The sequence below is a fragment of the Juglans microcarpa x Juglans regia genome, chromosome 4S, assembly GCF_004785595.1.
Source record: "Juglans microcarpa x Juglans regia isolate MS1-56 chromosome 4S, Jm3101_v1.0, whole genome shotgun sequence".
Classification (NCBI taxonomy): domain Eukaryota; kingdom Viridiplantae; phylum Streptophyta; class Magnoliopsida; order Fagales; family Juglandaceae; genus Juglans; species Juglans microcarpa x Juglans regia.
The window spans coordinates 20,666,720-20,772,438 of record NC_054601.1 but is presented as its reverse complement, the minus strand read 5'-3'; the positions used below and the strand labels follow the sequence as shown (position 1 = coordinate 20,772,438).

The 105,719-nt window shown below is 36.3% G+C and overlaps 6 protein-coding genes and 1 long non-coding RNA gene across 14 annotated transcripts; 2 read left to right on the top strand and 5 right to left on the bottom strand.

Annotated features, from left to right (window-relative positions):
• Positions 1-6,361: 6,361 nt before the first annotated feature.
• Positions 6,362-10,545, top strand: LOC121262786 (UPF0183 protein At3g51130-like). 7 transcript variants are annotated; one of them, XR_005940172.1, is made up of 7 exons: positions 6,362-6,447; positions 6,909-6,991; positions 8,391-8,473; positions 8,575-8,674; positions 8,759-8,832; positions 9,570-9,595; positions 10,102-10,545. XR_005940172.1 is itself a non-coding variant. In XM_041165384.1 (7 exons), exons 1-5 carry the CDS (start codon positions 6,384-6,386, stop codon positions 9,228-9,230), a joined length of 390 nt encoding a protein of 129 aa, XP_041021318.1. In that variant the 5' UTR covers positions 6,362-6,383; the 3' UTR covers position 9,231; positions 9,570-9,596; positions 10,103-10,545. The 7 variants fall into 7 exon arrangements, 4 of the variants coding, with proteins under 4 accessions (XP_041021318.1, XP_041021319.1, XP_041021321.1 ...); XM_041165384.1 differs by lacking the exon at positions 6,909-6,991 and adding an exon at positions 9,162-9,231 and having other exon boundaries at positions 9,570-9,596; positions 10,103-10,545; XR_005940174.1 differs by lacking the exon at positions 9,570-9,595 and having other exon boundaries at positions 10,314-10,545.
• On the bottom strand, positions 10,171-12,681 carry LOC121262785 (probable pectinesterase 53). Its single transcript, XM_041165383.1, has 4 exons — positions 12,241-12,681; positions 11,951-12,140; positions 10,555-10,997; positions 10,171-10,458 (listed from the first exon to the last, which is right to left on the bottom strand). The coding sequence occupies exons 1-4, from the start codon at positions 12,540-12,542 to the stop codon at positions 10,308-10,310; spliced, it is 1,086 nt and encodes a 361-aa protein (XP_041021317.1). The 5' UTR covers positions 12,543-12,681; the 3' UTR covers positions 10,171-10,307.
• A 13,780-nt stretch (positions 12,682-26,461) lies between these two features.
• On the bottom strand, positions 26,462-31,913 carry LOC121262635 (probable serine protease EDA2). Its single transcript, XM_041165193.1, has 12 exons — positions 31,594-31,913; positions 31,356-31,481; positions 31,007-31,162; positions 30,359-30,541; positions 30,142-30,258; positions 29,953-30,006; positions 29,811-29,882; positions 29,251-29,456; positions 29,036-29,130; positions 27,658-27,732; positions 27,267-27,350; positions 26,462-26,754 (listed from the first exon to the last, which is right to left on the bottom strand). The coding sequence occupies exons 1-12, from the start codon at positions 31,774-31,776 to the stop codon at positions 26,639-26,641; spliced, it is 1,467 nt and encodes a 488-aa protein (XP_041021127.1). The 5' UTR covers positions 31,777-31,913; the 3' UTR covers positions 26,462-26,638.
• Positions 31,914-40,235: 8,322 nt separating this feature from the next.
• On the bottom strand, positions 40,236-41,916 carry LOC121262636 (B-box zinc finger protein 19-like). 2 transcript variants are annotated; one of them, XM_041165196.1, is made up of 4 exons: positions 41,576-41,916; positions 40,864-40,960; positions 40,602-40,717; positions 40,236-40,474 (listed from the first exon to the last, which is right to left on the bottom strand). In XM_041165196.1, exons 1-4 carry the CDS (start codon positions 41,666-41,668, stop codon positions 40,415-40,417), a joined length of 366 nt encoding a protein of 121 aa, XP_041021130.1. In that variant the 5' UTR covers positions 41,669-41,916; the 3' UTR covers positions 40,236-40,414. The 2 variants fall into 2 exon arrangements, with proteins under 2 accessions (XP_041021130.1, XP_041021129.1); XM_041165195.1 differs by having other exon boundaries at positions 40,236-40,481; positions 41,576-41,913.
• A 2,821-nt stretch (positions 41,917-44,737) lies between these two features.
• On the bottom strand, positions 44,738-45,884 carry LOC121263879 (metallothiol transferase FosB-like). Its single transcript, XM_041166960.1, has 3 exons — positions 45,627-45,884; positions 45,362-45,479; positions 44,738-45,231 (listed from the first exon to the last, which is right to left on the bottom strand). The coding sequence occupies exons 1-3, from the start codon at positions 45,788-45,790 to the stop codon at positions 44,941-44,943; spliced, it is 573 nt and encodes a 190-aa protein (XP_041022894.1). The 5' UTR covers positions 45,791-45,884; the 3' UTR covers positions 44,738-44,940.
• An 8,744-nt stretch (positions 45,885-54,628) lies between these two features.
• On the top strand, positions 54,629-75,401 carry LOC121262506. The gene is made up of 3 exons (XR_005940111.1): positions 54,629-54,639; positions 55,314-55,319; positions 75,162-75,401. It is a non-coding gene; the product is annotated as an uncharacterized LOC121262506 (long non-coding RNA).
• LOC121262504 (rRNA biogenesis protein RRP5-like) lies at positions 62,955-100,320 on the bottom strand. The gene is given in 43 exon segments (XM_041164997.1): positions 62,955-63,096; positions 63,231-63,314; positions 63,392-63,622; positions 63,701-63,856; positions 63,960-64,056; positions 65,461-65,637; positions 65,757-66,133; positions 66,379-66,477; positions 66,805-66,988; positions 67,076-67,221; positions 67,728-67,788; positions 68,733-69,369; positions 70,433-70,577; positions 70,704-70,778; positions 70,996-71,140; positions 71,503-71,603; positions 71,698-71,781; positions 71,936-72,084; positions 72,175-72,343; positions 73,379-73,480; positions 73,584-73,658; positions 73,748-73,761; positions 73,764-73,827; positions 73,951-74,057; positions 80,849-80,914; positions 81,018-81,163; positions 81,723-81,857; positions 83,163-83,299; positions 89,725-89,799; positions 89,948-90,133; positions 90,830-90,952; positions 91,051-91,161; positions 91,601-91,693; positions 92,229-92,300; positions 92,397-92,519; positions 92,615-92,733; positions 93,042-93,141; positions 95,512-95,685; positions 95,993-96,133; positions 98,060-98,268; positions 98,429-98,646; positions 99,809-99,880; positions 100,006-100,320. Coding segments are annotated over 41 exon segments (5,775 nt in total). The 5' UTR covers positions 98,607-98,646; positions 99,809-99,880; positions 100,006-100,320; the 3' UTR covers positions 62,955-62,988.
• Between the last annotated feature and the right edge of the window lie 5,399 nt (positions 100,321-105,719).

Genomic DNA, 105,719 nt, shown 5'->3' with positions numbered 1-105,719 from the left:
ATTTTTATGGATGACCACACCAAAACAGTCCACTACTCAGTTTACTATAACGAAGAGGAATGCGAGTTAAAATGCACGTGTGCATTGTTTGAGATGAGGGGGATTCTATATAGGCATGCACTTAGAGTATGTCACTTGAAGAAGATTAATATGCTGCCAGATATATGTCTTGGATCGTTGGAGAAAGGACAAGATGAGGATGTACATATTAATCAAAAGTAGTTAATGATGACTTGCGGGCCAGTGCAGACGCACGAAGGTATGAGCTTGTGGTGAAAAGATGTTTGAAATTAACAACGCGCATCTCCCCTTGTGATAAGCATGTCAATGCATTCCTGGGATATGTCGATGAGTTCGAGTCAAAATGTGGAGGTTTGTGTATTGGGTCGAAATCCGAATCAACGAATGTGGGACAAAAGGTGGTCGCGGATAAGGGTAAAAAAATATTAAGTCCCAACGTTGTCTGAGGGAAAGGGAGACCCCCAACTAAGAGAAAGGTTCCGCCCGTGGAGAAGATGGCAACGAAGAGAAAGAAGAAGTAGATAATAATTTGACCATATTTTCTTTTGAAAATCTTTGATGATGCAACACAATTTGACCATAATTATGTTTTGAAATTTTAGACTTGCAGGAAAATCTTTGATGATGAAACACAATTGGGTGACATCCCGGGATCTCAACTTGACCAATCCGCTATGGGGGTTGGTGTTCCTACACAAAACATCCTTGTCACACAATCGATGCTATCAAGAAATGAGGTCTTCAGCTCTTTTTTTTGGTTAATTGTCTTTTGACGGATATTCTTTTTGAGTTTACATAATGCATGCATAATTGAAACGGTATAATCATAGTTGTTTTTTTACAGATGAGTGACCATATTGATGATGTGTAGAGGGTATGGTTCAGTTTGTGGAGATGGTGTGTATAATTTTTGTACCTCTTGAAGATGGTGTTTTGGTAGTTTGTGAATAAGTGGTCTATAATTTTTGTACCTCTTGGAGAGGAAGTTTTGGTAGTTTGTCAATATGCAAAGGTAAGATGTTTTTGTACCTCTTGGAGAGGAACTTTTGGTAGTTTCTCAACTAGCAAATGTATAATTTTTGTACCTCTTGGAGAGGAAGTTTTGGTAGTTTATCAATATTCAAAGGTATAATTTTTGTACCTTTTGGAGAGGAAGTTTTGGTAGTTTGGTAGTTTGTGTAAATATGCAAAGGTACTGTTTTTTACCTCTTGGAGAGGGTGTTTTGGTAGCTTGAGCTGATTGGTCTACATGCAAAGAGTTTTGATTGTGTTCGTTGGTTAGCTGTGTATTTGATCACGGGCTACAAGCGAAGGTTTGGTTTCTTTCCTTTTTCTAGCTAAAATTTACTGTATTTTAGTATTTTTAACGTTGTAACATTGCAGTATTCCATCATGGGTTTTGTTGTTCTCTATTTTGCATTTATGTCAATATGTTATGTGCAGATTGGTGTACTGATGGAGTTATGACACTAATAAAGTTTCATCATTACTTTTATCTTGAAGAGTATTGGATTCTATATAACTGTTGCATTGATAATTTTTTTCAACATAACTAACACCACATTTTCAATGTATTTTGCAGACTTGTTATGTGCAGATTGTGTTCCTTTTCTGATCACGTTATGATGATTATTGCAAGTCAAATCTCTTTGCATCTTGAGGATTTGAAATTGGCAGCTGTCAATATGTGGGTGATGCTGCTGCTGCTGCAGTTGCAGAATAACTTCCATTCAGGGCTTAATGGTAGAAATCTCTAGTTTATGTATTATAGGCTTTAACTTTTTTTTTTTTTGTAATGATTGTTCTCTTTTAAGACTGGGAAGTGCAGTCAGATCTTTATGTACTCCTTGAGATATTGATATGATCTATTAATTCCCAATGGTATTTGGACAGTGCTCATTGTATAATTGTGCTGTGGCAATGCTTTTAATTTTTCTGCATGCATGTATTAGACACAGCTTGAGCCTGAGGCTAAGGGACCAAGTGCACAAAGTACCCATGCACATACAATTCAGATATATATTTCATGGCGTTTACGGTGACCAAAACATATCTTGAAGAGTGAATGCATGTGATACAGCAATGCTACTATTGTCGTGGCTAGTAAATGCTAAAACTGCATGCACATCAAATAATTGTCATGCTAAGATTGTCATGGTAAAACTGCATGCACAACATCTAATTATTAAGTTTTGGTCAATAAGATTTAATTGATGTTATCAATCTTGCATCTATAAATAGTACTAAAACCTTAAATCTTAAATTATAAATTTGCTTATAAAGTACTACTTAATCTAGATTTATTGGTTGGGGATATTGTGCATGCATGGCTGATTCAGGTCTTGTTTATGTTTTTAGTACCCAACTTATCATTACAAATGAAAATTTAATGAACATATAGATACCCCTTTTGTACATCATAACCAAAACATAGGGGGAGTACCATTACAGTTGATCCATTCAAAAATAGAGTACAATACCATATGCTATTTGCATACAATTTATCTGAACCAAGCCAAAATTATTACAAATATGACAACCCAATGAAAACATAATAATTTGCAGTTTTCCTTTTTCAGAGTTGTCTCTCTCTCTCTCATACTTTATCTTCCCTTTTACGAACTTCATGCTCGTGCAACAATACGTCATCCCACATCTTTCAAACTTTATTATCTCTTGTACGAATGTTCTCCTCTAGCAAGTGAAATATATCCACCCAAACGAAAAATTCACAGCTCCTCACTTCTCCCTGCACACAATACAAACATTATTAATTAAAATGATAAAGCACATCGTGCATCATCATGTCAATATGCTAATTAACATGATAAGTTGCTTTACCGTGTTATAGTTTGGGCACGCCAAAAATTTCCTTTGGTGATTTTTGGTAGTGTGCGACGTCAGTAGCTTGGCTTTCAAACACAAAATCATCAAGTACAAACGATGATGATTGGGTTGATGGCATGCGTAAAACCAACTACAAGTTCAGATTTTTAAAGAGGTTGAGACACTTTTGGGGCACGAAATGAAACACTGAAAGAGTCCCCACAAGATTAACGATGACATCAATGTGGCAGATCAACCAGAAGATCATGGTTTAAACCTTAAAAATAGGATGCACTTCCTAAACAGCCAACAACATGCAATTAATGAAACGTATATCAATCCCATTTCTGTGTAAAAGTCCACATTGGGATAATGTCTAACATATACTACTCCTAAAAAATTCAATGAACCAGCTCAAGCACACCAAAAATCATATCAAACCATAAAACTCAATATAAAGCCGACCATGCTACCCTTGTCTGCAATATATTCCTTTGAAATTTAAACTTCACAAAGTTTTCACACGTCTGAGCCACTTTTACTAATTAGCAACTTTCCACATCAATGGCTCTTATTTCCAAACAAAATCCACAAACTCCATGCCACCCTAGTATTAAATATTGCATGGATTTGCAGCTTTCTCTCATGGTTAAAATAGATTGGGACCATACTAATATCTACCTAGCCTTGAAAGTAGGACATCAACAGTGATCAAGTCGCCTAAAAAAAGAGATATGTCTCAAAGGAAGCTGAGATCCATAATGAAACACGAGCAAATGTAATATTTTAGAAACCCCACTCATTGTACTTCACCCTGCCATGACAAATTGTTTTCAATGCAAGATTCTCTTAGGAATCTATTTGTTAATGATGTGCATGATTAAGAAGAAAATAAGATTTCCTTTCGGTTCAATTTTTATTTCATACCTTCAAACTACCAGCAAAAAATCCCCAAGAGTTCTTTTTCAGTCATGGAAACCATTGTTGGAAGTTTTTTCGCAGATCATCACAGTGCAATCTACATGAATGATATTATTAGCATGCAAATTTTTTTTTCACCAACTAAACGAACCTCACCCTTTTTGGGGCTACCAAACAAAAATTAACAAAAACAAAAACAAAATTAACAGAGATGCCTAATCTCATTCCCTATCTGCCCATCACATGTTCAGGGTCCACTAATCACAACCCCACCTTCCTCCTCGAGATGGCTGATAAACGTTTTGCAAAATGGCCCACCACCACCACTCCACTCCACCTTACAACCACCGGGTGCAATGCAATTTAAAAAATTTTAACCAAACAGACACTTAAAGCTTAATACACAGCAACTATGATTTGCATTTTTCAGAAACATAAATCTTAATACACTGCAAATGACAGCATCCGAGCATATCAATACACAATATATCAACACAAATTATCCAAGCATATCAATAATGTACGGTGTAAACCCTAGAATCACAGAGAACAAATGAGGTATCCGAAAATTTTGAAGAAGATTCATGGGTCAGCAGAATAATTTCGCACCTTTGGTCCCGAGTTTCTGCACGCACCTTTGGTCCTCAGTTTCTGCACGCACCTTTGGTTCCGAGTTTCTGGGTCTAAAGGGGGCTTCGGGAGGGAATTGAGCTCGTGGGGGGGGGGGGGGGGGGGGGGGGGGGGGGGGGGGGGGGGATTGGGGGGCTTCGTTGAGTGGGAAGGAACGACCGAGGCAATTGAGGGGTCTTCGGGAGATGGGGTCTGAGACGAAATCGACTCGGGATGCATCTGAGGGGGCTTCGTCGAGTGGGTGGGAATCGCTAGGGGTCGGAGGGGTCTACGTCGAGTGGGAGAGAAGGAGAGATCCGAGGGTGATTCGGGAGGCAAGTGTGTCTGTCGGAGGGGTCTTCGTCGAGTGGGAGAGAAGGAGAGATCTGAGGGGGCTTCGGGAGGGAATCGTGTCGCATGGGGTCGGGGACTTCGTCGCTAAGGCATTTTGGGGGGGGGGGATTCTGCTTCTTTTTTTTTTTTTGGTCTTCGTCGAGTGGAAGAGAACGAGAGGGAGGGAATGAGAGTTGCCGCCGCGAGTTTCATTGGGGGTTTCCCGTTTCTGGTTCTTCGTCGCTAGGGCAGGAGGGGCCTTCGTCGAGTGGAAGAGAACGAAAGGGAGGGAACGAGAGGGCCCGAGTGGAAATTAAATTTTCCCTCCGATTTACTGAACCCGGCTTGCCACGTAATGTGTGGGAAGTGTGTGCTGGTAGACCGGCGGATGCAAAGAATTTCTCTTTTGTTTATTTAGGCACGACATTTTTGTTTATTTAGGTGCGATTGGAGGTGGGATGGGATATTTTAGGCCAGGTGAAAAAAAAAAATTGATAAAATTAAATTATTTATTATATTTTATGTAAATATTTAAAAAAATTATAATAATAAGATGAGATTAAATATTTTTATTATATAGTCTTAATTTGTATTTGGACATGAACATGATTATCTGATTTGGATAAATAATAATATTTTATAGATTTTATTGAAATGTGTTTAATATTTTATAAAATATTAAAAAAATAATGAATTTGATCATTAATTGATTTGAATAGATTAAGATGGATTTTTTTTTTGCAGGCAAATAGATTAAGATGGATGGACACTCAAAGATCCTACTCATCATTTCATATAATATATTTTAAAATTATTTTTTTATTTAACATTTTATAAAATATTAAAAAGATAATAAATTTTATCGTTAATTGATTTGAATAGATTAAGATGGATGGACACTCAAAGATCCTACTCATCATTTTATATAGAGTAATGATACGCATCAACCATACTTTCTGTACACTTAACGTGATGTTTTCTTTTTTCTTCCTCATTACGGTGTGTTGCAGCTACAGTGGCTGATGTAAGTAATTTCTCTTTTATATAACATATTTTATATATTTTAAAATTATTTTTTTATTATTTTATTTTATTTTTATTAAATTAATTGAATTGTTTTACATATTATATATTTATTATAATACAAAAAATTAAAATAGATGTGACATATTAATAATAAGTTATTTAATATAATAACTGTGAGTTCCTTTTGCGGAAGTTATGTTCATAGCAGTATTTTAAATTTCGTATTGTACCAGTCGGTACGGTCGAAAATTTTTCATTTCGACCGTCCGGCCGGTACCAGTCGTACCGGCCTGAATTTTGGCTTGTACTTACCTATATTTCAACCGATACTGACTAATATTTCGACTTGTATTTTTTTTTTTCATTTTTTCAAATTACAAACTTATTTTTTAATCCTAAATTCAGATCTATTTATAATTTATATATATGTATTTATATATAATTTATTTATATATAAACTATTATTTTAGAATATAATTTTTATATATATAATTTATTCATATATTGACTATCCCGAAATATTATCCCAAAATGTTATCTTAAAACGGTATTGATATTGAAATATTTGATTCTAATATCTTGACCGATACGGCGTCGGTACGATATTCAAAATATTGGATCAGAGACCAAGAGGACGGTGCGAGGGCATGGCCATGGGTGCCATTGTTCTCGATCTCCGACCTGGTTTCCGTATCGGACTCTTCTCTCTCGGTAATTCTCGATTGGTTTCTGGCTTTTCATCTTTTGAAATTTGAACGATTGAATTGAGTGGCGATTGGTTAATAAAGTGAGAATCATGTCGAAGTTTGGATTGGATGTCATTTCATCCTAATTACGTTGGTTTTGAAACATTTACCGTTATGGTTCCCGACAAATGCGATACGATGAATCATCCTGCATCTTTATCGAACTTCTTCATACATTCAATGGAGCTCAAAACGGATGAGTTCCAATGCAATCTCCGGTTTTGCAGCTGCCAAACTTAGGTTTAGGTTATGATTACGATGCTTCACTTATTGGTTGCCAGAACGATTTGTTATTGGTCTTGTGAGCTCAGCATTCGTGCGCAGTATGTGGCCTTGTTTCTTGGATTGAGTTTTGGTTGTCGAAAGCTCTGGTTAGCTACTGCCCTTGTTCGGCACTAAAATCTAGTTTTTTTTTTTTTTTTTCAGGGATGCCAATATGCGAATCATTTGCTCAGATAGAGCAGCAGCCTAACATGTACGATGTCTTCCACGTGAAGTACTTTGATGAGATTCTGATTGTAGATGGTTTATATCATGTGTGCATCTACGCACATAAACACTTGTGAACTGCTTTGAATTGTTGGGAATTCAATGGATGCCATCTTTGGCTTGTAGTGGATTTACTGTATATGAAATTCACAGTCATATACTCACGTTACTTATGCCTTTAATTTGTCACATACAGGTGTCTTATGTACTGAGTTCATATGAGTCTAATTTAGGTCTTAATCTTGTAAGAACCTCTTATTGAGCCCGTTTAATGCAGGAGCCACTGAAACTATATATTGTTATTAGCTTTCCACATCACGGCTTTCATCTTTGTTTTGATCCTTGGTCCCAGGTGTTACATTACTTTGTATATATTCATTTGTTTAGGTTTTCTGTCTGTGCTTCATAGTGAGCATGTGATCTGGAAGATCCTTTTCTTCTAATTATCAATGAGATGAGGGAACTATTAAAGATTAATTTTTCTACCTAATGAAGCAATTAGTTTAGTAGCTTTAATCACTAATACATTGTTTTGAAAGATCACAGAATTAAGCTTTTGTTTTCTGGCTCGTTGGGCAAACTAGAGGTTCCTTCTTGTATTCGTCTGGATACCCACTTTTTTTAGTGTACTAGTCTTGATACCTATCACTTTTTAACTCCACATTTGATCTGATAGTGACAATGGCTGTCTCTAAAGCGTATTCTCTGAGTCCTTGCATTCTGATATTATCTCTGTTATCATTATTATTATTTTGGATCTATGATTGTTGTTAAAAATGGTCTTTTACCATTTATATTGCACGCCAGGATAACACCACATAAGTAACTCATGCTAAGGACTACAGAGGATATAAAAAACAATAGAATCTATTGCTTGAAAATGGATGATTTTAATGTTTCTTGCAAGCATGATAATACATACATGATCACCCCAATCTGTTAAAATTGTCAACTTGTGACCTTAATGGAAATAAATCCAATCTATTTTGGATCTATAATTGTTGTTATAAATGGTCTTTTTTGTGGGTTTTCCAATTCACATAATGAATAAATCAATCATTGGATTTGAGTAATTGTCTCTTTTGGCAATTGCATAGAACTATGGATTGGGTATCTGCCTCATTGGATCAGCTATTGCAATTACTTTATGCTATGAGGTCCATTCTCATTTGAGTTTTGAGGGATTTCATGTTGGTACTGTGTTCTCTGTAATTTGTTGGTGGGCGTCCATTTTATTTTTTCAGGGTGTGATTATGCATTTTGGTGCTGTATCTTGTGTCTAGTGTGGCCTAATAGGTGTTCAGCCTTGTGCCTTGCTGCCATAAGTTAATTATCTATCCAAAACATAAAAGTATGATTACATCATGATGCATTTTGATTAATGTAACTTTGATTAATGCCTTTTGATTAATGCATCAGACCCTTGTCCGTGGACAACACTCTGTGGTGATTATTTCTACAACTATTTTACATGTGGTTTGGACATCTTATTTGATGGACAGGTATTGGCTTTCTTTAATTCTAGTGATTTGTAAATAATCATGATACTATGCATGAAAACCTTTGCACTTAAAGTTCTAATATCACTGTGTTGTACACGCAGGCTCATAAGATCAAGAAGTTTGTTTTGCATACAAACTATCCCGGTCATGCAGATTTCAATTCATATAGAAAGTGCAATTTTATTATCTTTGGTTCAGATGGTAAGTTATTTTCTTTTTCTGAAATTTCCTATTAAGATTTTTATTAGAGAAACAGATAAACCATTTTTGTTTTGTTTTCTGCAGTTGAGGGGTCTTTTGAGGATGTAAATGGCAGCAGACAGACGATTGCACCAAGCACCAACTGGGAGCAAGTGAAGGTAATTTTTTTTCTCCCACTTTCTAGTCTAGCCAAAGGACATTATAACAGAAAAAGAAAAGAGTCTCCCATTTTATCCTTCTTTAGTATCTGTCTACTTTGCTGCTATTAAGGTCCTAACAAAAGCACCGTTTGGATAGTGAAAATGTTTACTCTCATCTTATCTCATTATTACAACTTTCCCAAATTTTCACACAAAATATAATAAACAATTCAACTTTTTCAAATCCCAAAATAATAATAATATTAAAAAATAATATTCTAACAATATTTTATTCAACTTTTAACTTTCATCTCAACTCATCTTATTTCAACTCACTATCCAAATGGCACCTAAGGTTCTACAAACAATCCTTTTGGATCTACATTTGTATATGGTTATCAGAATGTTGTGTTTGAGGTGAGTTAACAATCCTTCTTGCTTGCTTCCAATATTGGAACACCCTCTCCGGTCTTAAGAAAATGGAAGAATATATTTTCTACTCTCTAACTAACAGCTATTTTCCACTTTACACTTGACTATCAAAACTGACCTGTAGTTGACAAAAAATGGTAGTGAGCATGCAATGTGTCAGTTTTGGTAGTTTGGGATGCATAGTATAAAACAGTTGGTAGTTGGAAGGTGGAAAGTTTATTGAAAACAAAAACCTCTTGTTTGTTGACAATTACATTGCTTAATTTTAGCTACTGTATGGTAGTAATAGGGATTGCTGATTAGTATTTCCTTGATATTAGCAGGTGATGAAGAATGGTTATACTGCAACTGTAACTCTTTCCCAGTCATGATTATAATATCTGGTTGGTTGCTCTCTCCTGTTCTTCCTCAGTGATGTTGCTCATGTTTGTGTATATTAAGCTTCTACAATCTTTCTATATTTCTTGGATATAATCATTGATCAGTTTTCAGCAGTAGAAGTCCTTGTGAGCTACTAAGTTTAGGAAGTTTGGTTCCACATTTAATCACAGCTAGATCTTTTGTGTGGAAACCTTTTTAGAGAACCATTGTCCTAATATATTCGAACATGCTGTAGAGTAGAGACATCACTGCATTGTGACATTTAGACGAAGCCTTGGTTGGTTATTGCGGTTTCTGATCCCTGTAGTTGGGTTGGTTATATATTAATTTTAGGTTGTCCGAATTGGATGCTGGCACGGTCAGTCCGTCACAAGGAGTAGGTGGGATTTGTACAGTCAATTGGTCCTGAAGTAGCAAACTCTCTTTGTAAATATCCATGGAATGAGGCAATCAATTTTCTGAACTCCTACTTTATGTCCGGACGTATACATTATGGGAATGCCACAGATGCTAGTTCTTTTTTTTTTTTTTTTTTTTTTTTTCTATGCTTTCAACTTAAATTAGCTGTTAGAAACGGGGTTATTCAAGCCACAATAAATTCTAGGGTTTATATAATATCATTTTAGCTTTCTGAACATTCCACTAATTGCCTAACAACTGCAGTTTAGAAATTGAAATTATCACAGGTTTGGGAGCCATTCATTGGCATGAATAAAACTCGGTGAAATAAATGGTTCAACCTCCTTAGCAGTAAGCTCCCTGGACCATGAAACTCGTCCTCCGAAATCAGCCCCTGCTCCCCAACATTTGTATTGTCCATAAAACACAGTCCTGCATTGATGTTGTTTCAAATTGGTTAAAAACACTATGCAGGCATATAAATCATGGCACGTCTTGGAAGTAAATAGGAGAGAGAAACAAACATACATTTCCCTATTTTTATCTCCCCAATCATACCATCCTCTGGGAGTGATGATCTTGTCCATGTACGTGTACGCAAAGACTACCCTAGAAAAAGTGCCCCATGCCCTGCCCAAGTATAGGGCCCCTGATCCAGTGACCTTACAGTTGACAAAGGAGAAGCCAGTTTCCTCAAGCAAGCTCTGTCTCTTTTGGGCAGTCAGGGCTCCATAGCTACTGGTGATGGCATGCAAATGGCAATCCTTGTAGAGGGAGAGACCGTTTCCGAAAATGAAGTCGACGGAGCCTTCAATGAAACAGTCCTTGAAGTAGTGTCTGCCTTTGTGATCGTAAAGAGTGTCTTGTGCTCCGATAATTTTGCATCCGAAGAAGGCTGCTGTGTCAGCTGAAACCCGTAGTGCCACTGCTTGCTTTCCCAGTGCTCCTGATGGTGGCGATGGTGCTTTATTCTGTTCAGGAAATGTTGAGAAAAAAAAAATGAACACCCCCCCCTTACCGTTGTCATAAGCGTCATTCATTCTCCCAAGAGTCATCTACTTGCATTTAATTGTCGTTGACTTACTTCCATGTGTGAATTGGGTCTTGAGTTTGAATCCAAATACAAATTCGCCTAGACTAAGGATTAATAAAGACTCGGTATTAGCTTCAGCCGCACAAGTATTCATAAAGTTTCTAGCACCCTAAGGTCAAGGCTATGGCTCAAACTCGACTTGAGGGAGTGCCCGTGGCTTTCTGCCATCTAGGCACTCTGGATTTTAGTAAATAGGATGCTTTTATGGTCATGTCTAAGTAGGCAAACCACATTGTTAAGAATAGAATATAAATAATAAAAATCGACTTCTTCTTATTAGTTTAAACTTTTGGGACAAGTGGTGATTTCATATGATATCAGAGCAAAAGTTCTGAATTCGAATCCTGACTCTACACTTTACCCATTTAATTAAATATTCTACGTGTTGAGCCTATTCATTGAAGAAGAGACTAGCCCACACGTGAGGGAAAGTATTAAGAATATAATACAAATAATAAAAATCTACCTCTTCCTATTAGCTTAAACTTTTAGGACAAGTGGTGATTTCACACACATCTAGTAGCCCCGTCTTACCCTTTTTACCTATAAAGAAACGAGTCATTCAACTTACATACCAGTATAAATGACACATTTCACATTGTTGATTCGACGTTATTTAATTTATAAGAGAATTTAGAGGGTTATGTATACTACGAGAGGTAGTTCAATGGTCCCGAGCCACGCACTCACACATGGTTCGGTGGTTAATAGGTTTTACTGAAATACATCCTATCCGAGCAGTAAGCCTCGTTCTCTCTCTAGCTTGAATGTCTAAAATTATAGTTGACCTATTGACAAATGTAACAGCCAAAATCACCAAAGTTGTTTGACCTTGAAGGTGATGTTCTTTGCAATGAAGTAAAGAGCATCAACTGCAAATGTTGCAGATGCAAAGGTACCCAATGGACGCCCACTTTGTCCCATTCTGTCGGCTGTGTCGTCCCACTCAATAATGGTATTGTCTGCACCAGCACCTTCCAGGGTAATGTATGCCATACTCGCAGGAATCTCAACCTTCTCCCTACATTTTTTTTTTTTAAATCCCATTATTTGAGTTGCTATATAAAGTATAAACACAAACGAAATGAAACTAAATAGGATCTTACTTCGTAGAATGTTACCTGTAAATCCCTGCACTAATGGAGATAACCACCCTGCAGTGAGTGAAGACTGGCAGTGAATCGATCGCCTTCTGCACTGAAACAAAATCACCTAACCTCGAGACTTTATTTACTTTTATGGTTAAGCAAGGCTTGAACTTGTTTACTGCTTTCTGGAAGAAAGAGTGCTTGAAGGAACCCATTTGTTTCACCCAATTCAGGTAAGCCTTTTCGGCCACCACGACGCCATTAGAGACGTTTGGATGAGATAGAGAGACTGTACTCTCAAACAGCAAAAATAGCAACAACAGCTTTGGTACCATTTCATTGAAGTTGTTAAGTGAAACAAGGAAAGTCTCTAGCTTTAGCTGAAAGACTGAAAATAAAATATGGGAAAGGTGGGAAGCTGATGAGCTGTTTCAATGGAAGTTTAAAAAAGAAAATGGAGGGAAGGTCAAGGGAATCCAGAAACTTGTGGCTGTATCTGTGTTGTCTCTTCCTATTACACCCATTAGACCCAGCAGTAATTTGCAGTCGAGTGGTGTTTCTTCTTGTCTTTTCTGGTCTTCCAAGTATTGAATTCTGCAAGTGTAATGGCAATATTGCAAGAAAATAAAAGAAACTATTGCAGCTGACCCAAAAACTGAATTAATCATCATGCCGATGAATGCTGATCATGCAATTGGTGTCGTATCTCTTGTGACGCATTTTCTTAGACCAGCCAAGTCTAAATCGTGCAGTGGGGAGAAAAAAGCATAATGGCATGAACTTTGCTATTGTGAAGTAGCTTCATTTCTCTGTGTAGTGTGAGGTAACTTCGCTAATGTGCTGAGAGAAAGAACAAAAGTAATGGGTATGTTTTGGGTAGAGGCGTGGGAGAATATCGTGACAAAATTATGTCATGACGCATCATGTTCAGGATGGAAACGCTACAAAAGCAGACAGAATTTGATAGCGCCATAACAATTCCCATTATCCCTAAGGTTACATCTTGTCCTCACCAGAAAGTACATGGCCTTGTTTGGTTATGTAGATGAAATGTGAGGAGATGAGAAATTTATAAATAGTAGCGAAATAATTTATGAATATTAATGAAATGGTTTGAATTAATATTTTTGTGAGATTGTGAAAAAGGAGAGAGAAAAAATTTAATAAAAATTATAAAGTAAAAAGAGGGTTGTAATATAATTTTTGTTTTAAATTTTGAAAAAGATAAATTATTTTTTGTGTTTTATTTGAAAGTTTAGAAAAGTTGTAATGATTAAATAAAAAATTGAAAAATTGAAATTTAAAAAATGTTTGTGTTTAAATAGTATTTAGATGTTGAGATGAGATTGAATGAGATGATTTAAAAAGTTTGTGAAACCAAACCAGGACTCTAAAGCTGATAATATGCCATGAGAAACAACAAAGGAAATGGTTATGAAAGCGGTCATCTCGAGTGGGACTCCCAACTTTCACAAAAACCTACAAAACTTCATCTCAAACCATTTTCTTTTTTTAATAAAAAATTCTAAAACTCTTTATCACTTCTCAACATCATCCAAGCATCCACTACTTTAGTAATTTAGGGTGCAAAATATAAAATACTTTATAATTTAAGGGTGAAAGGTCTATTTAACCCAAATAAAGATATATGATTTTGCACTTTAAATTACACAAATTATTCCTGTTGTCCGTCAATTAAATGAGACTCGAGCATCCAATTAAAAACAGCTCAGCTCACATCCATGCATCATTTTAAAGATTGAAAGAAAGATTATAATAAATAATTAAATTTATCTTGTTCATCCAACATTTAACTAAGTCCTATTTGGATTCAGAGATGAGTTAAAATGGCTTGTGAATAGTAGAATAAAATATTATTAGAATATTATTTTTTATTATATTTTATGTAGAAATTTGAAAAGATTTATTGTTTATTATATTTTGTGTAAAAATTTAAAAAAATTATAATAATGAGATGAGTTGAGATGAGTTGATGTGAATTTCCAATCCAAACGAGACCTAATCTCTTAAGTAGACAGGCCTAACTCCCAGGCCAATTGGATTTCAAAGGAATTGGCCAATTGTCTCCCTTGATTTTACAATGTAGTTTTTCATCATAGACTGGTCACAATCCTACAACCCAAACAGGGTTGAGATGTTCTCTAAGCCCTTTGCTGGGTATTGTTCAATTCTCCCTCGCACAACTCTTTGATGCCTCTAACAAACCTCCAAGGACTCCAATGTCAAGCTCTTGTTTATTAATGAAGTAATACTTTGGCTCTAGACAATCCGAGTGAATGGGCATTCTATGAAAAGATAAAGAGTACATATTCTTCTTCACCATTACACAAAGGACAGAGCATATAATATTCAAGTTGAAAATCAGGGAGAAAGTTGCTGAGCCTCACTCGAGTTGGGAGAACATTCCAAATGATTTTCCAGAGAATCAGTTTATGTCTATCATGTTAGACTTTTGGTTTGGGTTCCCTAGAAAACCATTTGTCTTCCCTAAGGTGGTTCACTTCATCTATTAATCATAGGTAATTGCTCTTAATAAATAAAGTGGTTAACCCTTGCTATTTTTTTTATAGATGAAATAATGAGGGTAGCCCAAAAGTTGTAGGAGTAATAATAAGTAAGGGTCCCTAGTCTTGCCTATATAAAGGGGCTTGTGTTTTCCATTAGACTCACCCAAAAAAAAGTTCTAAGGCAAAAGAGTAGAAATCCCTTCCTTGCAGAAAATTTCTACTCTCTTTTGTAGGTTTTTCAGTTCTGAAACCCAAATGGTTGGAAATAAAAAATCCTACAGATTTCTTTATTCTTTTAAGAAGTTTTACAATTGATATAAGAGCCATACCTTTCAGCTTTGTGTTTGAATTATTAGCATTTCAATTTTGTTCATATATTCGGCTTCTAAAATCTAGTTTTGTTCTTTGTTTTATTCTCTTGGCGTGATTAATTATTTTTTTTCATAATCTGTATCACAAGAGAGTAGCCAGGTCATGATTTAAAATGCATTTTTCGAAAAAATAAATTTTTGATAACATAAGTCTTTTCGCATGTATTGGAACAATGTTATCCATTTAGTCCATCATTTATGGTCCTTTGTTCAAACATTTGTGGGCTTGATGAATGAGTCTTTAATAATTTGGAAGATGGGCATGACTTTCGGCTTTTAAGTTTTTTTCTTTGAATTCATATTTGGATGGTTATGTGCTCATAACTATATTAATGGATTTCAAAGGCTTGTTTTGACTTTGGGCTTAATTTCAAGCTTTATACATATTGATGGGCCTTTGGGCTAGTTTATAGTTAATAGATTTTTACCTATTTTAGTAGATGCCTAGTTGTATTTCTTTTGAATAATAAAGGTAATGCTACAACACCCTTATTATTTAAAAGAATACATAAATAAATTTAGAATCTCATTGTAACTAAATCATAAGTTTTAAGGATTTATCCCTACAGGGAAATTTTTAACTTTTGTGATTTAATTAGTATAAGAAAATGATTTTCGGTATTGACAGTAAAATTAGTCTTCTGCCTGCAGGTGTGGATAGTTTTATTTGTTAATATTTGGAATAATTTGTCTTATAAATAAAGATAAGTAAATTTATGCTGTTATGCAACCTTTTCCCATAGGAAAGTTAAAAATTTACATGAATTAATAGTATTAAAGTTTTTCTTGGTTTTGTAGCCGTCGTTCCACAATCCTTAGCTGATGGTGTTTATTTTATTCTAATACTTGATGACACTAATTATTCTGACTGGAAAGATTTGATTCATTTTACCTTGGGGTATATGGACCTTGACTATGCACTTCGTGTGGAGCAACCACCTGCTGCTATGGATACAGATACATAGGAAGTCATCGAAAATCGCCAATGGTGGGGGCGATCTAATTGCCTAAGTCTAATGCTCATAGAGTCTCGTATGAGTAAGAGCATTAGAGGTTTTGTTGGTGACTGCACTACAATTAAGGAATTAATGCAGGCAATTGAGGAACAGTTTGTTCGCTCTGACAAGGCTTTAGCTAGCACTCTTATCAGACAATTCACTACTAAAGCCTTTGATAGTTTTGAGGGTATGCGTGCATACATTACGAAAATATGAGACATTGTTTCTCAACTTAAGGGCTTAAAGATAGAGATATCTAAGCCGTTCTTGGTCCATTTCATCCTTGACTCACTGTCATTTGAGTATGAGCATTTCAAGATCTCTTATAATACACAAAAGGAAAATTGGTCAGTTACGGATCTTCTGACCATGTGTATGCAAGAAGAGGAAATGATGAAACATGATCGACTTGAAAGTGCAAATATGATCATGAATGATAAAGTTAAGACCGAGAAATGCCAAGGTGGACCTCAAAAGAAAAGGAAGCATAATGTGCCATCAAAATTCAATGGATCTAATGGCAAAAAAGTGACATGCTTCTTTTGCAAGAAAGAGAGTCATGTAAAGAAGAGTTGCATCAAGTATAAAGAGTGGCTTGGAAAAAAAGATAGCTCTATCTCTTTTGTGTGTCATGAATCTTTTTTCATTGATGCTCCTAAAAATTCATGGTGGATTGACTCTAGTTCTTCAATTCATATTGTGAATACACTGTAGGGTTTTCTCACTAGAAGGAAACTAACAACAAGTGAACTTAGGGTTTTCACTGGAAATAAAGGGCGTTCACAAGTTGTTGCAGTTAGAGTTTTTAGAATGATTCTCAAATCGGGACATGTTTTGGATTTAAATAATGCTTTTTATATTCCAGAATGTTGTAGAAATTTAATTTATGTTTCCAGACTTATTATCAAAGGTTGCAGTTTCTTTTTTGAGAATACTGTGACTATTTTTAAGAATAAACTTCCTATTGGTTTTGGAACTTTATTTGATAACTTGTTTAAATTAGATATTCATCCCGATTTTGAGAAGAATTATCTCTTCCTACATTCAGTTGTCATTAAGACAAACCTTTTGAATGAAAAATCTTCTCTACTATGGCATAAGAGATTGAGACATCTCTATAGAGAGGATGAAACGGTTAGTAAAAGAATGGGTCCAATAGGATCTTGATTTTACTGACTTTAAGAATTGTGTGGATTGCGTAAAGGGCAAGCAGACCAACAAAAATTCTAAAGGTTTAAGAAGAAGCTCAAGTGTTCTTGAGATTATACACACAGATATCTGTGGACTATTTCTTACCCCTTGCCTAAATAGTCAGAGATATTTTATCTCATTTATTGAAGACTATTTTAGGTATATGTATCTAGATCTTCTGAATAAAATGGCTCAAATATTAGATGCTTTCAAAGCCTAAAAGCAGAAATAGAGAATCAAAATGAAGAGAAAATCAAGATTGTAAGATCTGATAGAGGAGAGGAATATTATGGTAGGTACACAGAACATGGATAAATAAAGGGTCCATTTTCAAATTTCCTTTAGGAGGAAGGCATTGTTGCCCAATATTCAATGCCTAGCACACCACAACGAAATGGTATTGCAGAAAGAATGAACCGTATGCTAATGGATATGGTAAGGAGCATGATTAGTAAATCTAACATGCAACTTTCCTTGTGGAGTGAAGCTCTTAAAATTGCAGTATATATATTGAATAGGGTTCCATTCAAGTATGTTTCTAAGACACCTTTCGAGTTGTGGAAATGGTAGAAACTTAGCTTAAATCATATACACATATGAGGTTGTCCTGCTGAAGTTAGGATTTATAATCCTAACATAAAGAAGTTAGACCCAAGGACGACTAGCGGTTTCTTTATTAGGTATCCAAGTAACTCCAAATGATATAGATTTTATTGTCCCAGTCATAGCCCTAGAATTATCGAATCTAAAAATGCAAGATTTTTTGAGGATGTTGAACCTAGTGGGAGTGTGAATCTGTGAGATCTCTAATTTTTACTTGTGTTTATATTTCCATATATTTTAATTAAAAGTGTTATTTTAATTATGTTGTTTGTGTTATTTTATTTATGGTATTTTATTTATGTTAATTTTATTTTATTTTGTGTGTGTTTCCGGGTTGGACTTCTTTAATTTCTGTGTTTTTATTTTAACTGGGTTGTGTGTGTGTGTGTTTCTCGTTGTGGGTGTGTGAGTTTGGTGAGCCCAAAAACAAACCCAGCCCGTGTGTTTGAACCCAACCCGTGTGAAGTGATAGCCTAACCCGTGTAATGATCCAGCTGTGTGTGTGTGCTGTGTTTGGCCCAGCCCGTGCCAATTAGAACCCAGCCCTCCCCTTAATTGCAACAGCACCGTTTTGAGGAACCCCTGGGTTCCATCGCTTTCCCTTCTTGCGCCACACAACTCCTTCTCCTTCCTTCTTCTTTTCTTCTACTTTCTTCTACCTTTTTCCCACCTCCTACTTGTTCTACTAGCTGCTGCTACCACCACCTCCTCTCCTCCACCTCATGGCAGCTCCGTGTCATTTGGTAGTGACTCCGAAATGCTTGATGTCATGCTGCCGCTCCTCGCGGCCACCACCACCTTCCACCTCGAACTCCCATTATTGCCTTCGTGTCTTTCGGCATGTTCACCGAAGGCTACTGTCAACCTGCCACTTCACCACGCCATCTTCACTGCCACACATCTCCTCTGCAGCTTGTACTCCTGTTCCTCTTCCACGTGATGTTCCCACGTGTGCCTCAAACTGCCATTCTTGGCCTATAAATAGGCCACGGGTTCTACAAATAAAATCTTCCGAGTTCCTCTTCCTTCCTCTCTTGTCTAAACCATCATCATTTCTTGTTGATTTGTGTTTTGTTCTGTATTTTTGTTGGTGAATCCGTGAGCTTGTGAAGCTTTGCCGAGCTCTATTTAGTTCTAAAATTGTGTATTTCACTTGGTTTCTTGGTGAAATTACTAGCTTGTTGCGAGTTGAATTTTTCCACCCGTTTGTAAGTTAGCCAACCCATGAGATAAAACCTATTTTTGGCACTGCTTCGCCCTGAGCTCCGCCATGTGCCGCCGTTGTGCCGCCACCTTGAGCAACGCTGATTTCGCTTGATCTTCCAAATTTATTCACTTTTCGTGTATGTAATTTTACATCGCAACTCAAGTAATTTAAATTGGCTTTATAACTGTTTTATTTGTAAACTATTAGTTTGTTGGAAATTGGGCCTTGGGCCGTTGAAGTGTTGGGATGTAATTGTAATTGGTGTTGATATTGTGCCTTGGGCCGGATTGGAGGAAGGGATTACGCGTGTAGTTGGTTGTAAATTGTATTTTTGTAATTAGAGTGAATTGTATATGAGATATTTAAATGTATTCCAATAAACTGTTGAAATGCATATTTATCGTTTTTAATAAATTGTGCTGTGAGGTCACATTGTCTGTTTGGAAATGAGACTGAATTATGTGGGTGCGTGTGTATTACGACCCCAAGCCGAGATGAGGCATTATCTTGGTGGAGTTCCTCTGGTCACTCGGGAGCATAACAGACTGACGTAACGTCCCCTGAGTTGTCGCAGGGTGACGACGGGAACGGACGAGACCGTAACGCTCTTGTACCGATTTCGTGACCTTTTGGCTGGCGAGATTAGAGGATGCTTGGCCATGTACTCGCTGGGCGCGGAACTGGGCATCGCTCGTTACAAAGTCTCATGTACGGACGTTACCCGTGATGTGACGATGAGAGCCAGGGTGTGCGGACGGTCTATAGGGGAGACCGTGGTGCATGTGTAATTTTGTAATAATAATTATGATTGGGCCAAAAATGAGATTTTTGGCGTGAGTATTAAAAATTTATTTTTAGGAAAAAGAATGTGGTTTGTTTTTCTGCATATTTGTTTGTATGGGGACGTGTGATTATATTAATGTGTTTTAAATCTTTTGGATGTTGTTTTGGTTAATTACTTGCTGATATGTCATAATCTCATTGTGGTGTTTTACCCCATGATTCCGTCTTATGGTGCCGTAGAGCCTGACACAGAGCTCGAGTATGAACCCGAGAGATTAGCTCCACCGGAGGTTTGAGTTGCTGATATGTTGTTCAGCGTTATGGGATTTGTTTTCCTTATATTATTTCTTGTCTTTAATTTATCTGTCGGATGACTGTATAAATCTTGTAATAATATTTTTCTGTTTTTGAATAATTCTGGTATTTAATAAAGAAATACCTTTTTATTTCTCCGCTGCGAATTTTATTTTGTACACGTATTGCATTTGTACACACTCTGAGCACTGGTCGTTGGGGGTGCGTGATCCGTGTGGTCATTATCCCGGTGTCACGAACTCCACAAAAATAATACGTGGGGGTCGAGGGTGCCACAGAATCCTCAAGAGATCACTTTTGAGGAAATATCTGAACATGCTACTTTGCCTTTTTTTGGAGGAAGAATGGTTGTATTAGGGCAAAATAAATCGCAAGATCATGCGGTGACACCAATTGATGGTTTCCAAACTATTACTCTCAAGTGCAGAAGTGGACTAGTTGTAATACGAGGCAGCACCCAACGTCATCTCCACAGGTACAAGTGGATTTCCAGCCAATTGATTGTATGAAATTGCGAGAATTTAGATTTGAAAAGAGTTTGGATGATTTATCACGTGGGAAAAGAGTTTTGTATGAAAATAAGAAAATAAACCAAGAAATGTTATATTCACAAAGAATGATCTATTGCCATTGATATGTATGGTTGATTTTTAGAGTGACTTGGTTCTGAAATTTTTGGAAAGGAAATGGACTAAATCAAAGTAATTCAAATCTCAAGAAAATAAACTAATCGACTTATGACAAACAACTGGAATTTTAACTTCACCCTATTGTAAACAGAGAATTAAATTGACACTAAAGTAATTATAGATTTTGTAGAAACAATTTGACAAACACCTGGATTGCTATTTTAGAACTTCTTTTCACTCCACATATTACCAAGATTTTTGGATACTACTCTTCTTTTATTAATCCAATCAAGATATTAACAAAATGCAATTTGAAGAACATAAACTCAGAGATCATGTACCAAGACTTTAAAAGAATTTATCATCAACCAATTTTTATTTTATCACTTGGCTGAGAGACACCTTGATTGATTCAAGGTTTTGTTGTGCCTATTGTCAACAACAGAACATGAATAAGAATGAGAGAATCTAACAGAAACCCATTCACAGAAACGTAATTTCAGATATGGTGAAGTATATAAATTGAGATCTATATAAATGCAGCCAACATAAGGAGAAAATGAAAGTTTTACCACAACCCAAGCTACAGATTTAGTCTAAGTTTACCATCATCAACATCAAGTCTCAACAAAATGAAAAACCCTAAAAACTTTCGAAAACTTTTGGAATATAAAATCAAGGAAAGAAATTCTATGCTAACTAACGTTCGCTCTCTGGCATTTCTCCTCCTCTTTATACCCATTTCCAGCTCCTATTTCTCTTTCTGTGCCACTGATTCTCACTTCTCCGTGCTCCCGTAACTGTTTTCTTTTTCCTCTCTCTTTCTCTCTTCTCTTCTGCTTTTCGTAACCTTCCATCTAGAATCTTCCCTTCTTCTCCTGTTAGCAGACATGGGCCTCAATCTTCCATTGCTATGTTATGAATCATGTAAGCCTTATTGCAGACGTTGGCCTCAACCTACAATACACACATGAGAATTAAGCCCGTGCCCAAGTTAAGTAAAATTGAGCCCAAGTCTATTTTTACTATGTAATGAGTCTTTACATGTCAACAACCCAATTATTATGCAATGTTTATTAAATACTCTTTTTACAAATAAAACTTATTTAATCAAGTATAATAAGAGTATTTAACACAACATTATTTCCCTTTTATCACCAATTCAAGAACAATATATCCCCGTAAATGAGGTTCAACCTAAAGTTATTCCGTATTTACAGTCTGAGCCAATTGAGTCATCCCCAAATGACGAAGTAGTGGCTCTAAGAAGATCCTCAAGAATACGTAGGCCTGCTATTTCAGATGATTACATTGTATACCTAACTGAGTCTAATTTTGACTATGGACTTTCAAAAGACCCAATTACGTTTTTCACAAGCCATGAGTGGGGATAAATCTACATTTTGGTTGAATGCCATGAGAAATGAGTTAGAATCCATTTATAAAAACCAAGTTTGGGATCTCGTCGAATTACCAGAAGGGGCGTCGACAGTTGGTTGTAAATGGGTTTATAAAACCAAACGAGATTTTTTTGCTAACGTTGAACTATATAAGGCTAGACTTGTCGCTAAAGGATTTGCTTAGAAGGAAAGCATAGATCATCATGAAACCTTCTCTCTAGTCTCTAAGAAGGATTTGTTCAGGATAATTATGGTCTTAGTAGCTCATTTTGATTTAGACCTACATCAAATGGATGTGAAAATGACTTTTCTTGATGAGGATCTTGATGAAGTGGTATACATAAAACAACCTGAGGGTTTCAATGATGACAATCAGAAAGTATGCAAGTTGAAGAAGTCTCTTTATGAACTAAAACAAACTTCCTGTCAATGGTATTTAAAGTTTCACGAGATTGTTATCTCATACAGTTTTATTAAGAATCTTGTTGATCAATATATATACCTTAAGGTCAATGAGAGCAAATACATTTAGTCCTATATGTAGACGATATTCTTCTTGCAAGCAATGATTTGGGCTTACTACATGAGACTAAATAATTTCTCTCCCAAAACTTTGAAATGAAGGATATGGGTGAAGCCTCTTATGTCATTGGCATAGAGATTCACAGAGACAGGAAACAAAGAGTCTTAGGACTGTCTCAAAAGGCCTACATTGAAAATGCTTTTACAGAGATTTGGTATAAAAGATTGTAAAACCGTAGCTCCCACAATCAAAGGGGATAAATTTCATTAATGTCAATCACCTGAAAATGCATTGGAACAAGAGTAGATGAAAAGTGTGCCTTATGCATCTACAATGGGTAGCTTGACGTATGCTCAAGTTTGCACTCGTCCAAACATATGTCTAGCAATTGGATTATTGGGTCACTATCAAAGTAACTCAGGTCTTCAACATTGGATAGCTGCAAAGAAGGTGATTGAGTATTTGTAAGGAACCAAGGACTACATGCTAACCTACAAGCATATAGAAAATTTGCAAGTGATTGGCTTTTTAGATTCAAATTTTGCTAGTTGTGTAGACACCAGAAAGTCTACTTCTGGATATATCTTTCTTCTTGTTGAAGAAGCTATATCTTGGAAGAGTACGAATCAATCTATAGTTGTTATGTCTACTATGCAGGTAGAATTCATTGCGTGCTATGAAACAATGACACAAGCCATGTGATTGAAAATTTTTATTTCTGATCTTAAAGTTGTTGATTCCATTTAAAGATCAATAAAGATTTTTTGTGATAACACCGCTACAATGTTCTTCTCAAAGAACAATAAGAGCAGAAGCATAAGCAAGCATATCGACATTAAATATTTAAGTGTAAGAGAGAGCATAAAAAACAATGTGGTATATATTGAGCACACTAGTATAGATTTGATGTTAGCTGATCCAATGACCAAATGTTTACCGGTAAAACAGTTTCAGGGTCATGTGGATCGTATGGGCCTATCTAAAGTGTAATTTCTCTCACGTTGCTATATATTCCACAAAGAATGAAGTTGAATTCAGTTTCAGTTTTGCGCATAAAGTAACGAATTCGTTATATCCATTGGGTGATTAAGTTAGACCCGAATGACTTTTATTAGTTGTTCATAAATTATTTTAAGGGATACTATGTATTGTGACGCATGGAAGGGAAATGCTCACTATAGAGAGCAATACCGCCATGGTTCGTGTATATGATACCTTGACAGAATTGAGGGCATTAGTTTTTGGCCATTTCAGTTTTACCTATTAAGTTAACCAAGTGGCAGAATGTTAGACTTTTGATTTGATTTACCTAGAAAGTCATTTGTCTTCCTTAAGGTGGTTCACTTCATCTACGATGATTCACTTCATCTATCAAGCATAGGTAATTGCCCTTAATAAATAAAGTAATTAACCCTTGCTATTTTTTTATGGATGAAATAATGAGGGTAGTCCAAAAGTTTTAGGAGTAATAAATAGTCTTGCTTATATAAAAGGGTTTGTGTTTTCCATTAGACTCACCAAAAAAAAAAAAAAGTTCTAAGGCAGAAGACTAGAAGTCCATTCCCTATAGAAAATCTCTACTCTCTTTTGTAGGTTTTTCAATTCTCAAACCTAAATGGATTGAGGTAAAAGATTTTATAGATCTCTTTATTCTTTTAAGAAGTTTTACATATCATGGATATATATTGGGTATTAATGATTATCAACCAAGGGAAAAATCTAATTGTAAGCGATTATGCACACTAATACGCGTACCCATTCAATATGATTGGTCAAAAAGTAGATTTTATTGAAAAGAGTGCTAATTTAAATTTAGAATATGAAGGCAACAACATTAGTACGCAGATTGGTACACAAACTTGCTTGTATATAGCAAAACTCATCAACCAAGAGCCAATTCTAGGATTAACTGGCCTAGAGGTACATATATTTGTTGTTTTAATGCTTGATCTTATATGTTAGCTCCAAAACAAAATAATTCATGACCATAATATTGAACCGACTTTGAGGACGGCTAAGTACCCAACTGGAAATCCTATCTTAGCCTATATGCATGCATGGGAAAAAGCTGCAAGTCTCTCTACCACTTAACTGGTCACCATCTCCACCCAACTATTGGAGTATTTCTTTTGATGTAACAGTTAGAGACTCATTCTCTACTTCATCAGCAGTTGTTGTAATGCGGAAGGTTTGATCTCAACTATATGGACCTCAAAAAACCTCTCCTCCATTTCTTGTCATTGCTGAAGCTTCCGCAGCTCTACTATTGGAGGGCGATGCACAACAGGTCATCACTACAATAGAAATTGCTGATCTTTCATCATTAGCATGGCAAATCATTTCAATTGTAGATGATATCCGTCAGAATCTACACCCATGTGGTGATTGGAGTGTTCAGAAAATTCATCAATCTTAAAATTGATATGGGCACTCAGTGGTGTAATGGGCAATGACTAATCTCTCTTTTGGTCGCATACACTCTACCTAGATGTATTTTGTATATTGACAATAGAAAAGATCAACCTTAAATCACTATGTACTCATTTTATTTCCTATTTATACTATATGTGCTTGATTAGGGAAAAAAAAACGCCATGTATCAATAAGCACTTTCTAAGTATCTTCTTGTAGAAGATTACTCAAAACAATCCACTCTATGTATTACTTCAGCAAGCACTAATTCGTTGGCATCATGACCAAGAAAATATAGGATTAGACCAATTTATTGGCTACATTTCACAATTTGATTTTATTTTGACAACTGCTACAAATATAAAGAAATTATACAAAAGTAAATCCACAAACTGATATGACTTCATGGGATCTGTTAGATTTACTTTATAATAAAAATAAATTTACAATCTGATATACTATATCAAGTCACATTAGTTTGTGTTTCACTTTTGTGTAATCCTTTTGTGGCTAAAGTATTTCCTTTTATTTTCTACAACATTCACGTGAACTATTATGGGGTGTTTGTCGTGATCCCTATCCTGCTACTTTTGTATTTTTAGCCTTGTTAATATTGATATCTTAATTGTAAAAAGAATCAAACTTACTATTGTGAGTTTCAAATTTTTTCATTTCCTTCACTTCTCTCAAGTAAAAAAAGAAAAAAAAGGCTAAAAGAAGGAAAAAAAAAAAAAAAAAAAAAGACTTAAAACTCAAGAGAAGTGATCAATTTATCATGTGTACGTACACACTGCACATACATGCACATTTTGAATGTGCATACACAAACATAAATATTATAAAGAGTACTCACTATCCCTTTTACCATTATCATCCCGCTATCCCGTGTTATGTTATTATATAATTGGATACCATTTGTTATGTTCAATTTGTTATTATTTGATACCATATGGAGAAATGTTGAAAAAATGATGGCAAAAAGGATGACAAATAAAATGTTTCTATCATAAAAGTATAAATTCTACTTATGTGCTGAATTTTCTTCACAAGTATGTTAATTTTCCCGACTACGCTTTCAAATGTCCCTATATATAATGCTTTATCACAGTTCTGCAATTCCTTTTTGGTCCATCTTTTTCTCCGAAAATTAATAAAATATGAATGAATTAAGGATTCATTTAGTTCACATGCATAATACATCTGATCATAGGTGTTGTTTTCATGTATACAATGGGTGAAAAATGCTATTTTTCAATAATTTAATGTCACATAAGAAGATGATAAAAGGATGATGAATGGTAATATTCTAGATATTAAATATCGGGAAGCAAAATCAACTGTGCCACATACAGTAGACGACTCATTTGGAAATATCCGTCACAGATTTACATATAAACATCTGCACGGAAGGAAATACACGAGATTAAGGTTCTTTAAACAATCATCTTACAGATTGCATGTTTCTCAAACATCACATAGAACTCCTAGCTGAGTCTTGGCACTGCGACAGCCACAAGTCTATGTGTTCTATAATCTGTTGCCTTACTTTGTGAACTGCATCAGGAGAGCTGCAGTTCTGGGCGTTGCCTGGGAAGAAAAGGCATGGCCTCAGAAACAACTATTTGGAGGAAAAGTCTAAGAGAACATAAATGTTCATACATACCATGTCAAAATGCATGTGGTGCATGATGGCAAGACTTTAGATACAATAAGTGATTGAGTTTTAATCTATTTTTTGTGTGAGCCTTTGAAATATGAAGGCTTCCAACCATATAGGGTTTCATCCACAACAATTCTACACGCAAGGGATGAAACATCATATAAACTTCTGCAGTAAGTGATAACACTGAACAAGGTTCCAAGTGAGATGCATAGTTGTATTCCGTTCAGTGAAGGGTGGAAAAGTAATGTAGCAACAACCCCACGCCAACCCCCCTCCCCCCTCCCCCGGGGGGCAGATTATATATATATATATATATATATATATATTGAGCATGCCATATATCAGCTCATTTGAAAACCATGAAGTAGCCAAATGAATTGAATTAGAAACACAAATGGGCATTGCAAATATAAAAGCTGATAAAAGTTATTCATACCTTCAATGCTTAAAGGAGCTTGAGGACATCCTCGCAAATCACTCCCATGGCCACAATTATGACAAGAAACGATGTAGGAAGGCACTAGTAAGTTCCAGGGAGAAAGAGGAGATTTTAGTAAAAGTGTATAACCATGATAAAATAAAAGCATAAATGACCACAAAATTGTTGCATTAAGCAGGCATAAAAAAATCTGCAGACGATCCTAATGATCATAAATAGAGGATGAAAATCTATGGCATATTATTGATTACCATTTCTATCTTTTAGACCCTTGTCCAATTTGGTCTGAACTGGAGGTAGGCAATTTTGACATCTAAGGACTCTACCCCACTGTAATTCAAGTATGATCATAGGAATATTGTAATTCAGATCAAGCAGAGAAACTCACTATCTGTTGATGAAATCTGTTTGGATGCATGACGCCAGGGATCCTGAGAGCCATTTGTAAAAACTATTTTTGAACCTGCATTTTAAGTTTTCTTAAGAAGACATGAACAATAACCAAATACATCGATGGTAACTTCATCACAGCACTACAGTATTCCTCTACCACAAGTGAGGGTTTTTGTTTTAATAAATTTGGGTTTCCGTCCCCTTAAAAAAACCATCACAGCAAGTCAACGGCTATATGTAGAAAATAATCTCCAGTACATGCATACTTTCAGCCATTAAAAGCACAAAAATCAATTTGTCCTCTAAAATGAACTAATTTCTCTAATGTGCATTCATATAAATACAAAACCCCCACTTTCTGAAGGATTTAACGTATTACTTCAATTCCTCATTCAGTGCATAGAGTCTTCAAATTTCCAGTGATGCAAGCTTATAAGTATCATATGCATGAAAGAAAAACTCCCTAACCCATGAAATGATATCATAAAACTTTCTAAAAGCAGCTATTAGTTACTAGGAGAAGAAGCTTAGAATAATATAGATTGATTCTGATATCTCCATGCAACACACAAGTGGGTATCATGGGGTGTGTGTGTGCAAGAGAGAAAAAGAAGCATTTGAATCTAAAATTTTGCTATAGCTGGAGATAATAACCAAAGAAAAATAAATTGTTTGTCAAATTATAAAACTGAGAACACTGCCTTGCCATCAAGAGCTAACATGGAAAAGTCTTATATAGGTGCATATAGCCAAATGCAGACGCACATATCTATGTAAATTCCCGTACATGGTATATATCGGTACTCTAATGCATAGCCCCCTTCTGAGATAGAATAAATATTTTGAAAAGGTCTTGTCAATAAAATTTCCATTAATGCGAGATCAACGCATAGGTAGCTATTCATTTATAATTTAATTTGCCTACCTCTTGCAAGAATTGATTTTACAACAAAAGGATCAACATTCGAAAAAAGATGCAACCTTCTATTTATCTATTTAAAAGAATCAATACAAGAGAAGAAATACTTGAATCTGATTAGACCAATCAAAGCTAAATCTAGGAGTATAAGAATGAAAGGTTATTCCGGTTTCATCAAAGTCAAAAATTCAAAGGATTTATTTTAGAATAATTAAAATAGACTTTTCAGTGCTTGAATATTACTTAAATGAATGAAAATGAGTAGAAGTTATATCCTGATCCATGCATAATAAGAAGCTTAACAACTCTCATTTTTGCTACTTTATCATATGAACAATAAACTTAAAATTATAAAATGAAAAGGTAGTCTTATTCAAAACCCTAATTATGGAAGTCCCCTCTCGCTTCATGCCTAAAATAAATATAGAAAGAAGACAAGGGTTGTTGTTCGTACCAGCGATTTTTGTGCCACCATAGTATGTATTTGTTGCAACTACATCAGGGTAGATGCCCTCTCCAAAGACATTTTTACAAAGGTCCAGATGGTAACTGTCGCATATCAGCAGCCATATTGTATACTCAGATGTGCATAATTGAGCACAACCCCAACCACAGGAAGTACTAAAAATCTCATTAAAAATTAAACATAACATCGTAATGAGAACATGCCTTGTGTCAACCTTTCTGGAGCGAATGCTATCATTTAATGGTGCCACCTGAAAATATGCAACTTCAGTACAAACTTGGAACCACCACAACCGATCGGTACTGCCTGCAGAAAGAGTAGTGTTTTTCAATTGTTTCTGATTATATGTCTGAACATTAGCTCCAAAATCTCCAAGTATATACTCTCTCACATATTTGGCATATGCATCCTGCATGAAGTAATGTATATTTTCAAATTAGATGGATAAGATAACTAATAATAAAGGATATAGGAATCTGGATGAAATCCAAGCCAAAGAAACTGTATCGGCATCTATGTTAATAAGCTGAACAGAGAAATAGGAACAAAAACAATAACAGAAAAGAAGAGAAATAATAACAATGATCAAAAGTAGCACGTGACAAAGCATAAGAAAGATTGCTCATTTGCTTATAAGCTAACAGTACGAAGTTATAACCAGTGAAGGTGGCTAATAGATTATCTGGAAAACATGTACATAATTAATGGTTTAAAGAAATCCCAAACGAAAGAACCGAAATGATGGTCAGAATGAGGAGCATACCACTAAATTGCCTCGAGCCTTCTTTGCTTGAACAAGAGGGGTGCATAGTTTATCAGGATTTCCATATTGGAACTGCGAAATATAAAACAGATAAAGATCACTAATTTACAAACAACAGGGCCGGAAAAGAAACTACACCTACCGCCATAACAGCAGCATCAGCCAGAAAATAGAAGAAGTCGCCATCAATCTCAAGCTGCAGAAACAGAATAAAGATCATCATGCATGATGAATTGCATCGGAGAAAATTCTCCGCAGTCTGGATTCTAAAATTTATATATGTTTTGAGGTAATTCATGGTTAAGTATTACAGGGAAAAGAATTGATGAACCTCAGATGCACCAAATAATGCCTTCACTGCTTTCCCATCTGTTGCAAGCCTTTGTTCAATAAGTTGATTAATTTCTTGTAATGCAACTTTACATTCTGCACCAGCTGATTCACCAACCTGCATTTAGAAGATAATACTGAAAGGTTTTTCCCAACACCAAATAAGAGCAATGTTGATGTGTACATGAAAAAAAATGTAGAACCAATATTATCTTTACCTGCTGGTCAAATTCAGTGAAGTTATAAACAGCAAGAACAACTGCAGAACTTGCAAGGCTTCCACATGTTAAATGAGGAAACTTAAGACGGAACCAGGCACTAAGAGCTCCTGGGTAAGAGACACCAAAAAAGAACCAGGGATTTTCAGCTTTTGATCTATTGAGCTTCATATTTAATGATTCCTGCAAGAGAAGTGGAAAGCAATAAGGCCACAAAATATTTGCGTCAAAGAATCCAACTGACAAAAAGGGTATACTAACAGCTTGGCAACAGTCAATGAGAATAAACTTCGAAGGTCCAATAGAAAATAAGTACTACAGATTCGAGCCAAGAAGTTTAACTCTCCTCCAAAGCAGTCTGCTTTCATAATCCTTCGAGTTGCCAATGACAAGAACACAAAATACATGATAGAAAGTTGACAATATAACCATCTGGGAAACTTGGACACCACTTGAGCCAAAAGCTTAACTCCTGAACCAAGCTATGCTATATCAACCTCTTTGGTCTCCTCGTGTATTCTGTATGAGACTTATTGATCATGACCAGTAACTATGATTCATTCCCCGGTAAAATGATCATCGACCGGAATTCTTACTAAGTAGCCCCGAAAAAAAAAGAACTACTTACTAAATGAGACGGAAACTTGCCTGATAATATTGCCCAAAAGCAGCCAAATCGAAGATCGCCTGCTTAGATGAAAGATACCTTAAGTTTTCCGTCCTCAGTGAACTGAAAGGAGAACTTTTCCCATAGTAGCGATGTTCAAGAGAAACCACAGCTGCCCCAAACTTCTTCGCTAAAACCTATCAGGCATCGCAAAATTTAAAGTTGAGAATGCAAGTAGCATATATACCTTAAACCCTATACCATATAATTCTATTTTACAACAAAGCAACTCTCTGTCTCTGTCAACAAAGCAACTCTCTGTCTCTGTCTCCGTCTCTCTCCCAGACCCCCCCCCCCCCTCTCTCTCTCTCTCACAAATGACAAACTTACACTGATATAGTCATTGTCTATCCCATTGCATGGATATTCACCACAGATTATCAAAAAAATGGGTCCGTCTGGAAGCCGGAAGTTATGAAGGAATTCATAGTACCGTTGCCGAAACCGGCGGTGATCCTGCAAATACAGAGACTTAATCAATTTTGTGCCTTAATTCGAACAATTTAAATCGAATAAGCCAATAGCGAAAGAGAACAGACAGAAAGAAAACAACAATCGAGAGAGTTACATAGGGAGAGAAGTGGTCGAGCGTCTGAGAGTACCAGAGCTCCTTATTGGTCAAGTAACTGCTGGTTCCAGACAAGCGGTTCGGCATAATCCGAGACGTGACAAAGGCATTGTTCTGATGAGAGAAGGTCGATAGCGTCAACAAGAAAAACAATGCCACCGTCATCGGCGACCACAGCCTCATCGTCGGTCGTCCCCAGTCCTTTCTTTCTCTCCCTGTTTTCTTCTCGCAACGGAAGAAACAACTTGGGCTGCGCGGCGTTTCTCCAACTAAAAACAGAAGCCACGTATTTATTTCGGATTCAATATAAACTGATAAGTTACTTAGGCCACGTTTGCTTTTAGAAAATATGCTCATCTCATCTCATCTAATCATTATCCAATACAAAATAAAATAAAAAATTCAATTTTTTCAAATCCTAAAACAAAAATAATATTAAAAAATATATTCTAATAATATTTTATTCAACTTTTTAATTTTAATCTCATCTTCGAAAGCAAACGAGCCCTTATTGGTCAATACTATAGGCTGTTTGGATTGAAAAACCATTATCTCATCTCATTATTACAACTTTATCAAATTTTTATATAAAATATAATAGACAATTCAAATTTTTCAAATTCTAAAATAATAATAATATTAAAAAAATAATATTCTAATAATATTTTATTCAACTAAACTATCTCATCTCATCTCATTTCAATTTATTATTCAAATTAGTACTAAAACTTATAAAAATTCATAATTTCCAATTCTCTATTATTTTCTTAATTTGATTGATAATTTGATATATTTATTCAAAGATTAATGGCTCCATTTAGTTTTGTTTTTTCATTCATATTGGTCGAAAATCAAACTAATTTAAAAACATTTTATTACTCGGTTCAATCGACTCGTTTAAACATGTTATAGCCTAATCAAATTGATTTAAATCGATTCATATTTTACATATTTTGTATAATCTTTTTCTAAATTGTGTTACATAGATTTGAGCTTTTATTATTCTTGTACAAAATTACGAGATATTTTAGATGTGTTTCGTAAAAAATGATTTATATAATAATAGTGTTTATCATATCATTTTCCTAATTATATATATATATAGAAAAATTTTATACACTATACTATTATCCTACTAAGTATGACGTGACATATTTATTACTATCAAATGATCATTTATTGCATACTTCTTTGTCATTTAATGGTAATGAATATGCCACATATTAGCTTGTATTATCAAAATAGAATAAGAGTGTAGTGTATAACATTATTTATATATATATATATATATGTATATATATCTTCGATGAACAATTTGGCGTAAAGAATAGTCATACAAAGGTGCAAAGAGAAATCCCATACCAACCGTTTTGCTTATTTGAAAAGGGAAGTTTCCGAATGGCCCAAGAAAGAGAAGGAAGAGCAAGAAATTTCCAAAGTTTCTCGTCGTTTTCTTTGCAGGAAATGAATTGGAAGCAAGAAAGAGACGACAAGCTTTGATTTTTGGAACATATGCTGCATGCGCGCAAAGGTCCCGCGTGATCACTGTGATCAGGGGCATTTATCTATTTTGTTTTTTTGTTTGTAGCTTTGCTTTGACAACATATAATGGCTACAACCTGCGACTCTTGGAGTCTTTGGCCGAAATAATTTTTACGAAAATTGACTTAAAATAAAGATAATTCGTTCATTTTTTCATATAAAAACAATGATGCAATTTAAAAATATTTTATGATAATCTGTAGAGATCGAAGCTGCACTTTCATGGGAAGTATCTTGGACTGGGAGGACCATTGTCTGTGTATCTGTTAAAACTTAAAAGAGAATAGAATAGAAAAGAAAAAGCTGCGGTTTCCTAGAAAGTAACTGTGCATGGGAGGACCATTCTGGCTGCAGCCGATTAAGAAATTGTTCTCAGGCATGAATAGTTGTTCTCCCATTACCTACGACAAAAAGTCAAAACATGGAAGGGAAAGTACTCAAAACTCAGACATGGAGAGCTACTGGCATATAGGCATATACCCTACCTTTTATCATGCAAATTAATGGTTTTTTCGCAGCCAAAGCCAATTAATGACAAAAGTTTGAATAATGGGTCCATCAAAAAGAAGCTAGCTCCGCCTTGTCAAATTTAAAAAAAAAAAAAAAAAAAAAAAAATCCCTCTATGTAGAACAATTAATTATATGAAATGAATTTTACAAGATTTATTGAAAATTAAATACTGCTCTTGAAAAATATGGACAGATAATATTAAGTAGTTAAAACCCTTTTAATGCCTTGTCCATTTCCTGTTTGTAAGGTTATGATCCTCTCAGTGAAATGAAGAACATGATGTCAAATTTAGGTGACTTTCTAACCATTTTTTTTTTTGAGAAATAGACTGCATTTATTCATGAAAATGAAGTTACATTTGTGACTGATATTATAGAAAAAATTTATATTACAAGCTAACTATTCACAGTTAGAGCTCCATCGGTACACAAATTCATTTGTAATTGGTATGGTCTTAACTTCTAGAATTTTCTACAGATAAACCATCTGAGAGACCACACTCTGCCTAAAACAGAGATTTCAAACCTCACCCTCCAGAGGAGGAAATGACTTTCACTTTATAGACAAAATGTCCAAGAGACTATTTCTTTTTTATTATTAACTTAAAACAAAAGAAATAACAGAAAACGTAAATGATACATGAGAAAATAGCGAAATACAACTTGGAAAGCTATAGATCCACATTTTCAACCTTAGAAGAAATAAAAAAAGCAAACACGGGGATTGTGGTGACACGTGAGGGACACATACCATCCTGAAAGTACAGCGGACAGTCAAGTCTGAAGAAATCGATGGCCCTGATCCCAGAAATGTTGTGCGTGGCGGCGAAAGAGCTCTCCTTGCAGTGGTGCATGGATGTCATGCTCACACTTTGGACCGCATGTATGGCTCACGTGCCATTCCGTTCAACGAGATTCTTCGCTCGTCTGAAAAATCGATGCCTTGGGAGTCTTGCGGTGGGGTGCGTGGTGGTCGCGGGGTTTCAAAGAACAACAAATAGACATTTTGCTCTACTTTGAAAGAAAAACACACAAAACTAGAAAAAAAATAAAAGAAAAAACTAGAGAGAAAATGGAGGAGGGATGAGGGAGGGAGGAACTGAAGCTCCAACTCCCCTCCTCTAGTCTGGATTTTTTTAGGGGGTCTGCTTTAGAGAGAAAATTGAGAGGGCGAGAGGTGTGCTAGGGCAATCCACTTTCTCACCTTTCTCAAGCTTGATCATGATGTGTTTGACATATCAAGAAATCTCATAACCATAATGAAAATTATAAGAAATGTTACTTCAACAAGAGTTGCACATGTACAGAAGTAATTACAGAACTGGGTTTGACAGAAATGAGTGCCTATTACAATTCCAAAGCACTTGCAAAAATAAATGTGGCATGGCAGCCATATTTCCCACGCACTAGAAAGAGGAGGAATGAGAAGTTGAAGTTCCACGGAAGCTGGCAAGTAGGTGATGACGTAATTAGTATATGTGGATGATATATAGCTCACTCTTCCGGCATGATCAATGAAAGATAAATGCAAGATAATCTAACTCGACAAGAATATGTTATGACTTTTTTTTTTTTTTTCGCGGATTTTCAAGGAGGCTTAGACTATGGAGTGCAGGCTTGGGCTGGGGTGAGAAAACTTTTTGGCACTGTTTGTGGTCAGAAAAAGCACTAGGCAAAAATTTCTCTCGACGTCTGCGCTATAGGTAGTTCAAGCTAAACATCAGACAGAGAATTTGCTCGAGTTTCACTTGACAGGTAGCTAGAGCGAGCATTGGACAGAGATCTCGCTTGAGGTGCACTTGACACTCCACTCGAATGAATAATGCAGAAAAGTGAAAATTAGGATTTCCGATATGTAACATTGTAAATATGTACTTAATGAACAATTAGTACGCTCTAAGTATTCTGAACAATTAGATTTCGCTCCAAAGTGTATTTTGTGATTCCTCAGTATATTAAAATCATTTGCAGCTTTGTGGACGTAGGCACATTGCCGACCTACGTTAGTTTTGTATCGTGTAATTGATTTGCTTGTATTTACTTTAACTTGTTTGTAGTCGTTTCACAACAGCAAGAGTCGTACATGCTTCTGGATGTTGATCTTATTATCAAACCTAAGAACAAGGAATTCTTGTTTTTAAATGTTATGGTATATGCATGCATACTTCCCAAATCAACTTTACATGCTTAGACAGTGAAAATGCCTTGAGGTATAAATCACTTGTATCCAGTTAAGATGGGTAGGGCTATAAATGAATCAGTCCGTACAATCGCCCGATACTCGCTCGGCTAAACTTGAACCGAACTCGACTCGTAATAAAAAAAGCTCAATTGTGAAAGTAGAAACCAGCTCGATTAGTAAGGCCTCGTTTATTTTCGCAGATGAGATAAGATTAGATGAGATGAGATTTTTAATAATACGTACTCGATTAAACTTGACTCGACTTGGCTAAGGCTTATTAAGGCTCGCTCGTTCATACTTGACTCAACTTGTTAGCTCGACTCGATTAGAGTTTGTCCATAAATCATTGAATATATATAATTTCTTTCTATATATTAGTATTCTTCTATATATTAGTATTCTTACACACACACACACACACACACACACACACATTCATATGCTTCTATACATATTAAATTTAATAACACAAGCATAGTTGCCTTTATAATTAAATATATAGTATGTAACCCAATTACTTATCCCTAATCATTTATATCTATATATTGAATATAGTTTATAATTATATGTTAGTTAATTAAGTACTTAAGTGATTAATTATAGTATATATTTTATAATGTGCAATAGTTAGTATATAGGACTTGGTAGTTTCATTATATACTATAATGTATAACCATATAAGAAATGTGTTCATAAAGATTTTATAATTTTATAGTTCAATATAGTTTATATATTAATTGTAAAAACTCCATTACATTTAATATTTTTTTTTGTAATTTGGTATTTTTAATTATTTAATTCATTAATATATATATATAAGAGTACAAACAAAACTCAAGTAATAACTCGACTCGGCTCGGTTCGACTCAGACTCGTTAAAGAATACAAACAAAGATCGATAAATAACTTAATTTGGCTCGAGTTCGTGTTTGATTAGCTTGAACTCAGCTTGGCTTGGTGAGCCCTTAACTTGAGCTTGAACTCGAGTTAGAGTTATTTGAGTCCAGCTCAACTCGATAACCCGAAAGCTCGACTCGGCTCGAATCGATTACAATGCTAAAAGATGGGTTTGGTTGTATTAGTAGCATTAATCATGAAACAGTTGACAAAATATACAACTAAATATCAAGAACCAAACCACCATTGTGATGAAGTTTGAATATTGACAGAAATTTAATTACTCACAATCAACAATCTTTTCAACACACTTCTTGATACATAGACTTGTATAGCATAAATACAAGATTTAGAAGTTCTATTCTAGGAGAGTAAACTAAGATTGTGGCTATAATTTTCTAGCTGTTACAGAGACTATTTTTCTGTGATTTTGTGACTATTATAGATATGATTCTTGCCTAATTAGCTATTTTGTGATCTTGGCCTTGATTTATGGAATCATCGTTTATATGCCCCAGCAAGATGGAGCTGCCATTGGCAAGGCCAATCTTGTTTCGAAGAAGCTCTGTACGTTGTCGTGACAGTAGTTTTGTTAGAAGATCCGCAAGTTGATCTTGAGTATTAACATGATGAACATTAAGTGTGCCTCGTTGAACTATGTCACGAACAAAGTGGAGGTCAATCTGAATATGCTTCATTTGAGAGTGCTGAACTGGATTGAAACTAAGTTGTGTTGCTCCTAGATTATCACAGTGCAGTTTTGGTGGGGATGCAAGTGGAAAACTGAGTTCAGTAAATAGTGTCAGTAGCCATATTGTTTTAGATGCAGCATTTGCAAAAGCTCTATATTTAGCTTCACTGGATGATCGAGCGACAACCCTATATTTTTTTGAACTCCAAGAAATGAGATGGGAGCCAAGAAAACTTATATATATATGCAGAAGTAGATGTACGATCATCAAAGTTGCCAGCCCAATTGGCATTGAAATATGTTGTGAGATTTGAAGTGGAGTTCTTGTGGATGTGGATGTCATGAAAAATGGTATGCTTCAAGTAGTGAAGGAGTCTCTTTGCAGCTGTCCAATGAGTGATGGTTGGTTTATGCATAAACTAAGAGAGTTTGTTCACCGAGAATGAGATATCCGGACGTGTGAGAGAAAGGTATTGAAGAGCACCTATGACACGTCAAAACTCTGAGCTATCAACAGAGGATGTACCATCAACCAATTTGAGGGCAGTACTTGTAGACAACAGTGTAGAAACATCCTTGGCACCAATCATATTAGTTTTGGATAGGAGTTTACGAATATATTTATGTTGGGACAAGAATAAACCAGATTTAGTAGAGATAACCTCCATGCCCAAGAAGAAATGAAGCTGACCCATGTCCTTTAGAGAGAAACGAGCTCTAAGTTTTTTAGTGATTGAACAAACAAAGTTAATATCACTCCCTGTGATGACCAGATCATCCACATAAATCAAGAAATAATAGATAACAGAGCTTCTCTTATATATAAACAACGATGAATCAACTTTGGAATTCTTAAACCCAAGCTCCATTATATTTTTCTTTAGAGCCGAATACCACATCCTAGGAGCCTGTTTGAGGCCATAAATGGCCTTGCATAGCCTGCAAACATGGCTTTGTGTAAACACCATTTTTACATGCACATTTGAGTAAGATCGCCCCTGTGATTTGATCCTTGATAAGGAAATAAGAAGAGTGAAATTCAACAAAAACATGATTTTGTTTAGTAAACTGATGAGTAGAGATTAAATTTTTACGTATGCTTGGAACACAAAGTGTATCATTTAAAAGAAAATGTGTGTGTAGGTGAATGAAATACAAAGGAACCAATATGTGAGACAGACAAAGCTGAACCATCACCAATGACAGCTTCATCTGTGCCATCATATTCAGAGTGGACTGATAAATTAGTCAAATCACTAGTAATATTGTGAGATGTTGCAGAGTCAATGAGCCATTTAGTATCCTTTGTTTGAGAGGTGGATACACAATTTACAGTGGCTTTAGAAAAATGCACCTGAGGACAATTTTTTGTAGTATGGCCCAATTGATCACAAAGTTGACACTTGGGCTAAAAGCATTGCTGACCCGTGGGCCTTCCCGTGTAGGTAGGCGACTTTCTATTGTCCCGTGGGCCACCATTGTTGCAAGATGGGACTGAAGAACGAGATGGCCCATGTTGCTTATAGAAACCCCGAGAGAAGTTGTTTCCCATTGAGGGATTTTGACCAGAGCGGTAATTCGAGTAGTTTGCAGTGGCAACCAGCTGCTGTGTGGTGGCTTCAAGGCAGCGCAAATATCCTTCATGGTCGATGAGAAGATCATGGAGCTCTTGAAATGTCAATGGTTTTTCCTGAGCTTGAATTGGTACAGGGATCTCGCATAAATTAGGACCCAAACCATTGAGAATATAGAGAGTAAGATCATCATCAGAAATTGGATGATCAATGAGGGCAATCTCATTTGCAAGCGCCTTCACAGTGTGTAGGTAATCTTGAATTGTCCAATTGCCCCGCTTTATCAAGGTGAGCTCCTCTTTGAATTGCATTGCTTTGGTGCGTGATTTGCTTGCATACATGGTATTTAGTTTTTACCATGCTTCTTGAGTTGTTTTAGCAATAAAGATAAATAGGGTGATGGTGGTGGTAGAGGCCAAAATGGCACTAAGAATGAGTTTCTCTTGCATTACCCAATGGGTTTTTTGAAGGGAGGAGATGGAGGAGCCAGTGTGGTTCTGACATGGATTTTCGCTGATGACATAATCTAGAAGATTATATCTAATGAGAATGGCTTCAAACTAGGCACGCCATTGGGAAAAAGTTGAAGGTGTGAGTTTTTCATTGATTTGAGCAGTAATATTTAGGGCAATCAAGGGAGTATCGGTTGGAGATGATGGATTTGTGGTATGAGTGTGTTGTAGAAGATGGAATTTCTGAGTTGGGGATCTGAGTTCTCGTGAGAGGATGGCTCTGCTGATACCATGATGAAATTTGAATATTGACAGAAATTTTATTACTCACAATCAACAATCTTTTCAACACACTTCTTGATACATAGATTCGTATAGCATAAATACAAGATTTACAAGTTCTATTCTAGGAAATTAAACTAAGATTGTGGCTGCGAGACTATTTTTCTGTGATTTCGTGATTGTTACAGACATGATTCTTGCCTAATTAGCTTCTGTGTGATCTTGGCCTTGATTTATGGAATCATCTTCTATACATTGGTCCCTACTTTTATTACTTTGGCCATGTATATAGCAAACTTAGTTGTGTTTGTGTAAGAGTCTTTCTACTTGTAAGTCGGTCTATATGCTCTCTACCCCTTGTGACGACTGAATGACTTTTTTACATCGACTTACAAGTAGAATGACTTTTTTTTGATGTAATATATAGCTTCCTCTTTTAAGCTGTATTGGCTTTTAAATCAGATAAATTAGTCTGTATCATATACCAATAATACTAATGAGAGGCATCCATGTTAAAACTAAGCAAACTAAATAAATTAAAGATCAGTAACAGTAGATGTACATGTAAATATTTGTCAAGGGTTCGCGTTCAAATCAATCATTTTATCCATCTTTAGATGCCCATCAGCACTAGCATTTGAAATTGGAACTGGAGAGGCCCTGTGATTTTGCTGGTTCTGATCTCCCACTGTCAATATAGCTGGATCCACCGGTTGCAAAGCTGGCTCTTCAAGAACACCAGGTTTATCTCCTGGAAACTAAACAAGTAAAACGTTTAAGAAGCTGTGGCAATGAGCAATGCAACGTTTATCTTAGATTTTGTACGGAAATTATACAAAACAGAAGAGCATGACTCTGCTTTCTCTTCGGTGACAAACCTCAACTCTCTGCCTTAACAGAAGATATCTTCCATGGCTTCTTTTCCCTCCAACATGAACAGTCATGTCACACGGCAAGCAAAGGGAACTCCCATCTACCTCACAGTAAAAGAAAGCTGCACACATGTTTAAAGAAAAAGAAAGGAGAACCATAAGCTTGAAAATCTTCTACCAAGACTCACGATCAGGAACAATTTCTGAAAAAAAAAAGAAAGAAATAAATGGAAAAAGTGAAGAGCAACATGAGAAATATATGCATTACCAGGTGCATTTTCGCAGATATCACAGCGGGGAACATCACTGGGATTTGCCAGACCAACCCGAACATGCCGGCTAGCTAGCTTATTACACATGTGAACCTGCCACTCCCATTCATGTACAGTTAAAGCAGATTGCAAAAATTATAACTCATTTCAAACACTCTGCTTTCTTATCAAACAAAATCGTTTTGTCTGGAAACTGTAAACTCGTATATATCCACGTACGTTCTAAAGTTTTTAGGATAATTAACTAGAAACGATACATGAATGTTGCTGCTTAACAACTTCATCTGAGCTTGTAATTGCTTTTGTCCTTCTTTCATAGGTAAGATCAAAAGTAAGTAATAATTGGGTCAAAAAAAAAAAATAAAAAGATAAAGTAATTAGGAGAGAAACCCAAAAACGAATAATCAGAAGAACGAAGCTCAATTGAGTTTTAAGGACTCGTATGGCTAGTAAAATGGGATGAAATAATTCTAGATAAATTGAATAAAATATTATTAAAATATTATATTTTTAATAATATTATTATTTTAAAATTTAAAAAAATTAAATTATTTATTATATTTTATTTAAGAATTTAAAAAAATTATATCGATAATTTTTCTATCCAAACAAATCTTTAAAATCAAAGAGTTGAAAAGGATAAGTAATTAAGAACAGGTACATGGGAGAAACCAGAAGCAACGCAACTGCTATGAAAAAGTACAAAACCTTTTCGTCGCAGGAACGACAGAGAGCGGCCTCATCGGCAGCGCAAAACACGATCGCGGCCGCGCTCTCGCAAGCGTCACAAAGTGTTCGCATACTTGATGCTTTCCACGTTCATTTCTCCGACACTAACCAAAACGAAACCCAACTAAAACCTCATGAAAAAGAGAAGAAAAAATCCCACTTAGAATAAGACCACCAAATCCATATGCTTATAATGATGAGGAAAGACAAGGACTTCGACGAGCAAAGAGGATATAAAAAGGGGAGGCGTTGGGTTGGGTTGGGACTTGAGGGTGCTGGGGGGAGATTCTAGATCAATATTCAATAGCGTGTGGATTTTAATAAGCAACTGAGTTTTTTTTTGTGGGGTAAGGGTTTTGTCAACCTTGTTCCCCACGAGTTCACTCCGTGGCCACAAGCTTCAAAAGCAGTGGGGCTGACAGCGACTCTCGCTTCATTCTCAGCCATCAGTGACCAGTTTGGTTATCTGAGAAAGGGCCCCCATGCATTGTGCTTGGCTATATATGTTGCTTGCGCCATCTTTGCCACTTGTGGATCAAGCGCTGCCGTGAAATATGAAAAATGCTATTCTCACCGACAGCTGGATCCATTAAAATGAAAAAAAAAAAAAAAAATTCTATACATTATATTATCATTTTATTTTCATCTCATTAAATATAATGTAACATATTTATTATCATTAAATGATTATTTATTTCATATTTTTTTATCATTTAATAGTGATAAATGTGTCACATACCACTTAGTATAATCAAAATAAGATAAGAATGTGATATATAATATTACTCTTAAATAAGAGTAATACTACTCATCATCTCAACTTTCATCATTCTATAATGTGACATTAGGTGATTAAAAATTATTTATTACATTTCACTTGTAAATCTATTATTTAATGTCACATTATAAAATAATTAAAAGATTATAAGAGTTAAGATGATAAATAAATTTTTTCATATATATATATATATATTATATTTTGCCCTTATCCGGACCCGTCTCTTTGATCTCCGGCTAGAGTGTACTGCTCGTGCAATATTCATCTCTACTCTTTGCTATAAAATATCAAAATCTGTACCGTAGTTTCTGACATTGGAAAACAAGAACAATTATCAGGTACCCCGAAATATGTAATAGTAATAATACATGGTATTTTATATTATCGTAGAATCCATATTATGTGGATCAAAATTAGATAGATGATCAATTATATAAGACCTATAAGATATTTTTTATATTTTCTAATTGAATTAATCATTTTTCTCTATTTTTCTTTAAAAAGATGCTACATGATGTGGTTTGTTTTGGCCCTACTCTAACCAGAGGTCTCGTTTGGTTTCATATATGATTTCAACCTATCTTATTTCATCTCATCTCATTTCAACATCCAAATAACATTTAAATACAATATTTTTCAATTTCAAATTTTTAAATTTTTTATATAATATTACCTAATCATTATAATTTTTTAAAACTTTTAAACAAAATACAAAATATAATTCAACTTTTTCAAATTTTAGAACAAAAATAATATTAAAAAATAATATTATAACAATATTTTAACTTTATAATATTTTTATTCAACTTTCTCTCTCTCATTTTTTAAAATCTCATAAAATATATTAAATCAGACTATTTTATTACTATTCACAAATTATCTCATTACTGTTAATAGATTTCTCATCTCATCTCATCTCATCTGATCTCATATGTATAACCAAACAAGGCCTAATGAAAGCGCAATCCCTTACTACAATGTTAAGAGAGGTTTCTTGAATGAGTAATGCTAGATACAATCATAGGTTATGTAAGCACCGCACATTAATTTTAAAAAAGAGTAAGGTCTATTATTAAAAAATTAATTTTTTTATGTGTATCCCATACTTACTCACATTTTTTTAACAAAATGCGTAACGCTAGCGCAACACATAATTACAAATATTATTTCTCTTATTGAATACGTTGCTTTGGTTTATTTAGAACTCGTTGTAAACATATAAGAATATACGAAGTCTGTTCATTATAAAACTAACTTTTTTAATATTTCCTTTAAGTAAATTTTTTTTTTAAAAAATATAAATGGCTGGTTTCAATTTTTTTTTACAGCAAAACAAGCTCTATTTTCGATTTCATTAAAACCACTTAAGGAACCTTTTTGTTTGGGGCTTGAGGAGTGGGGGCCTTAGGCAGACGCCTCAATCTCCTTAAGCGGCCCCAACCATGCAACCTTTGTCTATGTTTTTTAGACTTATATTCCTTCCCAACTGTATGGATGGCCACCCTGCATCTCTTTTGTCCTTCTTCACCTTGCTTGGTCATGAGTTGTTATTCTCTCATAATTAGGGGCATACATTCTTTTTTATACGCAACAGTTACTTTGCGATTCTTAAGGCCAATTGAGATAAATTCGCAGATGAGATGAGATAAATTGAGATAAAAATTAAAAGTTTGATAAAATATTGTTAGGACTTGATTTCATCATCTTTGAAGGAGATTCTTGTCAAGTTGTTCATGCAGTTCAGAGGTTTCATTCTTCTGTTGGACGTCTACAGTGCATTACCTCATATATCCTTAAGCTTCTGCATATTGCTCAAAGAAAAATTCAGCGTGTTAAGAGGAACTTTAATGGTGTTGCTCATTGACTTGCTCAATTTGCAGTGACTTTAGAACATGAGTTACTAGATATTGATTGTATTGTTGAATGTATTGAACCGCTTGTATTGGCTGAATGCCATATTTCATTTCAATAAAATTGACTACTATATTGATTTTCAAAAAAAAAAAAAAAAAAAAGAATGATTATGAAAGCAAACAAGAAAATTAAAAAAAAAAGAACTAAAAATAATTTAAACAATTATATATATCACCTAAACAAAAAATAACTTAAGGTATTATTGGGTGGTTTATCAATTTAAAAACAATAAACCGAATTCATTGGTTAACAAGTCGAATCAAATTACGAGGCGGAGTAAAATGCATATAAAAGGCAAATGATACAGAATAAATGCAACAAAAACATTAAAACCACAAACCACTGAAATATATATATATATATATATATATATGGCTGGCACAGCATTGGGAGCCAAAAACGTTGACACCAAAAAAAGCCACATGATGCAATTGGCTTTGAAGCATATGTTACAAAATGGAACTCGTTAATTCAATCTTACATTAATCTTTATTCCAGGAACAAGAAAATCAATACAAACTCTTCTCAAACCAGCAGCGGAGTACACAAACCATAATTATAAACAGTGTTATAAATTTGAAAAATATAACTTTTTCTTGTAGCAGACAAAATAAGCCGGTGAAAATTAAAATTTTCCCTCTTTTGGGAACTCTTAAAATGAGAAGTTCAGCATGTCCATGCTCAGGCTCTCCATCATCACATTCTCCATGAAACCACATGTAGCAGGTGCCTGCTTCTTGAAACTTTGCCTTCTGGGCTTGAATGAGCAGGAAGAGATGGGAATAACTGGGATATTCTCGCAGTTGCAGAGCTCGACCATATATCCATCTGGGTCATGGAAGAAAACTTGATCCACCTTAGCCCCTCCGTCCTCAACCACTGCTGTGACATATCTCATCCCCAAATCTTGCAGCCTCCTTATAACAAGTGCAACATCTGTACACTGTTGGAAAACATGCTTTTGTTAAGAATCTTGCACCCATACATATGGTTGCCACAACTTCTCTAGTTTGTTGAGAATAAGGTTACGTTTCTCTTTCAGATCTATTAATATATATGTTTTTCCTTTTTACCTGGAAGGAGATGTGGTTGTCCTTCGGATTAATTGGTCGCGGTTCATTGATAGTGATGTCAAACTCATCAATTGATGGGTTCTCAATCAAATGTATCCCAATCCCATAATTGTACAACCTGCATAGATATCAGAGGTGTGATTAAAATAGTAGGAAAATAAACAAAAAGCTTTCATATATTTGACACCAAGTAAAGGGTTTTTCCTTGCAAAATTTGGACTTTTAAGCACGTTTAACCATTCACAGAGGGGTTTAGAAAGCTAACCAAGCTCCATTGAAGTTGAAAGAAGAGGGGCGTTTGATGAGAAAAAAGCCCAAGACGTCTTCATAGAACCGCACTGAATCCCAAACTGATCTGCACATTATGGACACATGGTTTAAGGAGAGAAGAGGCAGTGCCTCGTAGCTGCTTACTTCCTCAATCTCCATTTTTCTCTCTATATTATATTATTCTGCCCTCACTTGCACTCACCTAGTTGATCTCTTCTTTTTCTACTTCTTTCGCTTGTATGAATGAGCCACATTGCTGGGATGCTCCTTTTATAAAGGAAGTCTTCAAAATATCACCCTGCGCTAGCTGGTTTGATTCAAACATGCATAGCGATTCTTGTCCAGTTGGGTAGAGTGAGTTATGGGGCGAGGAACTTTCCTGGCAGATTCTCTTGTACCAAATCAGACAAGTTGAATACAGTCACTATCCTGGGGGGTTTTCGACTCCTGGTACAGAAGTGTTCGTTTCTGATTCAATTCAAACTGCCAATAAATCAGCAAGCAACTGAGATCTGTATAGAAAAATATTGATATTTGTCTTTTTTTTATGATTATAATATATCCCATAATAAATATTAATGTGTTTAGTATAGCCATTAAGCATGCAACCCCTAAGCTTAGCATTCAGCTGCATATACATTTTCTGGATAAGTAATTACACGAGTAATTAAGATGCATGTTTTTTTTTCTTTTTTTTTTTTTTTTTTTTTTTTTTTTTTTTTTTTGTTGCAGATGCATGGCTTATGATCACCGGTAGTACTTAAAACTTTTCATTTTTTTGAAGTATTTATGTATAATGTGCGTATACGTAGCTTATAATTTGTACATGAAAAGGGGACCTGAAGGTGACCCAACCATGTTGCCTACGCGTTTTGCCCTCAAATCGAACGAAGCTTATTTGATAAAGACGAAAAGTACAAGGTTCCGAAATTGAGTAGTTTCTATGATGTTTCCTCTCTCACACACACGGCATTATCAGTTTTCATCTGGATTAATATGGACACAGAAGCAGTATTAATATAAATAAAAATAATTAGCATGGAAAACATGTAAAATTTCTCTTATTGAAATCGACCGTTAAAATTGGAGTTAGTTTATCTTCAATCTCCAAATATAGACCGTTCATGTAAGTTCATACAGTTATGTTTAAAAAAAAAATTAAAATTATAATAATATCATTTTTAAAATATTTTTTTTTTCCTTTTACTTCCATTCATCACTGAGACTGCAGTCTCCCTCTCAGAACTGTAAATAGAATTTCTCTTAAAATTGTGCCAAGTCCCTTTTTTTTTTTTTTTTTTTTTCATTTTTCTTAACATATGAGTCAGAATTGGTCGAGAATTATTGTAGCGTATGAACTTTTGATGATGTAGCATATATCGTATCAATCTCAATAGTTGAAAATATGAAGTAGGTACAAGACTAAGCATGTTTTCCATACTAATTTATTTTTAACTATATTACTGCTTCTGTGTCCATATTTCAAGAGAAATTCTACATGAAAGCCTTCCATACAGCCACCACACAACTTCACCTGATCAATATGTGATTTATTATTTTTACTTTTATGTCTCAATGCTTAAATATGCATGTGTTAAATCGAAATACAAAAATAATAAATCATATGTTGATTAAGTGGATCTATGTGGTGTAAAGCTTTTTTGTAAGATTTATCATTCAATAAAGAGTGTTGGCCTCATTCGTTTTCACAATATTTCTCAACTCATCTCATCTAATCATTACAATTTTCTTAAATTTCTACATAAACTAAAATAAACAATTCAACTTTTTTAAATCTCAAAATAAAAATAATATTAAAAAAATATATTCTAATAATATTTTATTCAACTTTTAAATTTAATCTCAACCCATTTCATCTCCTCTGCGAAAACAAACCAAGTTTTTTTTTTTAAAGTACTTTCATAACATAATGCGTCAATTTTAATAGTTTGAGATGCAAAGTGCATAACTCCTGTATCACATCAAAGGACTGATCCTAAGGGATTTATGAACATGATCAGCTGGCGAAGGAAGAAGCTGCAAAGAAGCCACTTTATTTTTTATTTTTTAATTTTTACCAAAATCAGGTTATAATTTGATTCTTTTGATAAACAATGTGATGTATGTCTTTTAGCTATCTATGTACCAATTTGGTCGAGGACAGTGGTAGAATTTGAATGTTTTTCAGATTCTTGTCCTGGTAGGGTCTAGAATCTTCTTGAACTCTTCTACCGAAATTAGTTTAGGTTTTTAAGGTCACGAAATGTTCATTTGGATTTTCTATTTAGAAAAGAGAACTGCTAGGTGCAGTTCGTAAAGGCAGTCCCCACGTATGCTACTGTTTGCCATTTGCTAAATGACCAAAATCAATTGCAACCTTCCACGAATAGAATTCGAAATTCAAAAGAGAAATTATTTTGCCGCTACCCAGCCCTGCGTGACCCAGGTTTTTCTGTCACATTCGAGTTCCAGCGTCGTGCTCATCTCCTCCACCACTAGGATCATGCTTAGCTCCTCCACCACCATCAGCCGGTAACGTCGACCCAAATCAAACGAGAAAAATCGAGACCTCTGCCTGCCTTCCATCCCCGATAAGAGACCTCTGCCTACCACTTGAAACCGTCTCCGCCACAACGCCACCACGAACCAGGTAGTTGCTCTGCTCTCACTCTCTTTTCCTCGTTCTGAAGATCCTGACAAACCATGCTCCGCCACCAACCACAACGCCGCCCCCGATAAGAGACCCATACTTGTTTATATGTTTGATAATTAGTTGTTGGTTAAATGTGCTTAGATTTAAATGTCAACCAAGAAAAATAGTAATGTTATTTCTTGAGTTTAATATGAACCGTAAATGAAGGAATGTGGAACATTCAAAGGCTGCCAGTAACTGTTATTTCTTTGATGCAAAACGCACACTGGAAAGGTTGCCAGTAAGGTGTTGAACTCCCCCAGAGGAACATTAGTTAGTGCTGAGTTTCTTGATGTTAGTGTACCAGGAATGTGGAACATTTAAAACTCCCATGAATATTGTCTAGCCCTTGAAGTTTTCCTACAGAAAGAATGCAAAGGAAATTATTCACCAAAAATAAAAAGATGTGTTATATGAAACCTAATCATATGATCAGACTATGATTCTCTTTATTACTAGTGGTTCATGATTAAAGAAGTGTCCGCCTTGTCAAATTAATTTCTAATCTCGAATTGGCTGAAAGTTTGCATAGAGGTAGGATAAGTTGGTGGACAAATTAAAACAAGTATTGGTTTGATTCATAAAATTTATTGCCTCAAAGATTGTCTATAATTCAAAAGAATCATTCAAGATCAATCAAGTCCAAAAGTTAATTCAAAACTCAATTCCACCGCATTATCCATCCCCACATTCATATTATCAAAATCATAAGTCTAGGAGTTTGAAAAGTCAACTTGTCTATTGTGTGGCCAACAAGAAAAGGCCGACGAGAGTCATCCACAAAGGCAATCGAAAAGGTATGAAATATATTTCCAAAAAAAAAAAAAAAAGAAGAAGAAGAAGAAAAATCCGATCTGCGGAATAGAGGGGTAAAGAGAGGTATGTTGAGAGATTTATAATGATTGAGAAGAGATGTTTGTTTTAGAAGTGAGATTGCTCTATTTATTTTGTTTATGTTCATACTTAAGTTCTCTTGTTTTATTTGAATCCTACCTTTTCTTTGTAGCCCTCACCCTAGCCTTATATTACAAGCTTGATAAAGACCTATTGATCCATGGTGATAGTTTTTGTTCTACATTAGTGGAGAGTGATTTGAAAAGCAGGCTTATGGAGTTTTTAGAGATCCATTATTTATTTACTTGTTTGCATAAAACTATCCGGGGAGCTAATGATGAAGTGAGAATGATGGCTATGCATTATTGTTGATGAGCAAATCTTATGACACAATTGCTTGAGCACATTCCAATTGTCAGCTAATAACCGCCATTCAGCTAATACCCTCACCCTCACATGCCTCAAGATGGAATCTCTTAGTACTTTGCATTTTCAAAAGAGCTGAGAAAGCAGAAAAAAAAATTAAATAATACAACTCTATTCCAATATGAAGCACACATTATATGATAAAAAAAGATAAGGGTAATTGAACAAGAACTACTTAATAACAAGAGTGGAATAAAGAAAGGAACTCATAAGTTAGGAAGGTTCTCAACATCTACAATACTCCTTTTATTCTTCATGAGTACATCTACAATACTCATGTTATGCAGGTAAATGATGTTTATAATTATGACAAACTTGACTTAGCTCGGACTTATACAAACTTCAATATTTTTTGCCAATATTCAACTTCACCTAAGTATGTAGCCTACACTTGTATGCGGCGAGTAAGGTCTAGCATGTGAAAAGTACTTGATCCATCACAAAATACAAGAGGTTTTACCAAAAGAGCAAAATAGCAAGAACCTACAGAAGAATATTAACCTCTATTAGTTTCTAAGCATTGCATGTATGTTGGTGATTGGGAACAGAAGAAGTATCATATGGCACCAAGGAAACACCTAGGTAAAAAGTGAATGCAAAACAAGCAATTGAAATTTGCAAGTGCGAAATCTTGAAATTTACTAACTGCTTACGAGCCTATAAAAAAAAATACATACTGCTAAGCAATAACATGCATGAGTACATGGCAAAACTATATGAAATCAGTCAAGGAAACTTCCCAGTTAATTAAACAGGTTTTGTATGCTCTCTTCACTAGCAGATCTTGGACATTCGGTCGAATTGCTTTTGGATCAAAACGTAAATGCTACAAATAAAGGGATTTAGAACTCAAAAGGGAGTTAGAAACACCTCTGGACTATTGTAAAGGAACAATAAAGACCAAAGCAGAAACATAAAAAATAAAAATAAAAAGAAAGCCCAACCTACCAAATAGATTTGCCGTGGGAGTAAGGAAGGAGAACAGGGGAGTGAGTCTTCTTGTATTGGAGGTTGTACCGTCCCTCTGCATTCTTGAAATACTTCTTTAGCCCCTGAGATTGCTCATTCATTACGGATGAAGACGATGTCATGCACCGTGGGCGTCGCTGCCGTCGATGCTGACGTCACCACCCTATTTATGTAGTCGTTGTTCCCGTTGTGCATCATCATCTTGATTCTTTCCGTCTCTCCATTGAGCTCTCCTTGTGTAAAATCTTTCACGCTCTCACATTTCCGTAGCTCTCTCTCTCTCTCCCTGATTCTATTTATTCTTCTCTTCTAAGTCACTATATTTTTCTCTCTACAGAGTATATTTATAAGTATATAAAACGGCAGCATAGACATGAAATCAAGAATCCAACGCATGTTCTCTATAGTTAGGCTTTGAATTTTCTAGCTGTTAGTTTTAAAATTTAAATTCTCTACACATGTATTCGTTTATGTTTATAATTTTATTGGCGTTAATATGCTAGTAATTCTAAGCCGAGCATGGAACCCTAAGCCATTATTGCCTCTCACAAGACTATGTGGCCTACAACCAATACCTCGTCTAATTTATCACCACTTTAGAGAGCTGAAAATTAATGTTAGTGGCTAGAGATCATCATACGAATAAATAAAAATAACGAGAGCAAGTGTAAAGCCCATCAAAGACTAATAGAATATGAAAGCTCGTTTTAATAGGAAGAAATGGGGAAAGAGAGAGTTTGCCAATGACAAGGCTTGTTAGGATAAAAAAATGAATATGAGACATAAAGTTGGAAGACAAGATATAAATTAACGAGAATAGACGCAAGAAAAATGCTAGTTGAACCGATAAAATTAACCGATAAAAATGATTGATTGAGTTTGTTATTTTATTTTTATTTTTGAATCTTACTTAATGATTAAGGAAGTTAATATTAGTGAATTGATATTTTTTATTATTTTTTAAAAATATTTAAAATATTTGTGCAAAAAATTATTAAAAGAAAATAAGAAAAAAATAAAAAAAATACATTTACATTGCATCGATTCACTTTATTTGTTAACCATCGGTACCACTAGCATTGTCCTAGACGTAAAGAAGGAGTAGAGGCAACAAAGAGAGGGATCTACTTCCATTGAGGTTTGGAGGGACTACTGGACAGAAAGGGAGGGAACCAGAGAGTTTCTATTTTACTTTCTAGGAGCTGAGTGATTGTAGAAAGTTTAGTGAGAATAAAGAGCTTGTATTCAACTATGTTTATAGTGAATTTTACACTCAAAATCCTTAGACATAGGTCTCAATATCGAATTATGTAAATATATATGTTCTTAATTTTCAGCCATATATCATTAAACAAATCATGAGGAAACATTCTAAGTATATCTGTGATACTCCATATGATATGAATAAGAGTAAGTGGTGTATGGGATCCCACATTGTTTGGGAATGAGAAGTTCTTGCTCTTTATAATGTTCCAATAGGGCTCCAATTGCATCATTGACTAGTCCTTTTGGAGTATAAGCCATGTGGTTTAGGTCTTCTATTGAGACGTTACAAGTGGTATCAGAGCCGATCACAACCAGAAATGTGAGACTTGAGCAGTGTCACCTACAATGAACAAGCCCGATGAGGACGTCGGGAATTTCAGGGGGTAGATTGTGATACCCCATATGATATGGATAAGGGTAGGTAGTGTATGGAATTCCACATTGTTTGGGAATGAGAAGTTCTTGCTCTTTATAAGGTTTCAATGAAGCTCCAATTGTATCATTGACTAGTCATTTTGAAGTATAGGCCATGTGGTTTGGGCCTTTCATTGGGGCATTACAAATAGTATCAGAACCACCCCACGTCTAAGGCCATGTTGCTACGATTGCAATCGTGCGGCATAGGGGTGATGCCGGCATAGCAGTGTTCGTTCGGAGCTAGAAAAAAGACCTAGCACACAGCCAGCTCATGTGAGCATTGGGACCGCCATGGATGTCGGCTATGGAGCGTGGTGGTTGTTACTATCCCACATCGAGTAAATATGGAATTAGTTAATGGTTTATAAGCCCCTAAGCACCCTTCCCTTGTAAGCTAGTTTTCAAGGGTGAGTTCTACCTAGTGTAACAAATGGTATCAGAATGTATCCCAACCAGAAATGTGGGACTTGAGCCGTGTCACCTACAATAGACAGGCCCGATGAGGACATCGAGAATTTAAGGAGAGTAGATTGTGATACCTCATATGATATGGATAAGGGTAAGCGGTGTATGGGATCCCACGTTGCTTGGGAAGGAGAAATTCTAGTTTTTTATAAGGTTCCAATGGGGCTCCAATTGCATCATTGACAAGTCCTTTTAGAGTATAAGCCATGTGATTTGAGTCTTCCATTGGGGCGTTACAATACCACCACCAAGAATCACCACATGAGAGGAAATGCCTCAGTTTTAATCTCACCACCTCAATTCGATATTGGGAAAATTGTACTGATACCTCCAAACTGTATCATCCTTTCGGCCATGAGACATCCAAACCATCGGGTTTTAGTACTCAACATTCAACACCTCTAATTTTATAGTAAAATGGATTAAAAAAAAGCCACATGTTATACCTTGAAATATCAATTGAAGCAAAATTATTTAAATAAAAAATGGCATGTAAAAGCCACCTTACCTACTCTTCATCTATCTTAGCATTAAAATTTGACAAACATGAAAGGATGGAATGGGAGTACTAATTAAACATTTGTGTTAATATTTTAAATATAATATTGTGCAATTGACGATTGATAGGTAGGGAAATTAAGCACAATTTTTTTCTATTCTTCCGCAAGATTTTCCAACTCGAAAGATGAAGTACAATCCTCTATAAGATGGTTTCCATTCTTATACATTTAATGCTAATTCCACTATAAGATTAAGTACAATCCACTATAAGTGTAAGGTCCCCTCAAAATTTAAGGTGTGCTGATCCTTGCACTCAGATTACGTCAATTCCCTCTGCCCCTAAAAGAATCCGACTCCGACAGATATTGGGCCTGATAAAACTAATATAAGTCCGGATCAAGACGTTGAACCTCCTATGTCTTTAACCAACAACCCTTATTGATAATTACTACCTAAGTTGTTTAGATAAAGACTGCCAAATGTCCTAGTCTTATTCAATACTACTTACTTCATGAGTCCTCCTTGCACTCAGACTATGTCAATTCCCTCTGCCTCGAAAGATTCTGACTCTAACGGATGTTGGGCCTAAAAAAACTCATATAAGTCCAAATCAAGACGTTCAACTTCCTCCATCTTTAACCAACAACAATCAGATAGTGGCCTATTCTTCCATTTGACAAGGAACTTATGGTACCCTCCTCTCAGGATGGACACTACATGATCATCTAAGATTGCCTCAATGGCTTCACGTGGCTTGCAAGTCCTGGGTAGCGAGGTAGTGGTAGTATCCTCAATTTTCATGGTATCATCTCCTAGGTACACAGTCAAGTCTTCCACATTAAAAATGGGACTAAACTGCACTTCTGCAGGTAGCTCTAGTAGACAAGCATTTGGACCGAAACAACACAGAATTTTGAAAGGTCCAGCTTTGTGAGAATGCAGCTTGGTTAGTGCTCCTTGTGGAAACCTCTCAGGCCGAACATGTGTGAGCAAAGTCTCCAGGTTGAAACTCAACGTGCCTGCAATGGGTATCAGCATGTTGTTTGTGTGCCGCATTGCTACGAGCTATGTGGTTATGTACCTCTTGATGGATTTCCTGCAGGTGCCTACAAAAATCAGTAGCCCCTTCACTAACTCTATGTGGTAAAGGCAGTAAAACATGATATAACAGTGCTATTGGCTTAAGTCCTATGACTACTTCAAATGGCAAGCGACTTGTGCTGCGATTAACGGAGTTATTGTAGGCAAACTCGGCGTGTGGAATGAGGAGGTCTCGAGTCACACCATGATCGGCAAAGAGACAACGTAACAAGTTGCCCAAACTTTCGTTGACCGACTCCGTTTGCCCATTGGTCTAGGGATGGAAGGCTCTAGGAAACTGAAGTTTCGTTCCCATTTTTGCCTATAATGTTTTCTAGAAGTAACTAACGAAATTAACGTCACGGTTTGAAGTGATAGTTTTTGGTAGACCATGCAAACGCACCACTTCGACGAAAAACATGGTAACTTAGGAGGCATTGTACATTCCGCTGTAGGGGAGGAAATGAGCCATTTTGGAGAAACAGTCGACAACCAAAAAAATAGAGTCATGTGCTCGTATGGTTCGAGGAAGGCCAATATGAAGTCCATACTGAAATCCTCCCATGGTTGAGCCGGTACTGATAGAGGGGTGTACAAACCTTTGTTTTGCCTCTGGCCCCTGGATAGTTGGCATGTTCGGCAGCATTCTACTGTCCGTTGGACATCTCATTTTAGGCTTGGCCACCAGAACTTGTCCTCAACAAGCTAGATGGTTTTATCATAGGCAAAGTGACCTGTGATATCTCCTGAATGTAATTCACAAGTAATGAAAGCTTGAACGCTTGTATCGGGTAGGCATATCCAATTATAGAAGAAGAGGAACCCATTGGCAAGGGTGAAGTCAGCATGCTGAGTTGAGGGCCTTGTTTGCAAAACCGCATATATGGGGCCAAGCTTGGGGTCAGCACTGTACTATGCTTTGATGGAGCCAAGCACAATTGTTGTCACTGTGAGGGTGGTAAGTAGAGCGGTCTTGCGGTTGAGGGCGTTGGCTACTCTGTTTTCAAATTCTGCTGTGTTTGAGAATAAAAGAAAATTGTTGAAGAAAATCTACCTGACGAGCAGGCTTAGCATTCAAGTGCTTCTAAGATTGGAGGTGCTGAAGTGAATCATGATCAGTGTAAAGGACAAATTCTCGGTGGATGAGGTAGTGTCTCTAGTGGCGTAGAGATTGCACAAGTGCATAAAATTCTAAGTCATAGGCCGAATAGCGACGTCGTATCTTATTAAGTTTCTCGCTAAAGAAGGCAATGGGATGGCCCTGCTGACTGAGTACTCCTCCAATGCCTGCTTTAGACGCATCGCAGGCGACTTCAAAGGGTTACTGGAAATTGGACAATCAAAGAACAAAGGCCTCGGTAAGGTGTTGTTTGATCATTCGGAATACCCGTTCTGCTGCTGGGGACCACACAAAGGATCCATTTTTGGTGCACTTGGTAATCGGTGCCATGATGCTGCTAAAGTTTCTGATGAAGCATCGGTAAAACAAGGCAAGACCATGGAAGCTACGGGCTTCATCTACATTGGTGGGAGTGGGCCAATCTCGGACAGCTTGCACTTTAGAAGTGTCAGTGGAAACCCCTTGATCAGAGATGAAAAACCTGAGGAACACCACTAAGTTCTTGGAAAAGGTGCACTTCTTCGAGTGTATACAAAAACTTTCGAAGCGGAGGACTTGTAGTACCTGGCAAAGATGGTCCAAGTGGGCGGGGTAGTCGTGGCTAAACACAAGAATGTCGTGTAAATATACTACAAGAAATTTGTTGATGAATGGGCATAGAATTTGCATCATCACTCACATGAATGTACTAGGGGCATTCTTAAGCCCAAATGGCATCACTAGCCACTCAAAAAGTCCCTCCTTTGTCTTGAAAGCAGTCTCCATTCATCTCCGGGACATAGTCGAATTTGATGGTAGCCACTCCATAAGTCAATCTTAGAAAAAACATGTGCACCATGCAATACGTCCAGCATATCATCTAAGCTAGGAATAGGTAAGTGATATTTTATCGTGATTTAATTGATAGCACGACTATTAATTCACATTCACCAGCTGTTGTCCTTCTTGGGTGTGAGCAGAGTAGGTATTACGCAAGGGCTGAGGCTCTCGTGAATAAATCTTTTGTCAAGTAAGCTTTGGACTTGTCGTTGAAGCTCCTTCATGTGTTTGGTTGGGCTCATCCTATATGCGGGCAAGTTTGGCAAGATTGCCCCGGGATTATATCCACAGCATGCTGGGTGTCTCTCATGGGTGGAAGGGACTAAGGTAGCTTGTCCGAGGAGATATTCGAAAAACTCCTCTAAGAGCCCGTTTATCTCTGGTAGCAATGAGTCCATTGTTGGCGGTGGGGTAGTTGTCTTGTCAATTAACACAAAAATGTGCCCACAGTCATGGCTTGCTTGAGAGAAGCTCCGTAGTGCCAATATTCAGTCTTCATGAGAGGGATAGTCAAAGTTGTGAATCTTCATGGGTTGTAGAACTACTTTCCTATTACCAAACAAAAAGGAGTATGTGTTCTTGAAGCTGTCATATTTGACTCACCTGTTGTAAAGACAGGGTCGTCCCAATAACAAATGGCAAGCTCTTATAGGAATCACATCACAGGGTAAGGTATCGACATAGTGCTGCCCGAGAGAGAAGGTGATCAGGCATTGATGCTTCACGAGAATAGAGGTGTTCTTGACCTAGTTTAGTTTGTATGGTTGAGAATGTTTTTCCATTAGAAGTTTAAGCTTCTAAACGATTTCTTGGGAGATCACGTTCATTCCACTACCGTTGTCAATAATAAGATTCAAGGAGTTTCCTTAATGCTCCACTCGAGTATGGAATATGTTGTTGCACAGCCAATCATTGCCAGTGGGATCTTCCTTCTTCTACCCCGTTGGTACTTGTCAGATCACACAAACAACCAATTTAGATCCTTCCAGTACTTCCTTAGGCTCGGTAGCCTTGATGTCCTCATCGATATCAGAAGTTAGTAGTTACTTTATCCTCTCCAATCACGAGTTGGTTTTCGTACGACAAGGCCAGCCTTTGTTCTTTCATGGGGCATACTACTGCGAGTGTCCGTGCCCTCCACACTTGTAACATTCCTTAGGCTTACTCCTTCCCACATCACATTCTAGGATTCCCTTTGTTGGTGTTGCTGGTGTCTTGTGCCAGGTCCTATCAATTGGTGATGCTTGGCTCCTCTGGTTTGGGCTTCCTTTTTGTGCAAGGATTGTTTAGCTGGTAGCGGTCTTTCAAGGGGTGAGAATTCTGTATTGTTGCTCCAGTCGGAGTGCTAGCTGATAAGCTTCTTTGATGCTTGTCAAACGGACGGTAAGCAGTTCTTTCCGAATGTCATCTCTTAGGCCCGCCTTATAGCATGCAATAGATCGTCGCCCTGTTTTAGATATGTGTTAAGAATTAATTAACCAGAGAGATTGAGTGAAAGAAAAGGAGAAAATGGATTCTCATTCATAAATTGTACATTCTACAATGGCCCTTTACATTGTTGCTATATATACATATACATAGCTACTTGGAGCCACTATGCCTAGAAAGAATAAAAACAATATAAGCTCCTAGAGAATTACAAAAAGCAGAATAACCAACTCTGCTACATGGTACATGTGAGTCACTGTTAGCAACCACTATTTCAGTCCTAAAGTGTCAACCTTCACTACATGTGGCTAGGTGCAGGAGCAATCGTGGGTGGTGGCCTCTGTAGCTGAGTAGCCAGTGCATTTCCTTAGTGCTCCAATGTCCTCTGTTGTAGGGGAATCAGTGCTTGATTCTTTGGTGTGCAATTCTTGAGACTCCCCCTCAAGATGTGCATGTATGTTAAGGATGCCTATCTTGGATAATAACAAGTAGAAAGGTGGTGTTGTTAGGGCCTTAGTAAGTATATCTGGTAGTTGAAATTTTGAATACACATGCACTGGTTTAATAACACTTGCCTACACCTTTTCTCGAACAAAATGACAGTTCCATTCTACATGTTTTGTTCTCTCATAGAATATGGGATTCATGGTGAGGTGTATTGCAGATTGGTTATCACAATACAACAAGGCAGGTTGTGGATGGTCAATGTTGAAATCCTCCAAGAGACCCTTCAGCCAAATGATTTCACAGCTTGTGTGTGCCAATGCCCTATATTTTGCCTCAGTAGATGACCTTGACACCATCACTTGTTTCTTTGATTTCCAACTAATCAAAGAGTCACCAATGAATATGCAAAAACCAGTTGTAGATCTTCTGGTTTCAGGGCAGGCTGCCCAATCTGAGTCACTGTATCCTTTAAGATGCAAAGAGGATTTTGAAGAGAAGAAGATTCCTTGACCAACTGAGCCTTTAAGATACTTAAGTATCCTATGAGCCATAAGGAGATGAGTGTGAGTGGGTTTATCCATGAATTGGCTAAGAATACCAATAGAATAAGTAATATCAGGCCTTATGCTGCTTAAATAGATAAGTTTTCCTATCAATCTACGATAGCTAGTGGCATCTGAGAGGCACTCACCAGAAGAGTGTGTTAGCTTGTGATTTGGTTCCATTGGAGTAGTCACCACTTTATTCCCAAGCAACCTAGCACTTTCAATGATCTCCAAAGCATATTTCCTTTGGCAAATATGAATTCCATTCTTTGATCTTGCAACCTCTAATCCCAAAAAGTATTTAAGCATTCCCAAGTCTCGAATTTTAAATTGATCATAGAGATAAGCCTTCATAGAGTCAATTGCAGTTAAACTACTAGTTCCTAAGATGATATCATTAACATACACCAAAAGGGCAACAAAACCATCATTATTACTTCTAGTAAATAATGAATAATCTGATTTTGAATGACAAAAACCAGAAGCAACAAGTGAGGCAGTGAATTTCTCATTTCATTGCCTTGATGCTTGTTTCAAGTCATACAAGGACTTATCAAGCTTACATACCAACTTCTTTCCTTCAAGTTGAGACTCCTCTTTAAGCTGAAATTCAGATGGTAACTCTATGTAGATCTCCTCATCGAGATCACCATGTAGAAAAGTATTATGAACATCTAATTGTTCTAAATGCCAGTTATGAATTGAGGCAAGGGCAAAGAATAACCTGAACGTTGACATCTTAGCTACACGACTAAAAGTTTCTTAATAATCAAAGCCCTCACATTGAGTATACCCGTTAGCCACTAATCTTGCCTTGTGTTTGTCCACAATGCCATCTGATCTTAACTTGACTTTGAACACATATTTGTAGCCTATTGCTTTCTTGCCAGCAAGGAGGTGAGTGACTGACCAAGTTCCATTATTTTCAAGGGAAGCAAGTTCTTCAGTGATGGCAGTATGCCAATGTTCATGCACAACAGCTTCTTCATAATTCCTTGGTTCAGATATGAGAGTTAGAGATAAGGCATAGTTTTGATGAGATGGAGATAGCATTGAGTAGGAGAGTGTTTTCTGTAAAGGGTGGGCAGTGGAATAGGTAGAGAGGGAATGACTGGAAATAGAGGAGACTAGTTGGCAGTGGTACTCATGTATGAGGGTTGGTAGGTAATTCTATCTGATCTCCTAAGTTGTAAAGATGGAGAATGTGTAGGTGAAGCAGGAGACAATTGAGGAAGAGGGTCTGAGCTATTTGGTTCAAGAGGAGAAGGTGAAGAGATAGGAGTGGATGGAGGTGTAGTGATGTTTGTATTTTCAGGAGATGAGGAAGAAGAGAGTTAAGGTTCTGTCCTATCTAAAGGAGAGGGTGAGGGGTGGTGAGGGGTAAGGAATGAAATCAGGGAAGGCTAGGGGTAAGGTAAGATTTGAATTGAGGGTGGAGGAAGGCTGAGGAGTTGTTGTTGCAAAGGGAAATTCAGTTTCTATGAAGATGACATCTCGAGATACAAAGTTGTTATGAGTAGTGAGATCATACAACTTATACCCTTTGATCCCTACAGGGTATCCAATGAAAACACATTTCTTGGATCTAGGATCAAGTTTTGTTCTGTCCCTTTTGAGTGTGGAGACACGTGCCGGCCCTTTTATGGTCAGTGGAAAATCATACAACGTCATACAACATCATGTAAGCCCTAAAGGTTTCCAGGTGCTCAAGAGGGTTCCTTCTTCTGTCATATATCTCCATAGCAGGGACCCTAAACTTCGGTGGTAAGGGCACCGCCATCACCTCTTCTGTATAGGGCAGACTAGTGCTTATGAGCAACTGGTCCACTGTTGACGATATACCCACCTTCATCGCTATCTCCTCATATTTTCCTTTAAAGTTGTGGAGCTCGTCTTGCAAATTCTTCTGCTCCTCATCTTTATTTGGTCCAGCTTGCGTGTTTTGAGACCCCGAGGTTTTCTAAGTTCCTCATTTTCCTTGCGAAGTGTTTGTACTTCGCCAGTCAATTTTGTTACCCACTCCTCCATAGTTTTCAACCTTACTTCCATGGCATCTTCCATATTTCTCCTCAATTGTTCGAAACGAGTTGTTGTAGGCATGAGAAAGACATGCAATATCTATCACGATCTTTTAAAAGGATCCCACAGACGAAACCACTATTAATGTCGTGTTTCGCACACCTTTGACATAAGGGAAGTCTAGCTTAACTCCTCTGGGTCCTTTGTCTATGTTGCTCCCCATCAGGTTCTGCATTATGGTTTGGTTCTTGTTGCTGTTGTTGTTCATGGTTGGGGTGTTGAGTCTGATTTGCTAAAATTGTTCTTAGCATATCAGACATTTGATGCATCTACTCCCTCATGTCGTGAGTGGTTTGATCATGTTGAAGTAGCATACCTTCTTCTTGTTGTTGTTTGGTGCAGATATTCTCAGTCATTAGAAACGTTAGGCTCTAGATACCACTTGTAATGACTCTTTTAATTCTATGTTGTATAATGGCTGTAGCGAATGTGAGATTGTAAGAATTTGTAATGGAACATGAGTGAAGATAAATTGTTTGTAAAATTGCTTTAAATAGTTGAATGGAGAAAAGAAGGATATAAGGTTCTTCGAGCGCCCCTTAAACCTCCAAAAGCTTTCTATTGAAATTTGATAATTGTTCATATGCCTTTTTCTTGTGAATTGTCTGATTCTAATACCCACGCAGGGGTAATTACCCAAAGCAATGACATATGGACACTTGTCCTAACTCTAACAGAAATAAAGCAAGGAAATTCTCTACAAGGTTCTAGAACATTTAAAAGAAAGGAACAACAAAACGTTGCACTTTAACAATGGAGAAAACGCTGCACTTTGGAATAATTAAAACGTGCTTGTGTCTTCATGAAACAGCGCTGCTCCTTACTGCTACTGCGCGTTTTGATGCATCAACCTTGGTGGAACGCTGCGTTTTGGAATGGCTTCTTGACTCAACTATCTTTCCAAACACTTAACTCCCGAAGTCCCTAGTTGTGTCTTCCATCATGTCTTCACGTATCTGCGAACCCTAGCCCTCTCGGTGCTCCTTCTCTCTTCTCCATGGGGCCATAACACTTTTTCATTTAAATGGACCAGATGACATGCGAAGTGGAGGGAGGGTTGTGGTTTATGGAGTCAAGTTTCTGCTGCCACTGCTACGTTTCTACCTTCTCGATAAGCTATAGAATCCAAGAATTAAGAGTTCTAGAGAGAGAACTCCAAGTTTAACATCGAAAAATGCCTGATTTCGATAGAGATTAGATGATTAGAGATGCGGTTTTCATGTGATAATTGAGGCGGGGTGAGACTAAGAAGGGCTTTCTGGATTCTAGACCGTTGGGCGAGTACTGGAACTTAAAAATAGAGGGTTTTTCAAATTCTAGATGCACAAATAGGAAAGAATGCACTTAAGTGGTAACAGAAAGGAATGAAGCTAGTTAAATAAATAAAATTATAAAATTTAATAAAGAGATAATTTTGAACTCGGGGAGTATAGAAAATAATTCAGAAATAATAGATATGTCAAAAGCTTTACAGTACTCAATGAAAAAAGTTCGAATATGTTCTAAATACTGTTTGTACCATTTTAACATGTTGAAAGGAAATGAGCAAAGAAGCTTAGTTACTGGATGACTCACGAAATTCTATAAACCACACTATCATACCACTTTCATTTCACTATATAAAATGTAATACATTTATCACTATTAAACGATCCTTTACTGGATACATTACTCAATAGCTATGATATTACCTTGGGAGTTGGGGTGGGTGTGGCCTTTGATATATAGGGTCAGGGAAGGAGTCGTCTCGCGGGCCATCCACAGTACATCCTTGGGAGGTTTCAAACGCCAATCTTGGGTTGGAGGGTGGTTGCGCAGCTGAGCCGAACACTACTTCCTTGTGCTGGTTGCCTTTGGTCGGAGTTTTGTGGGGTTTGTTGGCCTAATACTGATTCCACCGCAATATATGCGTGGTCTTTGAGAGCTCAAAACTAATTTGTGGCAGATTTCTGTAGTTACATTTCTAAAGGATACAATTAAAGAGGCTTTCAAAGGTAAGAAGTAAACAAAATCATTAAAGATAAAGAGAAATGCTAAAAGGGTAGGCAAAAATTTCATAATCAAGGCATTTCAACATCAATGACAACACTTTCTAGTTAAAAATTTTAAGTAAATATGAAAACACAGTATTAATTTAGAAAGATAAACCAATTGATGACTTTCGAATGTACAAGGCAAATAATTGGCCCTTCATTGGGCTTGCCTAACTACTAACGAACAAAACGAGGCCGAGAAACCCGAATAAAATCGTTTCTCAAAGCATGAAAAATCAAGCCATTGTACTCTCGACGTATTCCATTGCCTTCCTTCTCACAGACTCCATTCTTTCTTCATCGCCTTTAGACTCCTCGAACTTGAGATACTTCTTAAATAAGAACTGCAAATCAAGACAACATGTAAGAACACCATATAAAAGAAAAAGGTATATTGATTATTTTAAACTTGAAACGATAATAAATAACTTGTGCACTTTTTTTTTTCTTTTGCTGAATATATTTAATTTGTACACACTTTCATCTTTTTTGGCGCTAGGCTCAAACTGATTGCCCTCTCAAAGAGGGCACGTATCACATCCACATCTCCAAGTCGAATCTCCTGCAAGTATGACACGAATGTAAGTAAACTATACGACAGCCAAACAATATTTAAGGGATAATAAAAATGGATTTTACTTGATCGAGATAAACGCTCCACAAATATGTTTTTGTTGGGTACTCCCGCAGAATTCCTTCGAACATGGATCTTCCTCTATCAGGAACCCCACATTTGAATTCAAGGATAGCAGTCTGTGAGATGAACTTGATATGTTTATGGCGGGGAAGACTTAATAAAGCACGATTTACAACAGGCTGAACCACATCCTGCTGTTGCTTCAACATCCTTTGCACACGTCTTAACCAAACCTGAACAAAGATAGTAGAACTTAAATATTTTGTTAAAGGACAGAATGATTGTAGGAACTAGGAAAATGATGAAAGTACCTTGCATGAATGCTTGAACTTCTTGGTCATTTTGTCAAGAAGCTCATCGGCCAATTTATGTTGCTCAGTCCTCTCATACATTCCCAGGAGTGCCATATGGACCTTTTTCGGATCGTTGTACTGCAAAGCTCTTTGGAATACGTTTGTAACAGCCGCCTGAAGAAGCACACTAATTAATAAAACAATACGCAAGCCAGAACAACAATGAAAGCAAGAAAAAAACAAAAAAGTGGCTATATCACTCCTCTTTTTCTAGTACCTGTGGAGGATTTCCGTACTCATTTTCCAAATTAAAATAAGCCACCCAAATATTAAGCTTCTCGTTCTCTTCTCGGATATTAATTGTGTTCAAAGCCCTATAAAAAGCAAAAAGCAACATCATAGTCAAAGTGTATGTAAAAGTAAAGAGTGATATAGCCACAAAGAGATTACACAAAAGTAATCTCATAAATAGACGTGGCTTAATATGATCCGTTAGATCTGTTTTACAATAAAAGTAACTTTACAATCTGACAAACCACATTAAGCCACATCAGTTTGTGAGATTACTTTGTGTAATCACTTTGTGGCTTAAGAGTATTTCTCAAAAGTAAAACACCTACGCAGAAAGCACAATATTCAACCATGCACTGCCAGAAATAGCTGCTTTGCTAATTAGGTTTATCTTGTATATTCAACTATTATCTAGCCACTCCTTTTTCCTCGAGGGGAGAGGGAAGGTTGAGGGAAGGGGAAAAAGAGGAACGGGAAAATCGCTCCCCCATCAAAAAATTTTAAGTGGCTTGAATAAATTCTTAGAAAATAATGATAGCCACTTTGCATCAAAAGATCAAATAAAAAAATGATATGACTGGCTCTCGAAAGGTGAGAGGCTTTCACAAAGATGTATGAGAAAGGGAGAGCCTAAGATCAGGCCAAAAGGCGTAGTCGATGGACAACAGTTGAATATTCCTGTACCGCCCCTGTTGGTCCCGAGGGACAGAGGAGACTAGGTTTCGATCTTATATCACCCTTCAATTCGAATTAGCAAAAGCAATATCTTTTGTTTTTAACTCAAAAGCTCCCAATATCTGAGCAAAGAAGTTAGATGCCAGAAAAAGTACTTCGATGAAAAATAACTGTTGAAATAATTCAGTTAAAAACTGTGCCTAACTTTCTTGGGAAAAATCCTGTTAGCCTGCCTATCTTTGACATTCTACCAAAGTTCCTCACGGTATTTGGTAGGGTAAGCAAGAAAATTTTCTTATCTCAGTTCATGCTACAAAAAATAACTATTTAAAAAGATACTTATTACTACTATTATTTATTAGAGGCTAAGTCTGGGTCAAAACAAGAAAGTGCCATAAAAGCTAGAGCCCCTAAGCAAACAAATTTACTTTTTGTGTATTTAGGAAGCAGTTCCAATGAAAGAAAACTTGTAGTTAGTGGCTAATGTGCAAAATAACTAATAGATAAATGGGAGTCTCATGAACCAGGACGTTCCATTTCATAACACAGGTCTATTCCAATTAAACACAGCAGAAGCAACTTATTCCATCTGGTCACGTGGCAGACCCATTATAACAGCTTAACAGGAAAATTCCCATAAGATAACTTTTGACCTTTTTTTAGTTTGGTGACGCGGTGGGAGGAAAGTGGGGGTGTCTATGGTCAACGTGGGAGAGGAGGGTCGGTAACTCCAAGAGTGGAGATAGAGCAAGTTCCCATATGAGGGAAGTGGCCAGAAGCAAAAAGTAACATGCAAATAGCTCAAAGAATACCTTTCAGCAATAGAACGGGCTTTCTCAACATCAGCCATAGAGAGCATGAAAGCCATGTACTTTATCCATACAAAACTGCAATTAGGAGAGCTTCTAACCAGTTTTTCAAATTCATCAGCAGTTCTTGGTATATCATTCTCCACTAGTCTTTCCTCAGCAGCCCTAATTTCTTGCTCCCTGCTCAGGTTAGTTTCCAAGTTAAAACTGAATAAAAACTTAAAAAGAAGAAGATAGAACTAGCCCTTAAAAACAAAATGACCAGGAATTTCCTGGACAATTGTGAAAACTGAAATGACCTCTCTTTCTTTGCCTTTTTCTTTGCCTGTCTCTTGTTCTTTTCATGTACAGTGGCTGCCTCATCAATATTCTCTTGGTCTTGACCGACTAAATTATCAATATTGGATTGATCTATGTCATCAAGACTGACCTCAAGTGGTGGAATGGAAGCCCTTGATCCTGCTTGTGCAAGAATTGGGCAATCTCCATTTTCATCTTCAGTATCCATACTTTGAGTCCCAAGCAAACTACTACCAGGAGATGTTAATAAAGTAGTAAAACCATTATCTCTAATGGCTTCATCAGGTTCTTGTTGTGAGGGTAGTTGAAAATCAATACCGTCACCAATATAGGAACCTTTCATTCCAAGAGAGATGCGGCATCTTTGTTCATCCACCTAAAACAGAAGAAAATCAATAAGAAACCACTGAACAAGAAACAAAAACTCACAATGATCTTGGTGAATACCATATCCTTCAGTTGATCTTGGTGAATAATCATTGTTAGTATCCACCAATCAAAACTAACAATGATTCAAAGATGATCTAAAGTTTTGAATCTTATATTTTCCAGTGAGAGGTAAAAGTTAAAATGCCAGTGGGAGTGTAACTCTCAACGATTCTTCATAAACAATATGATTACCTTTAATATCTTCACTGTCACTCTCTCCCCTGCTCTGTATTTAGTTTCTATGCTTTCAACATGATCATCGGAAAGCTCTGACACATGGCATAATCCAACCTAGGCAAGAAAAGAGCACAAATACAAATAAATTCCAAGGTCACAATGCATACATGGCAATGCAAGGTAAAATCATTGACACAAAACCAAGTATTTTTCAATTAAAAAATCAACAACAGTGCATAGAACTTCTGTGTAATTTTATAACTAAAGAGATCCCACACCATCCAGCTGAAATAATCCCGATTTAAAAAAACAGGTTACTTTTAAGCATCAATTTGGGAAGTGGATCACGCCTGGGAATTTCCAGGCTCAAAAAACTGATTTTTAATCACCTAACTTCAAGTACATTTTTACAAGACTTCGATTGAATAACTTATTCCTTACCAAGTTCGTGTCGTCAATTGTGATGAACAAGCCATATGATTCCACCCGCTTAATTCTGCCAGACATAATATTTCCAATACGCAGAGTTCTCAAAGCATCAATTTCAGATTTTGAAGAGCTGCTTCTGCCCAATGTCTTCAATGTCACTTCAACTCGCTTTGATAAAGGCTCCACAGACAACACCCTACACTCAAGCTTTCTTAGTTCATTGCTATATTTCTACCTCTACATATCACTTCAACCAACAAGTAAAAAGATAAATGAGACTTGCCTGCCAGTCAAAAGTTTTCCAACAGGGAATTCTTTCTCAGGGTTCTCAACATATCCATCAGATAAGTTTGAGAGAAGGATTTTGGCATCAATCTTCCGAGAAAGCCAAATGAAACATCCTTTAGATGTAACATTCTTAACATAACCCTATCAAACACAACTAAATAAGCTGATATAAAAATGAAGCAATATTACGTCATTGGAACATGAACTACTATACATGAACAAAGAAAATCAGAGGAAGCATTTTTTGATAATTGAAAAGAATAAAAAACTGAGCAAGAATTGAAAAGGTGCACGTTGAATATCTTTTAGTGAATGTTCCACTTGCCTACTCAATACCAGTTCTCTCAGAAAGACTGGCTACGACTAAAGATAATGGAGACACAGAGTTTCTCTAAAAAGGGAAATTGTTTTTTGTATCACAAAAAGCTCCCCCCTCAAAAGCCCCCACTACACCCCCCCCCCCCCCAAAAAAAAAAAAGCAGCTGCTGTTTTGCCCATGGTAGTGTCCTGCATGCATGACATTAATCATGGTCACTGCAATCTCTCACTTGATGTAGTAAGTAAAAAAAGAGCGAAAATAGACTACGAGGGAAGAGAAATATAAGCAATTACATCCAGGAGAGCCTAGGATGATAATATAAAAGTACCTGTACAACAATATTAGGATGTAGTTCCTCCATCTTCTCAACACGTTTGGAATGAGGCTGCCTGTAAATCATAAAAGAATACTGTGTTCAGATAAACAATTAAATAAAGAAAACTGCAGATGAAACGAATTTTTAATATCTTGGATACCATTAAAGTTCTAAGCAGATAGTTTCCGTAATTTACTGAACCTAATATTTTTTTGTTTTGCAATATTATTCCTCTAGCCGAATAATTTTTTTTTATATAAGTAATAAGAAGTTTTATTAAATCAAGTAAATAGGCATAGCCCAAGTACACATGAAATATACAAGAGAAAACACCTAAATGCAAGCTAGGAAGTAGTAGAAGCTAAAATACAACCATGAAAATTTATCCCCATTCAGAACAAGAACATATTCACCCAAAGACATAAAGTTCAAAAGAAAAACTCTCTAATTCCTCCCAACAACCGTTCTCTATCTTCAAAACACCGCCCATTCCTTTCCAACTGTAAGCACCACATCAGGCATAAATGAATCATCTTCCAAATAGCAGCAATACAATGACTACCCTTAATGCCTTTCCAACAAGCCAAAAGATCCACCACCCTCTTAAGGCATCACCCAAGCAATGCCCGTCCTGCCAAAAATCTCATCCGAATAATTTAGAGACAGGTTTTTGGTTCATATAAATTTAGTCCCTCGATTCTAACTTCATCCCTGATAACTCCATCCTTCCTTGGAAGTGGTTTGCATGTTAAAGAGTAGCTTAAAATTAGCAATAAAAGTTGGTCATAATTCAAACCCATCCAGCAATGTCTACACACTTTGCATGCACGTTTACGAGGCTTGTAACTCTCTATTACCAGCAAGTTGTAAATTGAATATAACATTAAATGGAAAAGAAGAAACAAAAAGCTTATTTTCTGAAGAAACAATATTGCCTAACCATTCATAAATTCTGTCCTTAAAAAACAAGAATTTAAACTTCCAATTTTTATCAGATTAGCAATCCTCACTACTTACTGTATGTTGCAGATTTCAGCAGAAGACTCAGTAAGCATGCCATCTAAAGAAGAACGTAATGATAAATCAACTTGAATGGTGCCCTTGACAGAGCGGCTGACTTCCAGCACTTTGCATCTGACAAATTGCCCTTCGTAATATCCAGATAATGGGTCAGGCACCCATGAGTCTCTAAGCTCCGTAAAATGTACTCTACCATACAGTTGAGGACAAATCTGCACGAGCAATCCACCAACACCTGCAAGTATTTTGGATATTCTTCCACCCACAATATCTCCTTCATGAACATAAGATGTAACATCTTTCAAATGATCATCCATCTTTAAATCTACACCAGCAACATTTCCATTTGCGACAGCAAATGAAGGACGTAGAACCAACCGTAATAGCTTTTTCTCTTTGTTAATACTTAAAATACGACCAGAAACACCTTTTCCCACATGAAAGCGCTTCTGAAATCCCTCTAGTTCACTAGGGTCGGATGCACTGTCAAGAATAAAAAGCTGAGCTCTTACATCTCGAGATACTGTTAACCAAACCCATTCACTGTCCACCTTATATACATAACCAGTGATGCATTGTCCAGTTGAAAAATCAACATCTTTGGCCATCAGCTTGCCCTCCATTTCAAAGGAATCTGTATTTGAACAGAAACTTAGAATCTCATAAGTGATCAACTTTAACGAACATGGATACAAAGGTTCAAGCAGAGATGGGAAACATTCTCAATATCATTTAATTGATTAGTTGACCCAGCTATGCAGAATACTCTCCTACTTTCCCCTTTCTTATGGAAAATGATTTATACACAACATTTTCCACAACACATTTCACAACAATGTGTTAAATGAGGGGTAATTTTATAAAACACTTTATAAAAGTAACATTACTTTACAAAAATACCCTTATCTTACAACATTGTTGTAAAATATGTTGTGAAAATGTGTTGTGTGTATATCAATACTCTTTCTTATAAGGGTAGGAATTCCTAGAAGAGGATAGGTCATTTTTTTATCGACAAATAAAATTTTATTGAGCACAAAATAGACAAAGGCACGTATACAGGACATATACAGGAGCATCGACTTTGCATGCTAATTTAGCGATACAAGGAAGTCATGAAAAAAGTAATTTAGCAATAGAAGGTCATTTTTTTACATAAGTAATTTAATAATATTTTTATTTTTTTTTAAAAAGTACATTGATTGACAAATAAGCAAGAAAATGAGGAATGGCCCAGAATGATTAATTTGCATATATGCAAACCTAAAATTTAGAAGTGTGTAACAACGAGCGTCTTTGGAACTAAAAAAGCTATGATATTACAGGTCTGAGTTAAGATGCCAATAACTTTTTCTCTAGCTCTAAAATATTGTAGTCTCAGTAACAGAAAACAATAAAAGAAGAGAATCTGAAGTGTCTGTGTGGCAGTTAAAACAATGAGGTTTAGAAACAAGTCTAGGCAAGCCTAAAGTATACACCAGATGCAAGCATTTAGAAAGTAACGACAACATTTTGATTCTATCCCATTACATAATTTAAAAGAGGGAGACTAAAGTCAAGCTCATTTGACTTTAATAGCACTGGAACGTGAGAAATGTTACTCATAAAAATAAAACATGGAATTTGAGAAACGTAAGGTAACTGAAATAGGTTTCGAAACAGATCACCAGAAGGATATTTATCAATATATTGTTTACCTGCTAGCATTTTAGGTTTCAACGAAAGATCCCATTGGTAGCTTTTTTTGTCTGATTGCTTAGCTTTAGCAATAACCCTTGCAGTCACTGTTTGCCCAACCCTTAAGTTACTAAATGGATCTTCCAAAGCATTAACATCTTTCACCTGCAATAAAATTGTTCATGACAAGCTAATTACAAAACAATAAAAAATATTTACATTAAGAGTGATCAAATAACTAATCAAGAAAAGAGTGATCAAATAGATGCCTTAAAATTTGGAAAACGATACCTCTGTTATATGAACTCGTCCATGAAAACTGAGTCCGAATTTTAATTTCAGTCCAAGAGGGTTAATTTCAGTAATCTGGCAAGCAATAGAAGAACAAAGATAAAAAAAAATCAGTAATCTCACAGTCAAAAAAATCTATGTAGTATGCTTCTCAACAAAGCCACCACTGAAAAGAACAGAAAGTCAAAACTCCTCACGGTTTATGCAGTTGCGAATTTTTTTTATTAATAAAATCACCAGACACCATAAAAGAATATCTCTAGAATATCACAAATACTCTTAAACTGTCTACCTCTGCCTGAACCAGAGATCCCACTTCACAGGTAGACTTCTTTCTGGATCTTTTTGTTTCACTGGCTTCACTCTTCGTATTAAGAAGCAATAGCGATCTCCCGAATGTTGAAGGGCTTGGAAGAGCCACAACAGTTGCAATGATACTGCACCACGTGAACTAATTCCCATTACTTCTTGATGCGTAATAATCAGCAATAAGACAAATAGTTTATACATAGGAACAATACATCTTTAAAATGCCAAAAAACAATAAGAAAAAATTACGGAAAATCTACAAGAAGCACAAAAGCAAATCCACATTGATATATTATGAAAAAAAATGTCAAATCTGCAATTAGACAAGTAGTTTTATTGTACAAAGTGACTAAATTTAGAGAAAAGGAATTAATACAAAGGATAATATTAACCGCATATAGGTTTGGAAGAGAAGCTGACCAATTTGTGTGGTCCTATGCAATGAACCAAAAGAATATAGAGCTTAAAATGTTTAACCATCGATGTTTACCTTTGTCCATTCAGAAATTGTTTCCGAGGAAACTTTTGGGTGTTATAGTCGGATAACGATGCATAACCTATAGTATAATTATATTCTGGCACTGAAAGGACCTGTCAATGCAATTCAGAAACATAAGAGCTTAAGTAAGATATGTGTAAATCATTTTACCAAAGCTACTAACAAAATTAACAGTCAAACACTTGCCAAGTAATTCTCTTTCACAATTTCCACAATTGCATTCACTGTTTGATCCACTTCCAAGTCCATGGATGGTTCTCTTCTGCGTTTCTGAAACCATAACGGTAAAAATTAGGGAAAAATAGGCAAGGACAGAGAAATAATCACATAAAACCTTCATACATAAAAAAGAAGTGACATCTATACCACACCATAATAAAAAAAGTTAAAAAACTGCCCCTAAATAAAAAGCGCAGAGTTTGACCTTCTTTTGAGATTGGCTTTTTAAACTTCCTCCTCTGGATTCATAAAAAAACTCTGGCTTTAGAGATAAATCCACTAGGTGTTCTGCCACAGAAACATCCAGAACTACGGCACGAACTAGCGAGCCCCTTTTTGCAGTAGTTCCCCCTACTACAAAGATTATATTAGTAATGATAATAAATAGCCAGGATCACAGCAACAAATCAATGAAATAATCAAAACTTAAGGAGAGTATCTCACATTGATAGTGGGTAATGAAACCAAATACATCCAGATACTTCTCAAAGCTAACAATAACTCCAATATCCTTCACCTCCTGAATTTTTCCCTCAATGACACTGCCAATGCTAAATCCTTCAACCCACTTTAGCTCAGAACCTTTGGATTCCAATGATTGCAACCTAGCAATCTGGATAAGAAAGAAGATGGCCAAGGTTTAGAAAATATCCTAATATCTTGAAGATCTTCCTAAGAGAGTAGCCGGTAACCATATAAGATTACATACTAATTAGAGGTCACTATAATCTCAAAATTATTTAAACCATCAAATTACAAGGAATAATATAGTACATAAGCAACTAGTATAAGAGAATTTATCATTTACAAAAACTAGAATTCAAAACCCAATGAGCTTGACAAAATGAAAGACAACTTGGGACTCTTCTCTTCAGATAAAAACTCTATAATAGGACCTAAATGCAGCTTACACTTGTGCCACCACTTACACCGTAAATAAAAGGTGAAAGCCTCAACAAGTAGGACCCGTAAATAAAAGGTGAAAGCCTCAACAAGTAGGACACTGGCTTGATGAACACCTTTTTTACGGGTAAACAAACAAAATTTTATTGATAATGATAATAGGCATAGCCTAAGTACACGGGACGTATACAAAAGAAAGCATCTGCTTAAGAACTCGAAATGGATACAAGAAAATCTTGGAAATTTAGTCCATTGAAATCTATAGCTATTGCTCAAAGAAAGAAAGTATTGAAGAAGAGCCTTCAACAGCATTGCGGCTTGATGAACACATTGCTTAAACAGTACACAAGACCAGCAATGTGGCTGTTGAGATCTGTATATAAAAGAAAGCACCCAACTAGGAAGAGGGAAAACAGAGACATAAAATCAAGATAGAAATTCCAGGACAATTTTGAACCGACAACCAGTTAAAAAGAGTTTTTAACATTATGGATCTAACTTCATCCACAATCTTCTCGCAAGCTTTCAAAGTTCTAAGCATAACCTTCATTTTGATCTTTGTGCTTCCAGTGCTTTTATGTATATTACCTGTGTACTTGGGCTGTGCCATTGCAGTTATTAATAAAGATATTCTTATAAAAAAGTATTCTGTTTAGGTAGCAAAAACAAAAAAGCACAAAGATAAATGGGTGATCACAAATTTCCAGTATATGGGGCCAGTTTTTATGGAGGCAATCATGTTTACCTTCTCCTCCAGAACAAAGTATTCTTGAATAAAGGATGCATCTGTCGAATAGCAAGATGACTGCTTCAAGGAAACAGTTATTCTACCTGTTTCATTACTGACCTGAAAGAAGGAGGAGAAGGAGGAGGAGCAGAGTGGATTAATCCCAATTTCAGAACGTCAAAAATCATAATTTCAGAAGCTTAGTCTCAAGTAGTTCACCAACATCGAGAATATTACTACGAACAGACTGTCCAATGTAAAAGGACTCTGAAAGTTCAACCCTTTGGTCATCTGTTGCCTACAGGGGACAACAAAAAATCAGAGTGAGTCCAAACAAAACTCATGCAAAGTATTTGTCAATATCAGGACTGCATGGAAGGGGAAAACCTTGTTTCTAGGGAGAAACCAGTCAAACGCCCAAGATAGCGGACAAAACAACCAGTTTCAATTAAGTTACAGATGTACCCCTGTTAAGAGAAGAAAAATTTAGGCCACAGCAGTTTGCATGCATATTATATAGAAATCGAAATGTGTTTCTCCAAACAAAAACTGCAGCAACATATCACATAAGAAGAGAACCAATTACTCACATGGACTACTGAGTTGGGACGAATCTGACTGAGATCCAAAGGAAGTTGCTGAGAGAAATTGATCAGAGAATGTTTTGCAGAGAGTACCAAATTGTTACCAACAATATCTATTATGAAGCAAGAAAAATTTTTAAAATAATAACCAGGTCATCATCTTAATTTTTCCATTTAACAATAAGAGACGAACAGCAGAATCAACAAGAAAGCAAACAGGAAAAAAGCATGAAAGCTATATCTTTTGTCAACAAGCATTTCCACAAGCCATGATGAAGCTTCAAAACTTAAAAGCTCAACCTTTTTATATGAATGATACTAATAACTCACATCAGCAATCAGAAATAGCTGGATAGGCTTTAGCAGCAGATTAGGAGAAGAAGAGAATCAAGATAGTGCCACAGCACTACAAGCCACTTGGCTTCAACATGTACTTTGCATTGATTTGGATCTTTTGAAGTGAAAGTAAAACAGACATTCCAACAATAGGAAGCACCAATAAATTGGTGTTTATGAGGATGTTTTCAATTCAAGTTGCTCAAGGGATTATCAACTGAGGAAGCATTATCATTTTTATTTTTATTTTTTTTAGGATGTTTTCAGCATTATAAGAGGTTGCTTTCTTTCTTTCTTTTTTGTTTTTTTTTTTTTTTTTTCAGTAAAAGATAGATATTATATATATGAATGAAATAGGCATAGCATAGCCCTTGTACACAAGAAGTATACATAAGAACTCCTAATTACATTCTAAGAACGATAAATTAAAGCCAAGAAATCCTGAACATTATCCCCATGTAATACAATAGTGGAAAACCAACACATTAGAGTGTGGAGAAAAAAATTCTTCAGCTTGGTCGTAGTGCGTTCCTTATCTTTAAGGCACCGCGCATTCCTTTCCGTTCAAATGCACCACATAATATACAACGGAATCATCTTCTACCCTGCTGCCACTTAATGGCAGCATTGCATCTTTGACCAACAACCCAACAAGTCCACCACCCTCATAGGCATAACCTAAGCAACGCCTACCCTTAAAAAGATCTCATCCCACAACACCCTTGTTACCTCACAGTGCAATAAGAGATGGTCCACAGATTCCCCATTCTTCTTGCACATGTAGCACCAATCCAACACTACACATCCTCTCTTCCTCAGGTTGTTCGTGGTCAATATCTTCCCAAGAACAGCACTCCAAACAAAAAAATCTACTTTAGAAGGCACACGGGACCTCCAAATATTCTTCCAGGGGAACGGCGTAATATCAAGTTGTGTTGTCAAGATGCTGTAATATGCCTTAACTGTACATAACTTGTGGTTATCAGACCTCCACTTCAAACTATCTCGTTGTGCCAAAGGAATCTCCGTGGAATATAGTAAGCTGAAAAATTCTGAAACAATAGGTAACTCCCAATCATGTAAATCCCTGTTAAAAAGAATATTTCGCTGATGCGCACCATGAGAAAATAAGCGCACGTCCGCCACTGAAGCCTCCCTATTCACTGCAATACGATATAAGGCCGGAAAAACCCTTTCCAAAGCGTGGTCTCCACACCACACGTCCCTCCAAAATCTTATTCGAAAGCCCTCACCAATTACAAAGCGAATTTGATTTACAAAACATGGTCATCCCTTCCTTATATACTTCCACAAACCCACACCATACCCCCTCTCACTTCCTTAGAGCACCAACCACCCCAAACGACACCATATCTAGCGTCAATAATATCCTTCTACAAAGATCCCCCTCCACATGATAATAACGCTTTATTAAAAGTTCTCAAATTACACACACCCAAACCCCCCATTCACAACTAAGGCACATATAGTCTTCCATCTAACCAAATAGAATTTCTTCTCCTCCCCCATACCTCCCCATAAGAACGTCCTAAAGAGTTTCTCCATTTTGTTCACCACCCCTACAGGCATAGGAAACAAAGATAAAAAATAAGTTGGGAGATTAGTGAGAGTACTCTTAATAAGAGTGAGGCGACCCCCTTTTGATAAATACATCCGTTTCTAGCCAGCCAACCTTTTCTCTATCTTTTCCACTACCTCATCCCATATATCTCTATTCTTAAAGGTTGCTCCCAACGGAAAGCCCATATATTTCATTGGGAAACAGGACACCTTACAATCCAGAATGCTTGCTAAACTTAGGATATTAGAGACCATACCCACAGGAACCATCTCAAACTTGCCTAGATTCACCTTTAACCCTGACACAGCTTCAAAGCAAAGTAACAATGCTTGTAGAGTTTGGATCTGGCTTCTATTCGCTTCACAAAAAACTAACGTATCATCTGCAAAAAGGAGGTGTGAAATGATAATAGGACAACCAGAACCATTGCTCACCTGAAAGCCCGATAAGAAACCTCCCCCAACTACAGCCTGCACCATCCTACTTAAGGCTTTCATAACTATAACAAAAAGAAGAGGAGACAAAGGATCTCCATGCCGCAATCCCCGCAAACTATAAAAAAAAACCAATAGGTGTGCCATTAATCAGAACTGAAAACCGGGCTGTTGAAATACAATGATGCATCCATGCAATCCACCTATCCCAAAAACCACATCTCTCAAGCACGTATAAAAGAAATTCCCAATTCACATGATCATATGCCTTCTCCATGTCAAGCTTGCACAAAACACCTAAACCTCCCTCCCGTACTCTGTAACCCAAGCACTCATTTACAATAAGTACTGAATCAAGAATGTCTCCCACGAATAAATGCATTCTGGGATTTGGAAATAATATGTTCCAACAGAGGGCTAAGCCGGTTAGCAAGGACCTTCGAGATAATCTTATATACACTACTAGCCAGACTTATAGGCCGAAAGTCTTCAATAATCAAAGTCTCGTGTTTCTTGGGAACGAGAGCAATAAAGGTCGCATTAAGTGATTTTTCAAACTTTTGAAAAGAGTGAAATTCACTGAAAACCTGCATAACGTCACCTTTCACAATGTCCCAACAAATTTGAAAGAAACCCGTTGAAAAATCATCCGGCCCAAGCGCTTTATCCTTTGCCATGCCAGATATGACCTTGTAAATCTCTTCTTCAACAAAAGGTCTCTCCAAAACACTCACACTCTACAAGTCAATTGCCTCAAAATGCAAGGTATCAAGCTTCGGCCTCGAAGGAACCGATTCTGTGAGAAGGGTCTCATAGTACTGTACTATATGGTTTTCTATCTCGAGAGGAGAAGATAGCACCTGCGTACCCGATTGCAATGACTCGATAGCATTATTACACCGATGTAAATTAGCCACTTTGTGAAAGAACTTCGTACACCTATCACCTTCTTTCAATCAAAGGGCGCTGGATTTTTGACGCCATGAAGTCTCTTCTGACAACAAAACCCTCTCCAAGTTTGCCATAACCGTGCCCTTCCTCAATAACACTTCCTCCGAGTTTTCACCCAATAACTCTTTATCCTCTAAGTCTTGCAATTCCTCCAACAATGTAGTCTTTTGGTTGAAAATGTGACCAAAAATCTCCAAATTCCACTTCTTCAAGTCTTGTTTCAATGCCTTCAATTTGCCTGCAAGAATGTAACTTGGAGTACCAACAAATTGATAAGAAGGCCACCAAACACGCACCATCTCTACAAACCCATACGCTGTTAGCCACATGTTTTCAAACTTGAAATACCTGCGCCCCCTGTGCATACCCCCACAACCCAAAAGGATAGGAAAATGATCTGAACTGACTCGAGCTAGTCGTTTCTGTCTTACTTCTGGATATTTAGCTTCCCACGAAGGAGATACGAGGAATCTATCCAATCTCGACCAAACCCGCCCATTTGACAAGTGTACTTGCCCCCCACCAGAGGGAGATCCACGAGGTCCAGATCAAAGATGAACTCACTGAATTCTTCCATGGCCATAGAATGTCAATAGTGCCTTAATCACTCACTAGGAAAGCGAAGTGTTAAAATCACCCCCCCATGCACCACAGCACCTCCCATAAGGCGTACAGACCCGCCAACTCCTCCCACAACCTTCTCCTATCCCTATCCACATTAAGACCATAGGAGCCTGCAAATGTCCATTCCCATCCATCAACCACATTTTTGAAAATGGTCGCAACCAAGAACTTTCCAATACACTCCTCAATCAACTCAACCACTCTTTTATCCTACATAAGTAACAATCCACCTGAGGCTCCCAATGAGACCAAATAAGTCCAACCCACATACGAGCACCCCCATAAACTTCGCACAATTTTCCTATCAATAAGTCGCAACTTTGTTTCTTGAAGACACCACATCACCCTTCCACATCCACAATATTGATTTAATACGAAGAAGTTTATTGCGATCATTGAGACCCCGTACATTCCATGATAAAATCTTAGGCTTCATGATAAAACTATATTGCCCCTCCCTTTCATTATATCTCTTCCACCACTCCCTTCTTTCACATCATAATTAATGGAACAAGTTAACTTTTTAAGTTCTCTATCCAGCTTAGAGATTGACTTCGAATGGCTAGCCTCAAGTGCTACGAGTAGAGCCTTAAATTGTTCTTCATAACCTCCAAATGAAATCCCAATGACAGCTTGAATCTCTTCTACTTTCTTGAAAACCCACTTTGACGAACAACTCCCATAATTAGCACAGGGAGGGAGTGTACACAATGGAGTTAGAAAGTCCGCCTCCTTACCAGTACTGGCAAGAGTAAAAATAGCCAATTTTGAGCCACACACTGAATCTGGTTCCCCACTGACAGGAGCAAAAATTTTAATTCTTCAACCCCATCTCCACACTTTTTCTCCTCAAAAGAAACCATTTCCAATGAAAAAGAATCTGTCGAACAACCCAGTACCGAGAGATCCTACTCCAACACTTCTGACTGCATTGGAATCACCATTGGACCTTTGTCCACAATGCATGGCTGAGTCTGTGCCTTCTCCCAAAACAACCCACAAGCTGGCGACGGGAAACTCGAAAAACCCTCCTCTGCTGACGAGACTACATGCACGGGAACAACCTCAGGTGCAACATGCGCCCCTTCGACCACCACACACGACTTAGGCTGCCTAATCTCCAACCCAAAAACAGGTGGCAACGACAGGAAATCCTCTCTAAAAGTCTCCACCACAATCTCTCCCTCCTCCATTTCTTCTCGTCGGCATAACGCTACCGGCTCGTCAGGATGGTCGACGGAGATCGGCGATTTTTTCTATGTCGGTGGGGATGCCGACAACGTATTTATTGGCTCCACAGGAGCCCGATTCGGTTCCTGACCCGAAATCTCGACAGTCACTCGAGATGCAGCCCTCCAGGTCTTCTTTGGGCCTGCGGCCTGGCCCATCTCACCAAACAAAATAGGCCTGCATTTTTGGCCCATTACAAGGCCCACTTCAGTTTTCAATACAGCCTTGCCCTTGACGCAACGTTTCAAGTAACTAATTTCTTCTAAAATACCCTCAGAATTGTTTCCTCATTTGACCCCAACAGCCCGCTCCCTTCTCCCTTATGCCTCTGCACGATGGGCTCGTCTGGCACCACGGCACTCACGTCTCGAGGCAGTACCTTCTTCACTTGGAGCATCTTGTTGTACGACCTTGCACCTCCTACCATCGACGGTGTACCACCACCAATTCCTCTGGTCAATTTAGAGTAACCTGCCTGAGCCTCATGAGTGACTCTGTTTCTCATGCTCAAAACAGAGGGTGAATGGAGCTCCATTAAAGCATCTCCGAAGTTTCTCCACCCCTCCCCCTTCTTCCCTTCCAGCACCACTATCATCCTCTTATCATGACCAAACTCTGAGAGAATGATAAAACTGCCGTTGCGGTTATGCCCCTTCCGCACCATTAACACCATGTCTCCTTTTCTACGAGTTCTCAGAAACTCATAGGCACCCCTTGACACTGCACATTCCTTCACTGTAGAGCCCAGCCAACCCAGAGCTTCCTGATCTAAGGATATATATTTCACTATATGGTGACTACTTTCTATGATATTCCACCATCTATCATTCACCTTCCTAAACTCGAATAACTTCTGATCAATAAGAACCTTGTTGCACAGCCCCATCTTATCCAACCCACTACGATAAACCAAAGCTACCGTGATACGCTAATCTCCACAGAAAGCCATTAACGAATCACCACCAACAGAAAGAAAAACCAGCAGAAAAAAAGTACGGAGAGAGTTTTTTCTCTCTAACCACTCGCTTGAAAAAGTTCTCTCTCTCTTACCCTCTTTTCAGAGGTTGCTTTCTTTACATCCTGAGAAGATGTTCACGTCATTTTAATGTGTCCTTTAGTTCTTTTCTATATATTATGTTCTCCAAGTATATTCAACGTATAATATCACATCCAACTATATAGTTTTTAGGACTTGTGAGCATATCGTTTATGACTTAAGGGTCCACAACAATAACACAAACAACAGTTCTAAAGAATAAAATCCTACTTATGCCTCAAATGTTTTCTTAAAGACGCAAACCGGTCACCAAGTTGTCTCTAGTTCTGGATCTACTAGGAGTAAAGGTAATATGGGTACAGAGGGTGACATGACTGGGCAGCAGATGGGGAGGCAGCACAGTATAAGCTTGGAAAGATAATTTTATCCTTCCTTGAACTTATCAGAGGTGCCACTCTTCTCACCCTCCATCACATACACACCAACATAGCCATGGTGTGCACACAAATAAATATAATGCTGTTTATCAGGACAAGTAAGTGGTCACCAAAAATTTATTTAGTTCTTTTTTCATATAATATTCATTTTCCTTCCCCTTGATAATGCCAAGAATTATATTCTCTCTCCTCTTTTCTGCAAACATATTTCTGATTCTTATGAGAAACAAAGCCATTATAAACAACCCATTTAAAAATCTTTGGTTTCAGTTTTTTGGGCAGAATTGTAAGAAAACTGAAGACTGAAGGCTACCTAATATCAGCAGTTGATCAAACTCATATCCTGGCTTCAAAACTGACTTCATCAAAGCAGCATGCCCTGCATAACAATTAACTCAATCAGGACAGTCCCAAAAATCTTAAAAAACATAAAACTGATAAAAGTGGAGGAAAAAATTTTATCAGCCAAAAAACTTCTATACCTTGGTGGTCTGCCAAATGTTCAGGAGAAATTGTGCCCTTTGAGTAACCTTTTGCATTCACATAGACTATAACGCCATGGGTGGTTACCCCGTCAACAACTCCAGAAACAAGGCTACCTAATGTGACCTTATCCTCTTCAGAAACCCTGCCACTTGAGATGCAAGCTAAATGTAATCCACAAAAGAAACTTAGCATAAACATTAATTCTTGCATAGTACAGATAAGATAGAACTCCATTATAATATAACCTGCTAACATATTTTTCCAAGTATAATAACCTAATAACAATCCATTTCATGGTCCTAACTTGTAATTAGGTGTTCCTCTTTCGTACTTGGGCTATGCCTACTTAATTTTATTTATTTTTTATTTTTTTTATAAGTAAATGATTTTATTAATAATGATAGGAATAGCCCAAGTATACAAGAAGATATAAAAAGGTACGACCTATCTAAGTAGAGGCAATATGCCTACTTGATTCAATAAAACTTTATTTTACTTATAAAAGAATAACCTGAAAACAATAACCCCCCATACAACTTCACACTGATCCACCATCTAAACTTTAGCTCATTGAATATGCCACTTAAGATGACCCAAGGGTATTTCCAGTAACGGAAAAGAAATTTTGAACTCAACTCCATCATCAAATTCAAAGGCAGGAAAGATAAAGGCATAAATCAAAGAAAGTAACGGAAGCAAACCTTGCAGGTTTTATTATGAAACTAAGGTTGATCCTCCGAGAAGCAGGAACTGAACTCATTATTCTACATTTGACAACTTGTCCAACATGATACATCGTATTTGGGTCACATCCTGGCTCTAATCCAAGTTCAGACCTGGTTCATAATGGGAAACAATCAATCAATGACAAATAAATAAAAAAGAGATGGAATATTTTCACAGGGAAACATCATGAACCGAGGGTAATTGGCAGAAGCAAAACTCTTGGCAAAACCTAATTGATCAGAGAGATGGAGAAGAAGAAACAAAGTCTCAAGCAAATCTCCATTCTCTGCATCACGGTTACACAGAAAACACTGCCCAACTAGGATACACTGATTTTTTTTTATATACAAAAGAGGAAGGCCTAGTTTAAGAAAGGGAAGAAAAACAAGAATCCAGAAACATATGAAAGAAGAAAAATGTGTTGTTGTGGGCAGCTGTCCACTAATGCAAAGAAGCATAGAAATTTTTAATTATGGCAATGCTCTCTCATTATCCTACCTCCTGTGTGCTTGGGCTATGCCTATTTACTTCTATCAATAAAATGTTATCTTACTCATCAAAAAGCAATGCTCTCTCATTGTCCTTGAAGTTGCAGGTGTTATGCTCATTCCAAAAACTCCATATCAAGCACAAAGGGGCCATCCTCCATACGCCCCACCTATTGGGTCATCATCCAATCAACCCCGAAAGGTGAAAGATTGAGCACCCTAGCCACTTCACAGCAATGCTTATTTTTATGTTTTGATGCGTAGGGTTGAAATTCTACTTTTCCAAATCAAAATAAGTTTTGTTTAGTGACGTGGAAGACATAGGGTATTGGCTCAAATCCTTGGTTGTAGGGCAGTGTCACTGCCTCCAGCAATGCCCACAATTCGAGGTCAGATTGCATTGATTGAGAGCACTCTCTCTAACTTACCTAGTTATTTTTTTCCCCACCTGGCAGGTCTGGTAGTGTATTGAGAAGCTCGAGGGGTTTCTTGAGGTGTGGTGTGGACTGGAGGGTGAGCCTAAGTATCATCTAGTTACTTGACCAACTATATGTGCTCCAATTCCTTTACGTGGCTCAAACCTTATCATGTCTAATTTCACTGCTAGGCAAATGGTTTTGGTGCCATGCAACAGAAAGAGATGTTCTGTGGCAGGCAATGGTGAAAATGAAGTATGGGAGCATGTGGGGTGGATGGTATTATAACCCAATCAATAGAGGCATTTTTTAGTAAAGGTGTAGAGAAACCTTTTTTTTATAAGTAAAATAGGTGCGGAAAAACATTTGTTAAGAATGGGGACATTTCCTAGGTCTACCAGATTTGAGGTGGGAAATGGCTCTAGAGGTCAGATTTTGGCATGGCATATATAGTGGGGATCGCACCAGAACAAAAATCACGTATACAAATTCTAGAAGATTAGAGACTAGCCTGGGAGCAAATCCTTGGACTCCATTGTAAAAACGGACAAAGCATCCATGTTTCTCAATCTTTGTTATCCATCCATGTGTTATTAATCCCTCAGCAGCATCAGCATATGAACTAAGAATCCCAAGTTTCGATTTCACCTGTAAAAGCATCAGCCAAATAACAATTTCTATTAATCTAATGTGTACAACCATTAAAATAAATGTGCTTGCACACAATCCTCCAAATATTATGTTACCACTTTGATTTTTCTTTTTAAATTATTATTACTATCATTAGTAGTAAATATCTTCAAGATCACTCTACAAAGCCTACCATTGAAAGCGGAAGAATGAGAATAAACTAATGAGTGAATGTTTTCCAATTGCCAAGCAACAAGAACGGATGTGCTTGTATAACATTTTTTCCTGTAAGTATTTTTTATGGGTAATAACTTTATCAATGAGTGAAAAAAAAAAAAAACAACTACACAAATAGTAAGAAGGTCAAGAAAATCTTTTTGTGATAGGTAATAAGAAATTTTATTCCAAGTAAATAGGCATAGCCAAGTACACAGGAAGTATACAAGTGATTATACCTAAATACAAGCTAAAGAAAAACAAAACTAAAACAAAACATTACAAGTATTCCCATCCCTTGCAAGGTTCTTCACCCAAAAACTTAAAGAGCTAAAGAAAAAATCCCTAAATTCCCCCATAGTATGTTCGCGATCGTCGAAACACCTCCCATTTCTCTCTAACCATAAACACCAAAACAAACACAAGGGGATCATCCTCCAAAATTCCGCACTGCCTCCACAACCCACTGAACCATGCCAACTAGCCAAAAAATCCACCACTCGCAATGGCATAACCCAAACAATGCCAACCCTTGCAAATATCTCATTCCACAAGGCTGCCAAAAACTCACAATGGAGAAAAAGATGATTAACAGATTCACCATCTTTTTTACATATAAAAGACCAATCAATTACAAATAGAACTCTTTTCCTCAAATTATGTGTGGTTAAAATTTTCTCAAGTGACACCAGCCAACAGAAGAATGCAACTTTACTAGGGACCTTTGTTTTCCAGATACATTTCCAGGGGTATGCTGAGTCACCATGACTATTTAACACCTTGTAGTAAGATCACACTGAAAATCTGGAATTATAATCATGTATCCACAGCAGCGTATCCTCCCTATTCTGATCAATCTTCATATCATATAACTTTGCAAAGAAATCAGCAGCTTCACACACTTCCCAATCCTGTAATTCTCTATTAAAATCCACATTCCAGAGCAAAAGATTATTAGAGATCTGATACGATTCAGCCACTGCATCCCCTTTGTTTCTACCTATCCTAAACAGATTAGGATAAACAGATTTGAGAGCTGAATTCCCACACCATACATCATGCCAGAAAAAAAATATTAGTCCCTTTCCCCACTCTGAAATTAATGTAATTGACAAAATCCCCCATCCCAACCGAATGGACTTCTATAAACTCACCCCAAATGCCCCTTTAACTTCGTTAGTACACCAATTCCCCCACATCCTTCCATATTTGACATCTACAATCTGCCTCCATAATGCATTACTCTCTTTGTTGTACCTCCAAAGCCACTTCCCAAGAAGAGCCTTATTGAAAAGCTTTAAATTCCTAATGCCCAAACCCCCACATGACACCGGGACACAAACTTTATTCCAGCTCACCGTGAAATTTTCTTTCCTCCCCAATACCGTCCCATAAGAAATTCCTTAAAGTTTTCACGATTCTTTTAGCTACTCCCACAGGTAAAGGAAAAAGAGAGAGGAAATTTGTGGGAAGGTTAGACAAAGTATTTTTAATCAAAGTAATTCTGCCCCCTTTTGATAAATAAATCTTTTTCCAGCCAGCTAATCTCCTCTCTATCTTCTCAATCACCCCATCCCAAATAGACACTGATTTGTGAGGGACTCTCAAAGGAAGCCCGAGATATTTCATAGGCAAAGTAGTTACCTTACAACCCAAAATATTGGCCAGATCGAGAGAATTTCTCACTGTACCCACTGGAACAATTTCAGACTTTGTTAAATTGATTCTAAGCCCGGAGACAGCTTCAAAACACAACAACAAAGCTCTTAAAACTCTAAGATGATCCTGAATGGAATCACTAAAAATTAAAGTATCATCTGTGAAGAGTAAATGAGAAACAGTGATGCAGCCCCGAGATTCATCACCCACCATAAAACCCGACACAAAGCCACCTTCAACAGCCGCATCAATCATACGACTCAAAGCGTCCATAACAATGACAAATAGGAATGGAAATAATGGGTCACCTTGCCTTAAACAGCGGGAGCTGCTGAAAAATCCAACCGGAGATCCATTCACCAAAATAGAAAATCTGGCCGTCGAAATGCAATGTCTTATCCACGAGCACCACTTCTCCCCAAAACCAAATCTCCCAAGTAGAGTAGAAATTCCCAATTGACATGGTCAAAAGCCTTTTCCATGTCCAATTTAACTAAAATTCCAGATTGCCCCATCCTTTTTCTGCTTTCCAAACACTCATGAGCAATTAATATTGAGTCAAGAATTTGTCTACCCCTCACAAAAGCATTCTAAGACTTCGTTATAATCTTATCCATAACCACACTAAGGCGATTAGCTAACACCTTAGAAATAATCTTACAACCCATTTACCAAGCTAATAGGGCGAAAATCTCTCATTTCAACAGCGCCCACCTTTTTGGGAATTAGAGCGATGAAGATCAAGAAAATCAGGAAAACAAAAGCTGAAGAAAGGGAGATCCTTGAGCCTCAAAATTTCTATCACAGCATGGTCTCAGACTCGAGTAATACAGAATGCAGTACAGGCATCCACGTCCCAATCAACACCCATTCTGATTAAATTGCATTGCACCTAGTGAAATCACTAGATATCTCCAAATTGTCTATGCTTTTGGCAAAGAAATGCCATATAGCAGAAACATTTCTATGCAGCAAGAAGGAATCATTGCAATTCTCAACAATCTTTTTTTTATAAGTAAGAAAAAGTTTTATTAGAAATGAATGTATAGGCAAAAGCCCATGTACACAGGAAGTATACAAAAGAAAACACCTAAATACCTATCAAAAAAAAAAAGAAAAAGAAAACACCTAAATACATTCTAGAAAACAGAAAGCGACGTGATGCAGAAGTGCTGTTAATCACCAAGGGCTTGTTTGGAAAAAGTTTCCATCCCAAAATTCTCATCTCCTTCTCAAACATCACTCAAACACAAATACTTTCAAACTAATCATTACAACTTTTCCAAACTGTCAAACAAAAAATAAAAAATAATTTAACTTTTTCAAATCCCCAAACAAAAATAATATTAAAAAAATATATTCTAACAATACTTTTAACTTTATAAAAAAATTTATTCAACTTTTTCTCTCTAATTTCTCAAAACCCCATAAAGCATTAACTCCAACTATCTAACTACTATTCACAAACTATCTTACTACTATTCACAAAATTCTCATCACAACAAAGAGTGCACAAGAAAATTCCAGAGTTGCTCCAAAGAACGCTCCTTGTCATTAAAACACCACTCATTCCTTTCCATCCAAATGCACAACATAAGACACAAAGGAACCATCATCAAGTCGTGTCCACTTAAGAACAACCATGAAGCCCATTCCAACACGCAAAAAGGTCAACCACTCTCAAAGGCATCAATCACCCAGGCAACCCCAAAGGGTTGGCCCAAGTGGTGAAGCCTTGGTCTTGGGATATCACTCCCTTCAAGGTCCAAGGTTCAACACCTCATAGGTGCAAACAATCCTTTGAGGCCACACCCTCTGGTGAAAAGCCAGCAATTTAACAAGTTTCGTGTAGGGAAACTACAGAGGATGCGGTGCACAGGACTGGGGTTTACTCTGCAGTGGTGGGTCCGAAGGGCCCTGCCTTGGAGAGAGATTCCCCGACATCTTCCCCAATATCGAAAAAAAAAAAAAAAGGCATCACCCAAGCCAAGCCGATTCTACAAAAAATGTCATCCCACAAAGCCCTTGCCACCTCACAATGCAAGAGTAGATGGTCCACGGTTTCCCCATTCTTTTTACAAATGAAAGATCAATCCATAACCATAATACCCCGCTTCCTTAAATTATCCAATGTCAAAATTTTCCTAAGAGAGGCAGTCCAAATGAAAAAAGCCACTTTGGAAGGCACATGAGATATCCAAATACACTTCCAAGGAAAAGGAGACTATTCCAAAAAGTCAACAGCTTATAGTACAAATGAACTGTAAACTTTTTACACCCTTTAGACTTCCACAGCATCCTATCCACATCATCACTACCAAGCCTCAAAGAGTACAAAAAACTGAAGAAAGCTAAAACTCCATCAATCTCCCAAGCCTGTACAGCTCTAGTTAAACAAATATCACACTAAATTGAGCCATTAGAATGACAAAGCAAATCAGAAACAGTAGCAAACCAATATGAAGCCAATTGAAAGATAGCAGGAAACACAGTATTGAGGGCCCGATCACCCCACCAAATGTCAAACCAGAAACGGATCCTAGATCCCTCACCAACAGCATAAGTAACATGACTAACAAAACCCTCCCATCCCTTTCTAATGAACTTCCAAAGTCCCACACCATAAATCCCCCAAACTTCATTAGAACACCAACCCCCCAAGCACTTCCATACTTCTAATCAATCACCTCCCTCCAAAGCGACTCTCCTTCCAATTGATATCTCCATAGCCACTTCCCCAATAGGGCCTTACTAAAAATCGTCAAAGTACTCTTTTTTTTATAAGTAATAAGAGATTTATTAATGCAAGTAGATAGGCATAACCCAAGTACACAGGAAGTATACAAGCGGAAACACCTAAATGCAAGCAATGAACTAGGAACTAGCAAAGTCTAAAAAAAAAAACATTTAAAAAATCCCCATTCAGTACAAGAGTTTTTGCCCAAAAGCAAAGAATTCGAAAGAAAAACTCTCTAAATTCTCCCAACAAGTGTTCTTTTCTCTTTTTTTTTTTTTTTTTTTTTTTTTTGGATAATTAATAAGAATTTTCTCCCAACAAGAGTTCTCTGTCATCAAAACAATATTCATTCCTTTCTAGCGATAAACACCACATTAGACATAGAGGAATCATCTTCCAAATATCAGCAATGTGATGGCTGCCCATAGATCATTTCCAACAAGCCAATAGATCCACCACTCTCTTGGGCATCACACAAGCTATACCCAACCTGCTGAAAATCTCATCCCAAAGAGTCTTTGCCATCTCACAATGGAGAAACAAATGATCAACCGACTTCCCATCTTTCTTGTATAAATAACACCAGTCCAGGCAAATTATACCACGCTTCCTCAAATTATCTGTTGTCAGAATCTTCCCAAGTGACACCAACCAGCAGAAAAGAACAACTTTTGTCAGTACTATGGAGCTCCAAATACACTTCCAAGGGAATTGGTTGACAAAATGGCACGTCAGCACTTTATAATAAGAGCTAACGGAAAAAATTGAATTTCCAGCATGTTGCCACAACATTCTGTCCTCTCCTCCCTGCACCATTTTTATGTCATACAGTCTACTGAAAAAGACAATAACAATCAGCACTTCCCAATCATGAACATCTCTAATAAATCTCACATTCCATTGGGGAATATTATTGGAAAAAGATATAGAATCAGCTACAGTGGCATCTTTGTCCCTTGCCATTCTAAATAGGGAAGAAAAAGCATTCGTGAGAGCCAAATCCCCACACCAAACATCATGCCAAAAGCAAATCCTATCTCCTCCTCCAACCTTAAACAAAACATGGTTAACAAATTCCCCCAAACCATTCCGTATGTCACAAGCCCACACCATACACACTTCTAACTTCATTAGAACACCAACACCCCCAAGCCTTCCCATATTTAGCATCAATAATATTTTTCCATAACGCATCCCTCTCTAATTGATATCTCCAAAGCCACTTTCCGAGAAGGGCTTTATTAAAAAGCCTCAAATTAAAAATCCCCAAACCCCCACAAGTAAATGATGAACAGACTTTATCCCAACTTACTAGATGGAGCTTCTCGTCATCTCCAAGACCACACCACAAAAAATTACGAAAGATTCTTTCAATTCTACAAGCCACCCCAACGGGCAAAGAGAAGAGGGAAAGAAAATACGTTGGAAGATTGGACAACGTACTTTTAATTAGAGTAATTCTTCCCCCTTTGGATATATAGATCATTTTCCACCTAGCTAACCTTCTTTCTATTTTCTCAATCACTCCATCCCAAATCGACAATGATTTATAAGGGGCACCCAAGGGAAGTGAAATTAGTTTTTGATAAGTAAAATTATGAAAAACTAACTTAGTCAAACCAATAAGTGCAATTTATTGCTGGCATCCCCAATTATTTTTTGATAAGTAAAATTCTGAAAAACTAATCTAGTCATACCAATAAGTGCAATTTATTGCAGGCGTCCCAAGTAATATAGATCAAAGTATCGAACCAAACACATACATGTGTGCGTGTCAACATGCTAAAAAAATAACTAGTGATATGAGTCATTAAAAAATGAAAGAACATACAAGTGTTTTCTTGTGTGTAACAGTTATTCTCTTAGATTTGCAACCAAGCACACGGAATACCAGCTCAGCTCCAACCTGCAAAGTTGCATCCCCCAGGAATCGAGGAAAAAAAAACACAATTAGATGAATCATCGTTGCGCTATTATAGTCTACCATAGTCTGCAGCAAACATTAAAAAAAAAAAAAAAAACAGTTCAGAAGGCATATGCTGCCAGGGCATGACCTTGAATTTTTTTCCAGGCTTTGCAATTTCAAATTCAGACATATGCTGGACGGGACAAAGAGCCTTCATACCGCCAGGAAATTGCACAATAGCGCCAAAGCTGTCAACAGCTAGAGTCCTTGCCCTCACAACCATCCCAGGCTTGACATCTGCATGGGTGAATACAGAGTCTTCAAAAGCTGTAGCCTGCTTGAAAGAAAAACAGCATCACCATATATTACCAAGTAACAAATACTCTCAAACCATTAAGGCAACTCTTCATTTTGCGTAAAATTATTATACCATTTATTTGTTCCATTAAAACAAAATAACTGCTTTTCAACAAATATCACCACTTTACCCATTAGGTAAATGGCATGGTAAAGAACATCCACAGGTACCTATTGTTAGTAGTGATCCTAAAAGGTCAGCCTTTAAATATACCACAGGATAGGACCAAGATCATGCAAGGACAACAAGACTTGAAATTAATAATTACCATCCCCGATATCTTTTGAAAAATATTTAGAAAGCTAGAAAGAATTTTTTAGGACAAATTAGCAACTGGTAAGCAGCTTCATGAATTTAAAAAAATGACAGCATGAGTTCTATTTTTCATATAAAGTTAGAAAATTATCAGCATATTTGAATCATAAGCATTTTTTCTTTGTAGGGCAGGAATCATGTCAAGTGAAGTATAACATCCCACCGTTAAGGCTCAGCTTGGTCAATATGGAAGGGTTTGATCCTGCTAAAGTTCAATTCGAACCAAACTTATGACCAATCTGGTTCAGTTCACAATAATCAGAAGTGAACAAAAAGTAAAAAATTTTCATTTCCACAACCTTGTCTTACTTTATTCATTCCGTATATTTGAAAATGATGTGAGAGTAGGAGGACAACCTTCAAAATCCCTGTAGCAAGCCCTTCCAAGTGCTTAAATCCTAGAACTCGAACCCGGACATGACTTCCTTCCTTGAACTTTTTTTCAAGCTTCAACACTTCCACTTCAGCCACATCAGATATCTGAGTCAACAGAAATTATATCTAGCATCAATACAGTAAACTTGAATAGCTAAAATGTTCCGGAAATATGCTGCCAAAAAACTGATATATTGACATACACTAACGTATGCTGGAGTGGAAACTGTAGATGGTATTTCAAGCAGAAGGCCCAATCCTTTATCAACCCTGACTACTTTTGAGTCATCATATATATCTCCAACTTTAACATTCTGGTGTCAATCACAAAAATGTTAGTCTAGCACAGAGCATGACCCTTTATAAATTGAAAAGTTACCCAAAGAGCACATTCAAGTTATTCTGCAAGAGGGTTAGACAAGAAATTGAAAGCAAAGCCAAGTCCACTCTTAACATTCTGGTATGATTAAGCTAAATGAGAGATGCAGCAGAACAAGCCTTCGAACAGAATTTGAAGTAAACCCTGCACAGCATCTTGCTTGCCACCAGCCACACCAACAACAACATGAATTGTCAACACCCCAAACTCCATTAAACTGTAGCCGGGTTCAGCTATTGATCTAACTACTCTAAACAACCCAAATCGCATTCAGTACCAAGAAAAACTAAAGGAGTATAGAATCAAAGATCCATCTCACAGACTGATATTTCCTTTGAAAAACCTAGCAGTCTCATAAATGCTTAATAACTTACTGAAGGAATGGCCTTGTTATGAACAAGATGCGCATTCAGGGTCAACCCAATAGCTCTAGTCGAGGGATCAATAAATAATATCCGTGCATTAACCTAAACCAAAGAGTAGATATTTAAGTTAGTAAATCAAATAAGAACTCAAATATACATGAAAAAAAAAAAAAACAAAACACACACACACACACACACACACACACACACACACACATAGATATACATATATATAGTGAGAGGGCACCAATAGTAGGCCATAAATCATATTTTGGTAAAAATGTGATTTATAGCCTACAACCAAGAATGCAATCATGCAATAGAACTGAGAACTACATAAAAAACTAATTTTCAGAAGAGCAGTAAATCACGTTGCATCAAGTTTTGTCTTATAGAATGTGAATTGCTTTAATGAGTTTTCACAATTCCCAAATCTTTAAATGAGCTAATACACAATCTGTGATCAAGTTGTAAAATGTGCATATATGCAACAGAAGTCAGCAAAGTGAAAATATTACATGCTTGTTCCCAGTTGCCACTGAAAAACACCAGTCAAAAGCAGTGAACATAAAGTTGTTAAAATTAGTGCGGTAGAAAAGAGCCAAGATCAATACAAGATGTAAGTTCAAACAATTACCTTTTTATTTTGACTGTAGTCATCCTTCCAATTTGCAGAAGGGAAACTATTTTGCAAATGAAAAATATCAGCCTGCAAAGTTTTTATTGAAAAAAAAAACAAATCGATGGCTCAATATTATTTCCAACAATGTCATAGATAGAGAAATGACGAGTATATCAAGCTTACAGTTCCCGTAAAGTAAGTGAGGAATGATAACATAACCCCATTTTCAAGAGTTGACTGTACACGAGCATTAACCATCATACCCGGAACGAGAAGTTCAATCGAAATTCCTTTAACATCCTTGGTCTGAATACAGCACAACACAAAAATGTTCAATTACAATGGAAACGGTGAGAGAAGGGAAAATTACAGGACGAATTCTTGTAAGGTGGGTGGCATACCACACATTTAGACACTGTGTCAGTGTCACAATTCAGATAGACAACTTGACGAACTTTATCAATTTTCCCAACGATCCCTTGTAGAAGTTGCCCAATTTTGACGTCAACCTCCCCCCTCACTGGAAAGACCACAAAATCAAGTAGAGAAACATGGGAGAGACAGAAAGACTTCAATAAATAATGCAGATTCAAAAACTACATAGAAGAATCAGAACTTCAGTCTAATGGAAATTGGTTGCAATTTGCAACCAACAAGTAAGCATGGCAGGAAAAAGGAATTTAGAAATAGTTAATGACATTTCAAACTACTACAGGGACAAATTGAGCAGTGAATGGTCCATTAAAGAGAATTCCCAAAACCAACCACGAAGGTATACATAGCATGATTAAGGAGGCATTCGCATGCTGAGTTTGTCAAATTACGCACCGGCTTGGTCATTTTTTAACAAAAATCCCGTGAAAGAAGGCAATCCAAAATGAAGAATGTAACCATGGTCTTGTATACTCTTGACATATGCAGTAAGTACCTGCAGTGACAGAATCAGAAACACCTCCTAAGTTCACATGTTCACATCTAAAATTATCAACATAAATGATGTTTAAAAAGCCTTTAAAAGGGGAAGCTGAAATTGGCCGTTGCAGGGGATGGTAGGTAAATCACCACAAGAACATAATAACAAGACTAAGAATAAAACGAAATAAGAACCCCTCCCCAGCATAAGATAACATTATCTCCTTTTTTTTTTCTTTTTTTTTTCTTTTTTTTTTTTTTTGTGATAAGTAATAGATAAAATTTATAGATGTGAATGAAATAAGCATAGCCTGTGTACACAGGAGGTATACAAAAGAACACCTAAATACATTCTATGAATGGTAAATTAAAGACAAAAATCTTCTTTTTTTTAAAAGATGAAATTATCCTCTTATATGCCCATCATTAACATAAGGCTAGGGTTGTAAATGAACCAGTTTGTTCGATAGTCCGCTCGGTACTCGCTCGATTAAACTCGAATCGAACTCGACTCGCGAAAAAAAAAAAAAAAACTCGTTCGTGAAAGCAGATACTCGCTCGATTTGTAAATGACACGTACAAGACAAAACTTGACTCAACTCGACTCGACTAAAGCTTGTTAAGGCTCGCTCGTTTATGCTCGAGTCGACTCGTTAGCTCGACTCAACTAAAACTCATTCATATATTGATAAATATATACATATACCTATGTATATATACATATATATATATGTGTTAGCTAATAATATAAGCATACCACTTTTATAATTAGATATATAATATGTAATCTAATTACTTATGTCTATATAGTGAATATACTTCATAAGTATATTTTATAATTTGTATAATAATTAGTCGATAAAATTTAATAATTTCATATACTAGTATGTGGGAACCATGAATGAAATAGATATATGCTATCATATTAAGTATATGCATTAATAATATATGTAGGCATATAATATATTGTTATTTTAGATAAATATCAACAAGTTACATATTAATTATTTATAAATTTTTAAAATTTTATAATTCAATAGAGATTCTACTTGTTAGTTGTATAAATTCAATATTAGATCTTTTATTTAATTTTATTTAATTTATTAATTATTAAATCTTATTCAAAAAATAAAAAAATAAACAATTTGAGCTCGAGTTGAGCTCGGCTCGACTCGAACTCATTTGTGGGACGAGCTCGAGTTGAGAGTTTAGCTTATCGAGTCGAGCTCGAACAAAGAATAAAAAAAATCTCGAGCTCAGGCTTGAGTATTTTGAGTCAAGCCGAGCTCGGCAAGCCAAAAAGGGGCTCGGCTTGGCTCGATTACAGCCCTACATAGGGTGATTTTCTTGGCTAATAAATGTTTTGTGAGTGCAAAATTCGGTTACCATAACTTTTAAAGAAATTTGATATGTAGAGGGCTTCTAATAAAAAAATACTAACTGTGCATGCATTTTTTTATAAGAAAAAGTTTTATTGCTAAAGAGTAGGATAGCCCCAAGTACACAACTGTGCATGCATATTCTATACATATGACACAAATTCTACCACCACTTCAAAAATTAAGAATTTGGTCAATTGTATCATATAAACTTATTGTAAGCAAGGTACGGACCAATAAAAAGATGAAGTATCTGGCATTCTTATACTTGAATTACAACTTGAAAGAAATTTTAAAATGCATTTCAATCTCTTCTGATTTATACAAAGCATAAAGTTATCTCGACGTTATACACAAACACCAGGGGAATGGGACATTTTATAGCAATTACTAATTTTAACGCACATGTGAGATGCCAGCAGCCAGCTGATCAATAGGTAAGCTTATACACAAACTTCAAACTGCACTATGCCTGATATATATTCTATACTTCCATTAAACCCCAAACTAGAACCTATACATGCTCCCCTTTATTGAGAAGTTGAACAATAAAGACAACAAGAAAAATAGACGCATGTGTAGGGGAAAAGTACATATATCAACAGAGGATATGCAGCAAAGACTAAAGATTTAAAACTGTACTTGCTTTCGTTTTCTTATACTCAATACTGAATAGAAATTAGATATGGGTGTCATAAATAGTTCTTAGTAAGTTACTTATCAAAAAAAAATAGTTTTTGTAAGTTATACAGATGTATGATAAATAAAGTAACACATCTCCCGCTACTGCTTCCTAACAACAATATCTTTACAGAAGATTGTTTCATTGAGTTCAAAACTTCAAATGTGACTGTTTCAAAGTAGTGGGAGAGAGAGAGAGAGAGAGAGAGAGAGAGAGAGAGAGAAATGAACAAATAGCCTTTCCCTCTCATTCAAAAATTAAAGTGAAAATCAAGTATTTCTCAATGCAACAAAAGAGCAAACGAACAGCATACAAGCAGGCTTACCATCCCTTCTTGAACAGCCTCCAAGGTGAAACCCTTATGTAATAGAGAAAGACGCAAAGAAAGCCAGAGCTTGCGCTTCCCTACATCTTTTTTATCATCATCTAGCTGCAACACTATGCAAGAAACCAGCTGCCCAACATGGAACCGACTAGGAAGGATATTATTTTCCAAGTCCTGGTGAGGGTAAATGAATACTGTAAGATTTCTTTATGAACGTTTATTACTCATAATCTTTTTTTTAAAGAATAAAATTATTATTGAATGAAGTAAATGGGCATAGTCCAAGTACACAAAGATATGCACAAGATAAAATCAATTATATAATAAGGCAACAATAATAATTTTATATCTGTTTATTATAGGTAATCAAAAATTTTATTGATAATAATATCTAGGCATAACCCGGGTACATGTGTTGTATACAAGAGAAGACACCTAATTTGTATGTGTAACTGCAGGAAAGAGAAAGTCTTAGCGATACCGTAATTTCACTTTTCACATCAAGATCCAAAGCATCAGCCATACGAACTAATCCACGTAGGCCTCCAGGCAGACCAATTACAAGGTCCTTCTCATTTACTTCAGCAACAACTCCCCAAAGCTTCATTCCAGGGGATACATTCTGAAATACATTGGAGAACAAAAGGTTGGAAGATTATCCTAGAATAGAAAACATAAAGAGAGAGAAAGGAAAAAGAAAATAATTATAAAAGACTCGGCAAACTTTTTCTGTGGGCAGCATTCATTTTCAATGCAGCATCATACAACCCTAATAGAAACTAGAGGTGCTAAATTTTCACTTCTTATGGAAATGTGATTGAAGAGTCAATGCATATTTTTATTTTTATTTTTATTTTTTTATAAGAATAAGATTTTATTGAAATAACAGTAGGCATAGCCCAAGTACACATGAAGTATACACGAAAAACGCCTAGCAACCACTAGGAACTAGATAGAGATACAAGCAGATTATGAAAACCAGTCCCATTACGAACGATAACAGAAGCCCAAGAAAATAAGGTGTTGAAGAAGAATCTCTTCAGAGGAAGGAGGTGGGGAAAAAACCATAAGAAACCCATCATGCCGAAACTAGCTAGTAAAGTTTCTGATCTAAATGTATAAATATCAGGAAAAAAAACCTAAATCAGGAGTCCTAGTTTTGGCTAGTACATTTCGAAAATGCATGCAGCCTCGAAATGTTGACAGGAAGTTACACTGTTGCAGCCCTAATAAATAATTACAGATGGGATTCTAAGAACTTAAACAATGAATATTACAACTCACATGATGGTCATTGAAACAGGTGTCAATAGGATGAAGAAGCAGAGTTAGAAATGAAAAGTTTATATCAATCGCTATGTAGAACTAGCAGTGTCCAACTTGTGAGGTGGCTGGGGAGCTATGGGCTGGTATTCTTAGTAGAGCTGGGCTGAGTTGGGCTATGCCCAAGAGTGTGGTGCATCTATTAGCATGCTGGAATAGATCTCATAGTAGTGTCCAACTAGCAGCCGTGTGGCGAGTGATTCCTTTGTGCTTAATGTGGTGTTTATGGTCGGAAAGGAATGACTAGTGCTTTAATAACAAGGAGCGTGCAGTGGGGGAAATTTGGAACTTTTTTGTATTCTCTCTTTTCCAGTGGTTTTCTGCTCTTGTATTGAAGGGAGGGAATGTTCATGAGTTTTTATCTTCTTTCTAGCCTTCTAGAATGTAATTAGGTGTCTCACTTTGTATACGTCTTGTGTACTTGGGCATCGCCTAATTTCATTTACATCAATAAAGATTATTACTTATCAAAAAAAAAAAAAACATAGTTTTCATGGGGCACTAATAGGAAGAGTTGAATTTGTCCTTCAGGGAACCAGATCATAATCTCACCTATTCCACCATTGACTATAACTCTTGCATACATTATACATCTCAAGTAAAATTGTTCAAAAGTTACAGATAGCATGGTCTGATAAAATGTATAATAGGTAAATACGATCTCTAACATCAGCAAGACAAACTACAACTTTCAACAAACCACTTCTTCAACGGCATTAATTCCCATTATCCCATCCTAGAAATATGCCCAACACACTCAAAGTCTCTCTTCTGATCTTTCAAACCAAAGTTTTGGGAAGTAAAAATACCAGGAAAAAGAAAATCTCAATATTTTTGGGAAAAGACCACCATCAAAAACTGATGACTGATACTTTCCTTGTTGACTGTTATTTTCCACAACGTTGTGATTTACAAAGAATGTAAAAGAAATAATCTTTAACCATAAAGTGAGAACAAAGAATTTTAATCCCATCGTGAATATAATATACAGAATACTTGTTTCACTTAGTTGTCAACGGGAAAAAAGCTAAATTTTATAACATTGCATTGGCATTATTGGAGGTTGATCATAGAAAGATTTTCACAAAACTGAGCCTTATACTGCAACTGGTATGTTTCTCACAAATCATCATGACATAAAATTATTTACACCCGGAGAGAAACTTTTTTTTCGGTGAATTCTCTGATCAACCATATGGGCAAGCCAAGTTTATTTAATCCATACCTTCAAAGTGATCTTATTTGCATATCTAGGTAGCTTTCCAGTTATGCCATCACCAAAAAGAGAACCAAAATCGTCCTCTGTTGCCTGAGTCTTCTTCTGCATCTTTTTTCTCCTATTCTTCTTCTGATCCCGCTCCTCAGCCTCAAACTCAGCATCAACTTCAGCATGGATTTCATCGCGTTCTTGTCGGCTCAGAGAACTTCCCCCACCTGAAAATTAGAAACAACTCAAAGCCGTGTTTGAAACAAGTCCTGATACAAACATATACATAGTTACATTTAATACCAACTTTTCTTTTCCTCTCGTCAACTTTCTGAACCCCAAATGGGAAAGTAAGAAACGCTAAAGAGTTTAGAATAGAATGCAAACCTCTGGGGAAATCAGGGACTTCGTCTTCAAGTTGCAAGGCTAGTGCTGCAGACTTAACAGCATCGTTCGAGCCCTTGGTTGTTTTGAACGGTTGCTTGGAAGCTTTGCTGAACTTGGAACCGTCCATGATAGACTTGTTTTTCTTCTGGCCATCCCTAAAATTCTTCTTCACTCCCATATTTACCAAAATTTATGGCTCAAACTCCTTCGTTTATTGCCTGTGGCTCAAGAAGTAAATGGTGAGTCTCATCGTGCATTTTCTCAAGGATAAAGAGGTCATTTTACCCATCAAACACATTAGAACCTCGAGGACAAAGAAGTAATTTTGCTCATCAAACACAAACCTCAAGGACAAAAAAGTAATTCACTTTGCTCATCAAACGCAAACCTCAAGGACAAAAAAGTAATTTCTCTTTGCTCATCAAACGCAAACCTCAAGGATACAAAAGGTAATTTCTCTTTGCTCATCAAACACGAACCTCAAGGACAAAAATGTAGTTTCTCACAGGTGATGAAGTCTTTTAAATAACGCATTTTCTCTGAGTTCAAAATACAGAGTAACTCAGGACAAAAGGCTGAAACTTTAGGAAAGGATGATTGCACTAAACTGTGCTCGATGTTGGAAAAAGCGCACATAAGCACAAAGCACCAAGGCCAAAGCTGCTAAGCACTTTTAGAAAACACGTGCTTTTTTAGTGAGCTTAGAGTGCAAAAACAGCACTTTTTACTTTTTTGAAAAAAATACAAATTATCTGTTTTAATTACTATTACTCTCCTTGACCTTTTTTATGTGGTCAATACCTAAATTTTGACACTTTAGAACTTCATTTTATTGCTTCTGTTAGCATATAATGTACATAAAATTCGTGTGCTTTTTTATCATTGCCTTTTGGGATATATTTTGAATCTTTGATTCAACTGTGTATCTTAGGAAAGGGTGATTGCACCAAAATTTTGCCTCTGAAAAACAGAAACCCGATGGCCAAATGATTGGTTCATTCAAAAATGATTGGTTCATTCAAAAATGATTGGTTCATTCAAAATTCAACAAAACTAAGGACTGTGTAATGTGTTTGTGTGTGACCGTATAGCGCAGCCACAGACACATCAAATTACAATGACAAATTCAGAAACGCAATGAGACACATAAAGATTGCTTCTTTAATTCAATTCAGCATACGCAGACCAGCCCATCATCAGCAGACTAAATTAGCAAGTCATAGACACACAATCAAGTTACAGAATTTAAAAAATTTGCAAGCTCTTTGACCAAATCACATAGAAAAAGTTACGGCTTTGTGCAACTAAAGCAATTAAGACTGAATGAGAATCCCTAGAAATAAACTTAACAAAAAGAACAAATGCCCAAGACTCATGTACCTCTGAAAGAGCAGTAATATTCAGTTCTCCCGAGCCATAAATAACGAAAGAAACTTTTCTGTCCTTGGGTGACTGAAAAAAAAAAAAAAAAAAAAAAAGAGAGAAAAACAAAGAAAAAAAAGTCTTGTCATAGTCTTAGAATAACAGTAAAGGAGAGAGTCGAGAGGCGGAGCTGAGAGAGAGAGAGAAGGGGGGACCTTGAAACGAAGCGGTGGAACGAAGGCCGGGACGCTCGGAGTCGGCAGTCGGCAGAGACAAGGAGCTTTCAAGCTTGAGAGTTCGGAGTGGTTGTTGGCTGTTGGCCTCTATTATCAAACACAATTTACCGTTGACGCCGCTATAGCGGTTTTTACAATAGAAGGTAGATGAGCAGCAGTCGGCCGAACTTGCTCTGGCTATGGTTTTAGAGAGGGCTCAAGAATAAGCACCAGTCGGACGAACTTGTCGTTAGGGTTTTGTAGGGTTTAGGTATTTTTCTTTTTCTAAGGGGTTTAGGAATTTACGTTTAATTTTTTCCACCGAAAAAATGATAAGAGTCCTCCGTGTCCCTTGTCACGTCATTTTATGCTCCATATAAATAGCCCCTGCTAGGGCATTTTTCGACAAAATTTCAATCTTGCCATGCGGGTTCCGCTAAAGCCCTCTCGTGTTGTGTCAGTATGGGTTGAGGTTTCGTTGACTTAATTCACCTCAATTAATTATTATAATTTTTTTAAATTTTAATATAAAATATAATAAATAATTTAATTTTTTCAAATTTCAAAATAATAATAATATTAAAAAATAATATTCTAATAATATTTTATCATCTCAACTCAACTCAATTTAACATCCAAACGCAACTTAAAAATTTAATGATCCGATTTGATTCGATTTTACCCTTTCTGTTTTTCATTTTTGATAGTGTCTAATTTATTTCTATATTAGACTTATATTATAATATTTTATTATATATTATTATACTAGTGTATAATTTATTTTTAATATTTATATATACTAAATTATTAGTCTATTTATATTTATAACAAGTTAAGAGTTTGATGGCCTGATGGTATATAACTCGGTTTCTCAAATGAAAAAGCTGGTTGAAAACCCCCACCCCATTGTATAAAAAAATATTATATTTATAACAACCAAACTCAATATTAGTAAAGATGAAATATGGATAATTTTATTAAGTTTAAATTAGATTTAATAGGTCATATTTTGGTAAATCAATGAATTATTATTTATTGAGATTGGCGAGGAATTTTAGTTAGACCCATAGATCCAAAATTTTATTTTAAGGCACGGTAAGCCTAGGGGCCAATATTATTAGCAAACACAATTGAGATTTTATCGGATAATTTGAATACCTCACGAGCCTAAAAATTTTATTACGAAGGATTATAGAATTTAAGTGCAATCAATATTTATGTTAAGAGTGCAGCCCAATTAATATTATTATTTTTGGATCAAGTGGACTCCTATTTAACTTATATTATGTCTAAGAATTTATTTAAAATCCAAAAATATATATTGGATGAAATGAGCTCATTTTTAAAATTTAAGATCGACTCGTTAGGTTTATTAACTAATTTAAACCATGAAAATTATAGGCAAGCCCTATAATATAATTAGTTAAGCACACACGACTTGATTGATTTTAATAAGTGTTTCTGCAGACTCTCTTTTAAATTTTAAATATTTTAATAAAAATTGACTATTTATTTATAGAATCTTTTGTTTATTTAGGGAATCTTTTGTATCTGATGATTCGTTAAGAATAAAAGAATTTAAAATCAAGGTAAGTAGCACTCAAGTTCCTGAGATTAGTAAAAGAGAATAAAATTTTTGCAAAGAAATAAGTTTTGACAAGGAAACTAAAATTTTTTACAAGCAGAAAAGATAGAGAAGCGATTTCTAGGACGAAGTCCCTCTATGACTTGTCTTGCTTTGCAATAATTATCTTGAATTGTTACTATTTTTTTTTAATGAAAATTTTGAATGGTATTATGGTGTTTTTAAAGACATGCATGTCAAAATGGCACCTACCATGTAAAAGGGCTTTGGTGCTTAAGTTAAGGAATGTTCTAAAGGATGAGGTAGGATGATGGGAGCCCACTTTGGTTCAAGAGATTTCATTCCCGCAAGTTTATATTATAGGAACAAAGGAAAACCACATGGCTCGGAAATTTTATGGTTATGGCTACATGGTTGATTGAGGTAATTACTAGTGGATTAGTTATAGGCCCTAGAGATCATGCATGTATACTTCGAGATCACAAGAAAGACTATGAGACTAGTAAGTTTTGATTTTAGAATTGATGATGTTTCTTGTTTATAGGCAGTGATGGAAATGGTCTTATAAATTGTGGAGTTATATTTGAGGACATTAGGAATGTAGCTAGTAAGTTTTAGAGTTATTTCATATGTTATGTATGGTACATGATATTTTATGATGACCGGTGGAAAATATCTAATATTCTATAGGTAACGCGATTTTATTGCGTAGCACGAGTTGTAAGGTTTAGGATCTGTATTATGGAGATAGTGCTACTTATTTGAGGTTATTATTTTATGTGGAGACTTGTTTTACTATTTTGGTAGAGTTAAGATAAGGAATTGGAAGAAATTATTATTAGGATTTAATCAAACCCATTGTTGAAGATTATATTGTTAAGCTTGAATTGAACTTCCAAAGTGTATGATTGTTGACACTAAGTATGCAAACGTGTACGTCTAAAGTATTAGGAGACTATGCAAGGTTTAGGAATGGATATCAGAGTGGCGCAGTGGAAATGTAGAGGATAAGTATAGGTTGTTTAAGATCTAGCAAATTTCGATAACGGAAGTTTTATAAGGAATGGAGATTCTAACAACTCGACCTAATATTATTATGAATAAAACATAGATAATTTTATTGAGCCTAAATTAAATATAATGGGCCATAATTGGGTAAGCCCATAAACTATTATTTATTGAGGTGGGTGAGGAATTTTAATTAGGCCCATAGGCCTAACTTCTTGAGTTTATGTACTCTGTGTCTAATGTGGGGATTTGGGTTGAGACGTAAAATGATTTTGTGGATGAATATGGGGTGCTTGAATCTGTGGCTTGCAATACATGGGTTTTCAAGGGTTCATTGGGAGGTATTTCTTGTTTCTGGTTCTGTTTACTAGCTCATTATATTTTATTCAAGATGAGATGTGAGTTATTGATTCCCAAAAGAAACAATCATGGTTCTAGCTAACTTTACTATACCCTTGGTCTGGCTAGTGTTTTGGTTAGATCGGGAGTTTTTAATGAGTCATGTTCGTTATTCTATGGCTCATGTACGCCAACCCGCTTAATTAGATATATTAATGTGTGGGTAATGGTGCTTAATGCAAAGATAGATTTCATATACCTTGGTAAAAAAATTTATTTGAGATTTCATTATGCCGTATTGTGTGATTGATGCAAAGATGTTAATTTTTTACTCCGAATAAGTCCATTTTTGGTGCACAAGTTTATGGGGGAAAAGGGAATATTGTACATCTTCAAGGTCTGCCAACACTTCTACATTAACTCAAGTATTGTTATCTTATATGAAAGTCATGTTAATCATTTGAAATAATTCTTTTATAACTCATTAATCGATATTATTTTAGGAAATATCAAGACCATTACCATATTGGTCGACGTATGGCTATATGCATAGTTACCATGGAAGTATGCCACCTATATTTTTTCCGCAATTTGCACCGTGTCCAAATGCCAACTCATTTCTAAGGAGAAAAGATGTGACGTTTTTGGTTTTGGAAGTTTTTATGTTTAGATGTGTGTCAAGGTTACATTTACAATTTGATATTGTAAATTGCAGAAATCAGCAGGAGTATCGTTTGAACCACCAATTCCCTATCTAGGATGTTCACATAATCCATATCATGTCATTTGAACCTTCTACTCGATGTATTTTGTAACTCATTGATGACATTCTTGTATGCAATTGTACTAAATATGTTATGGAGCATGAATGAGAAGTATGCAAGTGGATTTTTTGGGACAAATGTGTTTACAAGTTGGGTACTCTAGTTTGCACATTAAAGGATAAATGTTACAGCTGAAAAAATTGAAAACATTGCTACATTGAAAACATAACAAGTCTGGTACACAATTGGGTTGCATTGAAAACATAACAAGACAGCATATTACAAGATAAATATTACAGCTCACCAGTTTGGTACACAGTCAGACTATATTGAAGACACCAATAAAATTCACAAAGTTGATAAACCTATAAACAACATACACAAAAGGCCCTAACATTTACCTAACCTTCAATTGATCTTGATTCTAGCAGACCACGTGAGATTAGAATCAAAAGTCCTCAATACAAAAGAGTAGCATGCATGCATGACTAATATCTTTAACTTGATTTTCAAGCTCATTCTGATCATTAATAAGCTCCATCACTCTCTTTTGGATCTCCTTTCTCACTTTTTTGAATCTATTCTCTTGCATTTTGGAGTATTTTCTCTTGATAAAAAAACTTTGGCATCAAGGACGAAGCATGATTATGCTTTTGAAGGGGGCAAATATTTTAGATTAGAATAAATAGTTCAATTGAAAAATTTTAGGAATATCTCTAACAAAATGATAATAATAAAATAAAAGTGATTAAAGAGTAAGAAATAAAAAATAAATTCAAAACCTAAAAAAAATAGGCATTTCACAAAAATCATAACAAGAAGATTTTTTCTAATGTTTTAATTAAAAAGTGTATGGGTTAATTACATTTTGTCCCTTCGAACTTTCACTCAATTCACAATGTGCCTCTGAAACTAATAATTATATCAAAGTGGACCCTCGAACTTTCAAAACTTCTCAATCCCTTATTTTGTCTACCAGCAGCGTTAAATCCAACGGAAATTCATTACACGTGTTGCTCATGTGCATAACATTCGTTGTAAAGATGTAATTTTCATCTAATTTATTATCATTGAGTATGTAAAATATAAAATAATATAGTTAATGATTAATGATTTATTATTAATTGATAGCATATATTATTTTATATTTTATATGGTCAAAGATAATAAATTAGATGAAAACTATATCTTTACAGTGAATTTTCGTTAGATTTAATGCTGGTGGTAAACGGAAGGGGGATTGAGAAGTTTTAAAAATTCGAGGGACCACTTTGATGTAATTATTAGTTTCGGAGGCAAATAGTGAATTAAGTAAAAGTTCGAGGGGGTAAAGTGTAATTAACCCAAAATCTATACATAAAGTTTAAGGAAACAAAAAAAAAAATTATGATTTAAAATCTTCATAAAATTTTAGAGAATATTAACGATCACAAATAAATATATTTTATTTATCTTCTCCTATGTTTTAAATGTGTTTAAAAGTAAATAATATTTTTATAATAAATCTTCTTAAGATTTGAAATTTTCTCTATCAAAATATTATATGAAACAAAATTAAACGAAAAATAAGATATTTAAAATATTAAATTTGAATAAGAATGGTCATGGACTCAAAAGTTTATTTGAGATATTAAACTTTAAAAAAAATTATACAAAGCAACTCTACACCACACATTTGATGTGGTAAAAAAATAAAAAAGGTAAACAATGAAAATCTATATGAGTAGAACTGTAGTGCAAGCCTGCTAATAGAAAAATGTAAACTTTAGTCCTTGTTCTTTTCAAGAAAAATGAAAAAATAAAAGCTGCTGATACAGTAGTGTGTCGCACACGGGCTTGCAAACATATTTGTTTTTATGGAAGTCCCAAATTTTAAACAAAACTGAGTTATACGAGAGAACGGTATCCAACCATCCTTTTTCAACCAAACAATCATATGTTTCGTATTCGATGTTTGTGACTGTCCCGAGCTGAAAGTCTAGGCTTCGTTTGGAATGTTAACTTATCTCAACTTATCA

Bases quoted from the DNA above. Each gene is read 5' to 3' on its own strand.
- LOC121262786 (XM_041165384.1), top strand. From the start codon at position 6,384: ATGGCCATGGGTGCCATTGTTCTCGATCTCCGACCTGGTTTCCGTATC. The intron at 8,675-8,758 runs GTAAGTTATTTT...TGTTTTCTGCAG, and splicing joins TATTATCTTTGGTTCAGATG to TTGAGGGGTCTTTTGAGGAT. The intron at 8,833-9,161 runs GTAATTTTTTTT...CTATCCAAATGG, and splicing joins CCAACTGGGAGCAAGTGAAG to CACCTAAGGTTCTACAAACA.
- LOC121262785 (XM_041165383.1), bottom strand. From the start codon at position 12,542: ATGGTACCAAAGCTGTTGTTGCTATTTTTGCTGTTTGAGAGTACAGTC. The intron at 12,141-12,240 runs GTAACATTCTAC...AAAAAAATGTAG, and splicing joins ATTAGTGCAGGGATTTACAG to GGAGAAGGTTGAGATTCCTG. The intron at 10,459-10,554 runs GTATGTTTGTTT...ACATCAATGCAG, and splicing joins GGAGATAAAAATAGGGAAAT to GACTGTGTTTTATGGACAAT.
- LOC121262635 (XM_041165193.1), bottom strand. From the start codon at position 31,776: ATGAGGCTGTGGTCGCCGATGACGGTGGCATTGTTTTTCTTGTTGACG. The intron at 31,163-31,355 runs GTAAGTTTGTCA...GATGCCTGATAG, and splicing joins TAGACAATGACTATATCAGT to GTTTTAGCGAAGAAGTTTGG. The intron at 26,755-27,266 runs GTATGAATAACT...TTTTCTTCCCAG, and splicing joins AGCTCCTTTAAGCATTGAAG to GCAACGCCCAGAACTGCAGC.
- LOC121262636 (XM_041165195.1), bottom strand. From the start codon at position 41,668: ATGCGAACACTTTGTGACGCTTGCGAGAGCGCGGCCGCGATCGTGTTT. The intron at 40,961-41,575 runs GTTTTGTACTTT...TGGGAGTGGCAG, and splicing joins GTCGTTCCTGCGACGAAAAG to GTTCACATGTGTAATAAGCT. The intron at 40,718-40,863 runs GTAATGCATATA...ACATGTGTGCAG, and splicing joins TATCTGCGAAAATGCACCTG to CTTTCTTTTACTGTGAGGTA.
- LOC121263879 (XM_041166960.1), bottom strand. From the start codon at position 45,790: ATGGAGATTGAGGAAGTAAGCAGCTACGAGGCACTGCCTCTTCTCTCC. The intron at 45,480-45,626 runs GTTAGCTTTCTA...ATATCTATGCAG, and splicing joins TTCAACTTCAATGGAGCTTG to GTTGTACAATTATGGGATTG. The intron at 45,232-45,361 runs GTAAAAAGGAAA...GTTTTCCAACAG, and splicing joins ACAACCACATCTCCTTCCAG to TGTACAGATGTTGCACTTGT.